The 144,179-nt window shown below is 46.2% G+C and overlaps 1 protein-coding gene across 1 annotated transcript; it reads left to right on the forward strand.

Moving 5' to 3' along the window:
• The first annotated feature begins 34,993 nt into the window (after positions 1 to 34,993).
• On the forward strand, positions 34,994 to 97,779 carry LOC107195025 (homeobox protein homothorax). The gene is made up of 6 exons (XM_015584781.1): positions 34,994 to 35,015; positions 45,582 to 45,841; positions 54,785 to 54,926; positions 67,488 to 67,538; positions 88,870 to 88,920; positions 97,073 to 97,779. The coding sequence occupies exons 1-6, from the start codon at positions 35,001 to 35,003 to the stop codon at positions 97,685 to 97,687; spliced, it is 1,134 nt and encodes a 377-aa protein (XP_015440267.1). The 5' UTR covers positions 34,994 to 35,000; the 3' UTR covers positions 97,688 to 97,779.
• The last annotated feature ends 46,400 nt before the right edge of the window (positions 97,780 to 144,179 follow it).

A 144,179-nucleotide genomic window follows, 5' to 3' on the forward strand; every position in this document is an offset into this window, starting at 1 on the left:
AGTATTATACATACTCCTATCGTCGTCAAGACCGTGGTGCCTCCTTTAATCCCAAACGTGAAACTCCGACGACGCGCCGCAGCAAGAGTATCCACTCGGCGCGGAATTTATGGACGCGTAGGGCCTTAATAGAGACTTTCGAACTCCGCCACGGTGGTAATGGAAGGTGTGTAGCCAGGCGTTATACGCTCGACGATTAGCGGTGGTATGTACATATATACACGTACGTAAACACACAGGCACACAGGGGACGGTTAGTATCCACGTGAAGCCAGCGGGGCCCTCAGACGGTGGCGTAACGAAACGACGAAGGTGACGTGGAAACGGACCCGGAACGGCCTACGTAGAGACGGTTCCGCGTCATAAAAGGGGTGACGGTTGTATATCACCGCGCTAGGAGGAGAACCGTCGAACGAGGGACCAGGATGTTCGACAGAGTAACGGCGGCGCGATTTCTCGTGTCCGAACGCTACAGGTGTACCTGCGGGGACAAGATAATAATTAGTCCCGATGCTCGGGACACCGATACTCCTTTCTGACCTTCTTCCTTCAGTTTTCTTTTTTCTTCTTCTTTCCCATCCTCCTCTTTCGTCTCCCCTACACCACCTCTCAGACCAGCCAGGGGGGATAATAAAGCGGAACAACCACGCAGAGTCCATAAATAATGGCGGGACCACGCAGCTCCGTTTCTCCGCGGAGATGCTGTGATATACATTGTTTTTTCTTGCTCGTTTTATTTATACGACCAATTTCGCGACAGCCTTATCCGTTTTACTTACAGGTCGATGTATCGGTGTTCTCGGTTCTTTTGCTTGGCTCGTCGATCGATCGGTTTATATTCAAGAACGAATATGCTTTGGTCGATGGGGTGGTTCGTATACGGCTTCCGTATCGGTATGAAATAACGGTGAATCGATACACTCTCGGTGTTGTATCTACTTATTAATCGGAATGGGGGGCGGAGGGGGAGAATCGATTAAAATGCATGTTGCATCTGGACGCTGGATCTTTCAATTTCCGACTACCTTGTTACTTTATTAACTTTATTGATTCACATCGGGGCAGCGGGAGGAGAGAAGCCCGTTTTGATTTTTGTCCCTCTCTGAAGAAGCCAGGATGTATAGCAGAAGATTTTTATAATTAAAAGAGAGTTGAAAATATTGATGAAAAGAGTAATTCGTTATACACTGTAGTTTTATGAGAAAAAAGTGGAATGCTTGTTCACATTGCTTAATATTTAAATTAATTCACAGTGAAATGATCTGAAAGGGACTAACACTTTTAGTTTAGGACTTACTGCCAAACCTGTTAATGATTTTTATTCTTTCTTTCTTGAGTCGTAGTTTCACACTAGACCCGCTACGGTGAAGCATCCTACACGAACCTATTCTTTCAACTAGCCCATATTTAGAACCCAGCCTGTATTTAGACCACCTCCTCTTATCACAACCACCTTCCTACTGTCAATATACTAGACTGCGGTTTTTTATGTAAAATAACATTCTAAAAAAAGATTCATAAAGATAAGTCCAAAAGTAGGAATTACTTTCTTCAATTCCTTATTTTTCTCCACTAATGACCATTACCTCTCACCACCATATTCCATCGTCTATCCCAGTGCTACGCAACCTTTTTTGGATCATGCTCCGGCTGAACGTCTCGAAGATCACGATGAGCCCCTAGCATAATAATAAACCACGTTCTGAAAAAGTTTACCATTAATAGCTGCTTCAAATAAAAAAGTCACACAGGTAAAACTGTTGCCAAGGTGAATGATCAATGATTTGGTAATTGCCCTCCACAATATTCAAATTGGCCCTCGGTTGGGCCAATTGGCGTTCGCCCCAACTTTGGGAAACACTGGTCTAGCCACCTCTCCCAACAAAATGCTCCATGTCGCCATTAGCAAGTGGAACGGAAAACGCGTGAAAACGTCCTTAATAGAGTCGATTAGGCCATCCGCTTTACAAGATTGTTTTTACTTACGGGGCGGAAACATGCTATTGGCCGACGAATAACGGACAAAAGGTGAATGCCAATTAACCCCGAAATGGTGCAAAAATTCGTCATTGTCCCTGTCTTGTCCCCGTGGTGGAAAAAAATGCCGGTGTTTATGATCACGGTGACGGAAGCCCCGGGATTTCAAGCGTTTAGGGTTGTGCATCTTGTCGGCTTTATGACTCCGTGGGCCATCGGGGACGCGACCGGGGCCGAAAAGACTGGGGACATATTGTTGCCCTGTGAAAGAGAGCCAAAGTAGTTTAGTTTTATTGCGTTAACTGGCGGACGAACCGACGGAGTGAGAGAGAACGAGATTGTACCGTTTTTATCGGAGCCGCTCCTTACAGTGTTTGCATACACGATTTGTCACGGCCATTGCAACGTCGTAAATTATCGACGGTGCAGAACTGTGCAGGTTAGAGGGGGGAACCTGGACGGAAAAATGGCGCGGGAAAGGGATAACTTTCCACCATATCGGTTGGTTTCCTGCACGGGGCACTCGAGTGACGTGATCGTGCACGGAAATACCTTCGTTTCGCGCTTCTTTTTTATGGTTTAATTTTCGTGTCTCGTTTTGTGCCAGTTAAGATCTTCTCTTGCATTTTGATGTTCGGCGAGGTAAATGTGTTACAGTGAACTGTGGAATTAATCGGCACCGGTTTCGAGCACGTGTGGAACATTAAAAGTGGATCATTTTGTTTCTACGAAATATACATATGTCATACATGGCGTACTTGGTTCGTTTTTATTTTAACCACAATACATAAAAATTGAAAATTTCAGGGTAGTTTTATGGTTATGTCACGCAGTGTTGTATAGGTATTATTGCATTGTTCGTTATGGAATAATAAAAGAGTACAGCGTATTACATGTTATCGTATTGTAAGAAGGAAGTTCGAAGTATTTTTCTGCGATATTCTGCAACAACCTTTTTAAGGGCGGTTATATATTAGACCAATGAACTAGTATACTACGAGATTTCCAATAACGAGAAAATCCCTCCGTTTCGTAAAACGTCCCCAGAAACATGGTTAATGTTTCATTTCAACCTTCTATTTATCGATGTGAACGCACGGGAGCGGGCTTTTTAATGTTCACCAGAGGCAATTAAAATAATGATACGTATTCCGCGTATATTTTCGCAGGCCACCCCGTGCGTCGTGTTCCACGGCCGAATTCATTAGAATAAACTCCGCCATCTCGAGTTTATATTCCCGCGCAAAAGCTGGGGTGAAATAGTGCTTCAGATAGTGGACAGGAAAGACCAGAAAGTTTATCTCGCGTATACGCCGCCCCTATAAATAATATTCCGGCCAGCACGTGTGTGTATGTGCGCCTAGCATGAAATAAATTCCTGGGTATATTCGCTACTTACTATTTGAAACGTTATTTAGGATTCGACGGAAGGCCGCGAAAGGTTAAATCGGCGGTTCTCACGAACTACGGCGCGACTATAAGCGTGTCTATACTTTCACGAAACCGCGAGCAGTTCCGCGGAGAATGGAACTTAATTTGTCGAAATTGATTGGAAGTGGAATGATCCAGGAAACGTGTTCACAAAGTTTCTGCTGGGTATCAAAGTTCGTGAGAATTAGATTATTACACGTCCGATAGGAGATATGTTATTCTGGAAAAGGAACAGCGGTATACATTAAATTCAGATGTGTTTGCGAGAAACTTTAATTATCGAACGAACACGACTGATATTGCACAGATTACCGGTTTCTATTCCTCATTAGTTATAACACCACCCTAAAATGTTTCAATCCCTATTTACTGTGGTTAAAATAAAAAACGAATCACTCTTTTTTTCTAGGGAATACAATCTATCTTTTCTGGAGAAACATCATTTTTCAACACGATTTCAGATATTGCATAGTTTGTTCCTTTTTATTTTAACCACATACATAAGAATTAAAATTTTTCCGGTGGTTTTATATTTATACTACACAGTGTATACAGTTTTACACTCAGGACGGAATAGTTCTTGCTAGAACGGTCCTCGAGGATATTGACTGACTTCCTTTGTAAGTGTTCCTGGTTTAGGAGAACTTCCATTTGGATTCCATTCCCTTTTTCCTTCCATTTCGGCGCCCTTATATTACCATTAATTCCAGTAAGTTCTCGCAAAAAGGACAACACAGGAGCAGGAAAGTTGTAATCGACGTACATTCCTGGTATAGAAGGATTCACCAGGATCGCACACTCGATCCTCCCAGCGAAGGTTCGAGGATGGCTTCCGTGTGTTCGAGGCCGCGGTCCCGTCGTTCCCCCGTGGCGGACAATTATTTAAAGGGGAAGCCGAAATCCAAAGGCCGAAACGGGACGATACCAAACGAGAGGAGAGAAACGAACGAACGAACGAATGTGGGGAAGGAACGGGGGTCCGTGGGCAAAACGAGGAGTTCTCTGACTGGCACCGAGCAGCAGGAATACGCCAGCCCCTGGACAGAGAGAGGAGAAAGAGAAAGATCGGTTTCGGGTTCGGTAGAGGGATCACAGCCGAAGGAGAGAGAAAGGAGGGAAATGAGTAGAAAAAAAAGGGGCACACACTGCCACCCGCTGGGTCGGACGAGACGCATGCGTGCGCGATCTCCCATGCCCATGGCGTTCCATCGTTCTCCATGGTCTCTTCCCCTCGATTTTTCGTCTCCTCCCTTTCTCTGTGGCGCGTTTTCCGTCCGACGTTTTCCCTGGGTCCACGGATTCCACGAAGCCACTACTGGCCCGACGACATCCAGGGAGAGAAAGAAAGTCTGTTCAGGGTGAAAAGTTCTTGTCACATACGCGTGTGTGTCCATTTTCGTTCCTTTTTTCTCTCGAGCGAGACGAACCGATCCAGGCGGGTAGGACGCGAACGGCTTAACCCGTCCAATGGATCGCGAAAGGACTGATGTATAGATAAAAAAAAAAAAAAGAACGCATTTACATATTCTTCGAATGGTCCGCTTGGGAACTTGACGCCGCTCGAGACCGTTCGACCGACCGACGCCATTGTTGGGTGACTTCGTGGACTCGTTTCTTGACTTATGTTTGGCAAGATGGGTGAACCGAGGAAACTTTGTAACGAAAATCTGGCCTCATTTTACCGAGAATGAGGTGGTTCTATAGGTATGGGTTATTTGTAGTGACGATGTATAAGATCTGATAAGAGAGTTCGAAGAATTTATGTATCCGTAATTTATTATTGGTGTTGACAGTAATTACATAGGAACACCTTCAAAGTTTCTTCCTCTGCCCATATCTTCTTTATATAGTGTACCTTTGAAATCCATTTTCTTTGTCTATTTATATTATTCACGTTTGTTTACATGCCGTAATACGAGAAATACTTATTTGTTAATAACTTTTTAATGACCAATGATTGGCGATTTAAACCTTTTGAAGGTTACTCGGAAGGATGACTTTGATACCATACGTCAAGGTCAGGGTCATCGGGTGTGGTTGTTTTTCTGAAGTTCACCGATTTTGTGTCTCCGCTACACAAAGTTCCAGTTCTCAGTATCTTCTAAATTTATGAGTAACGATCCTTATCCATCAGAATCGGGAGAACGATCGTAGTATTCAAATACAAATGCCTTGTCCAAAATTTACACCGCAAATCTAAACTGAAACGACACTCGAGAGATGTAGCCATTCCCAGTTAAACATCAGAAACCGAATCACGAAACTCACCGAAATCTCACCTTCCCTCCAACAGGAATCTCCCACGACCGTATTAATTCCTGAAACCTGAAAAAAGGAATAAAAAATACCATACAGAATGTCGACGGGCTCGATCGAGGATTAATGAAACGTCGAACCGATCGAGGGAAACCAGACGGGGTTTTTATTTATCGTTCCGTGGGCCGCTTCCACAGGACGGAGTTCTGAAGAGGAGTTTTCAAAAAATATATTCGACCGTTACATCGAATCATCGGAGGAGGATCAAACAGATCAACGACGCGATGTTGCATTCTTCGGAGAGGGGCGGAGGGGAGGGGGGGGGGCGAGAAACGGATCGGGAACGAATCGAAAACCGTGAAATAGACCGCGGCGGGAAGAATGGTGACCCCAGAAAAGGTCCCTCTCGCGGGTTCCTCCAAACGGAGAGACTCTCTCGAGGCTGACAAAGGTGAAGGTGAACGCGCGCGCGAACGATTCACTGGAAGCGGCAGAACAGACGAGGACAAACATAATTCAGAATTATCCCGCGAGGCGGTCCTGTCTCACATATTTCATCTCCGGAAAGGGGTTTTGTCGGGATCCCCGGAGGGGGTGGAGGGGGATGTGTGTGCACACTGCGAAGAGACGAAGGTTAAAGCAGTTCGTTCCTCGCGTGTATGCACAGGCCCCAAGCGCGCGTAATCTCGAGATTTTCGAGCGTGCAACGAGAGAGGCGCCTCGCGCTTTTTGGTACCTGCTCGCGTTCCATCGAGTACCACGGGGGTGAAATCCCGCAGAAAACTTCGCCACGAGTGGTAAATACTGGTCCCCATTCAACGCACCTCTGGATCACGATCTTTCTCACTCCCTCCTACGCCAGCAGCTCCTGAGAAGCCTGTAATTTATTGAGCGCACGGGAACCACCGGTGGGGGCCGGAAAATGAAACGTTTAACCCTTTAACTTCCAGTGTAGCACTGACGCAACACTCATTTTAAATGTACGGCGAATTCTGTCGCTGGTTATATCTAACTTTTGAAAGTAAAATCTTATGTTACAAAAAATAAATACATGGACCGAAATGCAATACGCAACGCAAAACAAAAAGTACAATACAATGCTCATTACGTTAAAGTATTATGTAAAATTGTATTAGAATTGAGCTATTTAATTTTTACATTTTACTTAACTAATAATCCTGCAACATCGATTGAAGGGTCGGATACAATTAAGGGAACTAGCGCTCGAGAATGTGAAAAATATTTTTGCAGAACAAAAAAACAGCAAATTGAAGCTTATATATGATAGATTTTAATTAAAAGGTATCTGCACATAATGTACTCTTCATTTTAATCAATCACAAATTTCTTTTATTTTTAAGAATTATATTTATATCCTTCTATTAAACCCGTGAAACTCGATGTTTCACATGAAATTGCTCATCTTTGTTACCCCGTTTTTGCTCCTCCGGTGCGTGGTGGCGTGATTAAACGTCGATCAGAATCGCGTGAGGACCGTTGGTGAGGGGGAGGGGTGAATTAATTAAACGTAACCGTACGGACATGATGTTGAGGAATGATCGAGTCGCGACCAAGATGCACCGATAAGCGACGGTGACTACACATCCAAGTGTTCGGTTATCATTCCGCGTGACTTCTTGGCCAGTATGTGTACAACGTATGTGCACGATCGATGGCGAGACGTTGTTTAAATCCTGGCAGGTGTCGCCCGCACCTGTCATCCGGGTACCCGGTGCTCTGGCTCCCGCGTTTCCTCCGCGCCAACTTTGACCTCTTCGAACGATTATTATTTTTTTTTCTTTCTGTTACCAAACACGCAGCTGACCTTCGTTGACTCACGATCAGATAGAAACCTGGTGCCCTCTACCACCGTATGGTTGAACGTAACCGGGGACGATAAACGTAGTCCCCCACCCCTGCCCCCACCACCCCTCCCCGGCCATTATATTCATTTCCAAGGGAGCGCGCGCGCGTGGTGTCGTTTATTTGCTTCATTAGGCGAATTCGAGGCGTCGTTCTCGAAAGTTAACGAGGACAGCCACGATAATCCCGCTCCGCGAGACACGTTAACCTCGTTTGCGTACCTATTACAGGTGAGCCGGGGGCCCCGGTAAGGTAAACCTTCCCGCACCCGGTGTGTCTGCCCGACGTTTCTTTTTCTTCTTTTTTTTTTCCTTTCTTTTTCTACCGTCTTCCTTTTCTTCTTTCCGCCGGTCGTGTCGGTTCGAAAGCCAAAGGGGAGGTTCTTATTCGAACGACACTCGTCGACATCTGCATCCGTCAAAACGTAGACGACCACGCCAATGTTTGCGTTCTCGACGCAAGACGTGTCGACGGGACACGCATCCCCTCGCGTTCATACGTCTGTTTTCATTGGCTGTTAATTGTGTTTTCTCAGTTGCGGTGTATAGTGAACTTTATATGTACAACGCGATGTTACACCATTTTTCATTCCTTGCTTTTGGTACCGGTTCCGGGTTCGGCTGTGTCGCGAAAGAGGATATTGGCGGTGTTTGATTAGCAGTCGCGGAATTGTGTGCAAGACTTTCTAGACATCTTGAAGAGGTTTTTTTAATCACTAATCTCTAGTCTAATTGTAAGCTAGACGTTCTGGAAATCACATCGGGCTTCATGTGCTATCGCTTTGTGGTAGGGAGAAAATGCTTGTTGGCCTTAGTACAGATTGAATTAATAGGATTTCGGACTATGGAAAAAATAAAGGTGACTAAGTTTTTTAGGACAGAGCAGCGCGGTCACAGTTATGCATAGAGGGAATTAAAGTCAATAGGTACTTAAGTTGGTCATCCAACAGTGGTTTGGGGGTGGTTAGATAGGTTTGATGCAACTTGAATCGAAAGGTCCAAGATCTGATACATACACTGGTCAGAATAATTAAAGATTGAGTGAATACATGGTATTGAATTCGTGGAAAAGATGTTTAGACTCCAATATTCATTATTTTCATTTTTCAATTCATTAGTTTCTTTTTTCAAGCCTTTTTCACCTGTAACATCCATTTTTTTCATATTATTATTAAATACACTTTTACATATACTCTAATAATGTATCTTTTTTTTTCAAATAAAATCAAGACAGTGGTTGATTGGACGAATATTTCCAATAATTGCTATTCATATTTTCTCGTTTCACTGTAAACTGAGCTAAAAGTTGTGTCACGTGGATTCTTAAAATTTCGAGATTAATTAAACCACCGTAAGGTCTTGGGAACCAACGGGCCACCGGAAGTGACGCCGCTCGGTGGGACGAGAAACGGTTGTATCGAGTCATGAAAGAACGCGTTGTCCATGCACGGGTTGGAATCGTCGCGGGGCGTGGAGCGAGTTTAAATACGGCAGCGGGCTTCGCGACAGCTTTACCGCTCGCTGTAAAACAAATCCTAATCTCTTGACGTTGCTACCGTTGCCACTATCTGCTCCGGTTGTTTGCGCTGGAGCCGGGGCTACGCCCGCGACAGACGAGTCGTGCACACGGTGTAGAATAGCATGGACGCACGAAGACACGAAGATTTAATCTCGCCCCGCGTGGAGAGCGTGGGAGAGAATGATGGAGTAAGCAGGTGCGAGACTGGATGCGACTCCTGTGGGACTGGAAGTCCAAGATGGATCGATTGTTCGAGGAAGTTTTCGAATTCTTCTCTTGAACATGGTTACGTTTGAAGAACGTGACGGATAGGACTAAACCTTTGAATGAACACGGAGTGACCATTTGCAAGTGGATGAATCGGAACGATGTTTGGATAAAAATTTAAAGAAGACAATTGAGGAGTCTAGTTCAGGAGGCAGTTAGGCTGTAACAGTAGCATTGTGGGATATTAAGGCTTTTATGAAAATTAGTGTACATCATAGTACAGGCAGGAATTTCCCCATATAATTATAAATTAAGGGATAACAGAATTTTGCAATATTTTCTAGCGTAGATTCCTCTTGCACTGGACCCCTAAATTATTCTGGGTTCTAGTGAAAATTGTTCAATGTCGATTTTATTGCATATATTTTAGAGTCACTTAATCGCAGGAATCAGCTTTCCGTCTGCTTTTTATTTCTGCAAACCAGTCCCCAAAACCGTGTGACTTTTACTGAACGTCTCCCAGTCTGATAGGGATCAAGGGCCAAGGGCACCAAAAATGGAAGGGTCGAAACAGTGGGCAAAGATTTTCCGTAAAAAGGGACGCACAAATGATCCCCACACGAGGGCCCGTAACGACGTCGAGGCTCGCGGGACCGACAAAGGCTGCGGGGAGAGAAGATCCTCGAGGCTAGTCGCGGCCCCGATGGATTCATGCAGATGAGCACGAGCGGGCGAGTCGTGGATCCGGGCGTGCACGGGAGAACGAGGGTAGAATGGGAGGGGCCGTTCTCTTGTTCGGGGCCCTTCCCAACGTTGCACCGGCTACCAAGATGTTTATGTAGATGAGGGAACGGGGCCTCGATTCTCGTCGTCGTCGTTGTCGTCGTCGTTGTCGTCGTCGACGACGTGGATTCAGCGGTTCTGGCCGCGAATCCTGCGGCGCTCCTGGGAGGGAACAACCCGATTGAGAACAGGTTGTTCCGCGTAAATATCGAAAGGGCTCCGAATAAATCTTCGAGAATGCTGAAAACGGTAAAAAGAAACGATACGGTTACCGCCGGTGAAATTAACGTTTAATTACCCATCGAACCTTTCATAAAACGCTCGTAATTTCGTGTATCAGCGGAATCTTCCCCGGCGGGGAATCGAGTGTACGAGGATTTACGCCGATCGTGAAATCGGCGACGGAACGTTAAGTGTATTTTTTTGTAATGGTTGCATTCGAGCTCGCCATTCCGGGATTATATTCTCTTTTTTACAAAGTTCTTCGACTTTCTTGACCGGCGCGTGACTTCCTTTCCAGTTCTGTTGATTACAAAAAAATAATATTTCACATGTTTCCCGGGTCAAAATTTTCACTATTTCCGATGGTAACGATGATTTTGTTCTAAGTTTTTAATATAATGATAAATTCTTATCGAATGGTTCCAAAGCCACCTAATCTTTGCGCCTTTCGTTTGCTCTCTAAAGTATGAAAAATGTGACTCAACACACTCTGGCTTCGAAGTCCAGATATAAACGTTGTTTGAGCAGAGTTTCGTTAATTTCACCGTAATCATCCGTTAAAAGGAAGTCATTTTTCCTGCCTGATTCTTTAATTCATCGGTCCTCTAATAAAATCGGAACGGACCTCGTCGCCGGATGAACCCAGAGAGGACCACCAGACGAACCCTGTCCCCGGTGTCATGCCTTACACCCATCGACCGGCCCGTTAAGTGATTCGGCTAATTGCGTCGTCCCGGTGACTCGGTCCCCTCGCCCTTATTCACCCTAATCGCCGTCCGCTAATTATTCGCGGCGCGATTAAAGAGACTAACGTGGGTTCGTAGGCCGTAGGAAGTTGTGTGCCCTGCCCGCTGACGCGGTTTCCCGACGAAATACCACGCGGGAACGTGGATTTCTTTATTTCCTTCGAGCCCTAGTTTTTCCATCGCGAGCCAGACCCAACGAAACGAAAGCCTCGAATTTTTTATTTACTGTGTAATTCAAGTATGTATCGATGATTCCACAATAATGTTGCTGTTTCAAATTATTTCTATCGTAATTGACCTTAGCGACTTTGGAATTCGAATCGATTGGTTCTAGATTAATTCGAATCTCCCTAGGATTATTCCAGCGGTTGAAATTGAAAAAGGAATGATTGAGATCGCTGATATCAAATGGAATGGAGCAATTAGGAACAGTAATGAGTGTCGTTTCTTGTTCGAGCGGTATTCTACAGGTTTGCAAATGACGGTACACGATCCTGCATTATTTTCAATTGGGCTTGAGTTTGTCCACGTCGACTTTTTTGCGCTCATCGACCCTGTCGTAACCTTTTATTTCGGATCTCCGAGTATTAATAGCAATAATTTAAACAAAAAGGAAGAATCTAACGTAAAGGCTTCATTAATCGAAAGTCTCTTCGTGCAATCGATGGGTCGAAGGCGGATCACTGGGAAAGATCCTTGAACGGCAGACTCGATCTTTCGGTTGAATCACAGCTTGCGCGATCAACATCCAACCAGGCGGGGGATATTTGAAAAACAAAAATCTTGACGGGCGAGTGTCAACAGTACGATAGCCTTCGTCGTAGGCGTGAACAGGACGCGATTAGCATTTTCCATTTGCATATTGACGGGATTTCGAAAAGTTATGAATATTTTACGAACACCGCCGACACGGGGCATCCGACGACGATGCTTCGTTCATTGCCGGGAACTGATCAAGGGACGAGCCGTTGATAAAACGTTATCCGCGCATTCGTGTTGCTAGATCAGTCAAGGATGGATTTCCAGGGATGTTTTTTTTCAAATTCGATCGGTTAAACTGTGATGTTTGTAGGTGGCGACTTATCTAGTCACTCTAGTAGCTTGTCGTCGATTTTGGGAATATCATTCGCCACATGATGGACGTACGATAAGGTTGAATTCTTGGGTGGAACAAACACCCTTAGCCGTTTCGAGGGTGATAAGGGTAGCGAGGAGTATCGGCCGAGCGTTTGTAGTGTCGCCCGCGGTCGACAGGTGGCAGCAACGTACCCTTTCAGCGTCGCCACCAGGCAGAATTACAAATTTTCTCGTTTAATAAACTCGAATATTGCATAATGCGGCTTTGTCGTGAACTTATATAACGCGAGTGTACATCGTTCAACTGTAATATAATACTGTATGAAATAACCGCGTAATATCACTATGCAGTTGAATCGCATATTGCAGTTGTATGTTCGAAGTGCAGAGTGCGAATGCATAATGCAGCTACATACAGTGGAAATACATATTTGGAACGTATGCTGCAAGTGCGTAATGTCAGGAGAATCACATCGAATTCTTGGTAGCAGAAAACATTGATACATTTTTAAATGTGTGATTGCTTTTTATTCATAAGTTGCAATTATTCGTGTGTTCTAAATACCATTTACTCCAAGGAATATACGGTGTTTTCCATGATGATAAACTGTGAAACGAGGCAATCTCGTTGCTCACGATCCAAGAACGCATCTCGCCGTAGGTACGTGAAATTCTGATTTCGCGGTATTCGAGCTATTCGAAATTGACATTGAGCCGCGCGCGCGCGCGCGCGCCACGAACGCGGTTTACCACATGTTCGTGGTACATAAGTTTCACAGCGGCCATGACTGCCACCGATCAGTGTCTGGATTATCGATAGTTTCGGAATTTCATTATCACGGTCGTAAAACGGCCGTTACTTAGAAAACTTCGGAGCGCCGGTCCACACGGCAAATAGAGTCATAGCGGCTGGCTGTTCGCATATATACGCGAACAGCTACCTTTCATCCGAGAAACGCCAATAATTAATGGAAACTCTGGCCAGTGGTCGATATACCATTCCGTTCGCTGCACTGGCCGTAACGATTCAACATCTCGGGATACAATCGAAACAAATACACCGTTCTCTATGTAGACCGTGAAATTCGCGGATCGTCGCCAAGAAACGACGGGATGATCTAACGAAGGAACTGTATAGACGACTCGTCGAAAAAAAAAACAGTATTTCAAATGCAACGAGCATAAACAAACGTGATCTATGATGCCAAACAACACATTGAACCCGTGGCGTTCAAAAGAAGTGTCCCGTTAAGTCACGAAATACCGCCAGCAGCACTCAAGAATAATCCTTCCATCTCTTCACTAGATCCTTTTGAATTAAGCGATAGAACAAATTCGAGACGGCTGCTCGCGGACGTCGAATAGAGGATGTCGCCTCAAAACAAACGATTTATCTTTTCTGCCGGTCGAGCCAGCCAGAAAACCGGGACCGAAAAGATATTGCCAACTGTCACACGGGCGACCGAGAAAAAGACGGGGCCGAGTCGAAGAGACCGATGTAAACGGCGCGACGAACGGTAGAAAAAGCCCTGCCGCGGCTGAGACGAGGGAAACGGTTGAACCGTAAGGTGCTGCCGCCTAGCGGCGGGATCCGAGGACGAACACGAAGGAACTTCTCGAGCCTCGTAGTCCTCGACCTTTGACTTTTTCGATAAAACTGAGCCCCCGGCGAACCTGTTACGCAACATGTCGCGAATGGGTTACCGGTAGGCGCGATATAATTATCGTTTAAAGCGAGAAACGACGTGTAATCGGCGGTAATAGAGACCAGCTAGGAGTTCAACGATACGTTCACGCTTGGGGACTTGGTCCGCTCACCTGGGCTAGGTCATCAATTCTTTTCTCCCCTCGGATAGGAGGCTCGATAAGATCTCCAGTCAAGATTTATTCTGCTCACCATCGGCGAATTCGTCATTTTCCCTCTCGATTAACCGCGATAATGTCCCCTAACGAAGGCACGCACGGCACAAATCACGAACAGGATCAGCGGCAAGAAGTGGTACACTCGTTTCGAGTGTTCTCGAGGAGATGGTATGCTAACTACGATTAACATCTTCTTTTATGGGAATTTAGTATAGATAGTCTTCGATTAACACGTTCTATCAATTCTAAACCACTTTCGTCCTACGGCATTTTTGACGCAACGCTGTTTGCGTAAACGTCACCTTTCATCTCGATTCCCATTTCTTTATCTTGACCCTCATGACTATGGGACTAAATCCTCTATAGGACACAGATTCCCTTACAACGACGTTTTCGATTACATCCACCATTTTTACGCGTCTGCAGCATCCATCCTCTGCTTCCTAAATATTACCACAGAAGAATCAGTCCCAGAACCTCCGGACAACGCCGTGTAACTCCCGAACCAGGGGTGGGGGGAGGTTGTCGGGTACCGTGTCCCAGTAACCCGTCCCCGTGGTTCCCCGGGCACAAGTCCCCGTCGATTCTCATCGAGGAATTCCTGTCCAGGTAGAAAAGAGATAGGTCACGGAGGGAGCACACGAGAGTTGCACGGCTCTGCATAAGGCTCCCTTTTTTCCCCTCTGTGTTCCCGGGGCGGAGCACTGTCCATCTACCTGCCCGCGCGACCCGGCCACAGACGCGCATTCTAATAATAATCTATGGGAACCCCGTTCAAAAGGCGCGTTTAGAAAAGTGGGGAGAAAGAGAGAGAGAAGTGAAATGGGGGGGAGGGCCGAAAGGACCCAGGGAGGACGATACACAGCCGAGAGGATACGGTCAGGTGAAGAGGGGGGGTGGGAAGGGAAGGAGAGGAATTAGAGGGGCTTAGCTCCGTAGAGCCTATTATGAACGCAGCGGGTGTGGGTGGACACGGATTGCGGTGGATACACACGGAGATGAGAGGGGGACCGCGAACCGGAGGATTCAAGCATTTTTCTCCCGATTTCGCCAGGTCCACTGGGCCCCGCTGAAAGCCGCCTGTCGATATTTAATGCGATAATGTCCCGTCGCGTGTCACCAAATGTCCCCCGTTGACTGACTGTCCCCGCCGACTCCGTCGACTGACTGACTGACTGATGTGTCCTGGACTCTTCTTCAGTCCCCGAGCGCGCACGCTGCCCGAACGGACCCGTCTGCCCGAGGAAAGACGGGGGAGGCGTTTCGGGAACCAGATCTTCTCCACGCCGCGTTTTTCTGGGGCCACTCTCTCTTCCGTTCTGCGTTTGTTCCCTCTTCTTCTTACACTGCGCTGCCGCCGCCGCCGCCGGCGCGTCCACGGGCTTCTTCTTTTCCCGTGTGTCTGATCGTTTAACGATTTTATTACGGGAGATTTGATTCGGCGGGCGTTTTTCGACGACCACGGGACGGGTTACGGGGGACCGTTTATTCTACGGTGTCCTGACGGACGGGTATCACAGATTTTATAGGATTCGTTTTGGACCTTCGGGAATTTAGTATGTTCGCGTTTATAATAAAGATCGCTGTGGTTCACGAGTGAAAGTAACTGGGAGAAGGTAATTGGAACGTACGATGTACTGTTTGACAGAGGATAGTAAGATTTTCATAGGAAACTTCAATAAAATAAGGGTTCTATTAAAGTTTCACGCTATTTATATATAATTATTAAGGTAGTAAAGCCTCTATTGCAGAATTCAAAATGCCTGTCCCATTTTAATTTTTAGATATTGATATCGAAAGTCGTGAATCACATCGATTATTAGTTTAGAACAATTTTATGGTCTTCAACGGAGAATATAAATTACGATTCTAGGTATTTTATTTCCGGTTTTGCATACTAATCCCTAAAAGTGGAACCTTGCTTAAATATTCCCAGTTCGGACAGCATGTATTTCATTATAACGCGTTCGAATTTGTCGCCTAAATACCTGACACGAAATAAACGAAGTCCTGTGAACTGAACAAGTTAAAATTCACGGCAAAATTGGCAAACGTCTCCTAATGAAGATAATCAATATAATCTATCCCAGGCCATACAGTTCAATTCTGTTCGTCAGCACCTTCCTGAACCAAAACTTTCTTCGTCCCCGATCACCACTGTCTCCAGACGTGCACGATCAACGAGAAAATTACTTCCGATACATGTACCATCTATCAAACGGGAATTAAACGGTTATGACCTGGAACATTATAGCAAAGCCTCTCGTCGATACCGGCGTAAGGGGTGGCGTTGGTAGTTCATCTTCCGGTAGCCGAAGCACCTCAGCGCTTTTTACCGGTGGGCCGTGGCTGCAACGAAAGGGGCTGCTACGATGGTTGGATATGTGCGGGGTTTTAAAGAATGGTTTCCCGCGGCGCATCACTCTTCTCCCCGCTTAAGGCTCACCCGATACCTCCTCTCTGTATCCTCCGTCGTTTTATCGGTTGTGTTTACACACACCCGGGGCCCCTGGATCGCATCTTTTTCGGGAAGAACTTCGCGCGTCGGGTCCCCCCACCCCACCCCCCTCTGGAGAAGAACGATCGTCGCGCCGCGGCAGATAACTCACTTGTCCGGCCGCCCGCGTCAAAACAAAGGATCGTGTCACTGGGTCCCAGGCGTGTTCACGAAGCAAAAAACTCTAACGTTTCCAGGCGGTTCGCCTTCGTGTCTCCACCCGAGAGGAACCTGGACTTTGCGCAAATCACCGGACCCGATGTCACCTTTGGAGCTGCAAGGACGCCGTGGGCTTCGTTGGCCCCGAATTTCACGCGAGACAATCGCCACCAGGCAAAACAACCCGCCAACGATGACGCTGCATGGCCGATGGATCTCACCGTTTGAGCTTGTTCTGGGGTCGGTAAAGGTAAGCTTTCGTTTTATAAGTTATTCGAGTGCAGGGCACTATTCTGGGGAATGGTAAACAGATGTTATAATTTATACCTGAGTCGTGATTGTACTCCGTTTAAGGTATGAGGTAGTTTTGAGGTTAGGTCATTCGAGATGTAACAGGAGTTATCTGTCGGTGTACTTCGCGTGAAGTGCTCGTTACTCTTGAATTCCTCTGAAATTCTGAACAATGGCCAATAGCATCGTCTTAATCGGTTTAGTGCCACGTTTAGATTTTATGTCGACAAGTTGCCACTGCATCGGGCCGCGGTGTGCGATTGACGGGCGTGTTTAACACCTTGATACATTGTATCAGGGGATTTTTATTCTTCCGTCAGTCTATCTTTTCTTGGCCGACAGTTTTTCCTTTCGATTATCAACGGGAATACTATGGAAAACATCTTGGCACTCGTCGACGTGAATCGAAACAGGTGACGATCATGCCAGTTGACCACTTTTCGATCAAGTTTCTGCAATCACCGACACTTGAACTCGGTTAAAATCGGAAAAATTTGAAGAACAGAGGTTCTGGCACTGAGATTTATACGGGAGTCGAACGACTATCGTAATTTATCATTGGACACATGCGCAAGTGGAACATCTTCAGTTGATTCGACACGCGAAGCCTAATATATTTATCATTTCCGTATCCGATGGCAGAAGTTACCCCCCCGTGTCATCGACGGGGAAAGGTATCCCGGGGACCTCGTAGTAACCGCGGCACTCGTGCCGCCATAACTCACCCTCGCGTAATTACAGGGTGTCTATCGTTCTCCTCCCCTTTCTCCATCCCTCCCGCCCACCCCCACTCTCTCGTTCTGTCTCTCTCTATGGATGGTCTGCTTCGCCTTTTCGCCTCGTTTCACGTTCGCCGGGTCGTTTGTAAACCGTGGCTGCGGGGCCGTTCGCCCCGCGGGCAGGTATAGGGCGCGTGTCACCTGTCCCAAGACATCTCGTAAATAACTGAAATAACATCTTAAGTCCGATACACAGATCCTTATTGCGGGACGGTGGTGTTTTGTAAACGGTCGCGTTCCGATGTTTCTGTCTCCGTCGACCGATCGCGAGGGCCACTGTACATGCGCAAGGAACGATTTATCGTCCTGTTGCCGTTTTCACGGATTGCGTATCCTTTTGTTTTCGATCTTTCCCGAACCACTGGGTCATTGAAATGGAACAAAATCACATTTGGCAGAGACTTTTATAAGACGACTGGGTTGAACGTCGAGTGAAAATGTAGGGTTTGATGAGTGTAAATGAGACGAAGAATATAACAGGCTGTTCCAGGATTTTAGGAGAGAGGTGAGAAACAGATGATGTGTGATAATTGATCTCTAAAGTCTACTAAAGGGATAGGCGAAGTTGTGAAGGATGAAGGCAACGATGATTTTAGTGAGAACTGTTGACAGGGTAAAAGAGGCAATTGATACGATTCACAGGTGTTTTACAAAATATCTTTAACAATTTCCTATATGTCGTTAATATAGGGAACACAGACTAGACAAATTTTATTATCACGACGAACATATGTTTGAAATATTAAAAGAAGGTTATAGAATTATACGATCTCTAGCTATGTGACTGACTTAAATCGAAGTAGATAAATAGATAAATAGGGCGACACAAATATATATAACACGCTATTTCTATTTTACATACTCGATTTATTGTGTCCAGATTGTCATTGCACAGGACAATCGATGTTATTGTTACACTTCCTGCTTTCCATGACATACCACTCCACTACGATCATACACATACTAAATAACGGTCTGTATGACCTTTTAATTTATTCAACGCGGTTATTGATGAGACCCAATCTTATTACAATCGTAACTTTATCCTGCAGCCTCGCACAGAATAGAATAGAACATTCAGTTACCGAGCCACGTCGTTTAATATAAAATAATCCCCAGACGCGAAGCGATGACAAGCGAAGTCGAGGCGCCGGAATAGAGATCCGCCATGACAATTGAGTCGTTATTCTTATTGATTTCTCAAAGGATAATTAATAACGCGGCGAGAACGAGAGAGCAGGAACGATCGGTAGATTGAAACGTTGTAAAGTCTCACCTACGCAGATCTTCGATCTCGGCCGTCGAACGACAGTGTCAGATCGATGGTTCTGTAAATGCCGCGTCGGATTGTCTAGGAGAGGATCAGGGGCCCGGTCTCAATAACCATGGGAGTGTACCAGTCAGGATGAGTCCGCGTATTTTTCGATCCTCGTGAGCCCGAGCGCGCTAAGTGGTTGTCGAATGCGGATCGAACATTTCCAAATAAAAAGGGGCCCCGGTGGATCTACCGTTCAGGCAGCGCTCGCTGGATCGTAATCTATGGATCAGGTCAGGTGTACCTCTAACATCATGACTATTTTTTTTTTTCTTACCACCGTTTAAAGTCGTTGATCTTAATTATTTGATTATTCCCTCGATCTTTCTAACTCTTTGAAAAGTAACGTCGTGTTTCGATCATTATCCATAGGATGACTTACAACTACGATGTCTTCAGGTATTCCATGATTTCTAGATACCAATTGCAATAGATTTTAATCGTTCGAATTAGTATCAGTGTCGCGAATGTTTAAAACTCATCCGATATATTTATCGCGTTGGCGGATGAAAAATTTAATCGGGATTTTTCGAAATAATCGAAGACTTCCTGACACGAAGCAAGGGAAACGCATTTTCTCGCGGAAAAAAGAACTTCTCGCCGGCCTTCGAACTGCCTTTTCCCTATCGCCCCTCTAATGAAGATTGAAACGTCAAGGAACTAATTCGCTGGAAGACAGTGGGACGGGGAAAGACTTCCTGAATTCGATTCCCGATGGATAGCCGGGTTTAATTAACGGAGATCCTGGGAATTGCGATCTATCGCTGAGGGCCACGCGAATCCGCGGGCGGAAGGTCGCGATTCTGTTTGTCAGTCGACGACCAGGCGGTCACACGTAGGATTTCTATGCATTTGCAAGTGACGACAGAGAGATGCGCTTGTGTTGGGTATTTCTCGCGTGTCATCGCCTGCCTGTGTTATGTATATGTATGTAGATGTGTCACGCGTCCTCCATTGTGCAGGGAACGTCATTCGGATGCCCATTCTGGAAAGAACTCTATTCCCTTTTCCAGAATTTTTCGTTTCAACGTAGAGAAAAATCGTTCTGTCGTCTGCATTATTCTATTGCAAATAGTTCAACTCTTTACTTGTTAGGATAAAGATGTAGGATCTCGATAGATAAAGGTGACAGAGGTAGGGTTTCGATAAGTGTTCGCAAGTTCGAGCTGAAGGAGCATTTATACTAGATATGAACATTGTATAAATTTGATCATATTCTTTATGTTATTGAAGATCTATTTTTTCTATTATGAAATACGCTAGGATCGATGGTGACGCAAGAACCATGATATGGCTCTCGCGTAGTTAACGAGACCTTAGGTACCCTACACCAGTATCTCGTATAACCTTCCAAAAAATGAAATTCTCCTTTTCACTTTGAAGCAGAACAATTGCGATACGATGCACGTGGAACACCAGAACGGTTATTATATTCCCACTCTCCGGTGCCGATCGAAAGTTCATGGAGTCGGTAGTGGAAAATCTTTTACCCGGTATCGAGTAGGGTTGCAGATCGAAATTTTATTCAACGTCAGGTAGCCCCGCGATATGACGGCCGCAGGCAGATAAAACGTATAAATATATTTCACACCGGGGGAAAAGGCACGGGGGCCGCCGGTGGGCGAACAGACATGGGGTCAGGTAATACGGTCTTTTTCGAGAATGTATGGGTCGACCTTACACGAAAACGCATCTAACCCAGCGCGCCGCGGTCCACGGCCTCCAGTCGAGATAAGGTAGCCTACGGAACGGGCATTACCGTCACCAGAAACGACCAGAGTGACCCAAAGTGCCCGGGAAGGAGGGACCCGAGCGGGGGAGACCCTTTTTTCCTTTTCTCTTCTTCCCCCCACCACCCTACTTCCCCCACGCCACGCGGCTTCTTTCTTTCTGCCGGCCTCATTTTCCCTCGACTCTGAGGAGACTGGGACCGCTTTGACAGCGAGCCGAGGGACTGTAATGAGAGGGCACGGCTTGCATACTGAACGTTCGCCGCGGCATCGAGATTCAGATCTCGATGCGTGGACAAACAATAACGTCCGGCGTGGATCGTTCGTCATTTTCTGTCGTAAATCAGAGCACGCGTGCCCCTGTACAAACCGGTGACGAATGCTCTCGACCCGTGGAATTCGCTTGGTAATGTGAAAAAAAAAAGCAAATACCGCGGATGGAGAGGAATATCGAATCAAGTCGGAGCAATCCTTCATGGTATATAGTATATAACCATGAACGATTGCTTGTATATAGCATGCAAGAAGAAGATCAAGTTTTTCATTACGACAAATTGATAATCGTAAGTGTGGTGTTTATTATGTGTATGCCGTGAAAATTACAGCAGTAGATACGTATGTAGATTTTGTACAGGAGGATGCATCGAGGGTGAAGTTCAGCAAATGGAGGTAAGTACCTTTAGTCATTGTTCTGATTTGGGACCTAAAGGGGTTAGGAAGATTAATCTGCTTTAAATATTAACCATTTTCGAGTGAAATTTCGATGGTCATAGGCACTCGTAAAGAGCTATGTTTGAAATAAAGAACCAAATGGTCAAGCATTCTCCTTTCGAAATAAAATCTCAGTCTTCTAGAATATCCAGTTGGCCTTTACTGGCCTTTAGTAAAATTTCAGCATTTCGGTCCTAGACATGGGGTAGCAAACGTATCGAAGAGAAATTGGACATGAAAAAAAAATAATCCTCACGAACGGGCCAAGCATTCGGTTCCAAAATAATAACAATCTTTTGCAATATCAAAGAAACCTCCACTTCAGTTCAATACGTCAGCAATCAACAGAACAGGTCCGCTCCAAAACTTGACCATTTCGAAGGTAACCAAGGAGTAGCAAACTTATCGAAGAGCAATCCTACACGCAAGAAACAATCCTCACGAACGGGGGTTCCCAAGTATCCTGGCCCCCGTAGCGGAAGATCAAGTCCCTCGAACGTCGAATTAGCCTCCCGCGCAGAATTAATATCGCCGGCTAATGTTCTCACCGAGGCGTTTGACGGTCAGTGGCTGTTCAACGTGGCGTTCTACGGACGATCGCCGCCACGATGCATCATCTCTCCGACTCTCTTTTTCCGTCTGCCTTCCCCCCTTTGCGTCCTCCCTTTATCCATGGTCTTTTTAAGCGAGTTTCGTTGCTGGAAGGAGAAGAGGACCGACGAAGGAGATCTTCCGATGGCGATACGTACCCGGGTACGGAACCCCTAACCCTCTTGGGCTGCATCCCGTATGCAGCCGGCCTGCCAGTCATCCACGGGGGTTTAGTCACACTGGAATTTCGTTTGAGGATTTCTGCCCCGTTCCTTTTCGGGGTCCCCCTGGATCGAGCCGATGCGCGCGCGCGCGAGAGGTGCGCGCGAGGAGGCGCTTCGGAACGCGGCGATGCGACGGAATTCCTTGTCCCCATCACGGTGTGTGCTACGCTGGGCCACGGTTGGAATTCGCCGAGTTCTCTTGTCCGGCCGACGCGGCCCACTGAAAATCGTCGCTTGATCCCCGATCGAGATATTCGGGATTCGTTAGCCCCCGAGTTAGAGGGCCGATTCTCTGTCGGTGATGCGTGTGTGTTCTCCGATGCGGCGACGGCGGGTGCGATCCGCTGTCGGGTATGGGTGACCACGGCGGAATGAAACGCGCCTTTCGGTTTATCGAATGGTATTCCTGCGGTGACTCGGGTTATATACGCCTGGTTCCCAGATGGTTGTAGAGAGGACCTGGATGACGGCGCTGAACGTCGCGAAGAATCCATAGGGAGTAGGTACTGCAAGGTGGGGTAACTTTGTCCCGACGTCTGAAGACGAGCTTTGTTTTTACGGTGAAATAGCTTTTCACGGGAAAATCAACACAATTTAAACGTTTTATAGAACCCAAAAGCCGGAATATAAATGATCAAGTCTGATACAGAACGTGACTAAATACATAATACTTTCAATATTGTTTGAAAGTATGTAAAATTACCTTTATTTTTAGAAAAAATATGTTCATTTTAATAAACACCTTCAAAAATGCAGAATGCCTCAAGGTATTTGTAGACGATACACAGAAAAATTGTAAGGTACTACGAGGGTTAATAGTTTGTAGAGTTACAAAATCGAGAATGATCGTTTTCTGACTTGGTACCAAGTTACCCTGACTGCGAGTCAAAGTGACCCCAACTTACGGTACGAAAGTTTGGTGATCGCTGGAGAACCCATAAATCTCGATCTTCCGGCATCGGTGTATCACGCGAAATGTACAGACTGCAGTATATTTATGTTCCACAAAGGTGATATCACCGTGATCGCTATCTAGTTGTCGGTACCAGTCAAACAGACTAAAGCGTACGTACAATGATAATTTTATCTTCCCGGAGAGTCGGTAAAAGGGTGTTCAGAGCCAAGGCACGATTCTCAACGTGAAACAATTAGAGGCACTTCTGTTGCCCTCTTCCCGTCTTCCCCTTGCCGTCGTAGGAGGATCCAAACGAGCCCACCTCTCACGGTCGTTGCGTTAGCGATAATAGTGATAGACAGGCAACCGAAGTAAACGTGGGCGTCTTAGCGACGGACACGGCATAAATTACCATCCTGAATCAGAGCTCTGGAAATCTGATCTCGTCATTAAACGCTCCTCTCTCCGCGATACTGAAATTTCCCCCTTTCCTTACCCCTCCGATAGAACCGCCGCGTAATTGCCGTGGCAAAACGAGCCGTTAAAAGAAACAGAGAAAAACGCCAGGAGTTCGGTAACGAGGCGCTTACAAAACGGCCAGGTTCGTTCCGGTTTCGCGCTCCAGTCAACAACTCTTGCGCACAATGTTTCCTTATCGACCACGTTCGTTCTCCCTTCGCCCCCGTCTTTTCCATGACTCGCCAGCAACTGAAAGCTAATTTTTTCTTTCCCCTCCTTGGGTTCGTGATTTTTAACGACCCACGGCGGCTTGCAGGCCCGATAATTAATCCGTCGGCCACGCAATCGCGAGCTGGAGGTCGTCGAAAAGGAGGAGGTGGGAGACAGAAATTCATACCGGCCACTTTTTGTTCGCGACCTTAAGCAGAAATTCAAACGGGTCGACCTCGCGACTACCGATTCCCTCGAAACCCGACGGCCAGCGTCGCGTGGAAAATTACACATTGTGGCAGAAGCGTTAAAGTATGTTCGTCGATCTACGTTGTTCGACAGCGGTGATTTCGATCGTTCGAACCGTCAATTCGGAGAGCAACGACGCTCCGGGCGAATTATTGGTGAAACCGATCACGGCTTGCGTTTGCTTGATGATCGAAGGTTGTACGCTGCACGTTTTTCGAACACCGGTTCGCTCGAGACATGCGGGACTCGGTTCTTTTTACACTTTTTCTATAATTATAGGATACCTTCGTGGTTTCTCGTGTCTTTATGTTTTATTTGTTTGTTTTTGTTTTTTTTGTCGCACGTACTTTGGATCGAGTAAGATTTACAGTGTCTTCGAGTGGCTGGTGGTGTTGGACGATCGTGTGAAGATCGTGATACCGGTATTAATTTGGAAATGTTGATATTACCCTCATGTAGCATATAAATGTATTCGAGTTAATAGATAATGAAGCACCGTTTATGTGGATTAATCGAATCGTCATATCGCCGGGCCTGAATAGTATTATGATTCATCGAGTGGCATTGTAACATATCAATTGACTATTAATCGCGTGTGGGTACATAATCGCTGGTGATCAACTATCGGATTAATTCGGATGATCATTGAAACCCTTTACAATTCTGACCTTGCATCTCCCCTCCCAAAAAAAAGAAACAAGAAAACTCCAATCGTCCTTAACCTTCGGAAAACTAGCAGACTTTTCATAACTTTTTATATTTTCGAGTTACAACTTTTATATATATATATATCTTACGGTGTTATACTACCTAAAATAAACAACCCATCTGGAGCCTAAAAATAAGCTTCCCGTCCTGTACTAGTTAACTAGTGATCTTTGGTTATAATCTAAGAGTTAGACATTTGGCTGATGTACAAAACCAAGCCGCAAGATAAACTTATTTCATCCATCAAAGAATCCGTTGAATCAGAAATACAATGTGAACTCCATCATCCTTGCCAAATCACGTCATTTATCGCGTTTCGATGATTCGTAACGTCCGACCGGCCAATTTTTCCGTTCAGATATTCCCATGAACTCCTAAACTATCCACGATTTATTCAGCAATCGTTTCGACCGGATGAACGATGACGGCCAGAAGTCAAGTATCACCGATCGCAAATATCGTCCAAAGGATGATCACGGCCGGAAACTAGTATCGCGCGTGGCATTACGCTCAATTATTCACCGCCCTGGGGCAAGAAAGAAAAAAAAAACAGAAAAGCTACCCTCCCCCGATTTCATCGACCGATAGAATCTTCGGGGGTTCCGTCTCGCGATAGATGCGCGCACGTCGTTCGGGTAAGGGCGGGCTTAATGGGGCGCGGATGTGTGCTCCGTAGGGGTGTCGCATTCACCGAGAGTGATCGATCACGGGGTTATCCGCCCTTAGTCTGTTATAATACGCCATCCCGTATATACACGCGTGTACCCAGGCCGACGCCACCGTCGACGTCGCCGACGGGCAAGTTCCATCGGAGAACGATGCGCACACGCGTGCAAGATGATGAATTCCTGAAAGGCATCAGTCACGGGGTCTCTGTGTACCGGCGACCTTGTTCACCATGAATAAAATTTGTATCGTGGTTCGACCGTGACTTCGCTACCGCATCTGCATAAAGGAACGTCCGGGGGGGGGGAGGGTAGAGAGTAGGGGTTCGAGTTCGAGGACGTGGCGCGAAAGGAGTCGAGCATACTGGTTTGACGTAATCAATATTTATTCATAGTTTTATTATTATTTATTCAATTTTGAATAGCGTTATTTTTTAGTTGCTTGAGGGCATAATTCGAGTTAACTTGGTTTCAATATAGGGAAAGGCTGTCGAATTTCGACCATCGCCTAGGTTGGATGATTGCTCTAAATTGTTATATGTTAGTAATTTGTGCCATACGTCGACCACCCTGACCCGACCGCAACTGCGCGTTTATTCCGATGATATTCCAAGAAATCCCCAAAAAACCGCAGACCTCCATCTCGACCATGGTTCGAAGTCAACCTACAGTAAAAAAAAAATATATATATATATATATTTAAAGAACAGGGGAAGAAAAAGTATATGCACACGGTGCCCCATGTTCCGCTCTTGTTTCCTCGAACAGGCCAACGAACAAAAAGAAGCAACAAAAAAAAACGGAGTGAAAAAGAGGAGTCGCGAGGAATCGTATATGTACTCGAAGGCTGAACGAATAAAAAAAAAAAAAACGAAACAGTGTTCAGAGAGCACGAATGAATGGTCAATGAACAGCGAACGACGCACACACACACAGTGTTCGTTCTTACACTCTTGAGGATTGCTTACGGGCCGCGGCGAACCGGTGTTTACTAAACAGACCCTTTTTCTCACGAAGTGAGCGCCGCGGAACTTCTTCTCCCGGGATCTGTGGCCCGCGGGAACCCCCAACGCGGAATCGTCCTCCACGTGAACCATAAACAATCCACGGGGGATCGGCTGGGTCGAGTGTGTCGCGGGCTGTGGTCCCGGCTCGGGGGACAGAGCCACGGGAATTCGGTAATTCGAGAGGCATAATCGGATCGGTGTCGCGTTTCCACGGGGCCTGACAAATCGCGACAGGGCCGCCTTCGGAACGTGTCCTGGCCTCGTTACTCGAGATCACCTGTTTTTCGTCCACCCACGCGCTTCGTGGAGGATCGAGACCGTTTCTGACTGGGCGTTAATCGGAGCAGTGTTCACCAATTAGCGGAAGTTCGAGCACCGATGATTCAGAAATTTGTTCGTGGACGGCTGTCACCGAATGTACACGAACGAGCAAACTTGGCTTCCTCTAGGGGAAAACGAAATGTAGGGGTAAGGGCCTCCTACCGCTTGATAAATTTATTTCAAATACTGAAATAAATGTTACACCGTGTAAAATGTACGTTACAATGTTCATGCACTGTGGCAATGTTCTAACTAAGATTCTATTGAGTTGAAGTAAGCGTCTATAGTGTTGTAATATTCTCTTTGAAGATCTTATTCGTTAATCGACTTAGTATTTCATTGTTATTTTGACACCTGTGATTTAATGCGTTAGGGATACTTGTCTGGCTTGATATACGAACTGAAACAACCCCTTCTGCCTCCCCTCGTCCATTTTTCATCTGTATAATAGATGCACGCCGAGATTTATGACAACAAGAACGGATAAATAAGTCTTCCAATTAGAAATTTTCATTTATGTTCACGTTTCAACTTAATTATATTATAACATATTGCGAATGGAAACTAAATGAAAGAAGTAATTGTTGAATGTTAAATTTCATTTTTAAAACGGACAACTGCATTTCGTCAGTTTTAATGTTTGTGTACTGAATTCTGGCTCTTCGAGGCGATCAAATATAGCTCGAACCATCGAAAATGGAAGTTTGGATCTCTTATTCTTGCCTAACCAATTTGGCCGCGTTCCTCGTCCACCGCGCGCCGGGTTACCTACGGCCGAGAAACCAAAAGAAGCTTCGGAGGTGGAGGGTAGCTTTACCGCGAAGTCTCGTCGAGTTTTGGCTCGTTGCCGGCGGATCGAGCGAGAATCGCCTCGGATCCGTGATTTAACGCCATCCGTGGGTTTCCACGAGGCCGTGAAAAAGCGCGCGATCGTTTGCAGGTCAAACGACGCCCTGAATGATCCGTAAAGAATCAACGTAGTTCTTTAAAAGAAAAAGAACAAAACATCCTACTTTGCTGAACCAGAATTACCCCACAATACAATCGGTTTTGTCTCTTTGCTATAAGTATAATCAAGCCTGGATTAATTCATCATGGATAATTTTATTTCTTTCCTTTAAAATTCTTGTCCTGAACAAATTACTGCAGTTACTATTGTCATCGGTTACTGTGTACATCGACAAAATTATTGGAAAATGTTATGCAGAAATGTGTAATGTTATCTTCGGAAATGGGAAAAGTCGCTTGTCCATCGAAGGGGCGAAAGGATTAAACCGAGCCAAAGGGGGTGTGCGAAGATCGGCGGCGGAGAAGCAAAGCCTGGAACTGTTTCGTGGAAGACGAATAATTGGGGTACCGCCACGTTACACGTTCCGTCGTCGGCTTAACGGTATAGACTTTGACATTGTTATGCCCCGGAGACACAATAGAGGAGACACAGTAGGGGTGTTTCGCAGAATTACGCAGGGACACTGGACGGGTTAGGTCGCGTAGACTCCCATTGTATCAACGCCTCTGGTTCCGCGTTATATACCCGGTGTACCGTTCGGAAACGCCTTCCTTCCCTAATATGATTCCAATTTTCCTGGTACGCCCGTTGCACCTGAACTTGCGTAACGACGGATCCCAGGTACGTGGTCCGTTTCCACGGAGAACTTTTCGTACCTATTAAACTGACGAGCAACTCGAGGATCGAAATTGACCCGAATTTCTAGTTCACGGTAATTATGTATACCGATGGCGGTCGAACGAAAGTTATTACACTTTCCGAATTAATAACCGAAACAAGCACTAGTTTGCAACGATAGTTAATTTATTAAATAACGTAGGTCGATAATTTAGAGATGTGTTCAAGATTATGAAGATAAGGCAAGAGGTACCATTTTTGCACGTTCCTTTGACCATTGATGCGCAGCTACGGTTCCAATGTCTGTTGAATTATAATCGACTTTTCTGTTTCGAATATTACGCGTAGTTTAACGGCTCGTGGCTGTTTACGCCGAGAGGGGCCCGAATGCGGATGGAGGGGATAGAATCCCTCGTTACTATCGACAAGCTCGGTTCCATCTCGCGGTGTGATTTATTGCGAAATAACAGGCTCGAAGTGTCCCGTGCCAGGTAAAGCCTCGACAATGTCCGGAACACATACGAATTAACCGGATAAATGGTGTTCCATGCGGGAGAGATCGCTCGATGACCGTGCGATTTTCATCGTCGCTTGGCGTGGCGTCGAAAGACGGGCATCTCGTCGGTTGTTCGGCAGCGTTTATGGGTTTTCTGGTTCCTCATAAATCGTACGTCCGACTTGTGATAATTTCCGGATATTTGCATGTACAAGTTAAAATGCTGTTCAATACTTTTCAGACAGATACCTTTTTTTTTTTAAATTCCGATCGTAGAGGCAAAAGTAATGGAAAGATACTGAACTTCTGTTCTCTGAGACAGAATTCCTATTTCGATGAATTATTTCACGAATGACGGAGCTTATCAGGAACGATTCGTCTATTAGACAACTATATCACATTTACAAACATATATTTGTACATCAACTTTGTTCAAATGATCGTGAAACTTCGATTTTCTACGTCGCGTTGCATTTATAAACAACTGAGGCATGTCGATAGTCAACTGTAAATAATCTTTTCTTTTCTATAAAAATAAACATTGTCGAAAGAGTACTTGACTTTTAACTGAATCAGAGACTACTTCTGCAAACAACTCGAAAAATGAATATCCTGGCAGTTCTACGGAATTATTAAATAAACATACGAGCCTGGGCGGTTCTCAAGTGAAAAATGTTTCTATTTCAACAGTGCCGGCCGGTATTTCGCTAACAAAATTTAACGACCGGACAATTTACAATACAAATGCTTCGGGGACTGCGAATAGGATTATTATACGGGGACTTTATACTAGTTAGCCAGTCGTCGGGACCGTTTCATAAAAACCGTCCTGTAAAGTATTACTTATTTATACCTCTGTGGCTGTATTAACGTTATTTAACGATGTCTTTTAAGGCGGCCTTATGAATCGCAAAACGCGGGCCCGCTCGTTCGCCCCGCCGTGTCCGTTCGAATTAATCGTCGCTCCCTTAAGCGAGACGTGTAATTATCCTATTTTCATCGAGGGGGGAATCGTTGGCGGACTCGTTTAGATAATGAACTATACACACTCGTCGATGTTCCAGTATCAATCCGGCCGGATATTTACGACCATTGTTCGCCACTTTTTCCCTCTTTCCGTCCGCACGGAAATTACGTCGTTCTAACTGCAGTTATGTAATTAATGTCATCCAGTTATGGAGAATAAATAATCCTGTTCGTAGCGCATCGACTTGTCACCACCGGAACGTGTCGGTGTAAAGTTAAATTGTACGCGGCACATTACTATGTATATTCAACGTGTCGATTACCAGATCGATATCTATGCAAACATCCATGGTAAAACGGATCATTATTAAGTCCATGTTTTCACTTTTTCCCATTAATGCAACATCTACGCGATTTCCACAGTTTTAAAAACCCTTGATAAAATCCCCCCCTGCCGCCATCATGCCTTAGAATCAACCAAAAACGACCACGGAAATATTAGAACAACACGGACGAATCGAGCCAACGAAAAAACGTAAGATCACAAAACGAAGATGGAAAGGAAGACAGCCAGGGGGGGAGGGATTAGCGCTTGATACCCAAAGATCCTTTAATCCGCGGGGAATATTAGCTGGGACTATGCGTCCTTCCAATATTTCGTCGGTGACTTCATCTTTCGAACTCCATGTTCGGAGGACAGTCATCGTGACGATCGAGAATAAAAACGAATCAGACGAGGAACGAAAAAGAAAAAAGAAGAAATAAGAAACGAAAATAAAAGAGAAGAGGCGACGTAGGTTACCCGATTCGCGACATCACGCGGAATCGGAAAGGGGGACCGAGGGACGCGTGTGCGGGCCGGTGTCGCAACGATCATCGGGGGCGGTCGCAGGGTGGAGGAGGGGTTGGGCGAAAGCGCGGGGCACGGGATGAGAGAGAGTCATAAAATCGGGCGAAGTGAACGCCAGGAGGGAGACACTGAGTGATGTCGGTGACAGGCCGCCTCTCTGCCCACCTCCGCCTCCGCAGCCTCCTGTCGCTATTACTCACCGAACGCCGAATATGTACCATTCAAAGTTCGAAACCGCACGTTCGCGACCCAATTCCTGCGTGGAGTCAGCTGTTCGTTCGGTTCATTCAAAGTTCGATCGACCACCGCCGCCGCCGGCTGGCCGTTCCGCGACCAGACGCGTTGAATTAATAACGACGAAAGAGGGTGAGATACAAAAAAAAAAAGAATGTGTAAAATGAAAGAAAGAGGGAAAAAGAAACGAGTCGAAACAACGATCGAGCTTTTCTCGATCGTTGCGTCCTTATGGTAACGGAAGTCGATCGGAAACAGATCGTTCCACGGGTGCACCGACTCTGGTGGTGATCCACGTGTCTTTTTTTCTTGAGATTTTTTCGCCACCCAGGATGACGTACGGACGATAGAAGACGGCCAACGAGCCGTCCGACGGCCAGCATTTAGCGGAACGCCGTGATTTGTCAGGATCATCGGGGCTGCGTTATTTAAGACGGGCTTGGCGAGCAACGAATTCCTTGCCAAGACGTGTGTGTCCCTACCTATTCTACTATTTCTGGGCTTTCTGGCTTGGCAGCGGAGCGCGGAAAATTTTGGGAAGCCGCCGCCGCCAGCGTCAGACATCGCGGCGGAACGCACGCGGAAGTTGTCGTGGCGTGTGAATGTGACGAGCGGCGGAGAGTCGAACGTACAGACACCTATCGATTATCGTCTCGAACTGGGGTCCGCGCCGGGACAATAATCTCAAAGGGAGAAATGCTTCAGACCTTCGTAAATTCGTTTTTCGCCCGAAGCCTGAGCCTCGGCAACAAAAGCGAAGGGACTACAAAGTATGCGCTTGACAGGTTCCACGGTCTTCCCCCTAATGGTAGGGATGACGCCTGGACAATAATCGCGTAGAACAAGCCTAGACAATAATCGAGACGAATCTATATATGGTATAACGTGATGTAAAGTTATACTTGATTTAATTATGATTGATAAAAGCTTGTTTTCGAAAGCTTATTATACACGCTATCGTTATTCGAGAGTCCATAAGTGTATATTGCCTCGGTTGGTCGTCTCTTTGGGAGCTTGAGTAGAGGACATGTGTTTCATTCAGCTGTGTGCAACAGGAGTTTCGAAGTTGCTCCAGAACTACAATGGGGGTAAACAAAGCGGACAAAATTGTGGTACGTGTAATTTTTTTCTTCTGTAAAATACGCTGAAAATTAAGGAAGATTTTTAAGGCGAGTATGCAAAAACAAAATGATCTCATTTTGCGGTGGTGTAATATCTCAAGGATGACATTAAAGATTTATTGGAGGGTAAATATTTATGAACATTATTCTATAATATTGCAACCATACTCATATACCCTTTTCACAATTACCACAGCGTTACAAAAAGCAACAATAACTCTCGACATAAGACCGATACTGGTTACGTCGATATAAGTCCCAGCCCCCAACGAGGATCGTCTATATCAGTCCCTATACACGTATATAACATAGGAACTCCGGTGGCACCGTTTCCGTTTTCCTCTCCCGTCGAAAACGGAAGACGGTATTCTCTGTGTCGCTATCGTCCAAGGGTTCGTCGGTTTCTCGTCGTCCTCGTCGTCGTCGTAGTCCGTCGACGGTCTCGTTGGTAGTGGTGTAGCGATGGCGGAGAATCCCGTGGTTCGCGGTCTCGCCGTTGGAGCGCTGCGTACGCGACGTCGTGGTGGGGAGATGGGCGGTGCCAGGGGGCGCATTGGCCGTGCTCGGTGGGCGTGACTGCGCGCCTCCCACTCCTTGGCGTAGCGCGGCGCTGATTGACAGTTGGCGAACGACTGCGGACGGCGCAGGATCTAAAACCGCGCTAGGCGCTGCTCTCCACGCTCGCTCGGTCCGTTCTTCTCTTACCCGTGGAGAATATCTACTACTACCCGGTGCTTTTTCGTGGGGGAAAGCAGCAACTCGAAAACACGCATATTCCCGTGGCTGCCTTTGCCCGCCGCCGCCGGCCCGCGCGAACTACCACCACCGCCACCGCCGCCGACATAGCACCAACACACAACCAAAACCGACCAACCTTCCACCTTCTGTCCGCCGGAGTTACGAGTGGCACACGCAGTAGTAGTTACGGTTAGGGAGGAGGGTCGCCCGCCGTCTCTCGCGGACAGCTCTCTCTGGCGCGTCACCTCTTCTCTCTCCTCTGGCCGTGCGTGACCGGGGGTTTCGCCTCTCGCGTACGTTCAGTAATCGCCGCGAGGAGGAACGCGCTTCTTCTTACCACGCCGCCGTGACGCCGCGAACTTGGTTTCTCCCATCCGTGTACGGAACGCGCGCGTCGGTCGTCCCGCCGTTTTTGCTGATCGTGACCGGCGGCCCGGGATTATATCGGTTGTTTTTTGTTTTGTTTTTCTTTTCGTTTATTAACGAGACGGTGCCTGAAACAACACGAACCCTTTTGTGTGATCGATCGGTGTGCCTGCCGCCCAGCTAGAAAACTGCGACGTTCGGGGATCTACTACTATCTGGAGAGACCGTGAGCCAACTAAGTGAAGGCTCGGTCGTGGCAAGCAACGCTTGGGCTCCACCGTCGCTTGACATCCACGCCTTGTGACCGCATCTTGTCGCGAATCCACATCGACGAAACGGATTTAAAGAGATCACAGTGTGGACAGTTTGTTGTGTCGACCCGTGGCCAGTAGTGAGGTACGAAACGCACACCCGTCATCTGTGCAGCTAAACCACGCGCAGACCATCAATCCGTCGTCGGTTCTACTCCAGTGTGTTGTTTACACGGCACCATTGTATTCCGGCGCATCAGCCGATTCACGCGTGTACAGACGGACGGACCACGCGAAACGTACCACCCGTGGTCCCTCCGCGAGTGGAACGAAACTACACGCACCGGGTGATCTTTTCGCGCCAATCGCGAAGGATGTAAAACCGTGCTCCGTCAGTGACCATTACACAGAGGGCCCCTCCATTGGTGATTATTTGTTATACGGGTGTATATTTTCGTTTTCTTCCGAATTCGTCGTTACTCTGTGTGAAACAGTGTGCCGCAACCGATGCCTGAGATCGGCTCCGATCCTCCGTACAGAACGGGTTCAGTGGACATACAAAAAGAGAGAAAGAGAGCAGCCTAGATTCGTGATTTCGTAGTGATATATCGTTCGAGTAAACGTGAAAACCCGCGAGTTTCTATCCGTCGGTAAACGAGTAGTCTTACTTTCCGGTTCGGTATTCCGCGAGCATCGATCATTCGTGTGGACATATTATCGCACGTGTATACACCTCGACCGAGAGAAAGAGAGAGTGAGATAAAGTGAATACAATTATCATCCTGGGAACCACTTTAAAAGGATTCATCGTCAGAGGTGTAACCAGCTCAAGTCCACGTATGAAGGGCCACGTGCTTCAGTGAACGATAATAACCAGACGCGTATAATGTCGCCGTACTGACATATCATCGTGAGGCGAAGCTCCTCCAAATCTGGTCAGACGGTACTTCCGGGGTTGTGACCGGGACGATGAGGAAGCACGTGTGTCCGGCCGTAGCCGTGGTCCTCCTGCAGCGTTCAAGCACCCGTCTCGAGCTCTTCTGCTGACGCTCGCTTCGTTTCCTCGCCGTGACACCGTCTCGTCGCCGCTCGACTTGGATCCCGGGGATCGTCGAGGGCCGACGGAACAACAACAACAACAATTATTGTACAACGAAGTTATCTCGTTGAACAATCACATCCAGTATCCAGTACCAAGCCATCGTCGTTTTACACACGCCCGTCGGTCGGTGCGTGGTGTGCCCGCCACATCCGACGACCCACAACCTATCATCATAGCGCGCGCGCGCGCGCGCTCTTTTCGTCTTCTGTTCCAGCGAAGAACAGTCTGCCGACGGCCGGTGTGGTTGTTTGTCTTCGTTCCACGTCTCTCCGTCTGTATACACACGTGTATATCTCTCTCGGTCGGCCCCCCGCCTCGGTAGTGTGTGACACACAAGGGTGAAGAAACCCCGACCGATCATCGCCGTCGCGCGATCGGCCGAAACAGTGAACGGAAACGGTGTGTGAGTGAAGTGTTACTTGCTTTATACTGTGGGAAAATACAGCCGCTACGGTGGCTCAGCACGCAGAGTTCCCCGGCGCGGCCAGGGCGTTCATGGCGCAGCCAAGGGTACGTTCTATCCTTGTTTTTCTTTTTTTTCATCATCATCATTGTCGTCGTTGTCGTCATTCACGGCGGATGATTGACGGAAGAGGCCACACGGGGATAGGTGGACGAATTGCTGGCGTTTCGTAGCGTGTTCGGCTTGTTCTTCGCGATTCTTGGGGATATATCGGTGTCTCGTGATTTTGGACATATGGTGTACCGAGATATGAGTGTGTTGAAGGGGTTGGAGGGTATGATACCGACGGATCGTTAGGGTGTAGTGCGTGCAAAATGATTCAAGTTGCGTCTGTACGTTCGTTCGAGTGTCTTGTAATAGGCGCTAATCGTGTTCAGGGAAGACTGGGATGATGGAAAATTAGATGATGGTATCTTCGGATGTGTGTAAATTGGTGCACGGTGGTTCAGCCTGTCTTCTTGTTTGTTCTCATAATCCCTGATTACCCCCATAACAATTTCCTGAGGGAAAAATAACAATTACACATAATTACGGATTATCAGAATTTCTAATTTTTATAAAGACCCTGTAGAACCTTGTCTTCTCGTTAGGAAACGAGTATAGAATCAATTTATTTCAAAGTTGAGGATTCTATGTGGTAATGATTTTACAAGTTAGAATGTCTGTTTCATCGTATCGACTCCAAAATTCGTATCCGTCGGTGGGGACGATTCGGAGCTCCAATTCTCCTGACTTAAATAAACTGTAAATCTAAGAATGTAGATCATGTTGTGTAGGATTTTAATGGATATTCGACTATTTTTCCTCGAAGACACGCTCGAACGGAACAGTTCGACGGAGTTTGAATCCCCGTTTCCACGTGTCGCAGGGCGAGGTAATCGGTCCACTGGTGAAAGGTTTGTACACAGTGTTGTGCACGATTCATATACAAACCCGAAAGGACTTTGTTGTTTACGTGGAATATCACCGTAATTGACGACCCTGGTAGTAAGCATTCCAGCCGAGGCCATAGAAACCGACGTTTGATCGTTGTCTTTTCAAGCTCGATTCATAAACACGGCTACCCCATTCTGAATAACAATTGTATCAATTTTGTATCGAAATCCTCGTATCCAATAAGAAAAACCGTCACGATATTTCGTATACAGTTTCGAACATCGAAGAAATCTCGAAATCTTTTAATGAGCCCACCAGGTAGATAACTCCAAAATTATACTTTTTACTAGAATTTTCTGCTCGATTGTCTCATTGGGATTCTCGAGTTAATCGGTACCTACGGGATCACCCAGAATGTGCCCGTGGGATATTCGAGGAATCGATCGAGGACTTTGCTCGTCGAGAATTTTCGTTCACGCGATCCCTTCGATTCCAGGACACCGGTCGAGAGGAACGCGTTCCTCGCTGGTTTCTGTTTCCGATTTCTTTGTGGAAAAAGCTCTCAGGAGACCTGGAACGAGTTCGACGCCAGGCTCTTGGGCTGTCCCGTCGGACGCACCATCGTCGAGAGGGTCTTCTTGATTCTTATCTCTATCTCGAGGTTTATCTAATATTTCTATTTAACGTCGCCTGTTTAAGAACGCCGGGCGTCTAGGCTCGTTCGTCAGCCCGTCTGTGTCTTTTTAAACAAATTCAAGTGAATGTGTCGGAGTAGTTTCGAGCATTAAGGTTTTATATACAATTAAAACGTTCAACAACTTAAATTAAATCGATGGTGTGCTTCGTACAGTACGGGTCAGGAATTATTTAGAGTCTTACATACACGGTGAATTTTGTCCTCGATTTTTCGGTCGCAATTTTCTTGTCCAAGTTGTAGGAGGTCGGCGGTGTTGCGAGTGTTCTTGTGCAATTTTCCTTATTACCGGTTTCGCGGAAGCTCGCGATAAAAGAACTAGTTCACTAATCAAATGAATATTCCAACGACCAGATACATATTTCCCAGCACGGCCGGCTCGGTAAACAGTGGAAAAGTCATTGTCTCCTTCCCCCCCCCCCCACCGGTGAAAAAGCAGCGATAGCTTATCAAAGTGAAATTCCGCGCTTCTCTCCCTATCCTCCCCTTTCTCTGCTAGTGAATATTCTGTTGATGATCGCGTTACAATTTTCGTCTCGGGACACACAATATTATCGGAGTTAATGTTCAACCGGGTTTTCCGCTCCGTTTTTTTTTTTTCGAATTCGAAACGTTTCACGGTTTTATCGAGTGCACACCCGGCCAAGTGAAAACGGTATCAGCGCCGATAAAGTGCTTTACGAGATCACCGATAACCACTGGCGATCGCTGCACGCGTGCCCGCCGATTTTTCGAACCGACACGGACCGTCGTCTCGGACGTGTACCGTCGGCCTTCTGTCCCACGACCATGGAACATCTCGACGGAAATGTTTTCGTTGTCTCAATGGGCCTCAGTCGACCCTTAAAGTTGCATTTGTGTACCTCGAGTGCATTCTAGGAATGACCTTCTTCGTGGGTGTTTTTTCGGATAAACCTCAGTGTAATACAATTATAGACAGATCGAATATTGTTCCTTAATCTTCTTTTACAAAGTCTACTAACGTCATATAAACGTGGGACACAAATGCTTTTCCTGAGAGTGACAGATACTACGCTACCCTAACGATCGTTCCGATCATTTTTGTGACCCTCGATGGACTCCACGATTAGAATAAAGAATAAAACTTCTCATAAATGACGTGTGAAGTAGTCGAGTATCCCCGTAAGGAAGCAAGGACTTCAACCCATGTAAAAGACGATCGAAAGAGTGCAATTTACAGAGGAAGCTTCTTCTTGAACGATCTCGTAATTTGGCGAAATTTCGGACGCACTTGATGGACAGCATTGTCGGTCTAATAATAAATACAAACCGGCGTGTAATGGCGATAAAATTTTCTTTGTTTTTTTTCTTTCTCAAGGGTCTTCCGAGTAGAATAATGAAATCCATTTGGATCCTCTGGTCGAGAGTATATACACAGCAGTTGTCGGAGACACGCTTTTCAATTGGTTCGCCGACTGGATTCCTCTCCTTGAAAACTTTCATGAAATTACCAAATCGTGCATGTGTCGCGTGCGAATTCTCGTTTCTCTGCCCCCCACCCCTCCGGATACCCCGAAAGGCGTAATTTGTGCGACTCGTCCGTCGAACTTATTCTGCCATATTCGGCTGGCTCGCTGGTAATTTTATGGTGGTGCGCTTCCTGACCAGATTCCCCTCCCCTCCGTCATCCCTGGTGATTTATACGCGCGGAATTTCGACGGAACGAATTTCCCTCCTCGACTTGAAAAAGCCGCGTTCTCCTCCCGGATAGGCTGGTTCGATATTATCCCCCTGATTTTGGAGCCCTTGTCGGTGTTACATGTATAGGTACTCCATTCTGTCGGATCGCTCGATAATTCTGTGCTGTGTGAAAAAAGTAATGATTCTTTGATGGTTGTTCGTTGGTGGTCAGGATATCTTGGTAATTTCAGTTTGGATCGTTTTACTGCAAAAGGTGACAGGATCTGCCTTTCTGTCAAGTATTATTTTTTTTATGCAATGGATAGTATAAATTAATCATTGTATAAAATAGGTCTTCCCGTTAATGGCAATAAATTAAATTAAAAATTGCAAAAGGGGATTGTCAATAATCGTAGGTGAAGGTTAGATGCGATCTTGTATTTGAATCGTGAGGATGTTTGCTCCGAAATTTTACAATTTATACATATATGAACCTCTTCATTTTGAAAGTGGTTTAAGTCTACTGTTCCTTATTCGTTTATTTGCATTCTATTTGTACTTATCTGTGACCATAACAACCATATACTTGATTTTCTCGAAATTCGATTCACACCATTTTCAAGATAACCTGCTCGCACCTGACAATGACTCGATCAGACCCGTTGCTGGTACTACACGATAGAATGCACTTTCCGGGAGATAGAAATAAAAGATTCGACGATAAAGAAGGAATGTTCCTAGCGTGGACAGAATTACGAGAAAAATAGGATGAAGCAAGAGGAAAGATGACAGTTACGAGCGTTCTCGATATAAAGTGTTCAAGAAAATACTATGATTATATAAATTTTCGGAATACTTTTACCTCGTCGTCATTCTATTTTTCACTTCCCGAAGAAAAATCGGTGGCAGGAGTAAGATGGAGGAAGCAGAAGAAGATGAAAAAAAAAACCGAAAGTGTGCACGGGCGTCGTGCCCGTTACCAGGATTAAAAATTCCTGGGCCGGTGAATAGCGTCGATTTTTGTCCACCGCTGTACCACGAACGAGCGGTGATTATGTATTTATGGGTTTCCATCAATCACTTTCGCTCTCCCGATTGCCGCGGATATCGGCCTTTAGCCTGCCGGATTAAAGTCGTATCGATTTCTCGTCGTTCTATTCGCCGTGTGTTCGATGAGACGATTTTTAGTTCTCCATTTCGTTTTCTTTTTTTTTTTTTTTGTGCGTGTGTTCGTGCTCGTGTGTGTGTTTCGACCGCCTTTCAGCGTGGACGAGGGATCTTTGGTAACGGTACATTAACGAGTCGAGGAAAACGGAATGTGCCTCGTGTTTGTGAGTGTCTATGTTGTTTATGCGCGTGTGTGATTCTGTTGGGATCGAAAGTTGCCGGGTGGAATTTCTGTTTGTCACTTTCCGAGAGCGGGATTTTAATCGAGTTGCTGAAAGTATCGGTGAATATTTTCTATACCGGCGGCGTGCACGGGTGTGAATTATTGGAGCGAGGGTATTTGCGTTTGTCGGGTGTATTTTAAGAGTGGCTGGGAACAGTTTTGTCGAGAGGTAGCCTGATCCCCGTAACAGAAAATACACGTATTTTTAGCCAATCGAGGGTTCGGATTCAATCCTGTTTCCCTGGCGGTGCAATTAGTCGGGTTCTGAAAATATCCTCGAGTGTCTCCTTTAAATGCGCGGGCAGGTGGTGAAATTGTTCCGTCGCGAACGTTTAGAACCGATTCGTTGACGAAGTGTTTGAAAATTGAAAATCATTTTTTCTGTGCATACACGAAGGAAGACACCTGTTTGATTATATATGTATAAGTTAAATCGTGTTAAATCTGTAGCTTCTATATCTGGCCGAAACGTATTCTGGAGAAAACTAATCGAATTCTCCCTATAGCCAATGCAGTCACGTATCTATTACAGAATTATAAAGTTTCTACTATCATGAGGATCTAGGGATTACCGCAATATAGTGTAAAACCTTTAAAAAAAAAATCGAAACATTCGAAATGCATTAGCAGACACTAGACAACACAAAATGTTTTCGTATCTACCTCTCAGACCTCGTACTTAGAAAATATTTTCTTCATTGATTTTCTATTTCTAAAGTCTCATTTAATCCACTGTAATATTACCTAAATACAATCTAACCCCTTCAAGGTGTAAAACCAAGAACAGCAATGAAGTTAGGTTACAACCATTTCAAGCGAAATACTCCAATAGGATTGACTCGATAGTTATTATTACACTTGATGCTGTCAAGTTCATTGTTCTTTTCCATAAAGTGAGGCCACAATGTTCGCGAAACGTCAGCATAATTTTTCCAAGGAAACCACTGTCCACCCTTAGAAGCCTCATCAGCAACCCAGTCCGTGAGAGTACCAAATCCCCGATTAGGCCAACTGCTAATTAATTCGAGCAACCAGCAAAAGTAGCTTTGCAGGCGAAACATAGGTCGGCCTCGTATCCGGGAATCTTGTCGCGATTCAAGCCCTAAAATCGACGAGCCGTTCGAAAAAGTGCTGCCACGATGCGTCCTCCAGATAGGCGAGGCACATGGCGCGCAGCCCCGTTGCATGCGCGTGTATATACGTCGCAATGTTGTCCAAATGTCGACATCAATCAGAGAGTAACGAACAGTCACCAGGCTCCCTTTCGATCTCTCTCTTTCTGCCAGATTCTTTCTCTGTCCCGGAATCTCAACCGTGTTTCTGCGAGGAGGCTAGGAGGACCGCGGAGAGAGTACGACCTTAGGCTCCATTCACAACTGGTTTTCCTGTATAAATTTCCTCGCAACGATTAACAATCAATTATCCGGGGCACGATGGTTTTCAGTGGACATCAGTTCGAACAAATTGCCAGTTCCCTCGAAATCTACCTCGTTCTCGAACTCGAGTTAATCGAACCAATCAAACGCGTTTTCCTTGCTTCTTCTGATTGCATTTGGTCAGCCTTATATTCGATGTTTGATGAGAGCGAAGACTCACTGATTTATTTGGGCAAGATCGACGGACTATGTCCGTCGAGATTCCGGGAACGAGGGAAACGTTTGTCGAGGAAATTGGAAAATTGGGTTACGTGTACCTACGGCTTGCGATAGGTGACATGGTTTGGATATTGATCCCTGGTTGTTGTATAAAATTTGTTGCTTCTTGGGACGATAGACGACTTTGGGAGATTGATTCAGTATGTAAATTAATTAGACGTTGGTATATGTATAATAACGATGGGCAAACTACGACTCCTAGAGACACTCTGCGCGGCTCCTGAGACGATATTGTGTTTCATTGTCATTTTTCATAAACTTTTGTACGAATAAACTATACTAGTGTAGTATGTACCAACATTCCAATATTTTATTTCTGTGATTCTTGAACATTCAAAAATGTATGGAAAGTATTATATGTGGCTTTTATTATCGAAGAAGTTGCCCACCTCTGGGTATATAAAATCAGCCATAAAACGAACTGTGGTACATATTACTTTCCTGATATGGTACTCTGGGTAATTTCGAGTTCTTAATCTTGAAAGTATTTAAGCCAAGATATAACAGTAGTAATAAAAATTTTCTGGAATCTTGAGAACCATACAAAACGGAACACCATACGAATAAATTACAAGTTAGCCTTATTTTTGTCGACGGCGTACATCATCGATCACCGATTCAATTCTGCGCGTCCTCGTAGCCATTTTGGGTCCACTCTCGGCGAACGCTCATCGTCGGTTCACACTTTCTGCTTCGCGATCGTCGTAGATATTGATCGAAAAAGGAAATTCACGTCTTCCGCCCCTTTCCCGGCTTTCTTCGTCCGTTGATTTATACATCGAGGCGTTTAAGCGCACTCGCCTTGACCTATCCGTTTGTAAACGAGCCCCGGCGTTTCTCGCTCTTTCCAGAGCATCCTCTTCCCCGATCGATCGTCCCGCGACGAAAATTTCGTTTCGAAAATACACGCTTGAAAAATCCTTCGACGGCCTTTAATTACATTATGAATATTTCATCGTGGTTGCAGCTGCACCTCACGGAGATTTATTCCGACCGATTCATCTCGAGCACCTGTGGCCCGTGAAATTGTGGCAAATTATTAACAGATTTTCGAAGGATCATTTTTTCCTGTCAATGTTCGAAGATTATTGATCTTGAATAACGTTGTCCATATCTGGACCACAGAGCCAGCCCACTTTAAAAAAAAACGACACTTTACATGTTTCCTGTATCAAATATTTTACTCTTTTCGATGGTAATAATTATTTCGTTCTATGTCGTCTACTTTTTAATATAGGTACATAATAGTCTAAAAGTGACATTAAGTCTATATTTTTAAAACAATGGAAAGTTTATCACATAGTGGAATTCATGTAAAGTTGACTATTTCTGCATACGGAGACTTGTCTTAAATCCATTCAATAGCTCAATTCTTACCGATCGGTTCCAAAGATACAAGGTTTTTGCACCTTTGATTTCCTCGCCTCTAACGTCTGAAAAGTGTGACTTAATATACTCTGGCTCTGGGGTTTAGATGTAGATATATATACATATATGCGTCAGCGAGTTTCGTTGCGATCCGGCCTTAATGTTGCCGCTTGTTCTTCGATCTCTCCCGTTTCAGACGTGTATTCCGCTCGATCGACCGGTGATATCTTCATAGATCCGCCACGGTGAATTATTAGACACGACCTCGCGGTTTTTTCGATGCGTTCTTGTCCATAGAATTCAACTATCCCGGCTGGCACGCGCGCGCTCGATCTCTGCGCGTGCTGTGCTTCTCTACGACTTCTGAGCAGGTATACCCTCTTAATTCGTTTCGTAAAAACTGTGTGTACCGCTCTGCGAGAAGATTGAGATTTCTGCGACGCGGTTTTATTGCCCAAGAAACACTTGCCACGGTCGTATTTTGTTAAGACTTATTCGTTTCTTCTGGTTTTTGGAGCAACCTACGTGGACTCTTACAGTATACAGAATTTTTATTCGATCTCACTGTGTAGGTAGAAAGTGTTCTAAGTGGATTCAAATAGAAAAAACAGTGAAATAGTTTCTTCTGAATCAAATGAAATAATAGAACCGATTAATACGATCTTACGTATCGAAGATACTTCCCCATTCTTTAGACTGGACGAATCACATCGACGGCTCAAGAAGCCCTCCAGTTCGTTTGCAAAACTAACGACAAACATCGTTTTTACGATGAAATCGGAGTTCGCTGGAAACGCTTTTACAAACACACACGCAGCCGTTCGAACCGCGCGTATGCTACGTCGATTGAAATTGGACGAGGCACGGAGAAATGGGCGGCTCTCGAGCGTTTTCGCGATGTCACCTCGGCCAACGGTTGTAATTAAGGATTCTCGATTACCGTGCACGCCCTGTCCCCCGTTCATTTCGCGAAAGCCACACGCGTGTCGCCTCGATAGCCACGAATTTTTTTTTTTATCGTTTTCATTCGTCCTCGTATATATGTGTCTGTGTGTGTGCGCGCGCGCGCATTTTTTTCTGTTTTCGCGATAAAATTACTGGCTCTCCGGGACTCGACCGTCGAGCCGCGCAATTAGCGGTAATAATTGGCGTGCTTTCGTTTCCGCGGCCACGCCGTGACAAGGTACAAGATGCGACGAGTCAAGAAAATCATTGGCTTCCTGAACGATCCCGTGATCCCCTCGATCGTTCAACCTCGACAGTCGATGTACGAACCTAAAGGGGAATTTGTCTGGCCGCATTCCGTCTCGTCGTCGTTCCAAAAATTTGCATTTCCTCTGTAACAACTTTGCCGGCGGTGTTTAAACACTTTTTTACCGTGATACCGTAATTAGCATCGATCTTCTCGTCAAGCTCGTGTGATTTTTGTTTTTGGTCGATCGTGTGTGCTCGTCGGGATCACATGTGTGAGACGGATGTGTCCTTCTTGTAAATTGCTACATCGTTGGTCCACTTTTTGAACTGTTAATATTGTTTCCAGTAAAAATGATTGATTTCGATCCATTGCTTTTTTTACTGTATAATTACATTGAATTTGGAAGATTCTAAGGAATAAATTGCGTTACTTTGATTCATAGTTCTCAAAACACTGTCAATTTTCTACAGAATTATCCCGTTATCAGTTATTTAACTCGTTTCGACAAGTAAATTCTCGATAAGTGCTCGGAGAGATCTCTACCCTAAATGCTTCTTCTTTATCCTTACTACCGAGGGTTTCCACACTAGGAGGCTCGGTTCAAAATGCAATTCATAAAGCGACACAATTCATGGAGTTCTGAAATCGTGTCCTTCTACGATAACTGCTCCAAAAGGGTCCCGAATTTCTAGCGTTAATCGATAATTTACTTTAATTCCTGTCGACGTTGGACAATTTCTTCTATTTCCAGAATTATTTTATCTAATTTATAAGATATGTCACTTGTAGATATACATAGACATCACTCGAGACTGATAATCTTGAACCTAATATCAACCCAACATCGAATTAATCAGAATACCTCTAATCTTAATTAATCTTCTGCCTAAACAGAGTTTATATTTTAAGACAATACCTCGTCCAATCTTGTTACCCCTTTCACGGCTAACCACAGCCGAAACAGAAAAACCAGAAATTCCTCCGCGGTCTCGATGTTTCTCCGTATCGAACCGTCGCGCGTTTCTCCACGTCGACACCCATTGTCTACGCCAGCGGGGGAAACAAAGCCCCCGCGGTATTTTCGCGCGGAATCGCTCTACGCCACTCGAGACAAGGACGGTGGCTTCTATTTTTAATACCTAAATACCGAGTCGGGAATCGATGGCGGCGGCCAGGATCATCGGGTGTCTAGAACCCGTGCATCGGACTTCTCGCGAAACGTATTTACGAACCCAACCGACGTTCCCCCTAGGGAAACTGACTCGAGACAAAGGTGTGTGTGTGTGTGTACGCCGCTCGCGGCCTTTTGATATCGGACATTGTTCCATCCTGTGGTGGGTGTCTTAATCAACCCCCGTGGAACTTATCGCGATTATCGTTGGATGAGAGAGTAATAGAACCGATATAGCGTGTGGTAGCCTCCTCCTCCGCGGAGTAATAATTCATATGTGTGCACTTGTGCGCTCGATATACACAAAAGGAACCATCGATAATTAATCGTGGCCGCAACCGGGCGCGATCAATAACCACTCGAAACATCGGGACACACTCGTTCTTCTAACGGTCCACGTAGGGTATACAGGAAGAACAATCAATCGATTTAGGAAACGCGATCATAAATTTCCTCGACGTTCAGACCGGGGCTCTCGGATGTGTTTCTATGAGTGTCGGGAGAGGGGAGGCACATCTGCTGTTCGTGCGCGCGAGGTCTAGCCGTTAATTACTCGAACCGTCGATCGATAATTCACACTAATTTGTTTCTTTTTTTTTTTATCTTTCATGATGGTGTTTCAGTATGACGATGGCGGGCTGCACGGGAGTTACCTCGAGGGCGGAGGTGGCGGCGGCGGCGCAGGGCTGTACGATCCGCACGGGAGCGCACGTGGCGTGCCCGGCTTACATCACAGTCCTCACCTCGGGGGTATGGGCCCAGCTCATCCCCAGTACCCACCGCCTCCGCCGCAGCCACCCCAACACGTGCTCGCGGCCGCGGCCGCGGCTGCCGCATCCGCGGTGCCCGACGTACACAAACGCGACAAGGACGCGATCTATGGGTAAGTGTGTCTGATCATTTCTTATTTTACTTGATTGGTAGGAGGAGTTAAAAGAAGGAATAATGTTTTAATCTTTTTATTCTGTATTATTTATAAGTTAACAATATTAGAACTCCAAATAAAGGAACAATATAATCGACATTATCATAATAGTTAACGTAAATGAACGTTAAACTTCGGTATATGATTTTGAAAGATTATTAAGTGGCCCCTAGTACCGGGCACAGTAAAACTTAGTAACTTAACTCAGGACAGTTTCAATATAATTTCCAGCGATCACAAATATAATTATCCGAATAGTCGTGTGCTCATTCTTGGCAATTTGAACATTGAATTCAGTCTTCTTGTCAGTTCATGTCCGGTATTAGGTGCCGCCCGGCGTTAAGGCAACTCCCCCTGTACAGAAAATCCTCGATGAGTGTTCGAAGGCTCCTCGAGCACTGAATATTAAATATTTCATAAACTAAGGGTCATATGCCACTGAAACAAATACGATTGGTTTCATAATTCCACGCTCTATTACTTTGTTAGACCTCATTAAAAAGTTAGTGTAACACATGGGAACCTCTCCTTAACGGAACTTTCGAACATTAATCGAGGATTTACTGAATATACCTACTGTATTTAGTACCTATATTATATTTGAAAGAATGCGTGTTTATAAGAACGAGTTGTACACGCGAAGGAACTGCTAACGAGCGATCCCCATCGCAATTAAACCCAACCACTAAAATCAAACAAGATAAAACCCCGTTATCATAAGGGGGGAGGGGGGTGTTGGCCAATTACACACCGGACAACTCTTCAACGTTCCTGTTTAGTACGTCTTTTGTTCTTCTATCTATCGCGTTAATCTACCCGTAACTTCAGCATCGTCGAAACGCGAGCCGCAACAATGCCGGAATAGTTTGATAAATCCTAATGGCGAAGCGGCGATCTACACGCAAATTCATGACCCGTTACTGCGATTATTTCATAATTTCAAATTAACATCCATACACCGTTCCCATTCATCATTAACAATGCCTATAAAATTTCCATCGTTACCAGCTCAGATGACGAAGTCCAAAAGGTCCTTCGAAAATAATTAACATTCCTAATTCTCCAATAGATTAACGATCATTCGAAGCATTTTCCATAAACCTAAAAATACACAAATCTCCAGTATATATAATTCATCATCGATCAATTTATTCCAAATCCACCCAAAATCCCGTGCTCCCACTCCACAGATAACGTCATCGTAAAACAAGAGATCGTGTAATTATTCGGAGCAGGTCGTTCAAGTTCAGTCCATCTTATCGATAAGCCACTGGTATCGATGACATTATCGCGTCCGATCTTAGCGAGTACAAGCAGGGAAAACGATCGAGCAATGACGTCGTGAGTACGTTTGAAAAACGGTGCGTTCGGGTCTTGGGCCGTTGCCTCCGTGGCACACGCGTTCCCTCATCCATTCGGGACCAGAAACCCGTCAATTGGGCCGTTTTACGAAGAGAACGGGGGCTCTCTTTCTCTCTCTCTTGGGCCGTGTGATTTATAACCGCGAGATGGCCCGATTTCTGGTGTACACATCCTAGAACGGGAGCCTCATTATTTCCGCGTACCCTGTAATTTGTCCACTCGTCGTGTGCCCCGGCCCGGGAGCAACCCGCAGCAGATTCCACGGCTTTCTCGGAACGGGAGGGCCGTCTCGAGGCGGCCGTTTAGCCTCCTCCTTCTCGTGTGCCCCCGTTCATTTCCACCGGCCGTTGATAAACTCGTGTTTACAAACCGATCGCTGGTGGTACGGCCAGGTCGAGATTGAGTCGTCCCAGGTGAAATCGAGGGCCCGTTTCGCCGTTTTCCCCAGTCTTTTTACTCTTCCACCCTGAAAGTTCGATCGGACCTACTTCTTATCATTCAAAGATTGAATTCAGCCATGGATCCCAAAAGTGGGCCATAAAAATTCCCTCGAATACTCACGGTGGTGGGGACTGTTGCTGGTTTCACGAGGCGCAGAGACGAAGCTTTACGTAAGCGCGAAGTCGAAGACGTAACGCACAGGCGAATCTGCCAATCATTGGGACCTCGGGGATCCTTATGCAAGGAGTACCGATTGGCCGAGTCATTTATGGATTAGACGTCTTACGCAAATCTCCGTGGTCGTCCTGCGTGCCTTGCACGTACGACTCTCCTGTTCGCAGGCCGGATGTACCGAGCGCACGGAACTCACGAACGAAAGCCACGCACATAGGATCACACGCACGCACGCTCGACTATTTAATATTCCGCTGGTTTTTTTTTCTCTTCTCTTTTTTTTTTTTTTCACTCGTTTTCTGATCGACGATAATTAGTGCATTAGAGTGACAGTTCAGCAGATGAGCGAGTAATGAATATTAATGCACTGTTTAATGGAATTGATTGCCGCGAGCGGCTGGTTATGATTACATCACACGCCGTCTCGCAAGCCGCTTAGCTGGACCCGGGAAAACAGGATTCCTCGTGGCGGGTTTTATTTCGCAGGGGGCCCCCGATCGGACACACGCTTGCGTTTTCTGCCTCGACAGGGGTAATTGAGACGGTTCGAGAAAGTCGAGAAACTCGTATTACTTCTTCTTTTTTTTTTCTTCTTCTTTTGCTTTGCTTTCCTGCCCCGGGAAATCGAGACGATTGCGGAGGGGAGTTTATGGAAATTACGGGGGAATTAATTAAAGTTCGTGGTAAAACGCGAACAGAGTCGAGTTTAACGGGAATGAAATTCGAACGAATGCTCGATGTCTATCTGCGGGGAAAATGTCTTTTTTAGCTAGTGTGAAGATTCCGAGATCGTTGGCACATGTCTCGATTTAATGAAGTGCGCGCTTTTTTCGCGGTTGTTCCGACAAACTATGGTATACTCCATGGCAGAGTTGGAATTTTATTCGGGTAACGCATAGTGGGAAGTACCAGTATTTAAAATCTTTTTCCAGTGACTGAGATAAAATAATTGCTTCCCAATGAAATTTCCACGTTTAATCGATGTAAAATGAGAGAGTGATTAGATGTAAACTAGATAATGAGTTTGCCCATCTCTGCTGCGTGGCGTAACTATAAAACCACGTTAAAATTTGTAATCTTATGTATTACGGTTGAAATAAAAACGAACCACATTTATTTCTAGTGAATATAGTCTATCTTTTCTGGATAAACATTATTTCTCAACACGATTTCAGACATGGCATACCTGGTTTGTTTTTATTTTAATCACAGTACACAAGAATTATAATTTTTAGGGTGGTTTAATAATTATGCCACGCAGTTTATATAGTGTGACCGATTTCCACGCCGACACCTTTATCTGCCTCATTATCGCCGCGGTTTTCACGTTGTTTTTATTTTAACGTTATAAATTAATATGCAGAAACCGATATACGCGGCAAACGCCCGGAGTCCGCTTTCACCCGGCGTGGTAACCGCGCCCCGCCGTTCTGTTCGATACTTTAATTCAACGTCAATATTAATTGATACGCGTTAATAAGTATTTTCTCCCAGGGTATTACGGTGTGGGAAAATGTGAAAAACGGCCGCGTAACACGCGAACAGTGTGCGTATTATACTTTTTTTTTATCCGTGTACGACACATACAATTAATATTAACACGGTTATTGTATTTTCTTCGAAGGAATCGGCCGTTTAATATCTTTCTGCGATGTCCAGAGTGGTGATAAAAATGTGCTGAAATAGGACGAAAATCAAGGATAACGAAATTACATTCGAGAATTCATTTTTCGAGTTATTAATCGCTGCAAATACAGGCGAAATACGCGTGAAAATTACGTTCTACTTGAAAGGCGAGCTCTTCAACTGTTTCACGAATTGATTTCATTTATCTCAATTTTATATCGTGTTCATTAGTTTCACGAGATCATCAATCGAATCCGTGTACCACATGGGAATCGATTTTTCGAGTAGTATAACCCATCGCGTCAGTGGTGTTTTACGAGTATTTCCAACGATTAGTACCTCGAAAACAGAGTGCCACGAACGCAATTTCGTCATTCTTGATTCGTCCTCCGTGAAAGTGTCCCACATTTTCATTAACACCCTGTACACAGCACTCGAGACCGCGCAGTTTCATTATGTTCCAGTTTCTGGACGGGAATCGATTTAAACGAATTATCCTTAACCAATTGGAACACTTCCGTCGTCCAATACTCGTGGTTAATTACATTTGCGACTGTCACTGAGTGAAACGGTTCATCCGTAGTAATAACTTCAATCTTCACCTGTCTCCGATCTTAAATTTACATCCTATCGCGAATAACATTCGCCGTCGTTTCTTCGACGCTCGAGCTCCTAATAAAATATTGTGCTAATTATTTTCGTAGAAATCTATGCTATCTATGAACGTCATTATATGGGGACACAGGATGCAAAGGAAGTGTGTTATTACCGACGTGTAATGAATCAGAAATAGTCAACTCTCCGAAGGAAGAACAATTATCAGTGATTTCGCGAGGAATGTAAATTGCCACGTGTATCGCAACGATCACGGCGTGAAATCGCCGATAGCCACGGATAAAAAAAGGGCGCCGTGAATTGAGGGCGGGGGGGGGGGGGGAGGACAATCATGTCATTACCTTCTGCGGTCCCGTCATTCTGACACCCCGTTTCGACCCGTCATTTGTCATCGACGTTGCACTTTGCTGCACCGCGACCGCTTAAGGAGCATACACTTAAACTGCACACCATTCATCCAGGCACCCGGTAATCCGGCGGTTTTCCTGATCGTGCGCTCACGCGCGAAGGAAACCGGCCGCAAATCGACGATCAAATCACAGTTTTCGCATTGAGAATCCATCCTGTTTTCGAATTCTTCGTAACTTTTGCGTTGTTCCAGTTCTTCGACACGTGAATGAGAAATAATTCCGAACATTCTACAGGCAAAAGCGTACTGTGATTTTGAATTCTTCGTAAGTTTTGTATTCTACGAAATACTCGACACGTGAATGAAAGGTAATTCTGCGTATTCTACAGGTGAAAAAGTACTGTACGACCTCGATACTTGTCTGTTAGAATCATCAAAGGGGAAGTAACGAGGGATTACTGTGGATTATGAATTTAAAAATAGTGTCTCTGTTTTTTTCTTTTCTTTCGTAAGAGGGTATGTTGAAACGATGTTCGTGTTAATTAACGCGATGGAAATCAAGATTCCGTAACATACCAGTAATTACAATATCGTTGCAACTTGTCAATCCTACTAAAGTTTTCTGACGTTACCTTTTTTTTTCTCGCTCTCCCTAGCAGTTACTTCCTTACGCACGCAATTACGCAAGTAATTTAAAACCGCTTAAGACGTTTCCTGTCCGTGTCGCTCTCGCGACGTTATCACGATCGATGATCGTCCATCCTCGAGAAACTCGTCGAACATTGTTGATACGGTACACGAGCGCATCAAGTACCACAGGAATTAATTGCACCAACCGGGTAGAGTCGGTAATCCGATAAATTTACACGGCAATCGACACTCGTAAGTAGCAACCGGTGTATTCTGGTGACTTGAAGCCCCATTTTTCGACTTAAGCTTCTTACATTTAACTATCCATATTCAAAAAATGCATTCAATAGAATAACCATTGTTTTTTTACCATTCACTAAGAATCATAATTGTGCAGTCTTATGCCAATGTGGAAAAGAGGTTTAAAACGTTTCGACATCTGTCGTCAGTGACCGATATGGCGGAAACCGTGTCTGTACATATACAGTGCACAGAAAACGAAATTTCTCGAGGGTATACAACGATACGTGTGTGCTGTAGGGAAAGAGTTTCGTCGAAGGGCCACATGGCCGACAAAACGAAGCCAGAAGGAGGACAAGAGGGCAACGGAGGGCTGCTTTCGTTCCTTCTTTTTTTTTTTCTTTCTGCCGAAGGGAACCCGCCTGGGGCTCTACTCTCGGTTTGCCGGAGAGTCGTTGCTCGCGGCCGGCCACGTCAATTTGTCGAAATTCGTTCCGAATCGTTTTATGTCTGCCACGGCCGCGAGACCGCGACCCGCTACCATGCGTACACAACGCCTCTGGCCCGTAGCGCTACCAGCATCCCCCGGGGAACACCTCCCTTCCCCGGGTTCCCGAACCGTTTCTTCGATGATTCGTTTCGAGGCACCTCTAACGACACATAAACATTTCTTTCGCGCGCCGCGGAGAACGATTTCTGAGTGGTGGTGGAGGCCCTTCTTTTTTTTTTCTCTTCGGGTTGCGCAAGGGCCACCGAGAAATCGTTCGTTCCTTGCCCGGGGAATTGTGTTTTCGTTAATTTCAACGATTATACGGACGGGCCCGTGCGGTTGATTAATTAACGGCTCGGTGAACTGGCTGGTTGCGACTGGAGAACGGAGAAGAAATGATTGGTGAAACTTTGGTGTCTTCAGATCGAATAGTATGACGAAGTTATTACTGGACTGGATCACTTGATTTGAAAAGTGCAAAAAGGTTTTAATACAGTTTATTACTATTTATGTGTTATTAACGTAGTAGAGCCTCTGATACAAAATTCAAAATTCTGTGGTATTTTAATCTTCAGATATTAGTATCTGAAGTTGTAAATTCGCATGTACTTCGCCAGTTTAGTTATAATCTTGTGTCTACAGGATTATCGTTTTTACAAGCTTACGTGGAAATATATAGATTTAACAATGGAACTACGTGAACGTGTATAGTAAATTAGTAATATAATTGGTATAATTTGGCATATAGTATAATATAACTTCTGTGAACAAGTTAGAAGAATAAGTTATGCTTCAGGATATGTTCCGACAAAAACGAATTTTTTCCGTTGCGTAATTATAAAGCAAGACTACTGAAATTCATCGTTTCGACGGAATTGGTAGTTTCATTATTAAAATGCTAATGAAAGATGTTGGAGCATTGGAGTATCTCAGGGTATAAATAGCGTGAAGGGTTGTGGCGTTTTTCATCGACGGGAGTCGTTTTAATTTTCAACCTTTCGTTGTAATTAGTCGTACAAATCACGGGGGGGGGGGGGCAGTTCGTGAATATTGCATATTTGTGCATTAGCGATCTCCCCCTCAGGGGGGAGGAAGGAAAAACGTTTGACGTTTGTGGAGAGCTAAGAAGGTAACATCAGGCGGCGTTTTATTCGTCGTTCGCCTTTCGAGTCACTGTATCTCATGAATGGCTGATGGGAGGAGGCACGCAATATTTTGGGTTCGTTGCATTCCACGGCGGATTTTATTCGCAGTATTTTACGCGTGATACGGAGAACCCCTCCTGGAACGTTCGAAGGTCTCCGATATGTATAAACTCAACGGAATAATCTGATCGATCACGTTCACGGGGGAATCACGAAACGATCATTCGAGATTATAATTAGCGCACAATGCACAACGGGGGTGACAGTTTTTCCTCGAATCGATTCGGTTGGATTTAATATCGACGTCGACTGGAACGGAACCACATGAATTATTATGCGATGTTCCCTTTTCGAGTGGCGCAGCCGAGGTACATCTACTTTAAATCACAAGTGTAGTTTTCCCTCCTGTGTGCCACGGTTGGAACGTGGTTGCACCAGCATCGGCTAATCTTATCTTATCCGGTGATCCTCCTAATACTGCGGGACAACCGTCATCCGTGTGTAACACGCCGCTCGTTCGCCCACGAGTGAACCGTGAAAATATTCTGTTTCCGTGTTAATATAACCATCGGTTCTTGTGTTGACCAACTATGCGATCGGCAACTGAATTACCCTGTATGCTCGATTAAATTTTTATTATAGCATCGTTGGTTGAAACGGTATAACGTTATTAACGGACCTACTGTGAAATCATGAACTTGTATACATGGCACAATCGTAGGTTTTAGTAGATTTAGAAATTAAAAATCACTATATTCTTCTTTTTGTTTCTCACACGAGTTCCACTACAAAATATAGAAGGCCAGAAACAAGTAATATACTATTTTCAATTATTTTTCTTCAGCATTTCGAGTCCACAGAGAACCAACAAGTTGTTAACGAAACATCATCGGAATCTTATCGAAACCATAGTGGATTACTTATCGGTGTGTCTAGTATCACCCAGGACTGTTTCAAATTTCAAATGCTACTTTATATCAACAGTCTTTATCTCTAAGGTTGCATATCGAATCCGCTGGGCAACTTCGCCAATACCCCGCGTATATCACTTTATTTTCCCCCCGGGTCAAGGTATCCCGACGATCTCGCGTGTCTTCGAATCGGCGCGCAATTAAAAGCCTTCAGAATCCCCAGAATGCTGTTCGAAGGAAATATACACGCCGGGTAATTTATTTCTCTCTACACGAGAGAGGGGGGCACGCTTCCTCCACGAACCACGTCGTTGTGTGCCTCTTCGCGATGGCTTTCGCCGTCTCCAGCGGCGCTTATCCGCGTCGTCCCGACTTTGATCGTGTTTTAATCAGCGTATATCGTCGGTCGATCGCCGGTTTTAATTTATCGCGCACCGTGTCCTCAGCCTGCGAGGATAAATTGCTACGAAACCGAGAGAGACACACACACAATCTTTCCCTCTGGCGATATCTCGTAGACTCGATTGACAAGCATCGCCGCGTGTTTGTGCTTAAATCTCAATAGAGTGGACTCTAACTATATTGCCACTAAACATATTGCCACGCGAAGCACTTCCCCTTCACACGTACTTTGGAGCACACAAATTCGCTCTCCCACCACGTTGCGTACGCCGGCGCACCAGCACGGCCCAGCTTTTGCGCAGGCGCTTAGGCCGATGCTACGACGATAGAACTTAGCATGGAGGGGGCTCTGAACTCATTGCCATTTTACTCCCCTACAGCCCTGACCATGGCAATATAGTTAGAGTCCATTGTATCTATGAATCGGGACCGATCCTACACAGCCACGATGGTGTTTTTCAGGGATTTTTCAGCGCACATTCTTTATCATTAACCGTTTCTATTTTCTGTTCACAGACACCCCCTGTTCCCACTTCTCGCGTTAATCTTCGAGAAGTGCGAGCTCGCGACGTGTACGCCGCGTGAACCAGGCGTCGCGGGCGGTGATGTCTGCTCGTCTGAGAGCTTCAACGAGGACATCGCTGTCTTCTCCAAACAGGTAAGATGGTGACTCATTTTTCTTGTAATACTTTTAGCGTAAGTACACACTTTTTGGCGTTGATGAAACGCCACGATGACTGTTTCGTTCGCGGAAGACGAATGAGATAGACAGGGTTGCATGGATCTGTTTAGACAGTGGTCTTAATATCGTAGGGGTAAAGGTAGCAGTGGCTTAACTTTATTTCCAGAGGTGTGTTAGAACGTACTTATTCCAGACGCGTTGGTCTCGTTATCAGACGTAATATGAAAAATTTGTCAGGGTGAATTAATACCACCGTAAGCCGGGGGACTTGAGCGAAGCTTTTGAGAATCTCGGTCAACATAGACCCAGACACCGCAGTTACGAAGGTTGATTCGACAGCGGTTGTTTCGTGATTCAGAGCCAAGATAAAGGCAGATATTCTATATATTTCTTACGTTCATATGTACAGACACTTCTCTCCCGTGAAATCATAGATACTGTGTTTTGTCAGGATCAGTGAATCTTTGCCCTAAATTATAGCTACAGTATGCACAGCGTGGCATAACTTCAGGACTATAGATATTGTGTTTAAAATAAAAAGGAAGCAAGTATGCCATGTTAGAAATCCTGTTGAGAAATAATGGCCCTTCAGAAAAGGATAGATTATATTCCACAGGAAAAAAAGTAGTTCGTTTTTATTTTAACCACAATACATAAAGATTGAAAGTTTAAAGGTGGTTTTATAGTTATGTCACGCAGTGTATTCAAATCATTAGACATTTCTCTTCAGTCTGTTGTTGAGCTGCAATAAACATCCACAAGCTGGAACAATAAGGTTTCTAGGGTCCGAAATAAATATGCATTTCTATTGATTCCAACAATAGCATTCTAACGTTCTCTATTACTCGAAGACACTCTGACAGACACACGACAGTCACACGACAGTCACAGAAGAAGACAAACATCGCGGCTTCGTTTCCAATAGAAATAAATCTACAGAAGTGGGTGTACAGAATGCGTTTAAAGGACAAGGTTCAACTGCTATTGCAGGGATTACGCTATTCCTCACAATCATCACTCTTTAAATAAAAAATCTTGCTCCATTCCCAAAGAAGCAAAGGTCCACGTAACGGGTATCCGAGAATTCTGCACTTTCCATCCGATTCGTTATCGTCCAGGCAGTTTCGTGAAAGACTGTGCCCAAAGGGCCCTATGACTTCCAACCGCTCCAAATTAGTCCACGACTCCTCGACACGTTCCTTCCTTCTTAGCACTCGAATTCTCGAGATCTCCCGAAGGAATTCAGTCGCGGGGTAATAGAAACGAAAAAAGCATCCACACACGGTAGAAGAATGATTCGGTTCGGAGCGCACCGAGCCGGAAGAAGAGCGCTCCCAGCTCTCGAGGAGAGCAAAGAGCCCCCCTTTCTTTTTTTCCACCGTTTCTTTTTTCTTCCCTCCCCGTACCTTCGGTTCTCTCGATCTTCGTGTAACTCACCTGAGGCGAGTCCTCTTCCAAGGACACGCGTAGGTAACCGGAGAACCTATATACTACGTGGGGGCCGCACGCCGCGAAACGATTCCGGGGCCCTTTTAAAAACGCGCGCGCGTGGTCGTTTCGCCGTTCTACTACACGTCCGTTCTTCTGGCCACATAGAGAGCCGATACCGTTCCACGAAAGAGAGAAAAATAAAAGAGCACACGCTGTTCAGGTATGTATACCCTCTCTGCCTCTCGCGACCATGTTTCCTGGTGACCTTCCGGGAATTCCGATCGATTCGAAAGAAACGATCGATTTTCAGTGTGCGTCGCAGCAACGGTTAGAGGTGGGTAACGAGGCGGTTTCGATGCATGTTCCCAACGTGTACCAGCGGAATAAACGTCGCGTATGTGTACGCAGGTACCACACGACGGGAACGAACAGAGAGGACGGGGACGATAAAAATGTTGCCTTGGTGGGTCTTTGCGACGCGCGCACGCCGGTTAGTCGATGCTAACGAATGCAGCACATTTAGATTGAGGGATATCTGCGTCCGCGGGTATCGCGGAGGTAGATAGCCGCCGCGGTGCACTCGTACGTACCCCCCACTTTCCAGGTTCTCTTTGCATAAACTTGTAACGTGTGGACGAATGTGACTCTCTGTTTCTGACGTCTAATTGTTCGATCCTTGGAGGAATACCGTCTCGTGTATGTACTGTAAATCCTCGATGAGTGCTCGAAGGCTCCTAGGCAGTGAACATGAAATATTTCATAAATTAATGGCCACACGATGTTGAAACGAATATCATTAGCTTCAGAATTCCAAACTCAGTCACTGTGTTGGTTATTACAAAGTCAGCATTACGACCGACCTCTCCTTGTCGAAGCCTTCGAACACTCATCGAGGATTTACTGTATTTACTCTCTATCGTATTTTTTTCCCCCGTGAACCCAGTTGGAAAATGAGAGAGGACGGGATCCGTGTAACATCTAAATATAGAGCGTCGGTAACACAGTAGCAACTGGCTCCGAGCAGAGCTATGCCAAGATAACGATAAGAGTTAAGACTCCTGGGCAGAGGTACGGAACGATAAGGTGCGTGAGGTAGGTGGTCCGCGGCTTAATTCGACCCGCGGTTCGATGGGTTCGAGGAGAGCACTGTCTCTGTCTGCTGTAAATTTAACCGTTTGAGCGCGCCTGATTTTCCCCGTGACGAAAAGTAGGTATCCAGAGAAAGAGAGGCGTGATGATCACTAGCCTGCGGAAGTTTATGCATTTATAGTACCGTGTAACCTGCGAAACGCGATCAAATGAAGTCCCAATTAAATTTTAGGGATAGCTTCCTCTTAGGAAGTAACTATCCACTAAGAGGATTTTTTGAAATTCAACCTTTAGAGGTGTCGCCCCCTTCTCCAGGGGGCGACAGGTGTCCAAATAAACGTAGATAAATCTAACAATACAATATGTATCAATTTTTTTCTTTTTTGGTAATTCAATTTAAAAATATTTTCACGAAATCCCAAAATCCACGCCAGCAAAACCGCGGGAAAAAAACTAGTCATCGCATATTTGTATCTAAAATCGTGAATTTGTATGAACTTCTGCGGTCTAATGATCACACTGCCTGGTGGTTTCCAACATTGAAATCACGTGAATAGCGAACACTCGCTGTCACGAAGTTTTTTCGTACGCGATTCTATAACCATTCGTGTGGCGCCTCGTACGGTTCACAGCCGATCTCGGATCGGTTCTACCGACTCGATTGTGCGCGCCTCGAACCGCCGCGGTTCGTTCTCGTTACGCCGCCCCGTTCGTTCTATTATTTATCCGCGGCGGCATGTCGACATTATGCCGCGAGAGACAACTCCGCGCGCCATAGAGCCCGGCGTGTTCGCGGGGACTCCGTTAGAATTGCGAAATTGACATGACATTTGCATCTTAATAAGGCGGCATAGGATTACGAGGTTGCTGGGAGAGTCGCGGGAGAAGGGGAGGGGGGACAAGAAGGATACCCGAAGGCTCTCCGCGAGGTTTTCTCCTAGACTCTTTGCGTATTGCAACGTAACGGCATAGTAAATCGCGATGGCGGACACGGTGTGTTCCCCTTTGCTGTATGGAGCCTGCCTTTTTTTTACACGGACCCCGTATATCATCCGTATTATCGACGTAATTAATTTCCCACTCGCGGTAACGAGCCGCCGCCGGTCGACGATGAAGCATCGTCTTTCCACGCGTATCTTTCCCGTGGATCGTCTCCGGAACAAGAATTCATCGGAGACACGGGCGATGATGCGCCATATGGCGTCAGGTCTGCGACTGCGAACCCCCCAAACGGATAAACAAATTGTTAACGGAGTGTGTACAGAGTTTGCTTCTTATTTATGGTTTCTTCGTTCGATTGTTATCGTCCAGAGAATACGTGACAAAATTACCATTAGATTTGTTCAGGATGAACAGTTCTTCGTTACTGGTTTTCGATTAAAGATCTTCATTAGGGTACAGAACGAAATTTCCAATTTCTACTAGTTCCCAACGTCAGATCTCAAGCCCCTCGAGATCTCACTGAACCCAAACTACACCTTTCCTCAAGTATTATCATCGAGACTTCTACCCCATTCATTTAGGATTATTTAACAAATCTACCACGATCAGGGTCACGTATCATCAACTGCAATGAATACTCTCATAATCCAAGCTTTCTAAACCCATCTTGCGTCACCCTGTACACACGATCGGCGGAACAAGGAAGGCAGAGAAAGCAGGGGGCAGCAGTCTATTCACCGCGAGCCAACCTGGTAACCGTGAAAAGATAAGCAGGTGACAATCCTCTTGCGGCGGTTTTCGATGCGTGTCGATCTCTCTGTCTCTCTCGTTCCAACCCACTTTTACACCCTGTCGATACTGTGTGTATGCGTGCCATCGGGTTGCCGGTAGGGTCGTGGATCGCGCCGCGACAAAAGGGCCGCGTGCGCGCCCGGGTCGTGGCGTTCGGATTATTCGTCCGCGTCCCGTTTTCCACGCATGCGTCGCCGCGCGCCCGTGGAACGCATGCGTGGTTCTCAGTCGCGGCACGACCACCGCCGCCGTCGAATCGTGAGAAGCGAACGAACCTCTACGGAGTGGGGGTCTGGCTAGGGGGGAGTTGAAGGGGTGCACGCCACAGGGCCGGTGGAGCGCGCGGTGCTCATTTTCTGCCATTGTAAATTGATCTATTCAATGGGGCCTGGGCATTATCCCGTGCGGTCCACGCATATCGTGGTGTGTTGTGCCCTATGGGGCCTCGATACATTCCACGCGCAGAGAGAGAGATCGACCCTGGTCTTCTACGCTCCCTTTTTGCGCGTCGCCCCGCCGCGCGCACCGACGGTTCTCTTTCTCTCTCTCCTCTATTTCGGGCTTCCTGCGACGTGGCAGCGCGCGCGAACACGTTGCGCCCCGCTGCGCGGCACGTTACGCGCGCATTGTTGTGCCCTTTTTTACCGGACGGATGGATCGAGACCGTCCCAGTTTTCGTGCCCATCTCGTCAGTCGGCCGCTGCGAAAATTTCGCTTTCGACGGCGTCCCGGCGAGAGAGAAAGAGAAAGAAAGAACGCGCGTGTTGCGCTCCGTCGAGCCTAAATTAATCGGCCTCCACGAAAAGAGCATCGACGCTCTTTTGTGCCGATCCCGATGGCTCTCGTGGGCCCTTTAGACTACTCAGTCGCGGTGGAATCCTGTTTGTAAAATTGTATGTTGGATGCAAATTGGTTTGGTCACGGACTTTCCGGACCTTTTGCTCATGGATTCTTCTTGTGCTGGGTGATTTTTCGTCAGATTGTGGAAGAGTTTCTTCTGTTCCTTGAATTTGATAGAATTTGGGACCTTTGTGATGGAGACAGATGTTCCTTGGTGCGATACACTTGCTGAAAGTTAGGATGTTGAGATAGAGACTGTGAGCATGTCCTCTTCTATAGACCCTAAATCAGCCGATTCATACAGTGCAATAGAGACTGTAACTCGTGTCGGACTTCATTTAACGACTCTATACTTAATCAGCTCATCCTAAACTCAATTAAGGAGAATACACCTTCTACCTGTTGTTCTTCATTTTTTATCATCCCCACATCTCACTACGTCATCCTAATACAACCCCAAAGGTTATCACACGTGACTACGAAGTATCTAGTCTTTTTCCCATTTCTATCACTTTTTGATCCATACCTAAACCATAACCAACGGAATTTACGTCGACCGTTCACGCACGCCTCGAAGGTGCGAAACGTGGGCGCGTGGATAGCCTATTCCGACAGGATTCCGCGCGCCACCGCGTCCACTCCGTTAAAAGCAGCCTGAAAGGAGACGGAGCGCGCGGCGTGAAGGACCCGTTGGGATTTATTGGCGCAATTAGAATGCACCTCCGGGGGCATTAAACCCTTGTAAAACGTTGGCCCCCGCACTGACAGCCTGACTAATAGGACCGCGTGCGCGCGCGTCCTCCGCCCGTGCGCGCGCTCGCTCGCGCACGCTACTACCTGCTTTTCCACCTCAGAGGTGCGGACACCGTTGCCCTATGAATTTATGCATTCGCTGCGTTTTTGCGCCCGGAGGGAAAGTGCGCGTGGAAACAGCTGCTGCTCCTCGTTCCAGCTCCGTGGATCGGCTCCGTCAAGAAGACAAGATCAGTTTCGGTTAGCCAACGAACCTTGGCGTTCGACTTGTGCGATTATTAACGAATTGCATCTAGGATAACAAGCAAGAGGTTACGGAAAGCCAGATTATCATATTCATGATAATGACTCGCGATGACTCTTTTGTTTTGGGGCAATCGAGAGGCGTGATCGTGTGGCAGACGCATCCACTTTGCTACCGGTTTTTGTGCGGCATACACTCCCGCTTTTAAGTATCTGGACAGTTATCGAATATGGTGTAAGTGAACGAAATAGGTGAAAATGGAAAATGGTGAAACGATTTAGATTGAAAGTCTGAAATGAATATTGTTTAGGGGGATATTAACCATCGGTTGTCACACCTTTTTCAAACGTAGTTGTCGCACTGGATCAATTTGACTCCAAGACAATATTCGATCGGCTGTTGTTTAAAAACTATTTGTTGAGCTAAAGAAAATTCTGAGATGAACGTTGAACATTGTAAATTATATTTTCACGGTTAAAAATTAATATCAAATGTTTAATCGTGTTCAAAAAATTCTGACACAATCTTTAGGATACCTGAAATTGCTACTATATGACCCCAGTAGTACCATTTTCAATAAAGTCTGAATTTTACTTCGAAGTAAAATTCTAGGTCAGTTTGACGCATACTGTGTCAATGGACGTTTTACCGCTCGATAGACATCGCGTGTGCTCCTATGATATAACATCATTGATTTGAAATATATAATTTTTACAAATCATCACATTTTCTCCATAGAGACCAGCTGTCCTAATAATGAGCCCGTGTAAAAATTGACCTAGACCAACGGTTTAGCGGGTCGGCTGTGTTGGTACCCGCTCGCGAATCGATGCAATTAAGCGCGATTACACAGAATTCCGCGGCAGGTTGAACGATCCAGAACCCCGATAAGCGGGCTATCGATGTGCCTCGCGAGGCCCCCTTCCCCCGATTGGGAGCTAATTAACGAAACGAAGCTCGCGCGAGGAGTCGCCCGTTCCGTTCGAGCTTATCCGGTCGCGACGACAGAGACACCCCATCTCGTGGACCGGTTTTCTTCGTCGTCGCGTTGCTTCTCGTTGTCGTCGGACGAATTGCCTGTCCGGCTGATCTGACCGGCTGCTGCGAACCGTTTTCCAGGCTTTGTATCCGTGGCCTATTCTCTCACCTGGCCTAACCTCCATCAGGGGCTATATCTTCCTGTAATCGTTTAAGCGTTATCTGTTTGTCACTGTCGTTCTTGGTTCTATGAACGTCTGCGATGAGAAAGCTCGCTAGGGTTAGCCGATCTTCTTTCCTGATCCCATTTTGATTGAATTCTGTTTGCCTTTCGGAGACCGTTTGAAGGATTCTTCGAATGAAGTCATAGGTTTATTCTACAGATACGTACTGGGCTTTGAGATTCAAGGTTCATTGCTCCTGCTTTATCTGTAGAGTCTACAACGATAATTGTTCAGGTTCTAATTGTGAGATCTTGATGTTCAGATCGTGGTGAAATTGAGATCAGGATCGAAAGGAATCGGTACCGATAGGATGCCTAGATTGCTTCGGCAATGTTTGTAATTCAGGCCACGATTCCCTGTGTTAGCGTAATTTCATTTATCGTAGAAGCAAGAAACGCTTAATCAGGCTAGACTATGGATTATATGTATTTATAGCGTATACGACTATGTGAAATATGATACATAAATAGTAAATATAACATTAGATCTAATAAATGATATGCCTTATTCTTGTCATAATAAAATCCTTAAGAAATGGAAGACATTCCAATCTTCACGTCTGTCTTTACAAATCACTCAGAAAAATGTTATTTTGCCATAAAGTTCCGCAATCTACTGATCACTTGAACTTCGTTAGAGGGACCAATCCAATTTTCCGTCCATTAAAAAAACAACACTGCAATCTTTTCCCATCTATCAATCGGAACATCATACCCAAAATTATAGGTTTATACAGACCAAAGCCAGAGTAGTTCCCCTAGAAGTGCAACTATCCCCGAAGCATAAAAACCATCAGCAACGGTAATTTGTCCCTCGCGGCAATTAAGCCACCCAAACACCGCCATAAACGGAAAATTTCCTTTTACAATCCCCTGCCACTCTCTGGACTTAACTCCGTCGACTGTACGATGTTCGCGACGTTCGCCTGGGTATCCCGGCACCTTTTCGTCCGGTTTTACGATCGCTCCACGATCAGGTCACCAGGCTAGAGGTATATTTGGGAAGTCAAAATCCCCCTCTGGAGAGGGGAAAGTCAACGAGCCTCCCAGGGTATCCTTGTCTCTCAGAAGGGACTGAATAGTAGCCACCGGTTCGACAGGCTTCGTTGTATTGTTTTACAGCGTGTGCTTTTCCTATCCAGAACAGAGGGCAGGAGGGAACGAAGAAAGCACCGTTCGATATTTCCACGGGACGATCTTCGGGCCCCTAACCTGGCATGATGAAGGTGCCGTAAAGTTTACGCGGGATGCAATTCGTTTTACTGCGCAGAGACACCGTTGGAGGAGACAATCTGCTCACCTTACGAGGGCAGACTATTTTATTCTCGCCTCGTTTGGTGCGGTGAATTATATAATTTCCACAGACGCTACAACCTCGTTCCGAAGGTGTCCGAGACGACGATTCCGATCAGAGAAAACGCGTTTTCGGGGCGGAGAAAACGATGGCTGAAGCAACATCGCCGGAAGCCAGCTGCTTCGTATATCTCTCGGCAGGATCGTCGCCACGAGTGAGCTCTCTCGATCGACGCTCTGGCCCCGAAACAGACGTACACCACACCGCGATGTCGGTCGAACACGGGAGAGAGCATTCTCTAAATATTATCGCACAATATTTTTATCTCACGCGTGCGGCCACGAATAACTAACGCCCCTGTATACCTGTGTGGAATCTCTGAACTGGTGTGCCGTAGCTCTCCTGTCGATATTTATTTTTTCTCGTTTCCTCCGCCATCGTTTGGACGGTTTTACGCTGCTTCGTTCTTTCTTTCTTCTTTTTCTCTTTCGTGGGTAGGAAAATATTCGAATTTCTCTCGATTTATCTTCACTGTGGGTACAGGGATATGATCGGAATTCGCGCGGAGGCCACGGAAACTGGCCAGTCATGGCGGGGAATATGGATGTGTATTTTCGCTTCATTCACGCCGGGACGAAGCGCTCGCGATAAATATGAACGATCTGGAATATTTAAACCGAGAATAGCGTCGCGTTAATGGCGCTTCTATAAGTTTATACATATGCATGGGCTCAATTAGCTGTCACACACAAAGTGTCCCTCCTCCCCTGGCCTGTCGTCCGACGTCTAATCGGTGTGATACAACCGCCAACGGAACGGAGACTTTCACGAAGTGTCTGTAAATGGTCTTTCGGGAGATATTAGTGGTGCATATATGTATATCGATTGGCGAGCTGTGTGGAGTTTTTATCGATATTACGACGGCGTGAATAATACAGTTGAGCTACAGTGAGATCGTAAAGACTGGATCGATGTAATAGGGACTTGGCATTGTGTTTTATACCGATTTTAGTGTTAAACGTTTACCCTGGGGAATATGGTTTTTGCTAGACACGTCGAAAGTGAATTGGCGGTAGCAATGAACGAGAGACTTTCAACTGACCTACAGCTGATTCGATACATAAATGTAGGTTTTCATCGAGGAAACCTTCCTGGTTGCGTAATTTTTTGGAAAAACCACGCTATTTCAGAAACTAATCAAGGCCATCGTAATTATACGATAGATCGTAATTTACTAGACCGCGGATGTTTATGCAAATATTGATTTTTCTGGACTAATTTGTAAGGATTGAGGTTATGTAGAAATTTATTTGTTTCATTATTCCTATGAGGTTCGGCAAAAAATAATTTTCTCGACGAGCTTTGTTTGAAATTCAACTGTACCGAGTTTTGCACAATCATCTATACGATACATGCATAAAATCTGCACTCTAGTCAATTAGAATTCTCACGTGCTAATCCGAACTGGTACGGTCTTTGATCGTCACTGGCCGAGATAAGAATTACAGCGCACGGGTGCAAAGATCAAGACGCAAGTGCAAAAGATCCAACCGTCTTCTCTGGAGGGGAGAGCAAAACGCCCGAGGACGAGGTCTGCTTACAATTTGTAATCGACGTTGAGCTACCTGCAAACAGGCCCGCGCGCTAGGCCGCTCGGGGATCGTCGAAAAAGCACACGGGTGACAGGACCCCGGGCAAGAACTAGTCCCCCTCCCCTACGAGGAGTTGACAGTATTTTTGTGCGGCGTTTGTACGGGAAGACGCCTTCATTACCTATACACTCGATGCGAGAGGAACACTCCCCCCATTCAGAATTCAGACTCATGAATACGGGGCCCGTTCTCAGAAATCTCGGCTCTGTTTCGCGGCGGAGTCGGACAGCGCAGTCCCCTTTTCTTCCAGAGATCGTAATTCGATTTTTGCTTTTGACTCGTTCTTCGGGCCTCGGATCTCTTTTTTTGCCGTTCGTGGTGGTTCCTTTCTGAATATTCCAGCCGTCACGGGAATGAATTGAGACCTGAATATTCTTCTATTCGTTACGGAGAACGCGAATATTCCTTCAAGTTAGTCGAAAAGATATTCCGAAGTCGATATCGAATGTTCTTCTAACCTATTTCGATCGAAATTCGAGAGGTTAATATTAGTTTGTACGATGGTTCGAGAAGGCGTTAGAGGAGGATCTTTTTACTAGGGTGATTCATAATTATTGATACACTCCATGACGTGATATTTATGAATTAATACTTATGAATCATCCTAATATTACTGAAAATTCTTTCAATTTACCAGACGAAGAATCAAATATTTCTGTTTATTTCAAGATAGTTGAAATTTTTCCAGTAGTAGAGACGATTTTACTGAGATTTGCAGACCCAATTTTTTTATAACAAACAAGGTTTAATATTTATGGCCTAGTTATATTAAGAGACTGATGTATCGGTAATAACCCTCTGCGAGAATATAGCGCTGGGTAACGCAAGAAATGTATAGTGAAACCCGCACGCCTTATTTAACTCGTAATGCATCGCTGCGTCCATTAATGCTAATTGGATGCAAATCAACCCGTCATAGATGTATAATCTACGGAATCGGTGTAAAAAAACCGTCGGAACAAATAACGAATTGAACTTTCTGTGCTTCACCCGAAGTTCAAGAACAGACTGAAGACAAACTCCATAGAGCATCGGGTTGCTCCACTGCGTTTAAAAACACGATAATGTTTATGGCTGCTAAAAGAGCTCCGTGATGAATCCTTAAATACCGATCGAACGGTCTCTATTCGCTATCGAGAATACCTGCTGGTGAATTCCAAAGAATTACTCAATACCGAAGTCTAAATTTTCATCTAGATGAGGCTGTCAATTACAAAATAAAACTAACATTCAACCGTGAACGAGTGAAAGCCAACAAACCTTCACGTTTCACTCTATATCAGGGATGAGCAAGTTCTTCGATAATAAGATTCACAGATAGTACTTTTTATATACAAAATTTTTGACTGTTCAAGAGTCACAGAAATTAAATATTTTAATATTGGTACATATTGGTACTCTACTATAGATCGTTAATACTGGCTCATCCCATAAGTAATGCGAATTTTCTCTGGTCTCTCTAGAAGTTGAAGTATAAAAACGTTATAATAGTTAAAACTATTAATCTTCTTACCTGTTAATATTTTTCCATTGCACAAATATCAATGAAAATTCGCATTACTGATGAATTGATCTAAAAGTTTAGGAAAAATAGCAATGAAACCCAATCTTGTCTCTGGAGTCGCTCGGAGTAGCTTTGAGAGTCGCAGTTTGCCCACCAATTGCTCTATAATCATACAATCTCCCACATCGAATGAAATCTCGCGCAATCCTTGGTCCAGGGTATTTCCATCGATATTTGTCGTCTCGTTTTCATTCTTTCCGGGCGTCGTTCGTTCGGCTCGCGTCCTCTTCGGTAAGAACTCGCGGGTCCAATTAAGAGTCTGTGCAACCAGTCGGTCGGAGGCATGGTCTCCCTTTTGTTTCCACTCTGATCGGCACTACGCGGCGCCATGAAAATGCTTGAGAATCCCGCTGGTGGTTCGTCTCTCCGACGTCTCTCCTCGCTTCTTCTCAACGTTGCTCCACCGTGAGTGCTCGCGGCCAAACAGAGAGAGAAAGAGAGAATTCCATCGCGTTTGCCGACGCGTTTCCGTTTCTATACCGACGAATTGAACAGTGGGGGTCCAATTAAGAGGAAGCACGCGAAGGAAATCGCTTAGAGAAAGACTGTCTGGAAGAGGAAGATCCTCTGCGCGTGGAACGGAGATCGAGGGAATTATATAGAGTATATATATATATATGTGTGTGTATGTACGCAGAGGCATTCGCGATACGATCGTTCCTATAGTTTTAATACCGCAATTACCACCGAGTCTAATTATCAAACCCTCTTTAACCGTGTGCTCGTGTGTTACAGATCAGACAAGAGAAACCATACTACATCGCGGATCCGGAGGTGGACTCGCTGGTGAGTATTTCCTTATTTGTCCACTGTCTGTCGTCGAGGACACTCGCGGAACCACTCGAAACACCCCTTGTTTCTACCTCCCACCTTCCCCTCGGTTTTCCTATCGGTGATCTTTCTTGTTTTTTTCGATCGTTTCACCCTATCCCACAGCGTCTCGACGACGCACGCACGCCACGTTTGCGCCTAATCGTTCAATTTTATCTGACGATCGCTCGCCGGGATATGTTCGGCCACCCGGCGCGAGCCAGCTAGCTGCAGCTAGCCTGGCGAGCAAGTTCATTTTGAAGAATGACGATGGAAAAGCTGACGCGGATCGGCGCCCCGTGACGGGAAGCGTTTAATTGTCGGTGGAAATTACGGGAAGTCGGGGAGACGCGGCGGAAAATCAAACCGGAGACTTCCGTGAATGGAGAACGTCTCCATGAATGGTGTTTGAGTGTACACGGGGTCTGAATGAACGGGAGAGGATGTTCACTTTGCGAAATGAACAGTTCATTTTTGTCGAGAAACTGATTGTGTTAAACGTTTCTTTATCTGGGAAACATCGTGGTACGATGTTTTTTTATATGAGGAAGGGAGGGTACCTATGTCTCATGTACACTTTAATACTTTGACGACCACGTCACCCACGTATGGGCGACCCAGTTTTCGGTGCGGAACTAACATCGAAAATTTACAGTATGCTATCTTATTCGAGCCTGTGAGATTCAGGAAGATTGAAAGCGTAACCAGTGCGATGAATCTAGGCTTATGAGTTTCTGTTTCGTTAAGAACGTTACTTTGATATTATCAGAATTTTTATAGGTGTTCGTCCGGTAGTTAATGCGTTAACTCTACCTACGGTCGTCGGGTTTATTTCGAACCAGTTACGTTCTCGTTTCTTTAACGTTGTCACGACTTTACTCACTTTTCTCACGTGATCTTAATTTCGTCTCTTCAGAAATGTTTTTAACACGCTCGCTACCAGCGTCACATTTGTGTGACGCTCCGATTTCCATGTCAGCATACTTTCTTAGATAAAAGTGGAATGAGTTCTGCAATATTCCCTTATATTTTGTGTCAATCATTATTTCTGTTTTCTGTATTTTTAATTTCCGATCGAAAGTATAAGGATACTCGATTGAATAGAATGCTGGAAATCTAGCGTAGTCTGTGACGAACATTTTCACAATATTATGATTTAAGAATCTCCACAAGAGCGTTGACAAAATTTCATCTTGTCATCTTTACTCAACTTGAACATTTTCCATTATGCACGTCTCAATTGAATCTCCTTCCCTTCGTGTACAATCAGTCACGTAACCATCTTTCGTACATTCTTATTATTCTTCTTCCACTTGTCATTGTTTGTACTCTCTTCTTTATATTAATCCAAGCAAAATGAATGATTGATTTGTCATATATGTATATGGCGTCCTGCTAACGACTCTTGCCGAAAGTTTCGAGCTACGTCGTGCGTGACTCGGTGATTTCAACGGCCGCCTGGAGAGGTATGCAAAACGGCGCATCCTGGTTGTAATTAGACGAAAGAAAACGGCGTGTACCGCCGCGCGCGGCTTTGTTTCCCCGGTGGCGGCCATTCCAGAACGACGGCAGACCTTCGAAACACCGGAGGAAGAAATATTTCAAGCGACTCTCCGCGTTCCCTGATCGAGATAACGGATATAGCGGGCTTTTTAAATAACTCCGGGTGTATTCCTTGGACTGCCGCCGGCTCAATGTCGACCTGCCATTATGGATTCCTTCATGAGAGATCTCTGTCTTTGCTTGCTGGGCCGCGGACCTTAGCTCCTTCACTGTTTTTTTACTCCGAACAATTAACTGCCTAGCGTATATTAATCGAATAATTATGAAAATATCAGGTCAATACAGACCCTTCGATCGACATTCCCGAACGCAAGTATTAATTCAAACCAATCGAAATTAGACAACAGACAATAAGAACGTTACTTTACTTTTCTTTCAGTTTTTCAACTAACTAGGGAGTTAGTAGACAAGGGTGTTTTATAACATTGAGTCAGATAGTTCGTTTTTTTCGAGTCGAAGTGAAATACTGTTTTGTTGGTCTTAAGATTTGAGATTTAGGGTAAATGTTACAATTGCCATAAGTAGACTGCGAATGGTTATACCTTTATAGCATCTCCCGACTTGGAAAATGTGATAAAAGATAGATTTTCATAAAGTTTAATACTATTTCTGCGTTAATATCAACGTGGTAAAGTCTCTAATACAGAATTCAAAATACCGATCTATTTTAAGGTTTAGATATAAATATTAGAAATTGCGAATTTGCATGAACTTCCGCGGTCTGGCCATAAGAATAGAATTCCTTTTCTATCTAACAAATTATTAACGATAACGTAATTCTTGAGAGTGCGGTCATCAGAAAAATCATAAGACAAGGGTTAATCAGAACCAGGAGCTGTGGTAAACACACAAATTGGTTTTCTAGAATTTTTCTATACTCAGTTCAATTATGCTCCAGGTATAGCCGGTAATTCAATATTGAAAAGATTAATATGTCTTTGGATAATTTCCCAGCCATTCACGAATACTGGATACACTCCGAAGTGTCTTCTCTCTCGATGTACCCATATAGATCTTACCTTTCGTGGGTGCGCTCACCGCGATGGTTTTGTCGCGTTGAACCATAATTCAAAATTGGATATATCGAGCGTGTTAATGGCGCACCGGTGTACGGTTCGGCGTTTTTATTTTTTTATTTTTTTTTTTTTTCGTGCGCCGCGTCGAACACGACAGAAAGACAGAGATAGAACGGAATATGGAGAAGGAAAAAACGTACGATCGGGGGGATGCATTTCGTTGACGTTGTTCGCATCGTTGCCCTCAATTTTTCAAAACGTCACGCCCGTTATCTGAGCTGTCATGACGGCATCGGTCCGCGCGCGCAAACATCCCAGAGACGACAAGGTGTACATACACCAATCGGGCGCTCTACTCCGCATTTCGCGCCTCTGTGTGTTGTCACAACTGTCCACCAGTTTCGATCTGTTGAAACAAACAAGGAAAAAGAATAGAAAAATGAAATACGAAACGAAAAAAAAAATAGCCACAGAGAGGGAGAAGAAAAAATACGGGGAAAAAGAGTAGTCGGATTGGAGAAAAGATGGACAAGCGCACAGGCGGGATGGAATATTACGTGATTTTGCGATGCAGTGGGCATCATGAAACGCCAAGTTCCTCGCAAATTATGCATCCACGACATTAAATAAAAGCATCGGACATTCGACACCGATGAGATAACACACGAGATTCATCTGAATTTTAAAGAGATACCGCGACCGACCTCTCGCGATCCCTGGAAACAGCAGCGACGTCGCATTTGGAGGAATTCCATGCAGAAGACATCCAGCGAGAATTTCGCTTGCGGGAATATTTTGTCGGGAGAGGGGGTCGTTCGAGGTTTCTGGAACGTTTCGAAACGAACGCAAAAATATTCCGTTGTTATCGAAGTAAAACACGTGTTTACGGAAGGTTCTTAGGAGGATTGAACTCGACCGATCCGCGATTCTCGTGTTGCGACATCATTTCTTCATGTAAGATTTTCCGTTAATTCCCTACCACGTGATGCTTGCGTTATACGGTGAGCATGGATCTTTAAACGATTATAAAAATATAAAGTTGTGTTTCAACAGACTGTTGTGTGTTAAGTTAACAATAATAGTTACTTTGTTATTTTCTATTCAAGTGTCGGTAAGTCAGTCACACAGTGGGATTACTTTAAACCGTTAACTGCATTTGTTTACTGCATTAGACGCCTATTTTATCATGCAGTACGAGACTTGTTTAAATGACATCGAAACATTAGAGAAACGATGTTACTGTGACTACTAGTTCGTTATTTATCGTGAGCAAAAACATTGTTTATAATATAAAATAAGCATCTTTTTAAAAATGTTCGAAATAGTATTAGAATGACTACTGATTCTTGATTTTATGAAAAAAAAAAAATATTTATTGAATGTACCAGAAAAGATGCAGTGAGCGGGTTAACAAAGAAGGAAAGAATTTTCCGGAACCCAGTCGTTATTCCACAGTAACGCAGACTGTTTTATCTTCCCGCCATTCGCTCGGGGCATCTGAAACGAAACGACCCGGTTCGGTAAATGAATTATTACGGACGGCCATCATTGATTCAGTTACGGTCATTACACCTGTTGCCAGCAGCGTGATAATTCAAAACGGTTTCGTGTCGGCGGGCTGCCTCCTTTAATAAACGTTTCTTCGGGATTTAAATTACGTTTGCATAAGTACAAGCACCGACAATACTCGAGCAATTATCATCGAACGATACCTCCGTCCCAAAGACTCGACTCGAATCGACCATTTTGCATTTTTCGTTCCGCCATTTTAACGGTCCCCGCGCTGTCGACGATTGAACGTGTCCGAATCATTTTCGCTGTATAAACGATCGTTTAAAGGGGCAACGGTCGAATCTAAACCCGTCGGAGAATTTACGAACTACCGTGAATGCTATATAGACGGTCGAGAAGAAGAAGGTTCTCGAATCAAAAATCGCAATCACGGGATCCCGCGGCAGTAGCCTGGACTCGCTTGCACGCCGCCAGAAGCAGCGACGTGGCTTCATTACGTCCGTGGCAAATCGCAATCTACGAGCAATGAGCTTCTATCGTAAAGAACAGCCGCGTAACGTCCGCGGTTTTTGCTCCGCCCGCCTCTTTCCCCTATTCTTTCTCCCTTCGCCTGCTCTTTTTCCCCCCCTCTGCCTTCATATTTTGTTCCCTCTCATTCGCTCCTTTCGCAATCGACCTTTTTTCATCCACGGAGCTGGTTCTATCTCGCATGCCCGTCGATCGAAACGAGCGTTTCGTTTTTTCCATCAATAATTTCGCGGAATGGAGAACACGAGATTGCCAGGCGTTCCTTCCGGAAATCTTTGGAAGATACGACGCCTTGGATATCTGCACAGGTAGAGCCTCGAGGGGTCTTCACGGGCTAGGGACGAAGGCTTGTCACGCTCGAGCAAGCTACACCAATCCTTGGAGAGCGAGAGGGGCTCTCGTCGATCTGCTGGAGAATTCGGTGCAGCTGCCCAGGGTGAACCCGGAGGGGCGGGAAATTTTGCGCGAAAAGAGAGGGGTTCTTTAGAAAAGGAACTGTTGCGTTTACTTCTGTGAACGGGGGATCTCTGCCGTCGCGTCATATGTCTCCTTAGCCGGTACCTTTGTAGTTGCTCGGTTAGGAATCGCGTGTGATTTCTGGTTCAGTTGGTTTATACCGTTTAATAGATTGGATTCGTTATTTCGAACTGTATTTGGTAGTTTTTCTGCCTCCCGAAATTTCGTAGAGATCTAGGGATCTTGGACACTTCGTGACACTTATTATATGACACTTATTATATACAGACTCCTGCCGATTATTGTCCCGAACTCGGGTCTGCGCTCGGACAATAATATTATGAAAAGAAATGCTTCAGACCCTCGTGGATTCGTTTTTTGCGCAAAGCCCGAGCCTCGTCAACAAAAGGGGAGAAGCAATAAATTATGCACTTGACAGATTCCTTGACAATAATCGAGAGGAGTCTGTACATATTTGCGTATACGTACTTAATTACGTCGTCGTGGATTAGTACCAATAACCTCCACACGTTATACAGGGCGCACATGTTTAGATCTCTAAAAAATTTCGCCAAGTTCATGGTTTAGAGTAGCTATCCCTGGCAACTCTGAACGGATGGGATAAGTAATGGTTGAATTCTGCATAGCTATATGTGTCGAGAGAGAGAGAGTAGTCTTCTGCCCCCGGTACCTTTAACCTTCGCCGAGGAACATGCAGAACGGGGTCTCGGAGTTGTTCCACGCCGGAAGAGAGGGCACGTACAATGGCGGACGAGGCGAAACGTGTAGCAAGGAGAGAGAAAGAGCCCTCCGTCTCTCAATTCAACGAAGGTCAAGGGTTTCCCTGGGGTTAAAAGCGAGAAGAATCCTCGTTTCGTCCCGAGGGCGAAGCCTTTTCAGCGACGAGAAAGCGTTCTCTCTATTCTTCGCTGGAATTCGGTGTTTTCCGTTGGCACGCGGATCTTATCTGGGAGAACCGTCCGCTGGAACGAGAATCTCTCCTGTGTTCCACGGACGATCTTTTTCGGCTCTTTTTTTTTCTCGCGTCCAACTCTGTCCGACCTCTTTTCCAACTTCCATTTCGAAGGAATGTGCACCATTTCTGCCGCGCGATCCTCCGTGGACACGGAGCGAAATCTTGATTGGACCGTTTCATTACAGAGTGTTTTCGTTATTCGATGGGAGGAAGACCATTCTCGTGGCTGAATTATACGCAGACATTTACTTTCCACTGTTCAACCTTTAACGCCCAGTGTTACATCGGTGCGATACCCATTTGAAAAGTACCCACGCTAAATTCTGTCGCTGGTTAATATCTAACTTTCGTCTGCAACGATCCGTAGCTTCACTGATGTGAAGTAGATCTCCGTGTTTTTAAATAAAAAATTGAAGTATTCCCTCTAGAAATAAAAGGGAAAAAAATGAAAAATAAAAAAAAACATAGGTCTCTTTAATATCAGTATTTTCGATTTCAAAATAACAAGATACAACATATGCCGGGTACATCAGTCTCATCATTTGGAAATAGCGATTTAAGGGTCTGGGCGTCAAAGATGAAAACATTATAAAACATTCTCAAACCTATGATTAGGTACGTTCCACACAAGAATACATCTTCAGCTCGAATAGAATTTCTTCGGTTCTCGTTTTCAATTTTCCCCAACGGGTGGCTCGTGGGCGGATGAAACCTGTGTGTCTACCAGGTTTTTTCCAGGACGTCATAAACGGGTACGGATTGGAGGGAAAGATGGCCACGGCTTTTCACTTTCGCCGCGGAAGAGAGGCGAACCGTTGCACGCTACGGGGTTTACTGGGTCCGGTTCGAAGGTCCTCCGGAACGGACTCGGGATCAGCCCTCGTGCACGCGCTTTAATAATATTCCCCATTAGCATAACCGAGAAATGAGCCAATGAGATGCTAATTGCCGCTCTTGCGTCTCGAAAATAATTATTAACCAGCAGGGCGAACTCCACGGACAGCAGACGATTGCCTGTTTCACGGCGTGTTCCGTTCGCTCTCATGCTAGCTCTCGTACGCGAGAGGAAACATCTTTCCGGCGTGATTCTTACTCCGGGCTGACAGCTTCTAACGAAACAATTTTTTTTTTTGCGTTTGTTACTCGAAACTTTGACTGTACACAGTTTACAATTAGCAACTACTGGAACTGTATCGGTGCTATTAATTACTTACTGGTTTATATATGAAACACCCCGTACTTTAATTATACCCCAAGACACTGACATCCGATCAGTGTCCAAGAAACATCCATCCACAGACCATTCTTCCCAAAACTTCACATTTCCAATATCATTTATTCCAAGAACAGTGCACCCAGAATCCCCGATGAAGAAACGCCCACCGTAACCACCGGTCTGTCACGAGCTCGTTACAGCCCTTACACCTTCGTTACGGACGCACAATCGGCACGTAAATCGTAAGAGCAAACCGACAGAGTCAATCGTCGGCCACGATGATCAGGGCACCTTCGTCGGGCCTCCCGGGGGGGGTGGGGGACGTCGGGAGGGGTAGAAAACGGCGGTGGCGAGTGGACGTCACGGAAATCACTCTTCGAACAACGTTCTCCGAGCATATAATGGTCTCCCTGACCAAAGCGTTCGACGAACGCGAGCGAACTGGCCGTGCTCGAAATTGCAACAAAATTGCAATAATCGTCGGGATAATTCGCCGTGAACGGGGAGAGGCAGGCCTGGGAACCCGCGCCGCGGCGCGAACACGGTCGCCCCGGCTTAATCGCGTGCCGAGCGTACGAGAGGCGACACGCGTGCACCGAGTATAACACGCGATGAAAAAAAGGGAGGACAACGACGACGACGACGAAGAAGAAGATGGCTCTCGTCCTGAGATCCTTGGCGGCTCGCAGAGCTCCTCCTTGGGTATCCTTGGCTTCCAGGGTACCGTTATCGGGGAGGTCTTTCTTTCTCTCCTCTTTGGTACCATCGGGGCCCCCGAAAGCAGGATGCGTTTTGTGGCTTTTATTGGGGGGAAGGGTCCAGCGGTGTTCGACGCAAGGTTCATCTCTGCCGTGGCTCGAAATCCTCGACACGGGGTTTATTCATGGAAATGGAGCAGATACGAAACAAAACGAGACGGTATAGCTTTACTCGTCGGTGAAAAAGAGGCTTCTAGTGTTTCCTGGTCTATCCAACCAGAACTTGGTGAAATCGTTCCAGAGGAACAGTTTATCGTAAAAGGTTTTTTTACGCACTTGAAAAAACACTGTAATATGAATTGAAACCTTGGAATTCGCGCTGCAAATGATTTAATTGTGTGTCTTCTGTTGATTATTCGCGAATAATATTTAATCTACTCGAAGGAAACGATGTAAAGGAATCAAAGCAACCGTCCAAGTCCGACATTATGCTCTGTCGGGGGAGCTTCCGTTGACGAATCTCCAGACCGGAAGTTTCGCGTGAAACTTTGATTCTTCCCGCGAACGAAGCCTCGTTCAATATGTATCGAATCGGAACAGCGTGGTAACTAATTAACGCACTGATTCGATAACGGACGTATGAATGAAATAGGATAATATGAGGAATAAATTTCAGGCATATTTAACCGCGTTCAACATTGTACGTGACAAAGGAACATAATATTTAACAGAACACATATTTCGGAAGATTCAACTCTCCATGAGTTCGATCTGACCTCCACGATAAAAACTCATAAATTTTTACACCTTACCAACAAAAATAAATTCCATTAAATTAAAGATTGAAAAATTCTCCTCCTATTTCCTACGAACAAAGGACACGAAATGCTCCCATATTATCTTGAGAAATGATAGATTCTCGACCAATCCGGTAATCTTGAACTCGTTATTCAAGATTAAAAGGGTTCCACGACTGTTCCTCGCTTGTACCATTCGATCGAGTCATTCGCGTATCTTCGCTTTTCGTCGCTTGCCCGGTGACACCTCCGCCGAAAGTCTCTCTCGACGCCCACGCCCGTCGTCTACATTCTGCTCTCCCGAGCGTGTGCGTACAGCATCCCGAGGATCGTTCGCTCGGCGAATTAGAAATAAAAAGCTGTCCGCGGGATGATCGTAGGAGGCGACCATTCCCGGGGACTCTCTTCGACAACTCGAGAGAAAAACGAAGCGTTTCGGGGGTGTGGAGGGAGGGGCGAGGTGGGAGAAGCATGTGTAAAGTATAACGTAACCGAGGGACTGGCGAACGCGCTCTCTGGCCACGCTGGTGGTCCATTATACCGGTCTTTCTTGGCGTGGAGGAACGAGGCTTCTCGCAACTTTGTGACGCAAGACGCCTCCGTGCTCGTGCTCTGCCAAGAGATATTTGGACCGGGATTCTTCGATCTTCAAGCTTCCCTTTTTCCACGGGAATTCAACTCCTGGCTAATATTGGCTCGCATCGCGGTTTTGCATTTTTGCGAAAACCAACGTGTCCCGTTCTTTGTGCGCGTTGTTAATCCAATTTTATTGGAACCACAACGGAGGAATTTTGCTTCAGTCTTTATTGGAAATTACGGAGCAGTTACTTTAGAATCGAGAGTGCAAATATACTTCTCGATTGGGAAAGAAGGGAAGGAAGAAATACTTTAAGGAATTACTTTAATTTTTGAGGTGACAGTTATAGGAACATTGAGTTATGTTCCAAACTGAGACGATTTTCAGGTTTAACAACACGTAACACGATTAAATAAAATTACGCTACAACCTTAAGGTGACAGTAATTAGGACATATTCCTTATAACGCTTTCATAAGGTCGAAAACAAGACCAGTTATTATACAACTACGAATTCCATCTTCCTCTGTTCAAGCAGGACTCGTCTAATTTCGTCACGAGCCTGTTACCAGTGTTGATTAAATTCCAGTCGATCGTATACGGCTGCCTCTTGATAACGAAGAGATAAGCGATCGTTGGGCCGATTCGCCGACATATCTTTCCGCGCGGTGCGTTGTTTACCTTCCTTACGGTTTGACGTTGAGAAATGGATTCCGCGGTGTGTGTCGCGGCCCGTCTTGAAAAATACAGCTCTACCATGCGCCTCGACCTTAAAACCATGCAAATTCCCAGCATCCACGCTGTTTTTCCGTAACTCGAGCGCAACCGGGGACGGTGGAGAGAAAATAGACGAGGAGAAAAATAAGAAGAAGTAAACAGAATCGCGAGTGAAACGTTGAACTGATCCTTTACGACCGCGAGATAATTCCTCCGGCCGGAACGGGACACTTTTAGTAGCCCTTAAAGGCGTCGCGATCCGCCGAACGACGCGTTTCACTTTACGCCCAGCGACGACGCCTCCCCGAGAACGGGGGGAACGACGACGACACGACGAGAAAGAAAAAAACGGACGGAGAACTTTAGGCGTCGTGTCGTCTTTTTTCAAAGGGGTGTTGGAAGGGGAGAGGGGCCTTGACGCGAGGACCCTCGTTAAAGCTCGCGTTAATGCGGTCGAAAATATTTCGAAAAACGCAGGTGCTCGGATCCACGGCGTGTGGGGCTCGTTACACGTATTCCGGGGGCCACGGTTATCGTAAATCAACCGCCGATTAACGTAATTGCCCGGCCGGACGAGCGAAATCCCGGGCCCCCGTCGTATCTCGGCGCTCTAATCTGTACGAATGGGAAATTGAAAATTTGCGGAATCGACGAAAAAACCCGGTGGCGCCCCGATGATCATCGTACAACCGCCATCACCACCGGTGGCGATTATTCCCGCCTTTGATTCGGAATTTTCAATTTTATTTCAACCTGTTGACCGGCTAATTCACCCCCGTCGTTAATACTCCGACCGTATCTTTTAACGATCTTTCACATTCCATTGTACCCATTCGACAAATATTACATTGCAATGTTTTTTTTTTTATTATTTGTGTGATGTATAATCGAGTTTAAAATTCACGTGTATAGGGGGTTAATCGAGCAGAATTTTATTCATCTTCAGCCCTGCTAGTTTTGCCCCAGAATAATCATTTCTTATTCGTCGGTGAAAGGGAAAGCTCAGACTCGTACGGGTACAACGAGACAAGCTTGAGTCAACATTTGTGACCGCGGTAGGGAAACAGAGAAAAATGAGGATTTTGTCTCTCGAGGATTCGAACAAACAGAAAGCGTCTCGAGCTACCCCTCGACTCGCTGAATACTCTAAATTAAAATTCTTTCCGTTCTTTCTTTAACAGCGACCACCCAGAGTGTGTGGGCGCGATAACTTCTTTTCTCCCTTTCCTCGATTTTCTCCTTTTTCCCCCCCGTCTCCGCTTTCTTCTTATACGTTTCTGTTTGGGACCGTTGGTGGATGGTGCAAGACCTTTCCACGGCCTCGTCGGTCCTCCTCGTGTTTCCTCGCTGCGTTTCGTCCACATATATATTTTATATGTGTATGTGTGTGTATATATACAACTTATATACCTACACCTCGGGGCCATTCTTTCTACGCGCGGGATCCTCGACTTGGGTTAGGTTACGGCTGGCTAGACCTCTCTCCTTTGGCAGTGACGTTGCGTCGACTCGTCGGGACTATAAATCTCCGGCTATTAAGACGGCAGTCCGCCGTTTTGATGGCCCGTGCCACGACGCGCTATCATCTTAATACTTCGTTACGCGGCCCCACGGTACCGCCTCTGCTGGAACTCCCGCGCGACTCGCCGAACCATCCTCTTCCTCCTCTTCGGTATTTCATTCGTCTGACTCAGTTTTCGCTCGTTCGACCACCGAGAAATATTGAACGCGTTGTTAACAGTGTATTTTTCTGAAATTTACACTTGATTCTTGGACAAGTTAAAAAGTTGTACCTATTGTTTCAATAATATTTACCCTCGTTCAATAATAACATTCGCCATTTTGAAGGAGGAAAGGAGAAAATGTTCTGTGTTTAAACTATGTCGGTGGTTTGTAAAGTGGAACAGTGGATTACAAGGTTTGCACGGAAAACAGCGTAGCTAGGTGATCTGTCATTGGGGTAATTTTCACACTAGAATTACCAAACCCGTTAAAATGCCGGATTTCAAACTTCTTGTTTTGTAATTACTGCAATCATGAAGATGTTTTTGTTGAAATTTATTTTGATTTTTAGCTGATTACACATTACCAAACAGATCAACCACCAGAATTCGTTCGTTTACCCCAATTTACCGTCACAGTTCGTTCAGTTCATCTTCGAACACGATGTTCGAAGAAAAAGTGTGTAGCCGCGTGTTGTTTGCCGATGCCGAGTATCGAGCGCGGCTTAACAATATTTAAATATTGTCCAATCGAGTGTCCCGCCGCGCCGGCGAACGTGCCGGAGGGTCGTAGATAAACTGTCCCTTGCTTGCACAACGCTCTTCGGCTACCGTGTACCCGCGGGTTCTTCAACCTTTTTCTCCTGTATACACACAGAGGAAAACGATGTTCCTACGTTCCTCAAGGAGGCTACCGTCGACGCCGCTGCGTCCTCGAAACGGCCATTTGCGTTTCCTCGGACTCCTCGTTCTTCTTCTGTAGAATGCCGAGTTTCACGTCCACTCTGGCTTGCTCACTAAGTTATTTTCTACAGATTTCCTCTTCTACTCTGATCACTGTGAAATCTCTGAAAATAATGATTTCCATAACGTCCACGATACATTCAGAGTTTGGTCACTTCAGTCCCCCGAAAATGTCCTTCCGAAGTTGGTTCCACGTCAAGGGACATTGGCATGTAATATCCTAGTTTCAGCTACATAAAGATTCTTTCACATTCTCCGAACGATCAGAGTCCACGAGTAAACCCAAACAGTCGAAAAACTATGCAACAAATATAGCGTACCTATCGAAAGTCTCGGACGAGAACGACCGGAACGCGGCCGGAGCAAATGGCCAATGAATAAGTCACACGCGATCGTGACATTGGCGGCCACGGTGAGATCGAGCTCGGCTGGAAATTAATTACCGCCGTAGCGAGAGGACGACGCTGGTGGCGAGGCGTCGCGCTGTATTTTCGACACGGAGCAACGCCGATAATGAAGCGGTCGAACGTCGGAGCGGCCGCGATTCGGCGAACGGTCGACGGGAAAAGGATGACTGCGAAGGTGGAGAGGAGATAGAGTGAGAAAGAGGGGGGGGGCGGTGCTGTTCGCCTCGTAAATCACTGGACATCGATAAGAGTCGTCGCGGCGTCCGCGCGATGTCCCTCGTTAATAATTGATACAATTAACGACCATTCATTAGAGTCGCCGCTCGTGCACACGGTATATAGAAGGACGAGAGAAGTGGACGCTACTCACCTTGTCACGCGATTCTCATTCGTGAAGTTTCGGGAACTTATTCGCGAGGTCGCGATAACACACGATATCTCGGACTCTTACGTCGCTCAACCGCGATTCGAAACGACGATCTGGGGTTTCTCTGGTAATTAAACCCCAGATTAGAACTGTACAGCGGATGATGAAATTATTATGAACAGACGGGGAATTACGTATTTTGTGTTCTCGGTATTACTATGACATCAAATAATATTGTACTATTTATCGTTGATAATTCGTTAGTGTGACTTTTTATAATAATTTATATCTGTAATTCTTAGATATTTCGGGTTACGAGCAGTTCGGATACTAAACATTATTTTGTAACTTAATCCTAAAGGAAAAAGCCTAGTCTATTGTTTAGATCCACTGTAACTGCCTACAAAAATTTTATATATCCGCATTGGTTAGCTACTGTTGTAAGACTAATAAACGTGCCTGGCGTATTAAAATAATGTAAATAACTTTAACTGGCTTCATTAAAACGCAACAAAATTAGCCTAGGCAGGTGGTTTGTTTATTACAAAAAACATGTAACATATAGTTGGCATTATTAAAAGTACCGAATTGCTCTTTTCTCAAAACAAGGTTTTTGCAGATACGTCAATTAGCCTTAGCACGGTGGTATAGTTGTTTCTCGATAATTAATTCTAGGATATACAGTTGGTCGCAAAAGTATTCGTTCAACTTAGACATTCAGATTTTCCGTGGAATTTTAGGTTTGTAAACACAAAAACTATCAAAACCAATTTATAATGAACATTCATTAGTATATTATACGATAAATTTTCATTATAAATAGATTTTGATGTAGTTTTTTATTTGTGAACCTACAATGCCACGCAAAATTCCCTTAATGCATAAGATGAACGAATACTTTCGCGACTAATTGTATATTAACATTTAGAGCTGATAAAAATTACTCTAACGTGAATAGATCGACATTAAAAAAAAAGATTTGTTTTCTTTACTCTCGAAGGGGAATATGCGTGCACCGCGAGAACTTCTGGCGGGCAGTGTACATATTCAATGCCAACTAATTTGTCTGAATTAAAGAGAACCAGACGGATCGCGAGCGTTCAGAATTAGGCACGTCGTTCGAAATAATTACAAGGGTCCCCGGTACTGTGTTCGATACTTTAGAATTTCCTGCTCGCGACAATCTTTCCAATTAAAAATGCCCAATTTACCACGAATAGAACGTGCCGCGTAAACACGTTTCCAAATTACATGAATTGACATTCTCGGGATCGATAAATTACACAAATATTCTTATCAAAGCCCGATTTGAATTTAATTACAAAACCACAAGACAATGACGTCGAAAATCCGGAAGTTATCTCGGATTGGTCGTGGTATCGCGACAACAAATTACCCGCGCGACGACGCGTCGAATCTAATTAAAACACGTCCCGAGGGAACGGCCGTAAATTACGTATCGCGACAACGACGCTCGTTAATCCGCGCCAATGAGATTCGTCATCTTCGAGCGGGTCCCGACAAAGTGCCTCGGAGACGCGCCGTTTGTTTTGCTCGAATATCTGCCGGCGAGACGGGGTCGATCGTCGATCGAAAAAGAGATCGACGAACAAATGAAAACATTCTCGCCACAGGCGCTACAATCGCGAGTGAAGCGATAATTAAAATAATTAATTGACCCCTTACGCGGCCGAATGTCGTTAATTAGCAAGTCGTCGATATTACGACCGAACGAATACAACATTTTCGCCACATAATCGCACGTTTCGTACGATTTTAATGTCCTCGATCATCGAAAAAGATAACCACTTGATACAAGAGGAATCGCACCTTGTGAAAATTAACCGGATCGGCAAATACAAGGTTTCGAGAAACACGGTAACGAGCCAAACGGATGATCGAAAGGAAAGAAATCGGTGGACTCGTAGGACGATATATATTCAAGCCGGAATTTCCAGCCGCGTCCCGAGGATCTACGACGTCGTAAATCTCCCGGCGACGCGGCGCGTACCGATGTGTGATACTAAATAGAAATATGGATAACTGGCGCGCGCGCGAGGCGAAAGAACCGAGAAATAAATTACGGCAACCGCCTCCTGTCGGGCACCGGCGAAAGGAGCGTCGATGATTTAATAATTGTAACCGATAAACGAGCGATCCGAGACCAGCCGCTAATTGAATCGCGCTCGAGATAGAGAGAGAGAGAGAGAGAGAGAGAGAGAGAGAAACGACCTTCGTAGATCGTCCAGTTATTGCCTAGCTCGGGGGCAAATAGAGGATACCAGCCGAGTTGTTAACGCGGGAAAATTGAAAAAGGAAGAGAAACGCGCTGCCTACCTTCGTCGCAGAAGAACATCCGAAGCCCAAAGGCCAAGCATAGGCGAATGGGAGTTTATTAACCTTGTATTATTGCCTACGTGGATCTGTTTGTAATAGAGCGTTATGTATTTCACGGGCTGAAGATTGATCGGCGTGGCGCGTCTTTTTACGAAACGACCGGGGCTGGGCGGTGGCCAAGTTTCTGTCCGGGCGAGACTTAGCAATAGTAATAAGCGATTCGTCTTCCGATTGTGATATGTTCCCGCGGGGGATATATGCGATGCACGCTTTGCTGGTCTGTCGAGAGACCGCGGGTATTCTTCATCGTTTGTATTCTTGGCGGGGTTCTGTCGGAGAACGAACGATACTCGTCACGAATAAAACTTGAGACCTGACAATTCAGAGAAATGATTCTTTCCAACCAATAATAATTAATAATTCGAGAAGTTGTAATTACTCGACGCTAAGTGGTTCTAATGTCGGATGACTAATGTATTTTAAATACTTTGTATTTTTCACGTGAAACCACGCAGATTATATCCAGATGACGTTGACTTCCGGAAATAGAACTGTAGACACTATCGGCCGAAAGTATGGGACCGGAGTTCATAATTATTTGAACAGTAACTCATTATGTGGGATTTGAATGTCAGGGATGTACGGTGATTGGGTCAGATAAATCCTACTTAGTTACTCACTGGTATTAATATGAATTTAATAAAGAGATACTGAATATAACACAACAGACAATTGAAAAACTATACACTATTATTTGGTTTAAATTATCCACATAACTTGATATATCTGACCCAATCCACCCGTCCGTGATATTTAGATCCCACATTTTTTTGTTACAATATAATAAAAGTTACGGAATCATATACAAATCATTTCCAGTCAGTTCCAGCAAATTACTTTTATCGAATCTATGTAGAATAATGGTTCTCCCCAATCCATTAACAGTTTATTTATCACAGGTACACGAAGTAATTATTGAAAGGATACCCGTATGTAAAACATTTTATCACAAATAAAATTATTTTAGCACACATAAAACTCGGCATCGGTTTGCCTCAATTCACGATTTTATTACACTGTTAATGATATAATTGTCAGATCTGGTTCCGTACTTGTGCTCGGTAGTGCAACTACACAAACCTACCACCACTCCAACTAAACAACCGCCCTATCCATACGGTCACTCGCCTTCCAGCAACCCACATAACCGTGGTTACCACAAACGCATCAGGACTTCCATAAACACCCGATGTGTTCGTACCTTGTACCCACTGGTATCAAGATCACCAGCCCCGTCTCGTACGACGTTCCCACTGGAATCGCTACGTACCAGTCCAACTCTGGCCAGACGTGAAAGCGCGAGGTGTTAAAGTATTCAATTAGAGGCCGTTCTCGATCCGCCAGCGAGCCGCGTTAATCTGCCGCGAATCAGGAGTCTCGGAGCGGGCTCAGAACCTTTGAGAGAAGGAAAGAGAGAGATTCCTCGAAACCCGCGCGCGCACGCAACCGCGCGATGAAGAGGGGCCGGGTGGAATCGCGCGGGAGACAGTAGCGAGACAGGAAGGCCTTGCAAAAAACAGGGCGAAATCAGTGCCCGTGAATCGCTGGCGGTGGTGGATCCCTCCCCTCGACACGCCGCTCATTTACGCGCGTACGCGCGCATCCCGTATCTCGAGCATGCATCGAATAACCGGGCGCGGGCGCATCAGTTCAGGGCGCAGAACCATTACGTCGGCGAAGGAGAGGATGATTCCGTGTCCGCGCGATGAGGATCGCGTTGCTTCCGACTAGCGTTGTCCCGGCCCCAAGTCGGCTTATAAATAACACCATCTCCCTGTTTCTTCGCGCGTTTCGCAGTTTTTATTCTTACTCCCCTTCCCACTTGCCCCCCACCCCCCTTCGACCGTGGCTGCCCGGCTGCTCGCAGGCCTAATTAATATCACGTGATGAGCGATCGTGGCAAAACCTCTCGAGGGCCCTGGCTCCGAGAGATCGTGCGAGAAGGAGAAGGGAATTCGCGCTTTGGAGCAAGGAGATACGTCGACGATGAACCGCCGAGAGAGGCTCGTGAGAGAGCATAGAGGAGATATTGTTCCGTTTTTTTGGGCTGGTGTTGGGGAATGCTGACCGGTCTGACCAGGAAATCACTGTTTTTGATGGTCGATTGCTGGTATACGGGGGATCTTTGTTGTTGTTCGAGAGGGTGTTGGTCGGCGGTGCTTGCGGTGGATGGAATTGGTGCTGGGACTCGATAACTGCTCGCTGACCGATAGTGAACGTTTAACGTGCGCCTGGTGGCTGAGGTATGGCTCACTTCGTTCTTCAATGATGTGCTCCATATCATTCATCGTAGGATGTCGAGTGATTTTAGTTACTATACGAGTATGTATAGGGTTTAACTAAATAAATAAGTCATTTGACATAATATAATAAAAATCTTAAAACGGACAAGAAAGATCGTTGACAACTCTGCGATCATCCAAAGAAGTCATACTGAGTGTATAAGTCATAAACGATCCGTTTGTAATTTTCATTGGGAAGCCATTATTGTAGTTTTCGAAAGTAGAAGAGAATCGACTGGATAATGTGTCAGGATACCATAACGTAGACTAAAGTAGCGAAGACGTCCTCAAAGGTGGGGAGCGCAGCGGGCGAAAAGCGTCTAAGTGGAGGAGATTGCGAGCGTGTCGGGGTCGCAACCGCGATTGCATTCGATTAGCGATCCGCGGCAATAAAACTGAGAGGGAAATGCGAGAATCGAGTATAGGCCGGTGTAGATAACGGAACGGGTCCAGCGAAAGAAAGAGAGCAAGAGAACGAGAACGAGTGAGAGAAACGCAGCGCAGCAGACTGCTGTCGGAGCAACAAAACCGCCCGGGGAATATAGAGGACACATTGTACGCGGAGGCCGGCGAAGGAGAACAGAGAAACACGGTCGTGGCGAATCGACTCTCGCACCATCTCGTCAACGAGGCACTCGGGGGCTGCGTGTTGTGTGTTCGTTACTGGTCCCCGATAGCATCGTCTCTTTTTCTCTTTCTTTCTCCGCTTCCCAGCGGCGTGCCTGTGCGCCCCTTTTTTCTCTACACGTTGTTCCTTCGACATCGCCGCCCTTCGTTTCGCCCGTCGACGGTGAAGTGTCGAAGACTCGATTCGACGCCTCTTCTGCGACGCAGAAAACCCCCTGGTCGACGAAAGAAATCGGACAAGTTGGGCTGGAACAAGTGCCTTGACAAATGCAGAATTGTCGATGGACTTTTTAACTACGAAATTGAAATCACACCTTGATATAGTAAATCCTGGATGAGTGGTCGAAGCCTCCTCCGCACTGAACGTTAAATATTTCATAAACTAATGGCCACATGGGACAGAAATAACTATCATTAGCTTCAGAATTTATCACTGTGCTAAACCTTATTAAAAAGTCAGCGTTACACTTGGAGAATCTTTTTCAGTACCGAGGAGCCTTCGAGCACTCATCGAGGATTTACTGTACTTGTCCCTGAGTCGCGACAAGTGTCGAGGCAGGTGCGTGTCTCGATTGCACTGTAATTGTGGACACGCGTAGACCTAGAAACGGCGAAGAGAATAGGCGCAATATCCATTGAAAGGTTCACCTGTACTTGGATCGCACATTCAACGTCATCGATCCCCCGTTCACAGATCACCGGCGACGAGAACAGTTTAACGGGCTGGCGTTGGCACGGGCCAAATTGGCTCCCGATTTTATAACCCCATAGTGGGCACCGGAACCCGGTATTTACGGGACGCTAAACCGGGTTAGCTGTGCCGTGGCACTTTTCACTTCGTTATCCGGCCCTCCTCTTGCGCCCAGCCCCCCGATCTCTTTATTGTCCAGCACCAGATTGCTTTTGTCTCGCGCTTTGACGATACACGTCGACTTCCAGCCGCTTCTAATTATACCGTCTCTCTCTCCTCTTTGTTTACCGAAGAGTCCGTTGAAATCGTTTGATGTCGAGCAGCGTTGACATCGTCTTTGTAGAACGGCTTGGCTATTCTGACGATAGGTTCTTGCAGCTCTTGTAGCTGCTTCCTCACGCCGGACACCTTGTTCGCATCAGTAGTCTATTCTGAACCTCCTGTCGAGTCACAGTGAACCACACGCATTTCCCTATTTAACAATCGACTCTCTGAGGAAGCTGGAAAATTTATTTTCACGAATCACAACGTGCCCTTCGCAGAATCCCTCATTCTGTAGGGTTCCAAAGTTGTCTTCGAAGAAAATTCATTTTCACGAATCACAACGTACCCTTCGCAGGATCTCTCTATCTTCAGGGTACCAAGGTTCCTCGCAAAAGGCAAATTCATTTTCCCGAATCACAGTGTACCCTTCGAAGAATCTTACTATCTCCAGGGTTCCACGAAGATCGTGCCCGGTCCCATTAGACGATGATTGCGAATTGTTCCTATCACGGACGTGTCGCATCGAAATGCACTCGATTCCTGTGTCAGTCGTTCGCCACCAGGGTCTCTAGCCGTTCCATACGTGTATCCACCGGTCGGCGAAGGTGGATGGAAAGGTGCGTGGCTGGAAGAAGATCGTGGAAGGTGGAGAGGCACAAACAGAGAGAGAGAGAGAGAGAGAGGGAGGCGTCCAGGCTTCCGAGTAGTCGCTATCTGAGGGAGCACTCATCGCGGTCGCTTCGTTATCGGCCGCGCGGAATCATAATGGACCATAATTGCATAAATATAATGTTAATTAACAATTAAGATTGCCGCTTTGCCTAATTGAATCGCCGCTTCTGCTACCACCGGGGCCCTGTACCCCTGTATACCATAAGGGGGTCTGGTTTCGCGTATACGGGAGGCGAGAGGGCCTTTCTTCGAGGTGGGTTTCAAGCGTTCCGGGCGTATCGGAAAATTATGCCGATGGCCCTGGGGGGTTCCGAGTATGCAACGCTGCTCGACACACCCCCGGCCTCGTCGACAACGAACATGATTCTCCCTCTCTTTCACATTTCGAAAAACGTCGTGTGGTGTAATATAACGTTCGACGAAATAAAGGAGGGGGTGGATCCTTGGTGACATTGCTTTCGGGACTGGATTCCGCGGTGATATCGGAATGGGAACTCGCGAAAATTACATGGGTAGTGGAAATTACGAGATGGGCAGGTCCATCCACGCTAATTATACCGAGAAACATGCCGCGGCAATAGTTTCCTGGCGTGTCTCCGTTGCACACGCGTCCCCGCGATCGAAGGGAACGAAAATTACGCTTTCTCGAGCCGTGGCCGTCGTCGGTCTCCTCGCCTCTCGCTTCGAGGCTTCGTTGCGGTCGTTGAACCGGTCCCATCGATGCCGCATCGATCGTGTTCCGGGGCGGAACAGAGAATCCAGGGGACGCAATTAGCGGAATGCAGATGCAATAATAATCAATTCCCGTTAATCCCCGCGGAGTGACTCGAACCGAGGCGGCCCCCGAGGATTCGACGAGAAATAAATGGGAAGGATCCCGAGATATACACGAGTTGGTCGGCGAACGATTCCTCAGTCGGGGTAGAGGATCAGTTCTTCCTTCGTCGTTGTCCTTCTCCGTTGAAATCCACCGCTTCGTATTCCTCCACCTTTCGAGTCCCATCGGCGTGTTGTCCCCTTTTGTATCCGTCCGGCCCGGCGAACGAATTTCATACGATTTCTTTTTTTTTCTCGTTTCAGATGGTCCAGGCGATCCAGGTCCTTCGGTTTCACCTCCTCGAGCTCGAAAAGGTGAGTAGTACGTTTCACGATTCCCCTCCCCATCGCTCCTGGGGACCAGAACCTGGAATATTGTACTTGTTTCTCGTCGTCGCGTGTGTTACGGCACACACGAGGAAACGTCGATTGGAGTGACCGAACGTTTGACCATGAATGTACAATGTATTATAGGGGGATGTGCTTATTTATTTTAGGATCATTGGGAACGCTCGAGTGTCTCGTGAATTACGTATCGCGGGGAATATATTCTCATACTGTTCCGAGTGGGTATGATTTAAATATAATACACGTTAGTTATCGACCAGTGGCGGATAAAGTAACTCATTTGAATTTGATGGAATATTCTATATAGAGGAAGGTTGCCGAATTTCGACCATCGCCTAGGTAGGATCACTACTATTTTAACTTGTCACGTGTAAACAATTTGTGCCGTATGATAGTACTCATTCCATTGACTAACTTAGTATATAAGCAACACATATTGTCTATCATACGGCGCACATTGCTTACACACGACAAGTTACACTAATGGTCCAAAAAGGGCAATCGTGTAACAGTTTTATTATTTCGTCGATTCATTTTTCGAAATTTTTTTAATTCAATGGAAGAATATTTTCTTCCCCGAGGGGACGATGCACACACCGAATGTCAACGGGGCAGGGCCCAGGCATATTCTCGCGTTCGCTCCAATTGTTCGGGATTAACCGGGCGTCGCGGGTAGATAAGCTGCTCCGTAACGCTTGAAAAACAACTGTTACGACGCGGGGCGCAATTTTCCGTAATTGTAGTGAAAGCTTGGCACCACCCATCGTCGTTGTCGTCGTCTATGGTGTATACTCTTGCCCGACTCCGAGTCGCGTTCTAGCGTAAGTGGCGTCATTTAGCTGTCCAATGGCCGGCCAGCCGGACAGACACGTTGCCCCGCAGTTGGTTGCAACGGGTCGGCCATCTTTACCCTACCGGGGATACCGATTTTTCTGCCGGTCTTTTTGTCGTCGCTCGTGGGAAACTCTCGACTCACCTACTTCGCCTCGTAATTTTTATCAATGAAACGGGGTATCGCTCCGTGAACGGGCAACTACCATCACCGAAATCCCACTACTGACACGGTAATCGTGGGAATTTTATCGTGGCTCGTGATTTCTTTGACTTTCCGTATGATACAAATTTCCTTGGTAATATCAATGAGCTTAATTCGTCCGAAATGTTAACCCTCGCATGACGGACATGACAGCCTATCGCTGGGTCTCGCGTCACCCATACTAGGACACTGTATATACTATATAAAAATATTACATTCATTTATAAGAATTTTTAGACAGTAATACTAAAATACGTGTTTTTGAAAATTGATTTTTGTCATTCCGAACAAAGTGAAAAAAGACTTCAATTTCTTTCAGATTAGTCTACATTGTGCCTAATTGTTAGATTACAAATTCTTCTATAAATATGCAGATTCTCATAAATTTCGTTTCAAAAACAAGAATTAAAGAGTGACCGGTGAAACCAGAAAACAGGTCGTCAGCTATGTTTCACGCGTATCCGTTCGCTCGAAACGCATCGAATCTGGTCCCGCACGGTCGGTACTATAATTAAAGGATCGGTCGAAACGCGTCGCGAGACAAATGTATCCCCCCCAATACGAACGCTTTTTAACCGATTCACCGTTCCACTTTCCGGTGTAATCGACGACACGGTGAACAGGGATCGCGATTAATTGAACCCAGACCGGTCGGTTAATATTCCGCGCGCGTTCTCGCGGGTATTTCAGGCGCGCAACGGATAAATATTGCATTAGAAGCCTCGCCCCCCCTCCCCCCATTGGTTAACGATTGATAACCGTTCGCCGAGTAAAGTGGAGGGCATCGAAAGTTTTGGACGAGGGGGGGGGGGGGGGGGGGGGGGATGTGTTTGCGCTGCCGCTGAATAACCGGGGCGGGCCCGGGCCGGCTGATCGTTTTTGCGGCGATATTTTATCATACGAAATAGCGGACATCCATCGCATTTCCATCGAAATGGCAGCTGACGTGGCGGCGGCAGCCATTGGTTCCGTGGACGGGGCGACCGATCGCCCCCTCGTGCTCTGCTCCCTCTCTTCGACAGGCCCGCCTGGATCGCGTCCTCGATCCTGCAATTTTACAGCAATTTTCCTCATTTGCCCTCCCCCGCGCCCTCCCCTCGATTACATTATTATAAAGGGCCTATCGGCGAATCCGGGGGAACGACGCTCCCCGGGGCCCCTCGGGGCATTGGGTCCACCCATCCGAGGGACCAATCTTAGGCGATCCTCGAAGACGTTCACCGTTGGCTGGTTTCGATTCTGTACACGCAGGAACTTGAGTTTACGGATTTGGAAATTGGTACTTGGATCGTCGGTTGTATTCATTTATTTATTGGATCTGTCACTGGAAGCCAGGGGAGATTAATACTTGGGGGTACTAATGGAGTAGGTGGATACTTTTTCACGAGACATCCGAATACAGACAAATTTAGCATTTATTTCAAGTTTTGATTCGCATTATTCGAAATCGGATATGCAATTTGACGACAATATTGGACATTTTCACGATATATAGAATTTTATGTTGATTCTGGAAATTTGAACAGTAGGTAGAGTTTAATGAAATTCTCAAGCAGAGTTGTGGAATAAGAATAGCAATATTTAGAAGAAAAACTACCAAAACGGAAAAATGAACCCAATCCGTTGGCTAATTAACAAACACACTCCGAACGGCCTGGAATACACGATCACCACCACCAGTAGCTTACACGAAGCCCAATTTCTTTCGCGAGATCTCGTGTCTCGGGGGACACACCTGGGGCAGGAGGCTTAAAGTCGCTCTTTCTCTCTCTCCCTCACAAGAATCCAGGCCTGTTCGCTCGTAGATTTTCAATTCGAGCGCCGATTTATTTCGGCCGTGAGATCGTCGACGGCGATATCGGCCGGCGAAAAGCCGCGGCAAAACCTGGCCCGCAATTTGGCACGGCGCGAGTCCGCGGCTCCTGGCATCGACGGTAATGAAGATTGAAACGTTCCCCGGGTCCCAGGGGCCCCCGTAGGAGACGAGACGAGACGTGCAGCCGAGACAGGACGCGGAGCGAAGCAATAGCGGAATGCAGCGAACGCGCGATGAAGAAGATTCCATAAATATCTGCGCTCTCTGTGCGCGGGGCGAAAGAGAGATAGAGAGAGACAGCGATGGTGTTCCGAAGAAACTAAGGGGAAAGGGGGATGGTACGGGGTGGAGAGGAGAGGAAAAGAGCAGCGAGAAACGTACTGGATGAAGCAGGAGGAAGGGCGAAAGACGGACAGAGAAGGATGACCAATGGAAGGAGAGGCATGGTAGCCCGCGGTGCTGCGCTTCGTGCATTTAACATTTTCGAGCCAATCGCGTATTAGCATAATTACGTTTTGCCGGGGCCCGGTGCGCGGAAGGAAGGGCCACTCTCTCTCTTTCTCCCTCCTTTCCCTTTTCGTTTATCTTCTGCCAATCTTTCCATCTCTCTCTCTCTCTCTCTCTCTACCCCTTCCCTCACGTACGGTTTCTCTTTCCACGTCGGTCTTTTCTGAGTTGCAGCCCGCCACGGCATCTTTGTCTCTTGCCTTTTCCTTCCTCTCGTTCTCCCTGTCGCTCCTTCTCCCTTCGACCTGGACTCTCGTGGCCGGAGCGTATGTACACGCCATCACCGGTTAGAGAGCGGTAAATTTCTTATGGGGTATTATGGCGCACAGTGCATACCAACGGGATTCATACCGGCGCAACGCGCGGACACAACCCTACCCCCAGACCCCCTCCCCCCGCCCTTTTCTTCGGGGAACTGGTTCTAACTTATATTTACCTAGGCATCGCTTCAGACGGCTAGGGACACATCCGTGTGGCTTCCTTCTTCTCCCCCCGTTGTTCCACCGTTGCGGAGGACGTTTTTGCGTCTGTCCAACGACGGGACATCCGGGTTGACGCGACGCGGGTCTTCGAGCTGTGATGACCGTTTCGGAGTGTGTTATAGGATCGTTGAGTTCGAGATGGGTGAAAATAATGGTCAATCACTGATCCATCAATGGTCAGAGTTAACCCTGCTATGGTCTTTACGAAACAGATACGGTAGTAAACGAAAATTTATACTAGATACCGTATAGATAGGACCCTGTGTATGCAGCCTACAAAAATGGTATCCCGCCGAAAGGCGAATTCCCTAGAAAAATGGAGATATCCCCTTTCTGCAGTTAGCAATTCAAATATAGAGCTCGGTATTCATTCAAACCCTATTTATAGTAACAAAAACACCAGGAAGAAACAACCTACAAAGTATTACCTTGGGTATCCATTCAGCAATCCGATCTTAACGCTAAAATACTAAACGAAATCAATCTCATCGTGGTCATAGATATAACACGGGGTCGTCGTCAGCAGGACATAGGGAATCGACACGTTCGCGGTTACACACCCGGTATATGGGTATCCTGTGCGTGCTGTAAGGGGTGGTCAGGTTGTGAATCGGGAGCGCGCACGGTAGAGGGACCGAGACGGACACCCCGAAACCTTCATTACCTTCGGCTTCAAAGGAGCCCATTGTGCCGTAAATGGGGTTCGCTCTGCGCTCCTCTTCTTTCCTTTTTTTTTCCTTCCTCGGTTCGTATGTACCCTGGATCCGTTCCATTCTTCGCCGCTTGCCTTTCCGAGGGATAGAGGGGAGGCCCCGTCAACAGTGAGAGAGAGAGAGAGTGAGTGAGGGAGGGAAGGAGGTGGAAGGAGGAGAGACACTTGCTCGCGGTGGTTTCTTCGTTTACGTAAATTCTCGAGTAATTTCGGGCCGCGCCGCGTGGATGAAAGGGAACCACGCTCGGGTAGTATAATGTCGCCTCGTGCGGAACCTCCCCTCGCGCGGTCTGATCGAGGGGGAGGAGAATGGAAAGAAAAAATGTACGAAGAGAACAAGAGGAACCAACCTAGGAGGGGGTTGGAGGGAAGCGGGGGGCCGTTTAAGGAAAGTCCCTTTGAATCGAGAACTCGTTTCGTGGCCCACCATCAGCTCCCTCCCCCTCCCCGGCGACAAGTTTCTTCGTCACCGTTTAATCGCGTCAACTCGAGATTCCCTTTTTTTCTCTCCTCCCTTCCTTCCTTTCCTCTACCACACGGGGACAGAAACACGAGGAATTTATCTTTACGCACGTGGGACGACGACGGAGGTGTGTATATAGCCAAGAGAAGACTCCCCGGGAGAGAGACTGAGAAAGACTGCCTGGAACGTATACTCGAGGAGGAGGACAAGTCCGTACCGCGGGGGCTTGGGCACCGGGTTGAAATCCGGCCGACAATTTCTCTTCTGGCTCGCGTACAAAACCGACACCCCCGTTCCGCGGAGCTTGTTAAATCGGCCATAAAATGGGAATAATCTCGAGTTACAGCCGTCGCCCGGTATCGCGCGGCCATTGAGTCCTCTCTCTGTCTCTCTCATCCGGCGCTTGTACACAGAACCGGGCGAAGAGAGCGAGCGAGAGAGCTAGCAAGCGAGAGCTGGGCTACCTTCCGGTAATGGCGTCCGCCTCCTGGTGTCGCATGTACCTACGGAGGAACACGAGAAGCGTTCGCGGGGACGTAATGAAAGCGATACCATCCCAGCCCCCTTCCCTTCCCAAGGCTTTCTTCGCCAGGGTGAAAGAGACCGAGGGGGACGGGCCTGGGACTGGAAACGGCGATCCTTTGAGACACTCGATATTTTCCGTGAGGCCCCCGCAATCCTCCTCCCCCCCCCTTACGTTCCTTCTTCTTATAGCGGTTGTTCGTATCAGAAAATCCGAGAAGCTCTCCGGGGTACCCAGCTCGGATGAATTAGATACCAAAGAAGTGCAGCTCGCGCTGCTCCGTCTAGCGTATCCTTGACTCTAGGACGCGAGGGATATACAGTGTCAACCCGTGCGAACGGTGAAAGGATAATATGTATGTGGATCTGAAACAGCGGACGGTCTGAAAATTCGTACGGTCTCTTGTTTATTTTTCTTTTACCCGATGTTAGGGACTCCCCTGGCTCCTTTTTGGAGAACAGTTTCGCGCGGTGTCCAGTTACCCCCGGGATCGTAATCCTCCTGGGTTTTCGTTTTGTCTTCACTTCGCTCTCTCGAGTCTCTTCGTATACACGCGTGTCCCTAGGCTCGAGATCCAGGGATATGCTGGAAGATCGCGTGGACCATTTTACACCTTGCGGGAAAACTGATCAGACGGAAGATGATGTTCTCAACATCCAACCGAAGACCCCTGTATTCTGTAAATTAGTGTCCACAATACAGTAATCCGTGGAGGAGTCCTGTTAAATATCCGAAATAGAAAGAAGGTAGCTGCGTGGGTAAAATATCTGCACGCAGAAATTCGTTTTCTCGTGAGCAGAATGGCAGAGGGTAGGGGAGAAGGGGTACACAAGCCTGAAATGTACACGCGCGCTAAAAAATGGCTCGATATCCGTGTTCCCGCGCGCAAGGGGTACACACGGTGGGCCCCCGCGTCGGTATAGGTGAACATTCTGCGAGAGCGGGCTCCTTTCGGCGTGGACGGGGGCCGCGGGAGTAAGAAAGAGACGTGGAAAGAGAGAGAGAGGGCGAGATGGGCCCCGTTTCTTTTCTTCGGCGAGCATTGTCGGTCGGGTTCGACTCGACTCTCGGCGGATCAAATTCTAACCAGTCCGGCATAATAGCCGCTGTCCTTCGGGGTTCCTCCCCCTTCCCCCCCCCCTCTCTCCGTGTTTCGTCCCCGCGTTAAAGAGAGTCTAGTCATCCAGAGGAGGAGGCATTGTGTTACCTGGTGGCACGGAGAAAATTCTGGAGAACCTCGTGCTCGTTGGTATGAGAACCAACGACCAGTCCCGATAGATCGACCGTCTTTGTCAGAATCTTCTCGTTGGAACGCGCGATTTTCCCATGAAACGAGCCAGGTCCGATGGAAAGACAGGAGGAGGAGGGATGGTATCGTGAAATAACGTATGCGCTGGTCGAATGTCGCACGCGGCGGCGATCTTCTCGAAAGAAGAGATCGGGGTGCCCGTGCATCGGATACCTCGCGTTCGATCAACGAGCCTTCCTTTCGCATACGCTTAACGCATGATAAACGCGTGCATTGTCTACGGTCGCGGCTTGGTGTTACCCGCCACGGCCTTCCACCCATTGGACGGTGCCGCCTACGGCAAAGATGGCCGTCTTCTCTATTACATATAAATGCCTAATAAGAAGAACGCCGTAAGTATCCGGCTAGGTGGATAGGTTGCCGGAGAGACAGAGAGAAGAAGTCCCCTGAAGCCAGGAAGGGAGAAAGAGGGAGAGAGAACGGATCCAGGTCCTAGGTGGACTGAGGCGTGCGCGTGTACGCGCCTCTGCAACGAGAGAAAAGACACGCCGCTTCGTAAATGCACCGGCCATCCCTACCCCCCTCTCGCCATCTTCTCCCCCTGATTCGTCGATTTACATATAACAAGATAACCGTTTTTATTTGCTTTTGCTTATATAATACATTTTTTCTAAACCGAATCAAGCAGCGAGTCGGTTCGACCGTCGCTCGATCCGTGGATGGGGAGGGAGTGGATGGGGTCAGGGGGGAGCGGGAGGAGGATGAACCGTGAGGAGGACGCTGGTGGACCGGGTATCCTATAGGCCTGTCAGACCTCATTTGCATACATAACATTCTGGTCGACTGGACACCGGTCAGACCTCTCCCCTCTCTCTTTCTCTCTCCCTCTTTCTCTGTCCCGCTTCGAGTCTGTGCTGTGGAGATGCGGGACGGTCGAGTCCTTGTCTTCTCGCTGCCGGACCGCTTCCACGGCCTCGAGATGCAACGAACTCCTCAACGGCCTCTCCTCCATCTTTGTGTATCGATACCAGCGCGGCCTGGTATCAAGCGGATCTTTTGGTGTACCTTGAGGTTCGTGGTGAAAATACCGGGTGGAACGGTTTTCTAGGAAACCCCATGTAATTATTGGGCTAGATTTAGGGGATGGACGAACAGTAGTAATCGAGCGCGTACTTGACAAGTCGAGAAGAAGGTTTTAGAGTGATAGGATGTTAAAACAAAACCATGAAAGGACAGTTGATTCCGTTACTCCGACTTTTTATTATTTAAGATTTATTCCAAACATATAGATAACTTATACTAATGGTATGCGTCTTTGTTTGATTTTCCAGGTCCACGAACTCTGCGACAACTTCTGCCACCGGTACATCAGCTGCCTGAAGGGCAAGATGCCGATCGACCTGGTGATCGACGACCGGGAGAGCTCGAAACCGCCGGAGATCGGTAACGGTCTAGACGGTGGCGGGCCGAGGAGCACAGCGGACAGCACCAGCCACACGGACGGAGCCAGCACGCCGGACGTCGTGAGTACCTCACCATCGTCAACGTCTTATTATCCGCACGACGCGATCACCCCCAATTACCACCATCACCACCACCACCACCACCATCACCAGAATAATAACAATAATAATAATAATAATAATCACACCGGTATCGGCAGTACCGCCACTACCACACCCCTGCAACTGAGCCAAAACCAAAGCCAAAACCACCACCCTGCGCCGCAGTCGAACACCACCACTACTACTGCTATTACCCCAAGTAGCGCCGCCACAACTCCCAACTCCCTAAAGCGTACGCACCAACAGATGATGATGGCAGCCGCGGCGGCATCCGCGATGGCCACCTCGCCGCACGCAGCCGCATCCGCGCCCCCAGCGCACGCGCACGCCGCCCTCGCCGCCTACCACAGCATCAGCTCGGCCGTGTATCCGTGCTCGTAATAGACGACGCGACTTCCGTGCCGATACCGCGAGACCTATTCACATCTTATCGTCCTGTGAAAAAAGAAAACCCTTCTTCTGTCTTCTATGGCACCGGCATTTATCGGTCTTCTTCGTCATCGGTCCACTACACCTTTATCACCTACCTTACCTAACCCTGTTATCCGTTGCTCGCCGTCTGGCGTGTTTCTACGTCGTCTGGTTCCCGTTTTGGGTATAGTTCATCGAGGTTACCATGTTTCTGTCATCCTTCGCCGGCGGACTTGGTTCATCGGAATCGTGTCTCGAACCGTATTCTCCTCGCATCTCTTCGAGTCTCCCGTTCTGTTCGCCATCTGGGTAAACCTGTCAGTTCTTTTCATCGAATTCTATTCTGGCGTTGTTCGAAAGAAAATTCTCTGAAAATATATATTTCCGCGGGGTGAACCTTGCGTCGTTGATGGTTCGATCGTGACTGACCGTCAGCGGGGTAGGAGGCAGAACCGCGGCTGGCGCCAGGGCGCCCTCTCGTAACACGCCTTGTCCTCGTGGCCTAGCGCCTCAAGGTCACGCGGACACCACGAGGTCGTTGTAGGGAGGTGTCATAGACACCAGCGAACAGCAAAGACACTCGAGGATATTGTGTGTACCTAGTCGAGGGAGGGGGTTCGTCTCTTCATGAGCGTTTTCCTTTTCTTCCGGCGATGTCGATGTTTTGTCTCGAGGGTTCTAGGGGGAGGGTGTGCCTTGATTTGGGTTACGTGAGTGACAAAACAGGCCGCGGTTATTTGTTGGATTGGCGCTACTTGTCGGCACTTTTTCCAGTACGTTGCTGACCAGTGTCTCGCACTGTTTCACGAGGGAAGCAACGAGTGTTGATACTTTCTTTGGCACTTGGCTGGCTTTTTGAGTTTTCATTCACGATTCTCTATTATGTTCACTGTGTTCTTCCTGTACTTGTCTCTTCATTTCTCCGCTATATCCGTCATATATACATATATATATATATATATATATATATATATATATATATATATATATTTTTATTAAAGACGTCACGTTGCATTCCTCTCACCTGGTACCGAACGTTTTGCCGTTCACAGGCTTCCTAGGTCGCACCCGTCTCATTGGGAATAGAACGGAACCTCTTCCCCTCCCGTACTAGTCAGCCAGATCGACGGAACACGCTCCATTTGCTCGACTGTCCACGCTCGATTACATAAGATCGCGGCGTGGCTGGCAAGGAGAAGAGAAGAAACGCTTCTAAATTCGTCTCGGAGCCAGACACCTCGACAATTCCGTTTAGCTCTCGGTTACAGGTTCGATCCTCGTTCCCATTGAGCATCCACGATTTCTGGGGACCAGTAATCCGCTGTTCTAGCCGACGAACGTTAGGTATCATACGCAATCGATTCTGCGTGTGTTACTCCTCGTCGTCTTGGTTCTCACCCCACCTGGGTGCGCGGGTGTGTCGTGGTGATACCGAGAGACTGGTACACGTGGTTCGAGCGCCACGTGGTGCGCACCAACGACACACACGCGTACCCCTGTATATATCCCCTTTCCTTGTTGTCTTTCACTCCATCCACCCCCTTTGAAAGGTCTCTTCGCGGTGCGGCACAAGCGCGCACGGTTTCGTGGGCGAAACACACCGGGCATTAGAGAAGGGCACGCACACACACACGAGATATGGGGGCCGTTTCTCGCTAGGTCGACACGGCGAGCCGAGAACTATGTTAGGCGAAACGTACTGAAACGTTGATACGGATGAAAAAAAGAAAAAAATAGAGAGAACGGTTCCAAAGGGAACACGAGAGCGCGCGTTGCTTTCAGGTTCGGTTTGCTTCGTCGATTTCGCGGCGTTTCCAACTCGACGACGTTCTTTTTTTTTTTTTTCTCCATTTTGGTCGACTGAAACACAGTTTTCTTCTCTTTAAATCAATCGGACCAAGTCCGAAGGATTTTCTCGTTTTTCTTTTTTCGCTTTTTATTCAAGACGACTATTCTCAACGATTGACGAAGGGTCACCTCGACCTGGGTTTCATTTTCTTTTCGAAATATTATTCACACCTGACGACAACAGTCGAGAATCCACACCGGAGGTCGCGACTGGATGGAGCGGATCGCGCGAAAACAGTCTTCTTTTTCACCCTCGTTTCCCAGATCATCGATCAACCGCGCACGCGACACGCGCCGCGTGTTTCGTCCGTGGATACGTATAGAGGATTTTCGGATTTTCAACCGCGCGTTCGAGGACCGTGCAACTCGAGAGAGAGAAAGAATGAGCGAGAGAGTGAGGGCGAATTATATACGAAGTCGCTTCCGGGTATATCGGGGGCGCGAGCGATACGATTAATTTGCTAAACGAACTATTAACCGTGATCAGGATATACGTAATAGGATTAAGGGCTTCTAAGCGTGACAAGATGAATTTTGTGTCTATTTTTAAAAAAGCAAAACAACGGAAACCGTTCGGATTAATTTAAGAAAAATCGCGAGTATGCGTGAGCGAGCGAGCGATCGAAAGAAAGTGAGAATGGGCATACGTTTGAATTCGTGAAACCGGTAGCGGAGGTAGACGTATAGTTTTTAACTTATTGAATAGTGAACTTCGATTAGTGGTAATTAACGGGTGAATCGAACATACGCCGATAAAAAGGACACGAAGGGACATATATATATATATACACGTCAGCTGAAGAAACGCGACAGAGCAATCCGGGCGAGTTCATTCTGCTTGGAACACTTTACGGATCCACGTGAAACGATCTTCAACGATCTTTAGGAAAAAAAAAGACTGGAACTCTTTTATCCCGGTAACGAACAACGAAATCTTTGATTCTACAATTTTCTCTGACTGTGACGAAGACCGTGACGGGATCCGTCGAGTGTTTCGACCGGAATGATACCACGTATCGGTCCTCCCCGAGGACACAGGATTCACGCGATCCACGTGTATGGTTTATCGGGAGAGAAAGAATGAGAGTGAGAGAGCACGGAAAATCGCGGCGAAAGCAAGAAGAACGGAGCGCTAGAGATATATGCCCAACAAAGTCGTACGCGATCGGAACTATATAATATATACATATATATATCACCACACTAGGTCTCGGTACTCGTAACTAGGGAGTTGTGTGAGGTACAAGTCCTGGCCGGCAGGGCGCGCGAGGTCCACCCCCAATCCCCGTACTTAATAACCCTTGTACTCAACGATAAAAACCTGTGCCAGCGTATCTAGGAAAAAAAAGCAAAAAAAAAACACAGAGAAAGAAAGAGAGCAGAAGAGGCGAACGAGAGCCCCCCAGCTGGTGCCCCGACCGAGCCTCGATCTCGGGACATAAGAGAGAGAAAGAGAGAGCTCCTTGACCCTGGAAATTAGCATTTCTTACACGCAACACTCATGTATATACACACATACACAAACACACCTATAGAACACAGTTGTCATGAATCATAGCCAGTACACGAGACTTTTACACACGCGAACGTTCGAGCCAAATCGCGTGTATGTACTACAGACACAAATACACTGATGTTCAGAAGGTATATATACACACACAAAGTATACATACACACAAGGTATACATAAACACACAGGCTATACATATAGTCACACAAGGCCCGTCTGGTCTGGGTTAGGTATACGATATAGATCATATGGGTTAGGTATATGATATAGGATATAGATCAGCTCCGGATGATTCCTGCCGTAAAGGGCGTAAGGAGGCCCTAGTGACCACCGGCAAGAATCATTCGAGCAGGCTCGTACACACACACGTACACATTGGTAGTACCATGGAAGGTAGAGACAGACATTGGTAACCAGAAAAGAAAACAGTATATATCACACAGGGAACAAATGTTGGCCCCACACGACAGGTACGTAACACGGAAACAGGGTGAAGGGCGGCCAGGGCACCAGACCGGAGGAGATGTGTTTGCCATTGGGCTCCGATCGTGAGATACGCCCCGGCGATACGACGACGGCGGCCAGATCGCAATCAGAGAAATTGAACGAAAACAAAAAAAAAAAAGAACGAAAGGAACAAGGGTGTACGGAGGTCGGAAGGTGGGCTTCGGCACCAGCCGGTCGGAACCCTAGTTACGAGTGCCGACTGAACGACACGGAGGAACAACCAGAGAAAGAGAGAAAGAGAGCGAGACCGGAAGCGAAGGTATAAAACTAACGGAGAACACATGCGAGACCGGTGTGTGTTCTCGTAAACGTTCGATATCGCGTGAACCGTATTGTTTTTTATTTTTTTTTTTTTTTTTTTTTTTTTGCTTCTTTCGAAGTTACTCGCCGAGGAGAAACGCTCAATTTGTATAACTGTGTTCCGTGGCATCGAATCCATATTTGTCACTCTCGTTCTCACGCGAATTTGTACATTTTTGTAATTTTTTTCTGTTTTGTGATTATTGAATTCGTTCTTTGTTTGTTGCGTCTTCCAACGGATAATCGCGCGGTATCCGGAGAGATATCGCCTCTCCGGACTCATCTTCGTTTTTTCTTTTATTAATTCTTTATTCTTTTTTTTTTTTTTTTTATGATTATTCTATATTTTCTTCTTTTCTTTTTGTTCAATTCTCGTTCGTTATTTCATCGAGTGTCTCGGGCTTGTGTACTTAAACGCGCGCTCACGACCGTCCGAGGACTCGGTTCGATTAGACATAAAGAAAAAAATATTAGAAAACGGCTCGCGACCTGGACGCATCGCGCGAGCGTCTCCTCGAGATATGCGACCGAGAATATGGGGTACGCACGCGACACGAAACGGTGGAGACGGAGATTAACGTGAATACATAGTGCCATAGGTGCCAGAGCAGGCGCTCGCGTGCGCCCAGACTGTGTACTTAATTAACGATAATCGAGGAACGAGATATGGTTCGAAGGCGGTTCGAGCCTCGAATAATATGGATTATTATACGCCGTTACCAGATGAGATCGGGAACGTGTTCCGATGATTCTATTTCTTTTCTCTTATTTTTTTGTTTCCTCTCTTTTTTTGTAAGCGAAATCGCTTCTGTATCGCGACGATCGTTTCGTCCACGGTCGCCGGACGCATTTAGAGGAAAAGCCTTTTGGTAGCTTTTCGACGTTCCCCGGCATTCCCTTGTTAAGCCAGATTCACACTAACGATCACAGTACAGTCAAATCAGGCAGCGGTCTTTGTCGCTCACAAGTAATCCAATGAGAGAAATACAGTCTAAATTTACACTGATCTTGATCCGACCATACCTTTGGCCACTAGTATGAATCTGGCGTTATGTATCACTTGGGTCCGTCGAGGAACCACTAACGAGGGTCGTAATGCAATTTCGTCCCTTATAATCGATCTTTATCGTTTTTGTTTTCGTCGATTATTTTCCTTGAACTGATCTCCTCTAAAATGAACCACGTCGGCATATCATATAACGAGGGAATACCGTACTTTTTTTTTCTTCCTATTCTACGAGTTCAGATCTCTTTACCTTCGGATATTCTCGCGACCGTGGTCGAATCGTTCGAAATACAACTAAGTCGGTTACACTTATTATTTTCTGCCTCCCCGTCACCAGGCACGATCGTCGTATCGACGGATCGATCCGACGCACGTCGATCCTCGCCGGTGACGTTGGCGGCGAGAAAGGCACCAACCGTGATCGTTTGTTGAGCATGTCGAGGTTTTTTATTTGTCGATAGTGTTACGTTTTTTGTTTCGAGATGTTTCTGCGGTTTGTTAACGTTTGACGAGGAGGAACGCGGCGTTCCGTGCGCGATACTCGACGGTTCTGCACACCCGATCACAGGGGACAAAGACACACACACATCCGACTCGCGTACGGACGCTTCGTAGAGTACGCTAGCGCGCATCCACGCGGCAGACACATACACACACACACATACGAAACACATGCACGAATATACACACAAATACGTAGACACGCACATACACACACGTTGCTTCAATTAACCGAGGTTGCGTAATTATAGAAGGCGCGCGAGACAAGGTTCTCCCGTAACCGCGTCGACGGACATTCTGCATGTATGTGTGTTTACGATTACAACTCTTAAACTAGGCTTAAGCGCAAAACCACACGATGGATGAACGAGAGAGAAAGAACGTAGAGAGCGAGAGAGAGAGAAAGAGAGAGAGAGAGAGAGAGAGAGAGAGTAATGGGAAGGATTTAACGATTACGACGACGAAGAGAATAACAAAAAAAAAAAAAACTCAGCCGAACATTGTATACGACTAGCATTACATAGCGATAATATATTACCGATAATGATACTTGTTTAAACTATTGTCTCAATCAACGTATTTTCATTATAAATAAATGTTAGCATTGTTGAGTTAAAACAAAAAAAAAATCTGTGCACACAAACACACACGATTGACTCTGGTAATTCCACCGATGCCCAAAATAATATCGGATACGAGATCTCCGCTCGAGATGAACAACCAAGCCTTTTGTAGCCTCCTTTCCCGTCCGCATGCAACCCTTCGTGTCCTTTTTAATTGAAAGCGTCACCGCGGATCGAAGCGGAATCGGAGCAGTGCCGAGCAAGCGCGTCATCGTCGAGATAACGCCTCGATCGTTCCGTCGGTGAACCGATAATTGCGATCGGATTAATTAAATATCGCCCGGGACCCGAAGATCCCTCCGAGGGCCGTCACCCGTCGATGGGTCGAGCCGCGATCTCGGGATCATCGTCAATGTCGATCGAATCGCCGATGACATGGCGATTCGGAACCGTGTGTCGCTCTGGAGAGTTAAAAAAAAAAAAAAAAAAAAAAGAAAAATTAATTAAGACGAACGGGGAGCGATTCCGGCGATATGAGGCGCCGATCCAAGGAATAACCACAGTCAGCAGGAGAAGGCCAAGGACGAGAGCTGCTTATCGGAGAGGAGCAACCTGGGGATCGATCATTAAGGGGCGAGGACGCACCAGAAGCAACGATTCCCAGAGGCCTTTCCAAGGGAATATTAGCCGAAGAACGGTCCTAACCTTCCAGCCACGCTCAGGCAACGGTCGCGGGGCCCATAAATCTCGGTTAACCCTCCGCTAATAAATATTTAACCCTTTAAATTTGCAACAACCCTCAGCGTGTAGCCATTTGCATAAGACTTCTATTTCATTTACACATCGCATAATTGAATATTTAAATTCAATTGCCCGCCGTTACGCGCTCGCAATCCCGAGCCGCAAAACTGCAGTAAAACTTGTAACGGGGCCACTTTGCTTCACTCCCTCCCCCCGCCCTACCTTCTTCCTATCCCTGTTCGTTGGAGAAACCACCCCCGTGTGCCAGCGTAGGCGAACGTCGCCGCCCCCCTCGCCCCGATCGACCCTTGGAAACCGTTTCGAGAATATTTCGCCGCCTCCTCGGGGGACGTCGAGGGACCAGACACACTTCGCCAGGGGAAGAACGTCTTTCGTGTTGTCGATCGAACTGTGTACTTTGTTTTGTCTCTTTTAATCGTGCGGTCGGAGATTCTGGGGTGGAAAGAAACGTTCGATCCGTATTCCTGTTGTTTAGTCTGGTGAAGGATGTCGTATTTTGTCTTGGTCTTTCTTAGGGGAGTAGAAATTATCTGTGGTTCGATGTTGTCACTTTTGTGGAGAAGAAAATAATGGTAAATGGTTCCCTTTCGCCTATAACCGAGGTCCGATTTTCACGCGGAATACAAAGGCACGCATAAAAGCACAAAGTTTCGTGGAAATGTAAATACTCGACGAAGCAAAGGAATGAAAAGTTGGAGGAGAATGCGCGAGCAATTTGTAAACCGTTGAACCGTTTGTTTGGATTCTGGAAATCTGACCTGGATCGACTTCCTTTACGGGGGGTGAAAATTCTCGGAAATTCTGCGTTACCTGGCGTTAAATAGTTTTTATGATCAATACACGGAAGGCCAGTGTGCATCGGCGAGTCCGAGGAAGGACGAGCTTGTTTAGTTCACGTGTGAATGTCTACGTGTTCGGTTCTCCCATTGCGTTGTAACGGAGTTCCACCCGAATTTTCGTATCGTGCGTCCACAATTGTGTGCAAAGTGTCGTGAGGACGTTCGCGTGAACCAGAGTTCAATAACTTCCGCATGATTGATTATAAAAGCTATAAAAAATCGGGTACCGCAATTTTAACAAGATTCACTCCTGCGGGAAGAATCAATTGGCAATCGGGCCACCAGAGTCTATAAGAAGATGGCCAGTGGTTTCAAACTCACCGTGCTTTCTGTCTATACGTAACTTCCATTCGCGTTTATTTCTATATTACAGTAGTTTCCTCATTATATTCGATGTATTAGTGTTTCCGTGTTCGTTCAGTATTACATTATGCATTTACTCCCATTTTCCTCGTGCTTTCGTGTGTATACTTACGCTGAAACTTGCCTGGAACATGAGACTACGAAAGAGGGAGTGATATCTACGGTCATAGGCGTAAGGGTAAGTCTTTAATATTATTTCATATATATATGTACATATATAACAAACAATTTACAATGTTAAATATTCTTCAAAAAAAAAAAAAAAACACTGCCACGTTCAAGATTCTAAGATAATCGTTAGAATTGCACGATCAGGGTGGACGAAAAACATGGCGGTTCGCGAATCCCCGCGTTCCAATGGCCAAATTAAAACCGAGCCCAGGACCCCTTTCTCTCATTTTTTCTTTCTTATCCCCCGCCCCGGTGTGCCCGCACTTCGTGGCGTCGCTAAATATTTTTAGAAGCATTTTATCGGGTGACGAGCGTATATACGCGCCACGTGTCGAGACGGCGTTCGTGTTTCGTGTGGTGAATGTCCTCGCCGTCGTCCTCTCCTTCTCATCTTCCCTCGTCTTCTTCTTCTTCTTCTTCTTCTTCCTACTCTTCGGGGTCTCGACGGTCCTCTTCTACATTCTCAGGACGACATCTGGCGTCATGGGCACGTATACGGCCGTTAGCACTTTCACGAAAGGGATTACCATTGTCACGTTATTCATGCTAACGATGATCGGTCGAGATCGGCCGCGACGATAATCGCCGTGTCACTAAAATCGAGGAGGCGGTCATTGTGAGCGACATACTGACAGCATAATAAATTATCCGGCTGTCCTTCTTCCACCCGTGGGCGACTACTCTTCCGTTTGCGCTCTTTCTCGCTCACGCTCGCGCGCGCGAGCACACACGGCTTTTTCCCACTGTCGCGTGCTCTTCCTCTCTTCCACACGTTTTCGCCCGTGTCCCGAGAGGACCACGACGTGGTGGTATACCGCGTCGTAACGCGATACAAGACGCTCCGGCACACCCGTGTACCGGACGATAATCGCGAGGACAGCCGGCGATTACACCGGCCGAGACCGTGTCTCGTTCGCGAGGGACACACGTTTATTCGAACCTGTTCGACGATTTCGCGTGAAATGGACCGCGCGACCCACGCGAATCTCCTCGTTCCCGACGTCAATCGAGTGGGACAGGGTTTCAAAATAGAGGACTGAATTGAAGAAAATTTCGTTTCTGAAGAAATGGGCCCCCGCGAGTGTAATACCAATTATATGAATTGCAATCATCTTCGAAAGTAAGATCTTCAATGAAAACGTTCTTTTTCTGTACATTCAATGCTGTTTATTTTCATATTACATTAAAAAACATATGGTTGCTTTTATATTTTGCTGCATTGAAGCTATTTCTCTTATTATATATTCTGCTGAATGGAAAAGTATTGATATTCGAAATATAAACTCCTCTCGATTATCGTCCCGAACTGGGGTGCGCGCCAGGACAATAATCGTATAGGGAGAAATGCTCCAGAGTCTCGTACATTCGTTTTTTACCCGAAGCCCGAGCCTCGGCAATAAAATTGAAGGGTAACATACAAAGTATGTTGACAGGTTCCACAGCCTCCCCGCCCTCAGTGGTGGGGATAACGCCTGGACAATAATCGTGTAGGACAAGCCAGACAATAATCGAGAGGAGTCTGTATCCGAATCTCCAGCAGAAAATAGTTCTCCTCGGTTTTACGTCTCTCGAGTTGCAGGAAGTAGCTATACCTGCACGAGGTTCAAGGATAAACCAAAGCCCGTAGATCGTTTGTTCTTTTTCCGCGCTTTTCGACCGCAACCGCCGCAAAGGAAAATCCTTGTGGACGGGGCCGTGGGGAAACCGCAAAACCGCTACGCGCGAATCGGGCATAGAGGGCAGGGGCCAAGTACGACGTTCCCACACCCACTCGTTTCTCAAGGTGCGTGGCCCTCACACGCGTGTGTGTTTCAGGTGCACGCCGCGACAAGGATACGTAAATAGGTGTAACTTCTACGTCGTCCAATTGCGGCCCGTGATATTTCCCCCGACACGGAACCGCCCATTCGTGCTGATAAACGACGCCCGACGTCGCCGACACAGTCCGTCGTCGTCGTTCCCTGTGATTCGATGCGTCGACGACGTCCACCACCCCCACGCTCGTCCTGTACGCAGTAACGTGCGTGCACGACGAGCGGGGAGGACGTCACGCGATTCTCGTAATCTCCTTCGCTCGTGGAAAATTACCGACTCGATGAATTTTGCGTACACGTGGCCCCGACGCGTCCGTGGACCGCCGAGATTAGGGTGGATCTGATCTTTCGGTTTGAGGATCCGTAGTTTGTATCACGTTTCGAGACGTTCGCTTTGATTGTTAATTTGGTTCGTGTGTGGCTGGGGTGGTTCGGGTAATTGTTGAAGGACATTTCACGGTTGGATTCGTACAACGAAGTCGTGTAATAATATCTTTCGGCGGTTTTAGTGGACCTGACCTGTTTTATGAATAATTAATTAACCAATTACGGACTAATGTTAGGGTAATGCGACATTTAATTTGCAATTTTTTTTTCAGTGAATTTACATTATTGAGTACTGGTTTTTAACAGTGTGATTATGGGGAAAAGTTCCTGGAATTTGTTTAATAATTTTTTCGTCCTCCGTCTAGGTACGTAATTTTCTGCAGAATAACAAGTCTTGTGTGTAAAAATCGTATTGTTGCAATGGCTGATCCTTAATAAGTTACACGAGTAGACCCGAAGAAACCTAAAGTCCTACCCCCAAATCCAGAGAAACGATCAATCACCATCATCGTGTATATTTTATAAATTCATCCCCCGTTATTATTGTTAAAACACCTCCTCTCATTTAAGAGGACTATAGGATTGAACGACTATTTACTCTACACGATCTAATTACACACATTTTCAAGTGAACAACCCACGAAACAAAATCATCCCTCCACCCAGCCGACAAACTCAGAAATGACCGTTATCTACAAACCTCTTCCCCAATATTCCTCTGCGTCACAGTCGGTCCCGATGAGACACGCATCGCTAATAACGAAACACTTCTGGTACAAGTGAATTACGACGATTCCGCGGCAATTTTCCGGAAGCTGTGGTGTGGCCGCGCATCGGGGGCTTCGTTGCTTCCCCCGCCGCGGTAATCCCGTAGGAAAACTCATTCGATCCGATAACCCCGAAGAATTTGACGCGGCCCCGGGGGTCGGGGCCCCTCTACGGCCGGTCCTCCCTTTCCAGAGTTAATCCGAGCCATATACGCGAGCGATTACCGTTAATTATATTTTCCTAGCGGGCTCTCACAAGCACGCAATCGTTCGCTTGCTTTCTCCTATGTGTATGTGCTTGTGTTCCTGCCACTCATCCGTGGTCCCGGGTGCGGGAGCACGTGGCGTACATAGTACGAACAGTTTGTGCGAGGGTGGTTGTGTGCGTGAACGCGCGCGCGCGCGTGTTTTCGCTCGTTGGAGGGTGGCTGACTCGCCGCCGCGCCGTGGGAAGGGCGAAGGGGAGCGGCGGAACCGAGAACTCTGCCGGGATCGACAACCCTCGCGTCACACCCCTTCCTCGGTTCTCTCTCCCGGTTCCTCCCTTAGCGTTAATACAGGCTACGTCGGGCGAAGGGCAGGATTAAATTGGCACCAATTACCAGCAAAACACCCTCCAACGCACTTTCTCCCCCCTCCCATCGTCCCTCCACCTCGTCATATCCTGCCCTCCCAACGTCACGGCCTGCTCCCCCTATTGACGCCCGCTGTGCGTGGCATTCGGCTCCACGGCCACCACCCAGCACGGAAAAAAGAAAGTCCACCCCTAAGTGGCGCAACGATATTACATTATGAAAATATACATCCCCAGCTGACGTAGCTGGTTGGGAGGCGGCGATGTAATTATCGGATGTGTCTTGCGTTTCAGTGTTCTCCCTATCGCGATGGGGGTTGTGTACCTGCCTGATCGAACGGCGGTGGGTAGTTTTTTGGGGATGATTCTATGGAGATTGCTCGATTTTTTGATAGAGAATTGCATCGGAAGGAGAAATAGCTTTTGGTTTGGGGGATTGTGGTCTTTTTTCGGTGTTTCAAGTTGGGTCACTGTTTAGACGATCGTTTTTAGAAGGTGGTATCGAAGCCTGAACCTGGTTTATATTTTATAAAAGTTACTATGAAAAATCTTGACTTTGTTCATTGCAGTAATTTCTAACATGATCGCTTATATTATTCGTTATTAACACTAACTGTTAGACTATACCTCATCCAGGGAGTCGAGTTAATAATTGTCAATGAACAGGAGGTGATGCCCATTTAGGTAGGACATGGACAGTACCCAGCCAGTAGCTAGCCGTAACACATGCATGTTTCGATTATTTCTACTAACTTCTCTTGTTGGACGGATCATAGTCCTATCCATAAACGCTATTAACACGTCAGAATATTCAACAAAATAATTCCACAAAGCAGAAATTGTATAAAACAGCGTTTTCTGCAGACCTTTTCCTCCATATTGGAACCCAGTATTGTATCTTCCATTGGTCTATTAAAAATCCCTGTACATTCAAGTAAATCGTCCATTAATATCATACGTTCCGCTCGAAATTTCGTCGCGCCAGTCCCCCGAAGCTACCGTGCCCCGTTTAACGAGCACCAGTCAGAGTCCACGAAGCTTCTTCGATCGCCAAGGTCACGGGGGACCTTGAATTCGAGAGTCCTCTCCATTGTTCCGCCGTTGGATCGGTTTCTGGCCCCTCCGCGGCTGACAGACCGAGGCTTCCTCTCGCGGGTTCGAAGCGTAGGGAAGAGCCTCCGCGATGCCTGGGAGGTGGAGGAGTAGGAGGAGAAAAGAGACGAGAACCGAAAGAGAGTCGAACCGGCGGGAATAGCGCGCGGGCATAAGCGGGTCGCGATGGCGACGAAGAAGCGAGAGGAAGAGTCTGTGGCGGACCAAGCGGGACAGTGAAACAGTAGGGGGGTGGAGGAGGGGAGATGCCAGAAGATCTTGTATGCAAATTCCCTCGGTGCATCTCCGTGGGATCCTGCCGGGATCCGTGGAGGATTAACGGGCCGGCTCGCATGAAAGGAAGAAGAAGAAGAAGAAGAAGACAACGACGAAGTAGAGAAACGAGGTAGAGACGAATCATCCACCTCTGTCTCTCCCTTTACCTCCCCCTCAAGATCTCGTCTCTTTTCTCCGTCGATTCTCCTTTCACCGTTTCTCGTCTGTCTTTCGTCCTTCGATCCGCTCGGTTCGGCCGAACCGCCAAATAAGAGAATCGAGCGCGTTTGCTTGCGCGCCGACTGGTCCGCGAAAAATAGAAGAAAAATACCCTTTCTCGGGTTCTCTCTCCGAAGCGGAACAGAGCCAACAGCGGAGAAGATACATTCCGGTGCACCAATGCCGCCGTGGCCACCGATGTTCCTCCTCAGCGTTCTGGCTGGCATATACTTAAACCGCCCCGACTCGAGAAAGAGGCGCGAAACATCTCGGCATCTCTGCGCCGTCGTCGCGGTCACTCCACGCCTAACCAGGTACACTCCAGGAACGAAACGATGGTGGGGGCAGGTGAAAGATCGGGTAGGCGCGGCGAGGAGGTGCGAAGAAAACTATTTGCCGACGATTTTTGCCGGTGAACACGCCGTTAGATATACGATCGCGAAAGAACGACGAGGCTACGTGAGCCGGTTACAAAGGACGAAATCATTCTCGCCGACGACTGGTCTCGGTCGCGCCTCTGTTGCTGCGTAGGCCCCTGCCTTCGTTCGCGGGATTTTATCGTTATTGCCACCCCGTTCGCGGTGGTAGAGAGGGGACGCGATTTTCTTCCAAAAGAATCGTGTTCGGTGTTCCACGAACGCGCCGCGACGGTTTTTGCTCGCTCCAAGTAGATTCCGCGGTGGCCGGTGTCGCCTTGGGATTTTTCTCGGGTACAAGCTGCTTCTACAGCTCCCCGCTGGCACATACGAGCGGTTTCACGCGCTCCCCCTCCGAGTACATTCCGTTCCTTTGCTCGTCCGCTTGTCCTTCGTGTCTTGTCCCCTTTTTGTCGCGGGTTCGACGCCAAATCGAAACTTCTCTCTCGCCACCTCTGAAGCGCGACGATCTGACTGCTGGTCGCCTCCCCCTTTGTCACGTTTCGCCTACCTACGTGGCTCCTCTCCCTTCTCCCCCTGCTGTTTTCGTGTTTACGTTTTTCCCACCGGGGTTGATTAATCGGAACACGTCGTGTCGCGAAATTAACGCGACGAATGCCGCCTCTGGCTGCGTGCGTCGATTGTGTATCCTTGACCGCGCGCGGGTAATCGTGCCCGCTTTCGCATAAATCCTATTAGAGGATCAGAGGGACCAGCGGACCCCGCCGACGTCGACGTGTACGTGCGAACACGCGTGTCGGGGATACGTTTACACACACACACACGTATACACAGGCATATGTATGTATAGATATATGTATATGCATCGATGTAGGAGAAACCGTTTCGGGATATTGCGGGAGGGACGCGAGCGCCGGATGCCGGAGCGGGTAAATCGACTGCGAGAACGACCCCCGAGGATCGAGAGAGGATCCTACACGGCTTCCTGGATTAGGATGGACGGCTTGGACACTCGATTTCAAGAGCTATCAAACTCTGGTAGCTTCTTTGGGAAGGGTTCGCTTTAATACGCAGAAGTTAACGAGGAATTGTTCCTGGTTTCGGCCACATTTTGTATGCATATTTTGGGAATCGTGCGGAAGAATACATTTTTGTGAGAGTATACGTAAGCTTTACGATTCAAGTTGATACACTTCCTGTCCGAATGTGTACCTAGAATTTGGGTTTATAAGTTTATTTTTAGTGAATCCGTGTAGGATTAAAGACATTGTTATTTTTGTATCTATTAACCCTTATGTTGGCTACCGAGAGGAGGATGGTACATGTGGCTAAAGGGTATAGTAGAATAAGAAGGGTCAAAAGTACCTTTATACCGAGTTTGACTTGTAATATAGCATTCGATAGCTCGTCAAGAAAAAACAGTCCATGTAAAGGTTCAACCCTGTACCTCGATTAATAGGGTAGTACTAGGGAAAATTCAAATTATCGGTTTTTTTAAAAAAATCTGATAATACTTATCGGGGCGCGTGTTGGAGATTTTTTGCGATTTTTTAATTGAGTATCCTAGTTGTCAAAAATCAAAACTAATAATTTTGTTCTTATTGAAGTTTAGAGATCTTTAATTACTAACGATGCAATCGTAGATTCTTCGAATCACTTTCCGCCGACGATTTCCGAAAGTACCGATGCTCTCGCAGAGAATATAGACAGATATTTCGGGAATCTCCGGGTCTTCCCTAAATTATTCCCGATCCGTCTGATGCTTTCCCCAACACGTCCCGACGATAACCGTAACCACGTTCCCTGAGTGACTGCCAGTAGCTTCTTCGAGAGTCACGATGAGTTCGTTTTTCGGCCACACCCGGCTAAATTTAACCAGCGACCGGTGGTGTGTGGCGGGCCACAGAAATTCGTTCGGCCTGAAAAAGGGAACGAACCGTAACATTCTCGAAAAGCACGTACGTATTCCTGGTCCTTTCCGAAAATTGTCGATGTTCACAATCGTAAGAAATTCCGCCGATTCCGTGATCGCCATTGGATCGTTCTCGATTCTTTTGCTCCTCGAATATTCATCGAGCTCGTTTTATCATTGCCCCGTTTAATCGATCGAATTCCGCGCGAGTCGATCGTTCGGATAATCGGCGTGTCTCGAGAGCCCGAAGACGTGTCCAGGTGTTAAGTGCTAAACGTTTGCCCTCTGCGTGGCGCTGTCTTGTAACACGTCAGCGCACCCTGATTTCACGGGTGGAGTTCAGACGGGCGTCGCGACGGCCGTGTGTCAGCCGACGCGGCGGCGACGGCGGCGTTCGACATCGACGCTTGTCGATTTGCATTACGACGCGCTGCGGTCCCCGAGGCGTGCAAAAGGAAAAGCACGTCGATCAACCGTGAACGATCGCGCGACCTTAGCCTTGTCCACGGTTTCGCGAATAGATTGCCGCCTCAATTAACTTCGTCGTTCTTCGATCGGTTTCTTTTTCCGGTTTGCTTGTGGTTCGAATATTTGCCATACCTCCTGTTTCGACGTTTTAACATTGGGAAGATTTCTGATCCCCTCCACAGTGACTGTTTCAATTTTATACTCTTTGTAAGGAAATTCTGTTTCTTTATCTAATAGGCAATGGAGTTTACATTTCAGCCGTTCGTTCGCCAAAGTGATTAAGTTCACGGGAATGATTGAAGAAATGTATTTCGCATGTACAAAGTTAAGCAAAATTGGAGTTTCTCAATTTGGCCTCTGAACGACTCGTTTACTGCTTCCATTTGGATTTTGACATATCATTCTGGAAGGGGAAAACTTCAATTTTACGTTTAGCATAGCTTGCCTCTGGCTCCGGAGAAGATTAACTAATGGTACAGTACATTAATGGACAGAAATTTTCCTCGGTTGATTGTCTTCAAATGTGCCTAACATGGTGCACTAATCCGAGGAGCTTCAATTCCACGATTATCTTAGAAATAAAATCTTGATATCCGCCCTCTTCGAGATACGACATATCGAGTCTTCCATTTTTCTTATTTACACACCGATATAACTTGCCCCTCGTTGTGTCTTTACGAGGAAACTTCGTTCTCCTCGAGTCCGCCATCGATACGTCGAAGAGAAAGCAAGCTCTCGGTACCAATTGTCGATCGTGTAATCGCGACAAGATCGCCGCGGGTGGCAAAGTCAAGACGTCGTCCCGTCGCGATCCCCGGACGACAAAAGAACGAGGAGGCGAAACGCCGCGGCGTCGCGCGATGGCAATCAGCGTTTGGTCCGCGCAGCGTATTGAAAGACGCGCCGCTGAGAGGATCAGTCACTCGGCGTGGTGCGAACCACGTCCACATCGCGACACAATCTTTTTCTTTCTCTCGGCGTCGCGTGTGGGCGTGGATCCCTTTTTCTTCTCCCCCTGCCGCCTCTAGGAACCCGTTTCTTGTCGAGCTGTCTCGCCGCAGGAAAGGACCTTTTCCTCGATGGCTCCTCTTATCTGCTCCCTTATCTCTTTCTCTATGATAGCTACGCCTAGCTTTGTAATTCGACTAGATAGGACGAAGTGCTTTCTTCTTTCTCCAGATTTCTTCAGAATTTCGTTAACTTGATAGTATTTTAATTTGAAATTCTCTGAGCATTAGTCGTTTTAATTTGGAGTAGGGATTTTTTATTCGATGAAGCTTTCGTGATGGATCATTTTATCAGATCAATCAGAATTATATCTTTTGATAGGTATTGTCTGATGGATATAATTGATGTTGGGATGTAAAGTAGAATGTGTACGTGACTGTTTTTTACTTTTTTCGAGTTCTTGACGTTGTATTCCTCGAACTCGCTTCTCCCACGGTAGCCACTTTCTTTAAGAGGGAAAGGGGCGCGGTCCCGATGCACCACAGAACGCATTTGTCATTCACAAAACGCTAGATCCCGGGTGGTCATGAAAGAGAATGAAAGGGACGACGGACAGGCGTCGAAACCTTTTACCTCTGCTTATCTTCCTCGACAATGGCTCGAGGATCTCCGATTAGGTCGATAACCGCTCGCGCCGAGGAAATTGAGGAATCTGTTCCTTGTTTGTCGCTGCCAAACGTGCGCAGCCTTCGAAGAATCAATGTAGAAACTTTTTTGTTATAAAAAACACATGGAATATATACTTTTTTCGATGTATTAATTGTTTTCTTCCAAAAATGTGCTCTTTGACTTCGTAGCAGCTCCAAGGAAACAAACAGGAGTCAATAATTCCGAATGTTCTTCATTTACTATATTTCAAACACAATCAAATAGTAGGTACAAAATCGGCCAAAGGTATTGGACCAGATCTCACGATTGACGGAACAATAACTCAATATTCTGTTACGAGATTATATTTCCAATCAGTTTCAGCACATTACTTTTATTAAATATTTATAGGATAATATATTTCTCTTTTTTTAATTATCAAACCTGCTTCCATACTTTCTCCAACGAAAACTATGATAAAAATTTCATTTGCAAACAACAGCAAATATCAGAATTCAATCACCATTCTAACGCCTAAAAGTGTCCAATACAAGCTGCACCTAGATTTAAGTCTCATCCTTTGATTTCTATTCACCACGGCTCCAAAATCCTCCCACAGATCATTCTGACTCCTCCAAACGAATACTCGTCGACGAAACGCGTATCTGTCGCGAGACAACGAGCTCCGTAATGAGAAAATTGGTCGACGACGGCGAAGAAAGGGATTTTTCAGTTCCGTTCCGCGCCAAGATAACGACCTCTCCACAGGTAAGGCCGAGTGGGAACGCCGGCAGGTGTGTGTCACCGACTGTTGAACGCGACAACGTGGTTTCCTCTTTCCTCCCCCTCTTGCTCCCCCTTTCCGAGACGGCGCGTTTTGTTAACTGCTCGTTCGCGTGACACGAGCTTAGGATAAACTTAGCCGCAATTTAGAATGCTCGGCCGTCTTCTTGAACCTCCAAGAGCCGTGCACGCGGAGCGGTACAGCAACCCTCTTCGTTTCACGACCTTTTTCCATGCCGCTTTCGCGCGACGCCATCCGCTTACGAAGTTGCCGGCTCGTTTCATCGTCCGCCGGCACGTCGTCGCCTCCCGTGAATCATAAGTCCCTGTTAATTGAGGATTTATAAGCTCGCGACGGGATTCGTTGACCCCCACTCGCGAACGAGAACGACTGGTTTCCCCGCGGCGGTTGCTTTTACCACAGACCAGGGGAAGCAGTTCCGTGTGCGGTGAAAACTCTGTCGGGACGTGTGCAGTTTCCTTGCGAACGTGTCTTGCTTAGGTAGATGTTCATCTCTTACCCCTCCCTATTGGAATGTTATTCTTGTTCTATAACTCGCTGGGAACAGAACTCCTGGTTCTGCATTGTTAATGGGATACTCGATAACGATTGGCCAATAACGTGTAATCAGAGATTAGACTAAACAGCTTTGAACAGCTCCACGACGATCTTGAACTGTCCAACCGATGAAGAATCCTCGACCCCGATTCTTCTCGACTTTTCCGCGAACTTTCATGGTCGGTTCTAAGAATAATGAGTTTCGGAGAGACACGGGACTTTGGCAATAAACGTTGTTGCTCTATCGACGGTTCGTTTAGCGCGGCCTTGCTCGGCAGACAGTCCGAGTTTCACGGGCGAAGAGTCCCGAAAAGGGATCCAAGCGGATCTCGTCTCCCTTGGCTGTTTTCTCATTCACGAGAAGTTCGATTCTTGACCTACTGGAGCACACAATGGCCCCGAGGAAAATATGAATCGTTGGTAAGATAAACACGACGGAGAGGACCACCGGCGGATTCATAAATCTCGGATTCATTCAGCGCCTCCGCGCTTCCTCCATTCATCTTGGCCACGTTAGTCGGCAAGTCCCCCGCTCTCTAGCCAGCGATCGTTCGCTGAAACTTGGAACCACAGGAATAATCTGGGCCCCTAGGTAGACCGACAACCTTTGACCCTTGTTATTCTTTGGGATCGGTACACTTGTGCAATCCGGAATATATTTCATCGGACTGCCTTTTAAGCTCACCAGGTAAAACCATAAGTATCTTCGTAAACTTTTACAACGTCCATCGAATAAATTCCGAATAAATTAATAAAAATTCAGCTGAACATCATATAGTTCTAACTAATCTTACCTAGGCCAGGGTATAGAACACTCATTCGATGACTAGAACATCATCAACTTAGCTATCCAATAGGAGATAGGGTATATCCTTTTTTCATTGATTATTCTCTACCAACGATTGTTCATACCGGCTCTCATTCTAATCGCGAATGCACGAGCTTTACCCAGCCCGAGAGCCAGAAGAAGAAAGACAGAGGAAGCCACGAACGAGATCATCGAGCTCACTGGCGATGTCTATATGGAAGTGTGACATCCCGATGGTTATTCCTGGCCGCTTCGGCGTCTGCCCTCTATTAACGCGCGCGCGTTCTCTCGTGCGACTTTTCCCCCCTCTTTCTCCCCACCATCCTCTCCTCTGATGAAGGGGGACACCCAAAGGGGCCGGGTAGAGACGGACAGGGGGGGACGGTGACGTTGGTTGGAGGCGCGCGGGGGCAAAGACGCCTCTCGTCAGAAATAGTGGCAGTTCCCTGTCGCCGCGCCAGCCACCACCGATATCTATTCCGGCTCTGCAAAACAACATCTAGCCCCTGTCCGACTAGCCAGCCCGGTATCTAGCGAGAGAGTAGAGACTCACACACACGTGGGCAAATATCGTGGATCTTAGAGCCCTCTGGAATTCGCTGGATCGATCGGCAACTCCGTGGTCCATTTGGTTCTTGGTGCACGTAGAATGTTTGGAGGATGAAAATTGCTCAACGGATATGACTGCAGACTAATATACGGGGCTATATCTTGATACAAGGCACGAGTTTGGGGCTATGGAGGGGAACATGTATCGAGGGTCTTCTGTGATTCTGTTTCATGCAGTAAATCCTCGGTGAGTGTCTGAAAGCTCCTCGGCACTGTACGTGAAATATTTTATAAACCAACGGCTCTAGGCGGCTGAAACAAATATTATTGGCTTCAGGATTCCCAGCTCTATCACTGTGCTATACCTCATTAAAAAGTCAGCGTTACACCTGGGGATACCTCTCCTTGTCAGTATCGAGGGGCCTTCGGACAGTGATCGAGGATTTACTGTATATTGGATATCTTCAATATACTAGGCTATGATTAGCGTATTTTTGGGCCAACTTGCCGCATATATACACTTAATCTTATCGGTAGTGAATGGTATTACAATTTCAATCACAATCTTTATCACAAGTTCGACACTTCATTATTAAATGCCTTGTCACAACCTATCTATACGTCTCACATAAAATATAGTAGTCGATATTGGTTTTAGTAGATCTCTATCGAAATTTCAATGTAAACGTAATACAAATTCCATTAGCAACCAGTTTAGTCTCACGAAATATAGATCACTCAGTAATCAACCGGTAGTAAATTAAGTCAGATATAAGATCAAGTTAAGTATAAATACCAGTAAGTCTGTCATACAAAATTAACGTTTTCTTTGACTAATTCCTTCGACAGAATAGGGGATAGTACTGAACTTCTATCTAGGTGATATCCAAAAAAAAGCACCGCTCAAATTCCATGTACCAAAATAATTTTTCGTGAATATAGAAGGGTATTTCTATTTCGACTTCCTACAAGATCTCAGTGTTCAGGAAGACATGTCGAACTCTTCCGGTATGACGTTCGAGGATCCAGTCCCCGTTGTGTCACTCTGCTTGTCCCTCTCCATCGACCCTGGCTCCGATCGGGTACAGCTGCGCCCGCATACGAAAAGCAGAAGAAAGGTGCATCAGAGCCGTGCCGAGAGTAACCCTCGGCCGAGTTTCTCGGCTTTCAACGCGCGGTTTTTTCGGAAGACACGAAGCCAGGTGCGCGGCCTGCGCCAAGGGCCTTCCCGAGCAGCCAGAACAGACTCTCGTTTATAAAAGAGGCAGAATATACCCTGGCAAATCGTACGCTACGGAATGACTGAATTACGACCGGTGTCGTCGTAAAAGGAGACCGCCGGTGTTACAAACAACGACTTAATTGCTCGTGCCTGGCCGTTGTTTCCCGCATATTAGCCGCAATTAAGGGGGAGCGTAGCTCGTCGAGTGGAATGATCGAATCTCGACCACCTTTAAATTCCGAAATGAGAGGGGATCCCTGTTTTATTCTACAAAATACTCCCGCTGGTAAAACACTCACATAAACTCATCAGTCTTACGTTTTATTTCCTCTTTATGGAATCTTTTGTCTTACATTGTACCCGAAAGATAAGATCCTCGAGTATAGTTCAGAAGTTATGTACCTGATTGGTCTATAAGATGTTCAAAAGATACTATCAGAAAAATTACAGAAAATTCGTACGAACAATAATAAGGAATCAGTCACCGTGACCACAATTTGTTACTTCGGATGAATTCATTAACAGTAGATCTACAGACAATCGCATCTTACCTGTCTTCTTCCAGTTACCAATTGCAACCGACGTTCAAGTTGCTCACAGAAACTATATATCTCTTCTGTCAGGTATATTTCCCCTCGGACTGAAATGCTCCTGTAAATCTCGAATCGCTCCATATAATAAATCATACGATGAATCTTCTCGTGCAAACTGAAATCTCGAAACAAATTCCCTTGCAATAGTTTCGACGCAAGGGTGTCTACCTGCTTCGAATCGCCCTGTACAGGTATACCAGAAGCAAACCATTTCTATCCCAGGACGATGCTCGAGGTGTGTATACCGTTTCGATCGTTCGTTTTCCACCACGAAGAGACTGGTGTTGTACCCCGTTAGGTTGGGCTGGCAGGGTCGAGGTCGCTACCTCGAGAGAAAGAGAGAGAGAGAGAGAGAGAGAGAGAGAGAGAGAGAGAGAGACAGGAGGCACGAGCGTGTAAAGAGAGGAGCCAGGCGCGGGGGAAACAATGTAGGTAACGCGGCGAAGGTTAGGGGCGCCGTAAATCAAGGGAACGAGCATCGACGCCCGTAAAGTCATCGGGGCACGATCACTTCTATCGACGTGGACCTCGGGGTGGGAGAAACGATTAGGCCCGGAGCGGCGGGCACACGGGCGCGAGAGGAACACCCGGAGGCACCCGTAGCCTTCGTGTTCAAACATCCTCCTTTATTGCCCCTCTAAACTCGCCAGGACGATCCGTGGATTGGCCCCCAATGTAAATCTGATCGTCGCTTCTGACCGTTCTCGACTCGGTTCTATACGCCTCTGGCTGCCTTAGGGCTTCGTTGAAGCTTCCGACGAACGGATTCCGGGTGCCAGTAAATGGGGTGGTGTGCTCACGGGGTTACGTGGGCAATTATAACTATCGGGGTTTGTCAGCGGAACTAGATGTCTATCGAATACGCAAATGTGATAGTCGAGGACTGTGGGTCTTGTTGTAGTCGGTAGAGATACACTGAAGGTATGGGACATTGAGATTGTTAGAGTAAAAAAGAACCTTTGAAGTTGAATATATAGTCCTAGAGGTCAGGGGATGTTGTTTAGAGAGCATAATGTCGAGGTACCATCGGATGAAAGTTGAAAAAATTCTGATGGTTACAAAGTTGAAACTCTCTAGTACTTTAAACTCGGAATTTCCTAATTCCCCGCATATTTCCTCCCTTCAGTGGGAACAGTTGAGTGCAAAGGGCCTAGAGTCAGCGTGAATGTAAAGGACTAATGTATTGAATATTTCGGGCGAACATTTGCACCTTTTCTGCACAAATGCATAGCCAAGAATTAATTCCTCCTTTATTTCATAGGTCCACAATAAATACAAATCTCATACAATTTTCAAAAGAACTTGATATGTCCAATCTCAAACTTCTTCAAGCCCATTCCACAAAAACTAACAGTCCAGTAAGTTTCCCTTCCTCTAGAATCTAGGATTCACTTCGTCCACTTCATCTAAAATTTTCACTTCACATGACAACTCTAAACGGATCCTAAATCCCGTCACAAATTCCCCGCGATCACCGTTGGCGATACGAAGTCGGTCGCCGTCCGTTCACGGGCCGCGGGTATCCGCGTAAACAGCGTCGAATTAATCGTGCACCGTGTGGCGTCGTTTCGCGCGGGGACAGATACAAACGGGAACCTTGGTGCGCCAGAAATCGGCTCGTTTAATTTTATCGCCGGAAAAAGGGAGTTCCGCGGCGACGATCCTCGCGTCGACGGCATCGCCACCATCGGGAGTCCGTGCCACGGTAGTAAGTATGTTAATGACTCGTAGGCGACAGGCTTTAGATCTAGACGTCTCTGTGGCCGGTGGCTTTAAGCCGCGATCCCCTTCCTTCTCGCCCAGCGGTTGCTCTCGCTGCCAGCGAATAGTTCAGCATCAATCCCAACGTCTTATTATAACGTTATTAAAATAACCGACCCCCACTCAACCTGCGTCCACGATCCCTGCCCCTGGCCCCCGCGACCGCCTTCTCGCGCTGGACTCGAAAACATTTGGGTTTTGGAGTCCCTTTCAGCCTCGTGGTCTTTTGGACAGTTTGCCAGCACCCAGCTTCGTTCTCGATTCTCTGATGTGGTTGGAGTAACCGGAGAGCGACTGAAAATTAGTCTTTTGGGCTGGCTGAAATTGATTTTGAGGAAGGTTGGAAAGGATATATCGAAATTTCTTTGTGATTTTGAATATTTGTAAGGATTGTAAATGGAGATGTTTGTTAGGATTATTATTAGTGAATGTACGACTGTTTCGAGGACTGCACTCTCCAGAATTAATTTATTGTTAATAATTTCTGAGATACGAAAGAAATTCTGTTTTTATTGTAAGTCTACAGTTACCCTAAATGTTACATGTTTCTACCAGGGAAACAATGTTTCACGTTGACTTAAAGAAAACAAACAATATTCATGTTTATTCAATCAAGTTTGAAATCGCCACCACGTGTCTAACTTGCTATTATAAGGGCTACTATTTGTACTGAGTGAAACCTCTGAAAAAGTATACTTAAAATTAAACTTAAATTATACTTAAAAGTATACTTAAATATCTGTGTGTTCTACGATGCGGAAAAAATGAAATTTTTATGTTTCTATGAACACGATTAATATTTTTAAATAGTTTCAAATATTTTCATCCTGATTCTCTGTAACAACGGTCTTTCATTCGGCACTTCTATAATAGTCGTGACTCACTTCTGCGACTGAAATGAACTTGTTCCACCTCTGGTAAGACATTTTGCATTGATCGAACCCGTTCACAATTCCGTCCACGTGTCGCGATACACAGTCGTCTAAAGAAATCGGGGAACGGGTAGGTCCGTGAAAGACACCCCGTCAACACAAGAGTGTCCATAACCGAGACTAGTTCTATGGGTTAAATGTCTTTCAAACTGCCGTTGGACTTCACTTGGTCAAAGTGATTTGTCGATTGCTCGTTGTCCCATGTAGAAAAACGATGAAGTTACGATACGGTACTCTGGAATTCCCACCTTTATCATCTTCCCTGTTCGATCAGCCTTTCAGTTGTTTCGCACTATAGTCACTATATTACATATTCACAAAGAAGAAGAACATTGGAAAAATAATCTGAGGTCTGACGAAACGATAACAACGAAACAGTTTAACTCACTAAGTCTCAAACGATACACGAAGTACATACTTACGTACTTCAAAGGCATGCGTTCCACGTCGTTTCACGTTACAGATCTATCAATTCCTCACAAGGGAAGGACCCTACATTTTTTCGATCATACTTCGATTTTTTCGATCTATTGTAGGATGATAGAATACATATTTCTCATGATATCTGTGAAATATTAACCGTAGTTACTTAATAATTTTGAAGATATAACTAATTAAAGTTACAACTTTTTACAAGAATATCACAAACCTATATTCAAAGTATATAATTTCAATTAATATATACTTTAAAAATACTACGGCTAATATTTCACAGATATCATTAGAAATATGTATTCTATCATCCTACAAAAGATCGATAAAATCGGAGTGGTACAGTTGGGGTCCTTTCCTTGTCAGTTCCACGGGAACCACCGCGATCCTTTCGCTCGAATCACGACATAATCGATATCTGATGCACGGCTGCGTGTGATAACAAACGAATCCCGCCGTAATTGTCGCTTCGATATTAGGTAAACAAGCCGCATGACGATGACGCGTTTCGTGTTGTACTTATACCCATTCAAAACGATAAAAAAAAACGCTCGCACGGACCGGCTGTAGGGGAAGTTATCTTCTCGCGGTTGATCGGCGTGTCGCGGACGGGGGTGTCGCTGCGAAAGGGCAGGAAATTTGCAATATTTTTCAATGGAAAAACCGGAGCAGACGGTATGAAAGGGAGGGATTTTCGTGGGAGGGTCGCGACAGGGGGGCATATTTACTCCATTCAACGCCGTGTGCGCTCCCTGGAAAATCTCGATCTTCCCGTGAAAATGGGCTTCCTTATCGATCACGTTTACGGGTGATGCACCATCGATCCGAGGGAAATCTCGAGACACTCTCGATTGATGGTTTTCGGCACGTTCCATGACGTGCAGCTTCAAATTTTTCGTTTAGATTTTCGATATCTCTTAAAAACTAGGGGTGGTTCCGCTAATTTTCCTATAGCTTTTATTTTTGTTATATTATACATTTCATTTATAATATTAATGTTTTATATTAACCCTAGTAATTAATATAATATATCTTTTTTTTTTTAATATTAACCCTACAACCCTGAATTTTGAAAGTAATTATTTAAATGTCTGTTGGTTGATAGACATGCGCCGTGTAATAATATAAAAGCAAGTAATATTGTAACATAATAATTAAATGCTATTATGTGTACGTTTTATTCCAAAAAAAAAAAAAGAATTTTATCTTTTTTTTTGGGGGGGAGGCATTCGTATGTATGCCTGGTCAAACAGTCAGACACTGCTAATTAACATTACAAAATTTGTACCTGATGCAGTACACGAACCCCAACCGTCTTGGCCTATCGACGTTCCCTTTACGCGACCAGTGTTCCCGTAAACGTTTTCCGCGGGACCCGAAAGTGGCACGTTTCGGTGGTCGTTCCGTGCACGAGCGCCCGCCCGGCCTCCCTTTAGTCTCTCGCAAATCGTTTATCCCGGCGGGTGGCAGGGCCTTCTACACGTTGGATATTGTATTACAGGCTTGAATATTTAACGAGGCCGACGACACTTGCCACGAGGGGGTAAAAAGAAGTTTCCCGAGCCGCCTGTTTCCACCCCCCGACGGTATATACCCGGCGCGCGCGGCCGCCCCTAATTCTTTTCGCCTCGATTTTCCCGATAGCCCGAGGGGGCGAGCCAGCCACCCTCTATTTTCCACCTTTCCCTCTGTGTATGTGTGTATTTCCTTACACGGACGGCGCGATACTCGTCTTATCTCTTCTGCTACGTGTCGCCAACTTTACACCGGTTACTCGATGTGTTTCCCACGGAAAAGTCGCGTAAAGCCTGGTGAATTATTAACCGTGTCATTCCTTCGGACTCGTCGCCGCCACGAACCGTCGCGTTTTGTACCTGTTACCGAGGTCCTTCGTGAATCTTTCAACCACTGGATCCACCACACCCCTCCACTTCCTCACCTAGATATAGAACTGCGAGCCAGCCTATGGTTTTAATGGGGCTTGTACATTGAACCAAATATACCGTCTTAACGCCCGTAACTGACGTGTTGAAAGATCTTAGAATATCCTAGTGGACGGGAGACACGGTTTTATAAATAAATGAAACCTGTTTGGTGTGGTTTATCGCGGTGCGTATTAAATTGTCGAGCGATGTCACGTTGAGTACTTGTTTAATTTGGAGGGTAATCGAGCGGATCGATAAACTGCGGTTCGTTATTAATTAATACGAAGCAATCGATAAACCGAAGAAAGTGTACATTAATATTTCATGATTTTCTGGAATTTTTCACGTAAGTTTAATTTCGTACCGACATATCTGACACCCGGAGAAGGGTGACACGATACCAGCGTGTCAACCACGGTTACGCCTTAATGAAAGTCGACCCATAGGGGTAGTAGAAACCGATCCTGCTCCGACAATCTCGTAACATTCATTACAAGGTAATTTCACGTTCTCCATTTTGTATCCTGTCACGAAAAGTGCGACCCCACATTTCCCCCGATCCGTTCCGAATACACGAGTCCCAAGCTTCATTTATTCCAACGTTTAAAAATAATTCAAGAAGGCCTCGGGCTCGCGCGCCCCGTCGAATAAAAAAAACAAGCGTGTCAGCGCCCAAAAATACAGATCACGGGTAAAAGTCGCGGGAGAGCATCGGTCGAAATTTCGAGGAACGTTTCAGTTATCCACCACCTTGCCCTCCTTCTGAAAATTACCTCTGAACGACGACAAATCGTCGGCTCCTTGTATTTTTGTCGGCGTCGGCCAGCTCCGTAGTAATATTTCTCTTCCGTGTAATTTTCCGCAGTAGTAAAGTAAACCTCGCAAGTAATTTCGGTCCATCCTTCTTGCCTTTTTCGTCCCTTCAGGGGGTGGGAAAAAGAAGAGTGAAGGGGGGTGGCGGTCGAAGGCGACCGTGTCGCGTTCTGCGAGGAACCGAGGCATATCTACCCCCCCCCCCTCCTCCGTCGGCCCCCCTTGTCCCCGAGTCCCCCTTGCATCGCCATAAATCACCCCGACAAATTTAATTATCCTGCTGTCTGCGATAAAGCCCGGCCGCGCATCCTCGTTGTTGTCTAACTTCACCTATCTCGCAAGCCCTTTAAGCCTTCGGCTCCTTCCTACGGCCCGCTTCCGCCTCGTTCTTTGTGGAAAATCCGCGAGGAACGACGTAGCTCTCTCTCTCTCTGTTTCTCCCTTGCGAGGTAGAACACACGACATGTTTTTCCTAAATTGAAAGTCTGGTTTTGTAGTTTTCTTTTTTGTTTATGGGATTGAAGAGCCTGTTCGGTGTCTCTGTTTCGTTGCTTTGCGAGGCTTGTAAGTTGAAGTTTTATAAATGGTCTCTCGGGAAAGAAGATTAGATCGGGTTGAAATTAAATGGGAAATAAATAGTCGATGGAAATGGAGCTGAGAAGCATCTTAGTATTTTAAGTGTTTTAGATTTATGCTAATGTTCTTTTAATATTTTGTGTAGTTCGAGGAATGTAGGATATTTGGAGAAAACGATGTATATTGTCAGGGTGGCATAGAGGCTTGGTGTTTTTAAGGTGAGAGTATCGAATGGGATGAAATCAATATTACCTTTGGAATCAGTCGCCAATTTCTCAATGAATCTCGAATGGGTGATACATTTAGAATGTAAATAAATTTCTCGAGAAGCTGGTTTATTCTTCGCTCGCCTACCCTCTTGATTTCACGAATTAGTTAATCTTTCATTACAGAGGTTGTAGGCCATAATTAAAAGATGTTGCAACGAATCGTTAGCTAAAGCCTCTACTATACCTTCGCTAAACCAGCACGAACGCCCTACAGTTTACCTCCCCGGGCATTATTATTACGGTATTATTGTTTATAAGTTTTCCAGGTTAATGAAACGTTTATGGTGGAACGTGATTTCCAGCATCATCCCCCGGATTACAACGTGGGTTCCCCGTTTATTCGGGTACAACCGGGATTATAACAACTTGTTGTCCCTTCGATTAATCGAAATTCACGTTTATCCCTTTCTTGTACTACCCACCCCGCCTCTGTTTCTTACCCGAGGCTTATCTAGATCGTAGATACCGGACCAAAATTTACCACGGCTTACTCTCGTAACGTACTTCCTCCCGAAAATCCAATGGAACCTTTTCGACTATTGGAACACTTATGAAATCGTTCCTTCATTGTTCCTCAAGACCAACTAAGTTTCTCGAATAAAACTGAACTGAAATTAACCCTTTACTGTTGAGGTATCATATTTGGAGCCTTACTACGCGCAGATTTTCAAGACTCCATCTAGACAGTAGAGGGTTAAAAGTTATTGTACTTGTACAATAATAATAATACAAGAAATTGTTTCGTTTCGGATCAAACACACCTTAACCAGTGACACAAGCGTTAAACTCATACCGTCTTAATAAATCAGTGTACAAAGTACAAACAACCCTTAAAGTAAAATTACAAAAATAAAATCCAGCAGTTTTCAATCACCTGCATTCGAAGGAAGATTCTTCTAGTAAATTTTACATTCTAATTGCTTCTATTTTCCAAAACCTCAACGATACACAAGCGTCTCCAGTGTCCGATTGGGCCGAAGTTTCGGGACGTGGCCAATGAGAACCGGGTCGTGTAACGTGTCCGGAAGCATCGCAGATAAGACACGCACGATTCGTCGTAGTGAAACGACACGATGCGACCTCCGCGTGGGTCCTTTAATCGCGGTGTCCACCACAACCAGGAACGTGGAAACGAGAACAACGACGACCGTGCACACGTGACGCTTGGCGGCGGCGGGACGTTTCGCCGCTGCAACGGCGCCGATAACGGAATGCACTATTTGCACGAACCTAATCCGCGGGACCGGCCGAAATTTATCTGGGCGGCGGGGCAAGATAAGAACCCGACCGTCCGTGGTTTATCCCGGTCCAGTTTAATAGTGATCTCGGTAAGCTCTCCAACGAAAGGTAGGTTAGGCGTATACCGTCACATGGCGTGCTCGTGCATACGGATAAACGTGAATTTCGATTAATCGGTACCTGGTGAACGGACACACACGTGTGTAATCCACGATTGTCTATGGGGTTCAAGCTTAGCCGGTGAATGGAATCATCTTGAGACTTCAGATCACTCTGCAAAAATGATTTCGCGTCTTTTAGAAATATTATTCGGTGAGAAATAAACAACCTTTTGGATATGTCGAAGATCGCTATTGTTCCTATGATAACTGCAAAATGTGTGGAACTTGTTTAACCATTTTAGACACCATTATCTGAAATGTTCATTTGTTTTTTTGTTATTTGACAAGTTGGAAAAATACTGATTTGATTTCATTCGGTTAAGATGTCTCGTTACGAGTTGTAGAAGTGATCTGTTTACGATCGATTTATTGAAACGGCCATACCTGTGAATCTTAACACGCGTGGTCTTCGGTACATTAATTGACGAATACTACAAATCACATTACAAGCTACCAGAAAGTGACATAAATTTCCCTCAGACCCTAATACAATACGAATCCCCCAATATTTCTCGTCCCATTCGACAACCCAATCGCAACGAGGTAGAATATCTTATCCGATTTCCAGCGAGCGTCATCTCAGCACAGAACCGTCGAACGTTAGCCACCGGTATCCAGAGAACTCTTTCACGCACTTTTCCCTCTCCCCAGAACGGTTCAGTTCCTCCTCATTGAAATCGTAACCGCCCTCGCGGGCCCGAGATTGGCATAAGGCAACTTGACCGAGCCGCTCCCTCATTGTCGACCGTCCCCGTTCGTATTATAATACAATTTTCAGTCTCTGGACCCGCGGGGCGAACACGGGTGTGTGCGTACGGTAAAAAGAAAAGACACGGGAAAGAAGAGAAAGCGAAAGAGTGACTGAGAGTGGGGAACGTTTGCATACACACAACAGTGGTCGCGAGCGAACGCACGCAAGCACACGCGTGTATACCTATATATATATACCTGTGTGCTAGCCGGGGTGGGTATAAAGTGAACCGGTGGCAGCGAGCACAATGCGCCGTATCAAACAAAGCTGCTGGCGCGCACGGGGCCTCCATAGAAGTGTGGGTGGGTTGCGCGAGGTGTAGTATTACTCATTCAAATGATCCTCTCCAGAAGCTCTCTCTTTCTCTCTTTTCCCCTTCCGTGGCCCGATCCCCCTGCGTGCCTCACCCCGTTCTCCACCCTCACCTCTCCACGGTGCTTTTAATCCACGGCCAGGGCATTCATATCTTCTGTGCTCCGGTTAAATAAAGAGTCTCCGGGCCTGTTGCATGTGCAAACGCGCGCGCACTGGACGAACCACGAAATTCGTGTGTTTGTATGTAGAGGAGAAACGCGCAGGTACGCGGAGGGTTGGTCTCTGAAGCAACCCCTTTTGCCTAGATTTCATTTCGGCAGCTCGAGAGCTTCCTCCCGGCGTCCATTGTGCCGATATCGCTCGGTTATACCCTGCCTCTCTATCCCTCTTTTCAGGATCGCGTTCTCGCTCGCTCGCCCCCGACGCACACCCCTTTATTCGAGTCACATATCGAGGACGCGCCATGGGACTGATTTTCTAGGCCTCTGTTTTGTCGGGGAGACAGAAGCTGGCTTTCAGGGAATGATCGCGCGGTGGTCGTACATTTATAAAACGTGAGCTTTTCTAGGGGTGGAAGGGGCGAACTGGGGGTTCACGGTGCGGGGCGGAGAATTTTTTCAACTTTCGACGGTGTTCACGATTGTACTGTTGGATTCATTAATATTTGAACGATTCCTCGCAGGGTTGATTCGTCGGTTTTTATTTGATAGTCTGACTTGTGTCTGATGTGTGTACGCGGAATTAAGAATGGGGAACAACAAATACGACAGAAAATTAAAATGTTGAATGGAACTGTGAAAACGACTTATTTCATATTGTAATTTTCGTATTAACAAAATGCTAGAAGATAGGGTGCAACATGCCAGCGTGTCACGCGGCACAGTGAGTGTATCCTGCCAGCGTGTCACATGGCAGTGAACGTGTTAATTGTTAGGGCACAGGTAATAATTCAAGTTCGGGCAAGGTTCGTTAAATTTACCACGACAGAAATATGACGAGCATTAATTTAAGAACGAGTTCGTTTAACCCTTTACAAGGTCAACCTAGATCTATCTGACTTTCGTACAATCACCTGTTTCTCGAGCAAATGTAAAACTCAAAAGATAAACTTTTTCAATCTCGTAGTCTTTTTCTGAACACCAGTTTCCCAGTTGAGGCGTCAAAACCGACATTTTCACCGAATTCCTATCCACGAAAACACCCATAAAAGCCCAAACTCCAAACAAACTCCATACACATCGCCCCAGAAACGGTCAAGGAGTACAATGCCTTGACTCCAATTAACAATTTCACGGTGTCTCGAAAAAGAGAAAACACCAGCATTCAAAGGACCCGCCTGGAAAGAGGCCTTCCGTTCCAAAGAAACCCCGACTTCCCACAAAAAAAAAAAAATCCGCCCCTCCCTCGTCCCTTCTTGCATCATCCCTCCCCTTTTCCACCGATTCTTCGGGTGTCGACTTCCGTGACACCCCGCGGGGATTCCCATTGACGCGGTCTCCTATCCAAGGGACACCAACTCCGTCCCGTTCGCGTTGATCGTTCGGTCACAACACTGTCCGTGTGAGAGACGGACACCAATCGTGGTATTAGACACACCATCTCACTCTTCTACCGCGCGCGCGCGCGAATGGTCACGGCTTTACCGCGAAAAGCGACTCTAAACGGATTTCCCGGGGCACCGTTCTAATGCCATTGTGCGAAATCGTTGCCTCTTTTGGCCGCGTCCGGCCGGCAAAGTGCTTCCCGATTCTCTCCGTTTTGGGCCCTGACGTTGTCTCTGTCTCTTTCGTCTCCCTTTCACGGGATTGTCAACAGTTGCTGCCCCGGGGGTCGAAGAGGAAGGGGGGGGGGGAACGAGGCGTTTTGTCGTCGACCCGGTAACGTCTTTCCTCGGCCATTGTCCGACGGGAAAATTCTCGGAAGGATTCCTCGGAAAATAGACGGTGAACGAGGAATAGGGCCCATGACGCACCCCCGCTGCGCGTCCCATTGTTCGAATCCGCACTCGCTGCGGCCCGCCCCCTACGCTCCCCGGAGTGGCTAAGCCGCGACACGACGCGGCTTCCTTCTGGGCCAGCGATTTCGAATCTCGGAAAGGATTTCGACGACCGACGATTTTTCGAGAGGACCGTATTTTCCATGGAAACTCGGGGAAGAGGTATTTGGGGCCTTCTTCGTTCTTGACTTCGGCTGCAGTTCTGCATAAGAAAGGGACGGATTATTGGGCCCTACCGACTGGGAAAAGACGGTTGTTTGTTTGCTGAAATGCGTGGTTTAATGTAACTGGGAAGTATTGTGGATAAGTGGGAAACGGTGCAGATATTCTAATCTAGTGATATTATACGATTTTATTTGCAGTCTGATCATTTTTTATCTACCTTATCGATATAAGCATTTTTGTACAATGCATCCTAAGAGTCATTGTATCTCGGAGAATCAACTGAAATAGAAGGTTACTGAGATTTTAATATATAAACATATTTCTTATATTTATTTCAAAAATTGGCAGTAGTATTCTATCACGATTCTTTCCAAATTCTTGAAACATTGAACATTTTTTTTTACTTTCGGTTTTACGTCGTATCTACATCTAAACGGGTAATTAGCGACGCTGAATTTAGTACGCATAGGTTTCTTGTGATATTAAGGCCATTCGAATTCATATTTGCTCCTCTGGGCAAAAAATCTTCTGTAATCGTACAGTATATGGTTAGTCGTGATTTTATTATTACAACATGGAGCGTAGTGAGGAGCCTCCGTTTTCTTCATTAACTATTCGTGTGTCATTTTATAGTGTCCAGTTCGAAGCTTAAACATAATGATCGAAAAACATTTCGAAACGATTCATCGTAGTCAAAAAGGGAAAATCACCGTGCGAAAAACGTTTCGGTTCGATTCACCGAGCCCATGTATACACGTCGGTTTCGTAGTCGGGGCTAGGATTATCCAGCGTGCGCGCGATCATATACAGGGTGGTCCATTGTCGGGCGGAAATTACGGAAACGCAAATTGGCCGGTGTGACTGTGACGGGCGCAGACGTGAGCCACGTGCTGCCGCTGCGGTTCTGTAATCAGTAATAACAGCGCACGGGGGGTGGGTCGCGAAGGGGATGGGGGCGAGTAGATCGGGGCGGATTTCTAAGCCGTAAGCCCCGCTATTGAAACGATCAGAGGCCTGAAGGCTGTTCCTACGGGCGCGCGGAGCATTTCGGCAATTACGCGTTAACGATGCGCGCCCTCTCTCCCCTTCCCCTCCCGCCGATATGAAATTGCCTTTCTCCCCCGCGTCGCGATCCGACCGATAGATCACCGCCATTTTGAACCCCCGATTTGTGTTCGGCGACTCTGCTCAGTCGATTATGCTCATTCCCATACAGTTTCAAAATTGATGAAATTGAGTTTAAAAATAACGATGATAATAATTTATTGTAACGCAGATTTTTATCACAATAATCAACAATGTTCACTCCGTCGATGTTTGTTGCATTTAAAATTAACGGAAAATCACTCGTAGCATTCTTATCGAACGTTTCCGTATCGAGTTCGATTTCCTGAACATCGTACATTGTTGTGTTTTTCGGGGAAAATACGCGTTGCTTTATCAATCGTTACCATTGAACCACTTTAACCGTTTTCACCCTCCCCTCGGCAAATTGGTGTACCTAATGCATTGTACGCGGAACGTTACCGAGTCTTTTGTCGAACCACTGTACCGTGTAACGTCTGCCGGCGACATTGAAAGTCCTCGTTCTTTGTTTATTATTTAGAATCGGTCAAAAGTGTCCCGATGTTAGGGTTAAAGAGAAGGGGGGGGGGATACTCACCGAAACGAAAACTGTCCCCTAAACGATCCCCGTAAAATGCTCGACAAAATATCGTTCGAATACAGGAAAAACAAAATTACAGACAACCTCTCTATACTGTTATATCCTGTGTTCTCGTTGTCGTGTCCCATCGCCATCATCAATTCCGTGAAAGTGCCCGGCGCGTTATACCCGGTGTTTACAAAAGTCACCGACAGATAACTGGGGCGGCGCGTGGAACAACGTCGCGAGCGTTTCTCTCACAGGGTGGCTCCATTGTCGTCGCCCTTCGATCACCACCGCGTGCTTTTTTTTTCTTCTTCCAAGCCAGGGGGCATCCCTGAGCTCGTCGGATCCCAAACCACCCCTGGAGCCACCCCTGGTGTTTGCGGAGCCACCCGTAACGTGTATCGTCGATCGCATTAGCCCGTCGCGACTATGAATTTGAGAATGGCCCGTAATTGTTATTGCGCCATTGTGGCGACGTATCGCCACCGCCGCGTTTTCTAGGCTTAGGTGCCGCAAACGGGGATCGAGCACCGCGGCGAATCGAGATCTCGAACGTGTCCTCGAGATTGACTTACGTTTCTTGGATGGAGTCGTGGAACGGTTCGAAACGCGTCGTTTTCATTAACATTTTCTGAGCTGGATATGCATATGTGAATCGATGAGTAGATTGTGAAACTTTATGCTAAATAACATTTTTCGAAGTGATTTGTAAGGGACAGGCAGAAGATTACGCTAATTCACTGTTTCGGGTACTAATATCGAAAAATTAGAATTGAGTGACTACATATTATGATGATATATTAATAATAAGACATAGGTAGTATTAAAGTTTATCGAAACCTTTATTTCATTGCATTTTCTAAAGAGGTGTTATAAATGCATAAACATCTACTCATGAGTTAATCCTTCTGTGGTGTTACAATCCTGATCCACAGGACGATGTGTCTCATCCCTTTTATCAGAGTTGGGCAAAATGTAATCATATTAAAAAATCTAAATTCCAATGACAATCTAATTATGGAACAATTACAATTACAATTATAATAACAATGTACTTATAATTGTAATTGTGATTTGGATTTTGTAATTAGATTACATTTTGCCTAACTCTGCCTTTTACACTTAAAAATCCTTTTCCAACGTAGATTAGAAATTCCGAAATAATGCACGTCGAGGCGATTTCCTTTGTCTCGGATAATTAATCGATGATATTTCGCGAAGTTTCCCCGTCGATAAATCCGTTATCTGTGCAGCGCAACGGTGACCGGAACGAATTTATCGTACGATTCCCGACGAGATTTTGCGCGAACTTAACCGTGACCGATAAGCGTAGGAAGGTGACAGAGATATCTCGGAGGCCCCGGTTGTCACGATCGTTAGAACATCTGATCGCGTTCGATAATCCATAAAGCTGACTCCGGATAAGCAAGTATCCCAAGGTCACTGCACGGGATCAAAATTAGATCGGCGAGACGCGCGTCGACGAGCAAATCGTCAACAGGGAGGAATTTCGTCGACGTGCGGGGTACAGAGAGGACCATCGATCCGCGACTCTCGAGAGGCGATACGATCAAACGTAACAGCTGTTCGATCGGTCGACGGTGTCCGGGCAGAGAGTGGCTATCACGAGAGAAGCTGATTAATTCCGCAGATAATCGATCGAAATATACCCGCGGTTTCGAATCGAGTCCTGTCGATTCTCTGCAATGTGCTCGTGTTATCTCGCGGGGACGGTCTTCCTGGTTCGATTTCACGGAGATATCGTTTCTTTCGCGATTCGAACGGAAAATTTTATGATTGAAATTCGAACTGAATGCAGTCGATGAATATTGTCAATTGTTGGCGGTGAATGTAAAAACGGTAGTCTCAATATATTATTGCTACTAAGGTATCGTCTTAACTCGTGGTTTAGGCACACTTCATTGCAGGACTTGTGTGAATCGGGATTTTCAAAGTTTCATGTATTATGACTTTTGGAGGTGAGAGTAATGGTTAAATGAAACGTATATTTTTGATGGAACATTTCCTCTGGAATTGACTGGAGATATCCACATTTTGTAGAAAGTTTCGTGTTTTTCATAAATGTTAATTAACACTAGAACCACCACGATAAATGTGTATCTATTTGGAAATATACAAATTTATTATCCAATACTTTCATATTGGAATACAAGTTGCGATAGATCTGAAAAACTGTATTATTGTAACATTTTAATTATCGGTATAAGAGTGTATTAATTATCATTTTGACTGCTTTGGTAGTCTATTGTTAAAGGGTGTAGAATTTTTAAAATACTCAACACTTGAAATTTTTACCTTTAAGAATTCTCACCAGTGTGCCTTCTACGGGTTAAGAAACTCGCCCCCACCCCCATAATTTACCTATCAAAAAATAATGCTGAAATTAAATTCCAAAGGGGTGGTCTGGTTGATGAAACGGTACACGCGAAGAGGAACGAAACACGGTACGGTGTGTCTAGCGTTGGCGAAAATTTTCTGGTCTCGATTTACGAGGCTGCGAGGGGGTGGCTAAATTGGGGGAGGGAACGGGCGAGATTCTAGTCGAGTGGCGGAGCGGAGAAGCTGATTCAATCATGATAATTCCTCGAATGAAATTTACCGTCGACCATCACGCACGTAGAACCCAGTAACGTAGCACGGGGCCGGGTTCCGAGGGTGCCCGGTAACCGGGGGATGCTCTCTCTCTCTCTTCGTCCCACCCCGTTTCCTCCCTCCCTCCCCACGGCCGCCAATCTAATAATACCAATTGACTCGAGCGGCCGGCGAATGCTCGATTTGCGGTCGTCCCTCGTCTTCTTCGCGGTCTACGCTCTTATCCTGTTAGCCGCGACGCTTGAAAAGTGGACGGCCTCCGGGAGTCGAGTGCCGCACTCGAAAGGGGTTTCATTCGATTTGAATGCGTTCTTCGGGAAAATACGATTTGCCCCCGAGGCGCCGTCTGAAATTGGATACACGGGTGTGTCGTATACCTACCGGTTAAACCGTAGAGCGCTGGTGTTTAAGGGCCTAGGATTTACGGGCGCTGTCCATTGAGTCGTTGAAAGTCGCTTTACTTTTACGGATTGATCGTCGTGTCGACAGGTGTTTAGTGGTTTTACTAATGCTTGAACTACTGAAAATTATAATGTATATCTATTACCTATATTTATCTATTATTAACTTCATTATTATATATTGCAGTAATTGTTAGAAGTTATCTTGGAGAACTTGGTGTTAAATGTTTATGGAATATTACCAAGCGGTGCTTCGGGATATCTGGTGTTAATAATAATACAATTTCATTATGTGCATAATCACGTTTTAGGTATTTGTTTAAAAAATTTTTACAGAATTAATATAAATTGTAGCAGCCTGATATACGGAATCTCTTTTATACGTCTCTCATTCTTCACATCCGTGTACCTATATCGTACCAGAAGCATGGCAGCGGAGTGAAAATACGTATCTCTTCAGAAATAGCGGGCCACTCATGGTCGTTCGACGATAAGGCACACTTTCGTCGCCACTGTCACTTCTCGATGAGCGATCACCCATCATCGTGACCCTTCAGCCCATTACCGCCCTTTCGCGTACGAGTTAGAACGCGGCCCAACATTACTTAGAGACGAGCCACGTAACGGGGAGCACGATAACGACGATAATGGCGGAGTAGCTTCTGGAAGACGAAAAACATGACGCATCATTCGGATTCTTATACACAGTGATTCACGTTTGAATAGTTATCATTAATTTAGACGAGATTCGAGATACATTAAGTCTCATAGGAACTTAATTTACCGATTAATCGGCAATCTTCATTCTAACCCTTAGAACCTATAAGAAGAACCATCATTTCTTTTGTTTTCTATCCACGATAATGTGACCCACTCTGATTCTCTGAAAAATATCGTAGGGCCAGTAATTACATATTACAGATTCACTGTTGGAATTCGAATACTGACAGGACTGTTCGATCGAAGGACCAAAAACGACCTATTTTAACTGTAATCAATACAATCTCTAAACAAATCATCGATTAAATTCCACTTTCTCGCAGATGTAGCAATCGTATCAAGTCAGCTAGGATACTTAATTTCATTCAGCGAAGATTTCAACTTCGAGTTCTCCCTACTCCTGTTCGAAACTCCACTCTCTGAAACCACCCCGTTGGTCTCTTGGTTATGCACCCTCCGAGCGTCTCCCGACATGTTGCGCGCATTGTCGATAGTCAAATGCGTAACAGGGGTACGGGTGTAAAAGCGGCACGCATGGATGGTCCAGGTCCCAGGCAGAATTGCCAGATGGGTGACTGATGCGACCAGTAACCCCGCGTCAACGTGAAACGACGAGTCGAGTGACAGGGAGGAGACCGCCCGGGACACCGTGGTGGCTGGCTGGGGTCAAGTCGACACGATATTACATTTCCTGCCGATTTATTCGAGACTAACGAAGCGCAGGCAACGACGCCTGCCCGCCTGCGTTACTCTCCTTCCTACGGCCCCGGTTCGACTTCCGCCCCGGGCTCTGGGGTGTCGGGTTCTTAATGGTCCAGAGACTGACCGGTCGTTTTCGAGATCGTGTGTTAGAGACTCTTTCTCTCGAGAGAGAATCGATAGGATGGAAGTTGTGTTAACACCGTCACGATGAAATTGTGGGCAGATTGAGGATTCTTGCGGGCTGATTTATGGAGACAGGAATTAACCCTCAGAAACCACACCCCACCTGATCGTATGTAAACAAACACCACTGTAATGCGAATTGGGGTGTTAAATTTTCGATAATTAAGAACTTGAAGAGAATAAAAGCAAATTGAAACTCGTAACATATTTTCCAGGGGAAAATTTCCATAGAAATTCAATAGTAATTATTGCGAAAGGGAGAAATAATTTTTTACCGTAATGGAAGGGGTAATCGTTGTGCTAGCCAGATAGAATGTTACCCACGGAACGATGTTTCGCTGGTGCAAATTCGCACTACTGAGTTGCTGACAGGTAACAAAGTTTCGGTTGTTATAAATTACACGAAATATGTACGGAATTCATTTATGAATTTATTTCTGTAAGAATCGTGACGTTCCTCTTTATAGGGATTACTGCAAGGTTCTGATACACCGACATATCGTTTCTTCACAATAACAAGATCGTTATCCAGGTTTGGCTAAAAATCCGTTTCTGAATCTCGCACAAAAAAGAACAAAAATCGTCAACTTCCATACTTCCGGTGCTTCGAGCTGGAAACCATCCATTCCACGATTCCCACAATACCCGAGTACTTCGGCGTTACAATTAAAGCTTCCATCCGAAAGCGAAGCGAATCCCGACATTCGATCGTCGTTCAAAATCTAATCAAAACGAATTCCGTCTATTCGAGGTCCCTCCATCAGGGGGGGGGGGTCAGACTCCACGCCACTCGAGTGGTGTTCCACCGAGAGATTGGGACGAAGGGGACCGCCACACGATGTATCAGAATCTTGCCCGCAGAAGGTAACGCGTTACACGCTCGATATTTACCGTGGTTCGTTTCACGGGCATTCGGAACTCCATTCGAGTGTCCGCAGCTGTCACGGAAAAGTCGGTTGCGCCGGCAAACATTCCTTTTTTCCGACGGGCCTCGTTTCCATTGTTCCGTTTGTTCGCGCCAGCGAGCTAGCCTAGCCTGGGTAGAAACGATTCCGTTCTGGTCCACGTACTTACGATTCCCTCCAGAGTGTAGAGGAAAAGAAAAAAGGAAGAAGAAAGAAAGAAATAGAGACCCCTCCCATTTTTACCTAACTTCCTTCACCCTTCGTCATCCCCCTGTTCCCTGCGTTTTTTTTTTTTTTTTTACGTTCGACGAGGTAACACCTTCCGATGTACACAGACACACACAGGGTTGCACGAAGGCACCCTCTTTTCCACGGACTAAGGGGGGGCAGGTCCCCGTAGTCCTCCAACCCGTGGTGGATCCACCACCCGGCTATAGTTACCCGCCGTTTCTCTGCGGTGCCCCCGGCGCGGTACGCGAATAATGACGTAACAATGGCCGCCGTGAGCACACTACAAAAACAAGCGGCCATTGTGAGAGAGCGTGTGTTACGAGGCGGCGTGTTGCCACCGCCGGCCGTGTCGCTCCACTCACCGCGTAATGTGATTACACGAGCGTTGTGTATGTTGAGAACGGCGAGTAGGTGCTCTTCAGGACGATTGACAGTCATCCTCGTTAATGGTGTTTTTAAAAACAATATCCACGTGCCCCGAGGCGACCCGAACGAGTCAAGAGGGTGGTGTAGTCTTTCTCCCGGTTGCTCTGGGTGGTTGGTTAGTTATTCGCGGCTCGCCGAGTCGGTCCCCGGATTTTCGGCCTGGTTAACAACCGGGGACCCTGGGTTTTATGGGATCCCAGGCCCTTTTTTTGTCGAATTGTTACGGTGTTTGTTTCTCTTGCGGGATGGTGTTGTTTGGTTTTCCACGACCGGATCGAATTCTTGTTGCGATATCTCGGATTAGCTCGTTAATCGATTGTCCCTTCGTGTTATTTTTTAACGGTGTAGCAAATTCGCGTTACTTCAGTAGTGTAAGTTTCTTGTTAAAAATGGAACTTCGTGCTGGATCGTGTTCTTTCTTTGAAGTATAACAACGGAGATTTACATCTAGAATTTATATTGTGGATAATGTGCGTGTAATTGGCAGGAACTTAACGCACTCCCTGCGTCTGGGAAATGAAGTAGCTTCGCTATACTGGAATAATTTCTTTGGAAACATGAGAAAATTGCTCCGACGTTGAACACAGTTAATATTGTACTGTATATTATACGCAGACAGCCATATATTTATTGTCGAAACGAACGGACTGACAAATAAGCGAAGAATCGTAAAACAATTGATGACGTCAAAATGTGTCACGCACACCATATAGTAAAGCAACCATTTGGTCATTTTATTTATATATTTCATCGATACATCGCCCCAATATAATGCAAATCTGAACAGTCTTTAAATTGCTCTGCAGTGGCCATTTTCAGCCTCATTAGAAGACAAAGATATTTCTCGCAGGAATAAAGAACACTGCACCTCGAGCCAGTTATATCACAACTTTCATACGCTCGCCAGATTCAACCGACCGTATCATTTCCATCACGATGCAATTATATAATTATCACAGATTTCCTCCAGATTCGTGACCATTCCTTCGTTCCCTCGCGTGTCCGTCAGCTCGCCGTTTCGCTCGTCCCAATTAGAAATCTCGATGCCGCGGACATTAATTTCCCTCTTTGGTCGCGTTTACCACCTGCCGTGTCCGGCAGAAAGGAAAGTCGTCCGGTCGAGATCGACGATGCTTTCCGTAGATAATCGGCCGGGTCGAGCGCGTTGCGATACGCGGAGTGCATCGCGATTAATTATCTAACCGAGGGCACACGCCCCTTACGTCTTCATTGTGTGGGCAATAGTTGCAGGTGCCTTTCACAGTGAGTGGTTTTCCCGTGAATGGAGAATAGGCCGCATTAGGAAATTTCAATTCCACGATCACATATCCTCAAATAGTTTCACCGATTCGATCCTCCCTCCCCTAAACTCTACGCGTTTTAATTGCACGACTAGGAGGACGTTCGTTTAATTAACCTTTGTTCTATTTTTTTCCCACTCCCAATGAAATCGATATCGAGAATGTCTTTCTTTTAGGACACTGGAGAAATGGCACCTTCTGTCTTTGTTGAACATGGTTTTTCTGGAAATCAGCAGTTCTGTTGAGTATTTTCATTGTATGATCGGGTAAAGATCTAAGAGAATGGTTGGATATCGAGTTCATCGTCAATTTTAACCCGGGGGTCTTTAAATTCCGATAAAAATTGTATAATTTCGTCACGGATCGACAAATTTGATAAGTGTTCCAATACTTATGAACGTGCATGGAATTTTTAATTTCCATCATTTCATTCGACGATTTTCTGTAACAAATCCTTTTTTTTTTTACAATTCCAAACCAGATCAATTTTCCTAAGTCAGCTTATCTCAGGGAGGCTAATTAACATGAGAAAATCTACGCGTTTTCCGAGGTCCGTTCGTTGTGATTTTTCCGCGGGGCCACACACACCGAACCTGTTCACGCTCCGGGAAGCCCGACGATCCGCGCTCGGGGGTAATTTCCCGTGGCCCGTACCGTAATCTTCGTTCTGCTCGTCAGCTCCTTTCCTCCCGAGATTCATATGGTTTTCGCGTCAGACTCGCGTGTGATCAGGCCCCCCGCGCCGCCTGAACTCATCCGTGTCCCGTTTCCCGAACGTTCGCCATCTTCCGGCTCGCGATTCCCCGTGATTTCAGCCTGGGGCATCCCGCAATTCCGAGCTCTTTCGTGTGATCGAGATCACGGGAATTTATTCCTGTACCGAATCATTTAAACGTCAACGAGATCTGAGTCGAGAAGTTAATTAGAATATTTTGTAACTAGCTTGTAGTTGAACCTGGAGCCATTTCGAAGACATAGAAAATATACAGTAATGTTTAAAAATTATACAGTTAATTCAAAATTATGAGACTGATATATATATATATCTTGTTACTTTGAAGTCAAAAATATCGATTTTAAATACAGATGTTTTTTTTCCTTTTTTTTCTTTATTTATTTTTTGAGGTCGTACTTGAATTTTTCAACTGAAAACGTGAAGATTCACTTCACATCGATGAAACTACGAATCCTTGTGTGTTGCATCGGTGCAACACTTGGAGTTAAAGGGTTAACACTAGACTACCTGCGTTAAATGTATACTATATTAAAATTGTATAATATAGTAATTAGTATAACTTGACGTATAGTATAATGTACTGTCTAGACCAGATCAGAGGTAGAACATCATTTCCGATAAACAGACCTTTATGATTTCGTCGATCTTCGGAGAAAAAAAAATGAAAAGTATCTCGATTGCATGTCTTGATCCCAGACATCTATCAATAGCAAGTCGATCGAAAAGAAAAAAAAAAGAATGCCCGGGGATCTGGAAACGCGGCGACACCCGGTCGTTTGTTGATCCAAGAAGGAAGAAGAAGAAGAAGAAGCGGGAGCTGCCGATAAGCAGCGGCTTCCGCGAAGTGAACCGCACGTTTGTTTTGCGGCCTGGCACGAACGGCCGTACGGCCTCGTGGAAATGTTCCTCTACCGTGGCCCGATCGCCGGAATCGTTTTATTGTCCGGGTCGAAATGAAACGCGCGGCCCCGAACGATCTCGTTTCGGCTCGCTTTTGCCGCGGCGGACCCCGATGGAAGACACTCGTCGTCGCGCGTCGTGTGTGGCCGGTCGTTCGTGGCTGCTTTATGGGGTTTACACGGCAATACCGGGGCCACGAAGAAAAACATATCATCCAGCGGCGCCCACTAGTAATCTCCCTTCGTGATAACCGCGTCTGATCGTTTTCCCTCGAAAACTAGCCTCTCGATGGAAATTCGAAGATTCTTTTGGGTCTATCTTTCTGAATATTGAATCCTTCAAATTTTGTTATATAGGATTATTGTGAGGGGCATGATTTCTATGTTATTTCGTGAAGTTAACGTGTAGTCTGCCGCGGGTAGTACCCTCTGATATCCTTTGATATAGTTTCCTAATGTCTGTCAAGTATATACTTCTCCATATTCAGAAAAGAGGTATTCGTATCACGAGTAAACTGCAGAAGTTCACGCAAATTCACAATTTTAAATGTTCTTCTATACATGGCCCGTTTATTGACAGTAGCTACATGTAATTTCTTGATAATTTGATGAATACCAGTTACTTTATCATGGGGACGATCACGGCGTAAATGTATGTGATCAACTTATTAAAACTAACCATTGAATCCCAATGATTGGAAGTAAACAAAACTCGAGACTCTATGATATAGAGGCTTTAAATAGTACATGGACGTAGCCAGGTTATCAGTCAGGGGGCTGGATGCAAAGATATAACACATCGACTGCCACAGTGAAAAAGGCAGTACGTAGCCAGACACGCTTTATTTTGTTTTTATAGTCACAAATCATTGAAAATGTATGCGTTTTGTTAATAGAGGCTTTTGTTCGTGTTTCAAATTATACTGCAATATTAAATATTACGCAAAAATTTTGTAACTCTGGGAAGGGAGGGGTAATCCAATTTTTTCTTGTAGGGTTTGGCAAAAGTCACTTTTTTCCGTCCTGGGGAGGAGGGCACCACTTCTTAAGTCTTTTGTTTCTTAAAGTCTTCATTGTATCAGTCACTCCAGATTCCTAGTTCGACGACAGAAATCTTAAGATTCCAAATATTCGGCTCCTAAATAAATAACAAAACGTTTTCGGAGGTACAGTCTGATCGTCTATCAATCCTTCAAAAGCGAGTCACGTTTCAGCGCTCGCGGGATCTCGGCCAGCGATCGATCACCGGCAATCGGACGCGTTGCGTGGACTCACGGAAATTAAATATCGAGATATCCATCTGCCGCGTTTAATACATCGCGAAAGCGGCTGAATGCAGGAAACCATGATATTTCTCGCGGGTGTGCCTCCACGTCGGGACCAACGAAACCGTGTAACAACCTCTCCACGCGCGTGTGCACCCCGACGGATTAAATGTTCTCGCCTGGTCCCCTCCGCCCGCCGGATATGGGCCTAGCCGGGGCGTAATAATAACACGATAGAAGTAACCCGTGGCGGGTGGCCAACACGCGGCCCCCACGGCCACCTCGACAATGGCGGTCGTGGCGGGAGACCGCCTGTAAAATGCACAATATCGTCAAATTTCATTATCGGAATAATAATGCTTGATTCGGCCTTAGACCCCAAAGCTAGACCTGGCCACGTTCTCTTCTCTCTCGCTCTCTATGGTTCACCCTGCGTCGCGGTTCGCTGCTTCCGTTCCGTGGCGCGCGTTCAATGGCGCGCCCTATGACGTCCCCGGAGACCCACGTGGATCGAATTTAGAGCGGCCCCGGCTGAGAGAGCGTGTGCCGCATGGATCGAGTGTCGTGGATCGCTCTTTTGCCGTTGATCTTTTGCCAGTACGCCCGTTTTTGTAACCGAGTCAAGGGGGGGGGGATGCTTGCCGTGAATGAACCTTCGAGACCTTACGGTGAAACGAATTGTAATTATTCGAGTGTTTTACCATTTACCATATTTTGTGCATATCATCATGCATAACTCGGATAGTTTGTATTGCACGTTGGAAAAGGTAGACGTTTCATGGAATCAT

The sequence above is a fragment of the Dufourea novaeangliae genome, unplaced genomic scaffold, assembly GCF_001272555.1.
Source record: "Dufourea novaeangliae isolate 0120121106 unplaced genomic scaffold, ASM127255v1 scaffold8, whole genome shotgun sequence".
In the NCBI taxonomy this organism is placed as follows: Eukaryota; Metazoa; Arthropoda; class Insecta; order Hymenoptera; family Halictidae; genus Dufourea; species Dufourea novaeangliae.

Bases quoted from the DNA above. Each gene is read 5' to 3' on its own strand.
- LOC107195025 (XM_015584781.1), top strand. The intron at 45,842-54,784 runs GTAAGTGTGTCT...TTCTGTTCACAG, and splicing joins GACAAGGACGCGATCTATGG to ACACCCCCTGTTCCCACTTC. The intron at 88,921-97,072 runs GTGAGTAGTACG...TTGATTTTCCAG, and splicing joins ACCTCCTCGAGCTCGAAAAG to GTCCACGAACTCTGCGACAA.